At 41.7% G+C, this 144,179-nt stretch overlaps 4 protein-coding genes and 1 pseudogene across 4 annotated transcripts in view; 2 read left to right on the forward strand and 3 right to left on the reverse strand.

Moving 5' to 3' along the window:
• Window positions 1–39,187: 39,187 nt before the first annotated feature.
• LOC139477142 (uncharacterized) lies at window positions 39,188–44,470 on the forward strand. Its single transcript, XM_071259692.1, has 4 exons — window positions 39,188–39,468; window positions 40,968–41,030; window positions 43,068–43,274; window positions 44,037–44,470. The coding sequence occupies exons 1-4, from the start codon at window positions 39,303–39,305 to the stop codon at window positions 44,339–44,341; spliced, it is 741 nt and encodes a 246-aa protein (XP_071115793.1). The 5' UTR covers window positions 39,188–39,302; the 3' UTR covers window positions 44,342–44,470.
• Window positions 44,471–50,567: 6,097 nt separating this feature from the next.
• Window positions 50,568–80,840, forward strand: LOC139477161 (uncharacterized). The gene is made up of 5 exons (XM_071259712.1): window positions 50,568–50,799; window positions 60,599–60,661; window positions 74,738–74,800; window positions 77,735–77,941; window positions 78,993–80,840. The coding sequence occupies exons 1-5, from the start codon at window positions 50,631–50,633 to the stop codon at window positions 79,274–79,276; spliced, it is 786 nt and encodes a 261-aa protein (XP_071115813.1). The 5' UTR covers window positions 50,568–50,630; the 3' UTR covers window positions 79,277–80,840.
• Window positions 80,841–87,466: 6,626 nt separating this feature from the next.
• LOC139477148 (fibrinogen-like protein A) lies at window positions 87,467–90,571 on the reverse strand (annotated as a pseudogene).
• Window positions 90,572–98,856: 8,285 nt separating this feature from the next.
• On the reverse strand, window positions 98,857–104,793 carry LOC139477117 (fibrinogen C domain-containing protein 1-like). The gene is made up of 5 exons (XM_071259663.1): window positions 104,550–104,793; window positions 103,580–103,704; window positions 102,319–102,415; window positions 100,429–100,593; window positions 98,857–99,809 (listed from the first exon to the last, which is right to left on the reverse strand). Exons 1-5 carry the CDS (start codon window positions 104,716–104,718, stop codon window positions 99,592–99,594), a joined length of 774 nt encoding a protein of 257 aa, XP_071115764.1. The 5' UTR covers window positions 104,719–104,793; the 3' UTR covers window positions 98,857–99,591.
• Window positions 104,794–137,647: 32,854 nt separating this feature from the next.
• LOC139477167 (fibrinogen-like protein A) overlaps window positions 137,648–144,179 on the reverse strand; it is an 8,390-nt gene continuing 1,858 nt past the window's right edge. Inside the window, exons 4-5 of the mRNA XM_071259717.1 lie at window positions 142,427–142,591; window positions 137,648–137,835 (exon numbers count right to left, since the gene is read on the reverse strand). Coding sequence (XP_071115818.1) covers window positions 137,648–137,835; window positions 142,427–142,591 — 353 coding nt within the window. The remainder of the gene's footprint in view (window positions 137,836–142,426; window positions 142,592–144,179) is intronic.

The raw sequence follows: 144,179 nt of genomic DNA on the forward strand, positions 1-144,179 counted from the left end.
TCACATACAGGAGGAGTGCGCATAATGCTTGCTATGAATTTGATTAGAGATGAATTGATATGACTGAAATATGTACTCGCCTCGTAGGACGAGCCAATAACCATAAAATTAAGAATGATAATGTCTGTATCTGCATCGTCAGAGAGATCTAGATGGATCTCAACTTGAGATAAAACATTAAAAGTACAACTCATTTTAATAGGAAGTGGCGTCTAATGGAACTAATACTTTAAAAAAACTCACTCGACATTGTAGGATGTGGAATGTCACAGCTGAAGCTAAACCATATGAGACGAACTGTTCCTGATTTCACGCATCTGAGCTGGAGCTAAAACATTAAAAGACGCACGCATTATGATTCATTCATTCACATTATTTCATGGTATTATCGGCCGTAGGAAGTACTGACAGCGACAGCGACCTCCCGGCATCAACATCAGCACAACGACTCCCCAACAGCTTTCAACGTCCAGCACTCAAGTTTCCGACCCAACCACAGTCCAACAAGGTTCTGCTCCCATTCTTCTTCAAACAAATAAAAGCGACAATACCCTTACCATATTCAATAGAGATTTTAGCAGAGTCCATTGTGCAATTCCGACTATATATGAATATGTGTTTATGAATCACTCTAGAATAGTAACTACACCAGGTGTTCGCGAAAAGGTGGGCGTATACTGCACCACCGGTGGCTCCCGTAAGGCAAAGGCAATTTAGTTAATTGTTGACCTGAAAAAAACACACGGGAACATACCCCATGCAGCCATGCAGAGATTCATATTCAATATCATCAAATTTAAATATTTAAAACTTTATATTCCAAATTGTAAATCTACATGGACATAAATCCCTTTACGCTAAACGTATTACTAAATGGCATAATTTCTCTAACTCGACCCATTTAGACAAAATAAGTTCCAAAATTCGCAGAGCCATTGCAGATCTTAACTCTGCAACTTAACACCATAATGATCAATGTGCAAACTGCAAAACAACCGAGGACCTTGACAACTGATATTTATATCATGATCACCAACAAACTTCTGATCGAGCTGTATATCAAAATACAAAAACAATCTACCTTTACTCTTCAGACCATAATTTCATCAAAATATACAGCAAACATTTTAGATAAATCTTTGACAAAAGAAACTTCAAACAAGCCAATTGCCAAAACAACATTTCTCCCTTTCAGGATGGAAATTATCTATTCAGATTGTAATACTAGTATTCGTTCACATGGAAGAAATAAAGAATATCTTCTATCTTTGAATCGACAGGTTCCCGTGGTCTCGTGGTGGAGTGTTTGCCCGGAGAGCGGAAATTCGGGGTTTCGATCACCGGCCGCGTTATACCAAAATACGTTAATAGATGGTACTTAATCTATACATTTTACCCTGGCTGGCGCTCAGCATTAAGGGCCTTGATCAAGGCCCAAAGTCAGTATACTGTGTCTGAGTGGGGTATTCAGGTTAAACTGCGACATGGAATCTCGATAGACTAGCACTCTAAAATCGCCATTAGTCAGGGCAAGTACACACACGCAGGTACACACACACACACGCATGCACGCACGCACGCACGCGCAGGTAGCCACACACACACGCACGCACGCACGCGCGCGACGTTTAAACCCCATTTCAACTCACCTATCTATGAATCTATCCAACTCGATTATACAACCAACGTATCTAGGTCACCACGCCCACACAAGCACAACACTTGAACAATCATCATCCGCCTTACCCCGCCCGCCTGTATAAAATAGTGTCATGGTATTATATAAATACAACAGTACAATCACTGAATAAAGAAAAAACACGATTAATAGCTTCGTGTTAAGATGTTTTAATGTTCATATAGACTTATAACCTGAAAGAAAGTTTTTGTATCTACATGAAGAGCAATGTTCTTGATAAATAGCTTACTAAACTATCATTCTGTATAATGTATATTAACTTTTCACACTCGTTAAGATTGTTAAACTTCGGTACCATATTATTTTCATGTGATAAAAGTTCATCTTAAGTTAGAACAATAAGGACATGAAATAGAAAAAAAATGCTTCTCATCTTCAACAGTGCGAAAACGATGTGTGCAAATTATATCATTTGAAAGGATTGGTGGCCTAATATAATGTTCTGCTGCAATTTGGAGGGACCCACATCTAAACATTATCTGAAACAAATTTGACCCAGAAATGATTTGAAAGGCATTAGGCTTCAGACTGTTGAACAAAAGAAATTGTCTGCCATAACAATTTAAAAAAATAATTTAACCTCAAAGTTTTAAATTGTCCGAAAATTGCTGCTTTTGCATCTGCAGCTGAAGGAAAATCCTGTCTCCAAACATGTATCGCTGTTGAGAGTCACGTGACACACGGGGCTGCACATGAGCAGACCAAACACAGACGTTACTTGAAACACCATTTCAAGCAGAGTTATTTTGCCAAGTATGCCTACTTATTCGTTTGAATATATCCAATAGACTGGGTCCAAGGGAGTTAAACTATAGGAAGAAAACGTTCAATACCCAATATGTATTATAACACGTGAGAAAATACACAATGGCTTAAAAGGTTAACTGGAGCCCTTAGCTTCGTTCCTCAAAGCGATCTTAGCACTAAGGTGACTGTAAGTCCCATACTTTAACATAGGCTTACGATCATCGTAGCGCTATGATCGCTTTGAGGAACGGGGGCCAAGGTGTGTGTGTGTTTGACTTTAAGAAGGCATTGTTGAGTCAGTGAGTGACTGAGCGAGCGAATGAGTTCAACGCCGATTTGAACAGTATTCCAGTCATATCACGACGTGTCTGCTTTCATATCACGACGTGTCTGCTTAATGTGGGAGGAAAGCCCGAAGCAATGCACTATCAGACTTTTATTACTTTGGTGAAACCTACCGAGGACGGGTATAGTGCTCACCAAAAACATACATTTTTATAGCTCAGTCGAGGGAAGGGGGAGGGGGCGTCAAAAGACCAAACTAAATATCATATTATTATATCTAAACATAAATATATAAAATTAGATTATTATATTGAATCTAAATTCGGTTTCAAAAATCTGTGTATGTATGTAGATGTCGGCCAATGGGTGCAAGGGTTTAGCAAAGTCTCACCTTGTGAACATTTGTTGATACAAATATAATGCCGAAGGAAAAAGTGACACCTAACCTATTTAGAGACTAGTACTAAATTTGCGGCTACTTACAGCGGACAAAACGACTACCCTCGTCGGAGTAAGACTGCTGAATCGGCGGAACTAAAACTCGTTTTTATTGCAATTAATACTACGTTTTACTGACACTAATCCAACAATTTGCAGATTTCACAAAGAAAACAGCATGTATCGGTGTTATTACAGCTGTCATAGCGGAGCTTGACATCTGGAGCTTCATTGAAGGTTAAAACAGTCATTTATATTCTTACACCTATGTCGTTGGTGTTTTCAACATAACTAATTACACAATTATAATTATATTTCAGCCGCATTACGATGGGAAGACCAAGGATTGGTTCCACACATGTGTTTGTTTGTCGTTTAACGCCGCACTCAGCAAAATTCCAGCTATATGACGGCGGACTGCCAAAAATTAAAAAATCGAGTCTGGACCACACAATCCAGTGATTGACATGATGGGCTTCGATCCACGTAATTGGGATATGATCACATGCATCAACCAAAAGAGCGTGCCTGACCAGCCGATCCAGTTAGTCGCTTCTTACGACAAGCATAGTTGCCTTTTACGGCAAGCATTGGTTGCTGAAGAGCTATTCTACCGCGGATTTTCACGGGTCCCACATACAGACCAACACCTGCATACATACAAAGTATTTGCTGCGAAACAGAATTTAGAATCAATAGTTTTTATGTACATGCTGTTTGCTTACATTTAATAATATGCTTTAAATTCATTGACGACAAGGGACAAAACCGCCACCCACCCCCCCCCCCCTCCACCACCACCACCACCACACACACACACACACACACACACACACACACACACTGAGAAACGCTCCAACGGGTCTGGTGCCTATGTGCTGTTTTGTATCGAATATAACATCACATCATCTGTGACTCGTTCGGCCACAGCGATTATACTTTTACATAATTATAAGTTCGCAAACAGATTGTTTAATTACATATTGCTGCACTTACCTTGTTTTGTTCAACGTCCTCTCCAGAGTGAAAACACACGGAAGGACAGTAAAATCTTCATAATGCACATGATATACCAAAGTTTAAAAAGCAGTGTTCACCGTAGCGTGTGAATAATATTAACATGAGAAATTGCCCATTGTAATCTCGATTTTAAATGAATTCTAAACAGCTCGTTGAAATTAATTTAACATGCACCGGTGCATTTGATAAAGTAAGCGTCGTCTGCTTCAAACCGTGGAGTCTGGCTCACGCGCATGAAAAACGGAAGTGTTTACCGATTGGCTAAATTCGAAACCATGACATCACGTGACTATTGTGGTGAACACCTGCATGAAATATACAACACTTCTAACCTGATTTGACATTTGTGTATATAGATAATCTTAACCGACAAAGCCATTGGGGTGGGGTTTGTCCATGATGATTATGAATAAAGAATATGAAAGAACTATGAACAATATGTAGAAAGTACCACACGCAAAAAACATATAAACTGAAGGTCAAAAGAAAGAATACCGAGTTTGTTCTTGTGTAATGGAAAATTAAAACAACTGTTGATTATGTCTATTTAACCATCACTCATTCTTGCAACAGTTCGTGAATTGTTATCTGTGTCAAGGTAATTAGTGCAAAAAAATATTAGTTCAATGCAGACCGTGGTAGCAAATGAACTTGCAACTCTAACATGTTTTGAAATGTTAATTTATGCCGAAAAGAGCAAATTTATTAATTTTCAAGATAAGATATCTTAGATAACCATCAACAGTTGTGTATTATGCGAATTATTATTTTTCATTTCTGAAGTTCTGAATCAAATCACATTTTTTAACAATAAAACCATGTTAGGGTATTTTGTGAGTGCTGACAAAGCGCCAGAATAATGTTTTGGGTATGATATCGCTAACTTTAGATATTTTTAATTGAAAATCAAAGATATGATAAAATCCACAAAGATGTTCAGTTTCCTTTGTTCCTCTGTCTATACAGCGGGGTAGCAACCACGTGGCACAGCAAGCGCTCACACTTGGAAACCGTGTTTCTGGACGACCCTGTGTGGAAATTGTCGTTTATGAATTGACTCGATATCGTTGTTTGATTGCTGCATAAGTTTTTAGGATACCGCATTCAACGTAATAGGCGCCCAGGGCGCTCTCAAAATTAGAAATAGGGGGCTCTTATCAGAATATCATTTTGGTGAAAAAAAAACAGAGTTGAAAAATAAAATTACGTGGTTTATGCTGATAGCCTGAAATGTTTATGTACGACAGATATATTTTTCTAGAATTTAATTGCCCATAATTAAGGGTGCATATAACACACAGGTGCGTATTGTACGCGAATAAGTAAGTCTTGTGAACATTGATCAATCGGAAGGGGTGCGAAATGGGATTGTTCACTAGCCAATATTTTAGCAAATACCGCCGTGGGCGCTTATTACGTCGAATACGGTATAGGGTTTGTTCACAATGATCAAACTGGGATTTTATCAAAGACGCTTTTAATTTTCCCAGAAAATGCTTGAAAAGAATAATCATGCTTCAGACTGTTGGGTAAAAACAATATTGTCTACCAAAACAATTGAAAGAACCCATACATGAAATTATTAAGCTCAAATATTTAGGCACCAGGTATTAATATGTCTGGTTTTGTATGAGTAGTTGAAATTAATATGGCCGGTCCCTTAGGATGTATTTAGCGTGAGCCAATTTTAATGAGACCAAACTCCTGGGTTAATCACTACATTCCAGTCTCAAGAATCCAATGGGGGAAAGGAGGGGGCGGCGGGGGTGGTGGATAAAGCCTTGTGGTGGATAAAGCGTTTCCACGTCACGCCGAAGGCCCGGGTTCGATTCCCCACATTGGTACAACCCGTGAAGATCCGGGTAAGAATAGGTCGTCAGCAACCCATACTTGCCGTAAAAGGCGATTATGCTTGTCGTAAGGGACAACTAACGGGATCGCGTGATCAAGCTCGCTGACTCGGTTGACGCATGTCAGCGTATCCCGATTGCGTAGATCGATGCTCATGATGTCAACCACTGGATTGTCTGGTCCACAAATTGTGAAGCCCTTTTCTGGCGTACCCCGCAGTGATATTGCTGGAATATTGCTAAAAGCGGCGTAAAACCGTATTTACTCTCTCGGAAGATATGTCAAAAAGGGGAAACAAGCTGGAGTACTGAAACAAGCAAATATACTGCCACATGCACAAAGCTCTGTAGCTCACCTGTTTTGGATGGAGTATTTAAGAAAAAAATTAAAACTTTATAAACAAAATTAAAACGAAAATGTCGAACTTATTAAATATTTTAATGCAACAAAACAACATGTCTATTCCAGAGACACCCATACTGGGATTATAAGCAGTAAATATTGCGCCCTGTATGCATAGCAATTATGAATGGACGCAAATAATATCATTTGGACACACAGGAATATGGATGTTGGAATAAATGGAAAGTATGTGTTTGATTTGTATGATATTTCTGTTCTGATAAAATCAATTTTTGGTAATTCCAGATTTCTTTAGAGGACATTTCCAAATTTGACACATCAGTGACAAAAATGATGTCCGAGGCAATTTCTTATTTTGTGACCATATGTTCCCCCCGTGTTTTTTCAGGTGAACAATTGATTTGCCTTTGCATGTGTTTGTGACGGGTGCCACCGGTACGATTTATATTACATAGGGGTTCATAAACACATGATCATTATATAGTCGGAATCTAACATTGGACTCAGAATTCTTATGAATATTGAAAGGGTTTTGTCGCTTTTATCTATTATTGATACGTAAAGGCTAAAAGTCGTATGTTTTGTTTATTTGTTTGTTGTTTAACGCCGCACTCAGTAATATTACAGTTAGATGACTGCGGTCTGTAAATAATAGAGTCTGAACTACACAATCCAGTGACTGACATCATGAACATCGACCCACGCAAATGGGATACGATGACATGCGTCAACAAAGGCAGCGAGCCTGACCACCCGATCATGTTAGTCGCCTCTTACGACAAGAGTAGTCACCATTTACGACCAGCATGGGCTGCTGAAGGCCTATTCTACCCCGGATCTTCGAGGGTCAAAAGTCGTATGCAGATAGGTTGTTATAGGTGATGTGGGCCTTTCGTTCAGACTTGATTGATTGATTATTGATGACTGATTGTTTGTTGTTTAACGCCACACTAAGCAATATTCCAGCTGTATGATGACGGCCTGAACATTATCGACTCTGGACCAGACAATCCAGTGATTGATGGTGAGATCACGCCGTCAAAGTACGCTGACACGCAATGAACCAAGTATTCGAGTCTGACCACCCGATCCATTTAGTTTACTGTACGCTCACCATAGGTAACTGGGGACCTATTCTAACCCGGAAACCCACGGGGCGTTGAGAGTGGTAGTATGAAAGGGGAGGAAACAGCCTCAGGTGTATGGTGGTTATGGGTCAGCAATGCTACATGTAAAATGTTGGTGTGATTTGGTGGAAAGATATACATGTATATGTATGAATACTGTTGACGTCGTTTATGTTTGTTGCCGGAGTGAAAAGCTCCACAAGACGTTTTTTCCAAAGAGTTCACACACACGCAACATGTGTGCATAGTGATTATTATTACGCAAGGGTGTGTAGGTAACAGGGTATGTTTGGTGACTGATTGTTGATACAAATCACAAATTCAACATGGCTGTCATTACGACCATGTTTAAATCAGATTGGAATTCTCTTTGAGTTAGGGATACGTTTCTCTGAATGCTTCAAAACATACAATTTCCTACTTAGAAAAGGATAACTAAACACTATACACGACAAACTTTATGTAGGACATCCACTGAACAATTTACTATTGAAGTTCAAACTATTTGAAAAATTCTTTTCCTAGGTTTTCGGAGGAGGGGAGGGGGGGGGGGGGGGGGGATTCGTCAGTACACCAAGGAAAGCAGGTCGACAAGCGCCTAATATTGATCCTCTTCGCTGGTCTCGGAAATCAAATTATTCTCTAATTAATATTTATAAAAAATGTTGGGCCACTTCTGGATGGGGATATATTATAATAAATCCAAGTTTGTATAGTGTATGTAAAATCTTAGGATGTTTGTGTTATGCTTTCTGTGATGGTTCATAAAAGTAAGATTTTTGTTGCATGCAAGTTTATGCGTCACAGAGAATAATTTCTTGTGATATTCAGGAGTAAAGTACATAGGACATCAGATAGAGGGGATGATCTTCTACAAAGCATATGTGGGAGGGTATATACGAGTACAGCAATTTAAGTTATTTAGAATATTACTGATTTTGGCAATAAACAATGAACAGAGAATAAGATACTTCTCATGTCGGAGTTATGAATTATGAATGGATGGATGTATGAACCCCCGTATATCTTACTTTCGAAATTTCCAAATTTCCAATTTAGGGGCGGTCGGGTATTCTAGTGGTTCGCTCGTAACGCCGAAGACCCGGGTTCGATTCCTGACATGGTACAATGTGTGAAGCCCATTTCTGGTGTCCCCCGCCGTGATATTGCTGGAATATTGCTAAAAGCGGTGTAAAACCGTACTCACTCACTCACTTTCTTTCATAATTTAAACAAAATCAAATTTTAGAATTACTTAATATAACTGTTTTTATACACTCATTTTTCTCACTGTGAAAGTAGAAAGTGTGAAAATGTTATGAGGCCTTCGTTTTCCGAGCTGACACATGCCTGAGTTATCCCCCTTGGATTATGACGTAATATTGTTGCCAATTTAACTGGGTCCCTGTCTTGTCTCAACGCAAAAGATATCAAGTACCAGTTTACGGTAAAACAACATGGCTTACGAGTCCAACTCATCGTCTGATTGCGAAGAATTGTCGTCAGACCGAGAAATTGCAAAGCCAAAGTCAAAGTATGGTGATGAAGAGGAAACAAGAGGGAGAAGACCTTTAGTTCGTGTCGTCAAGCTCCGATCCATCTACGCAACAAACGACACGACCCGACCACTGTACTTGGTAAGAATAAACTAGGCCTAAATATCTAATTACTGATTACAGCTCATTGTACTACATTTCCAGAAGCGAAACGTATTCTTACAGATATTTGCCATGCCTGGTAATCCACACTCTTCTTTAGCTAGTTATCATGTCCCATCCTGTTACGATTCTATGGCAATGTCGTCCAATCTGAGCTTTTCAAAGATGTTTTACTTTCCTCACCACCCATGGCCTACTTCGCAGGCTACATAGCAATATTAATAAACAAACCGTTGGTATTCTTTGCGCACAGTTGGCCCAGTCGTCTAAGGCGCCGTGATTCTCTGTGCCCTTGGGCACGCCAGATACCTATTATTGTGGGTTCGAAACCCACAATCATAGGTATCTGGCGTGCCCCGATTATGTTTCTAGGTGTGTCAGCACCATACCCGTGCTCGTGGGTTTCACCGAAGTGGTAAACGTCTGAGACCTGCTGCACTCCGGGCTTTCCTCCCACATTAAGCTGACACACTGCGATATACCTGGAATACTGTTAAAAGCCGTGTTAAACCCAACTCACTCACTCACTCACTTTGGTGAAACTCACGAACACGGGAAATATACTCAGGGATTCGAACTCACGATCTGTGCAGCATATTATGCTGACTGGAATACTGTTAAAAGCGGCGTTAAACCCAATTCACCCACTAACATCTAGTCTCTGAAATGAACATGTTTTAAAAAGGAGCCCAGAGACTTTCTCCTGCAGTAATGTAGACTTGCCAAACATTATAGACTTGCATGGGCTGTTTTGGATATATTTGTTTCTGTACGACACAGTAGCTGTCGAGTCAACTCTTTGATTTGTTTACCGATTGAACCACATGACGTGTTAACCTCTCCAGATCCATTAAATATATTTTAGATCCAAATTCATATTGTGTTGCAAGTCAAAATAGTGTAAACAAAAATCGCACAATTACCAAGCAAGTGACTTATCAAAACTTCACTACCCAGAAAGATATCTACATTTCCTTATTTCCAAAACAGTATTTCAGTTTGCTGATCAATGTGACCGTACGCCCTAATACCATCAATAAAAGTGACAAAAGCCCTTACAAATGATGCACCACAGGTTGCGAACTAGTCTAGATTTCTGCTATACCATCCGGGTACTCACGGGGAAAAAACAATAGCATAGGCAACAACCAGTCCTGGGGAATTGCTTTAGATCAGTGCCACTTTAATCAATTAATTAGTATCAAGCTCTTCACTGAGTACTGCGGACCGCACCCGTCTTGCGTACAAGAGACGGCAGAGCCGTCTCGCGTACACGTTACGCCTGCAACTGTTAATGACAAAAATTATCTGGAACTCTATGCTTACACTACAAGTCACTATGTCACTACTGACTTTTCATATGGTTGAATAAAGATATAACTGAGGTCAACTTCAGTGTATGAATGACCAGAAAGTTTTGCCAGGGCTGTGGAAAGTTTTGAACTTGAACTTGAATTTGAACCCACAGTAGGTACCCGGGTAGGGTCGGGTAATAGGGGGGTGGGTACCCGGGTAGTAAATTTGGACTCGTCCCAGCCCTAAAAAACTGGTGTCTGTTACTTCTAGCACTGGTATCTGTTACTTCTAGCACTGGTATCTGTTACTTCTAGCACTGGTATCTGTTACTTCTAGCACTGGTATCTGTTACTTCTAGCACTGGTATGGCTTCTAAGGTGTTTTAGGGGAGGATTCTTCAAGATTGGGCTGGCTTGAGTGATGGAAAAATTTGTTTTTTTTATCAAGTTTGACCATATAAGAGCCTCAAAAGTAATTTCAGGGAATATATCTAAAAACTTGATGTTAATGAGGGAATATGTATAATACCTGAAAATTTTAGGGATTATGTATATTCCCTGAGTGAATCAGACATTAAATATATACATATATTCCAAGCTAAACCATATTCACAGTTCCATCACAAATCACTATATTAATACAGTTTAAACAGTTTAAAACTTGACATATAATCATCTACATACCATAACAAAGGTTACCTACATGTGAATATGCAGGACTTATTCTCATGAATATAGCAAGTCACAAGATTAATTTATTTGTTATTGTAACTATCTCTGAGACAATGTTATTGTTTTTTCAATTTTGACATTACTCTTTAATACTGTAGACTGTTTTTATTTATCCCCTCAAGACCTAAACATGCCCGAAGAGTTATAATCTTTTGGAATATTTAATTATACCATGATTCCTATACACAATCTATACTGTCTGAATTTTGGAGGATTGCAGGTGGTGTGTCTTTGGGATTTGGGGGCGGTCTGGTAGCCTAGTGGTTAAAGCGTTCGCTCGTCACGCCGAAAACCCGGGTTTCGATTCCCGACATGGGTACAATGTGTGAAGCCCATTTCTAGTGTCCCCCTCCGTGATATTGCTGGAATATTGCTAAAAGCGGCGTAAAAACATATTAACTCACTCACTCTTGGGGATTTATTTCAGAATCTCTCAAGAACTGAGCATGATTGAATATTGAGTTATTGTAAAATCACAATAGCTGCTATTGGTAAAATTTGAAATTTCATATTGTTAATATTATAAGGGCAGATCATGTGATTGGGGTGGGGTTGGGAAGTGCATATGATCATGTAATGTTGCAATTAACTTGTTATTGATTATTCATTCATTCAAATACATTCATTACTTTGAAATTAATGATAAATATTAACTTTTTTCTTTTTCGATCAGAATTCATAATGTGATGAAGCACAGGTCTATTATATTAACATAGTGATGTATTGTTTAAAAGTCACATAGATTAGCTGTAGATTACAAGTATGTTATGAAATGAAAAATATATTTACCGTATTCGACGTAATAAGCGCCCAGGGCGCTCTCAAAATTAGAAATAGGGGTCTGTTGTTAGAATATTATTTTGGTGAAAAATAAACAGAGTTGAAAGATAAATTTCGCGGTTTATGCTGACAGCCTAAAGTGTTTATGTACGACAGATATATTTTTGAAGAATTTAATTGCCCTTAATTAAAGGTGCATATAACACACGAGTACGTATTATACACAAATAAATAAGTCTTGTGTACATTGATCAATCTGAAGGGGTGCTAATTGGGATATTCACTAGCCAATATATTAGCAAATATCGCCGTGGGCGCTTATTAGAGCAGGGCGCTTATTACGTCGAATACAGTAATTTAAATATTTGAAGGAATTATCTGTTGGCATTTTTAAGATGAGGCTGTCAAAATTTCTTGTCTGAAGCACTCCAGATAAATGTCTTCAAATTTCGCGCTAATTGCTTTAATAAGAGCTCTGCGTATATTTAGCCAATCAGGTGACTGGCCCGATTCTGCCCGCAGCTGAAATCTACTGTCGCTCAGGCTTCCTAACATTTTTTCAGCTCACGAAATAAACTGTCAAGATTTCGATAAGTTAGGGACATTCATAGAATTAAGATGACTTGTATATGAGTACAAATGTGTTATTTATCAATTTACGGTCAGAAATGTGCTTGTCAATAAGATGTCATGAAGAAATCGATCTGAGTATCTGTGTGACCCACCCGCCCGAGGGCCTGTGTGACACACCCACCCGAGTGCCTGTGTGACCCACCCGTCCGAGTGCCTGTGTGACCCACCCGTCCGAGTGCCCGTGTGACCCACCCACCCGAGGGCCTGTGTGACCCACCCACCCAAGTGCCTGTGTGACCCACCCGTCCGAGTGCCCGTGTGACCCACCCACCCGAGGGCCTGTGTGACCCACCCACCCGAGTGCCTGTGTGAACCCCCCACCCGAGTGCCTGTGTGACCCACCCACCCGAGTGCCTGTGTGACCCACCCACCCGAGTGCCCGTGTGACCCACCCACCCGAGTGCCCGTGTGACCCACCCACCTGAGTGCCTGTGTGAACCCCCCACCCGAGTGCCCGTGAGACCCACCCACCCGAGTGCCTGTGTGAACCACCCACCCGAGTGCCTGTGTGACCCACCCGTCCGAGTGCCCGTGTGACCCACCCACCCGAGGGCCTGTGTGACCCACCCACCCAAGTGCCTGTGTGACCCACCCGTCCGAGTGCCCGTGTGACCCACCCACCCGAGGGCCTGTGTGACCCACCCACCCGAGTGCCTGTGTGAACCCCCCACCCGAGTGCCTGTGTGACCCACCCACCCGAGTGCCTGTGTGACCCACCCACCCGAGTGCCCGTGTGACCCACCCACCCGAGTGCCCGTGTGACCCACCCACCCGAGTGCCTGTGTGAACCCCCCACCCGAGTGCCCGTGAGACCCACCCACCCGAGTGCCTGTGTGAACCACCCACCCGAGTGCCTGTGTGACCCACCCACCCGAGTGCCCGTGAGACACACCCACCCGAGTGCCTGTGTGACCCACCCACCCGAGTGCCTGTGTGACCCACCCACCCGAGTGCCTGTGTGAACCACCCACCCGAGTGCCTGTGTGAACCACCCACCCGAGTGCCTGTGTGACCCACCCGAGTGCCTGTGTGACCCACCCACCCGAGTGCCTGTGTGAACCACCCACCCGAATGCCTGTGTGACCCACCCACCCGAGTGCCTGTGTGACCCACCCACCCGAGTGCCTGTGTGACCCACCCACCCGAGTGCCTGTGCTACCTATCCCAGTAAAATGTGAATATTTATTTTTTATTTCAACATATTTATAGCAGTCACATATTTCAATTTTCATGATGTTTTTTTTTTTTGCAGACACACCTAGACATGTTATTGGTAGGCTAACTTGGACCCTTATCTCCACGCAGGGATATATTATAGGCCTATAAAACTGTAATTCCTTTCTTTCTTTGTTAAATTCAGCGGTAGTTTAACATTTTATTCAAAGCAAAAATGCAAACACTAAGCATTAAAGGGACACTAGTCTCTGGCTTCTTCCGGGCTGTCTAACACTGCCAGCTAGTTGTTATCAATACGCATTTCTGAACACTGATTTGTTACCTGTGATCTATCAAGATTCTGATAGTACAAAGGGTGCATGTTAATTATTTTTTCAACCAAAACAAACCGACAAAAAAACTGTCTCATAAGATGTCATTGTATGGAAATACCCTTGATGGTTTTAGTTAACAAAAAATTTATCTCTGCAGTGAAAGCATTTTTGGATTTTGTCGTCATTCATTTGATGCTCAGTTAATGAATTTATTGCAGGTATAATTAGTGGTAGCACCACTCAGATTACCTGACCGATTCCCATTTGGACTTTCAAGTGTCTGGGGTAATTATTCAATCTAAATCCAGGTTTGAAGTGGACTGAAATGTGATATGCACGCCCGGTACAGCGAAGCAGGAGAGGCATGATCGCCTGAGTGAAAAAAAACCTCCCATCAAAGGATTAACTGAAAATATGTTGATTGATTAATCACTGTTATTTTGCAAAGTGGATTTGTCAAAATTAAGTGTTTACATGTGTAGGTTTACTAAATCAGAAGGAACACACCCATATTTGGGCATGAGTGAGTGAGTGAGTATGGTTTTACGCCGTTTTTAGCAATATTCCAGCAATATCACGGCGGGGGTCACCAGAAATGAGCTTCACACATTGTACCCATGTCGGGAATCGAACCCGGGTCTTCGGCGTGACGAGCGAACGCTTTAACCGCTAGGCTACCCGACCACCCCTATCTGGGCATGAAGTGCCTATGTCAAAACAACATATTTTGTTAAAGGATTAGCCGATAATACGTTGATTGATTGCTCATTGTTATATAACTCAATGGATTTATTCAAGAACTTTGGACATCATGAAAAAAGCTGTCAGGTGTGCTATCTCAGCTGACCAATGAGACTTTGACACCTATGTGAAACACCAGAAACCAACGTAAGTGATCAGTTGTGTCTAACTGTCCTTTCAATCTGACAATCTTTGAACACATTGTTTATTGTTTATTGTTTGTTATTTACTTGGGCTTGACATCCTCAAATTGTGGAAACTTCAAGATTATGTGAACATTCTATTATGTTTTACAGCAATATTTATGTAAATATGTTATGTCATCAGACATCTGAGATGTACTTATTCAGTTTATTCATCAATGATCCATCTTTGATAAATTTATGGGACAAGAGTACAACTTTATTTTATCTGGTGCAACTAGGTTCTTATGTCAACATGCACCTGGAACAAGTTAAATGAAGTTCCTTAACCCCCATCTCGCTATCCTTCCTTGGTATGAAGGTTTGCTCAGGCCTCAGAGGCTGACAGTAATATGTCAAAAAACCCCTTATTTAATGTAAAAAATGTAGCATACATCAGTTCTTTCTGTTAGGTGCTTTTGTGTGAATGAATGATGATATTTTTCTATTAAATTTCTTAAAACAGACTTTTTATCCACTAATATGACTTTCAAATAGTTATTTTCCCCCCTCAGAGCTGTTTCGAGGCTGTTATATCCAAAATGGTTTGACATTTGATATTATATTAACACTGTTTTCAGCTTTAAGCATGCCTGATGTTGACCGGGGAGGTATATGTGCACTCATGCAAAAGAAGTAGAAGTTTTCACATCCGATTTGGCATTTGGAGAAACTGATTTGAAGTCCAGTGTTGGCAGCTGTTGACATCCCTTTTTTTGCCTTGCTGTACTCTATTACCTTGTAGAAGTTGTGGAACTTGGACATGTAGGTACATTAAGTACATTTAAGAACCCCAGTCCACTTGAGGCCCCTCTGTTGCTCACTATCAAGTTCCATCACAAGACCACCCTCATGGATTAGATATTTCTGACAGTGCTCCCTTAATGCCTCACTGTGCAGTTGTTTAGTTTGCAAACATGAAGCAAGGGCTATACACCAGACCCAGAACCTGCTTAGATGAAAATAATACCCACTGGCTCTTCTGGAATGTAACATTATGGTTCCGAAATCATCTGTAAAGAATGTGATAGTGTTCAACAATACTAAATTATCTCCCCTGTTTAGTAAAATACATTTTATCTTTCCTTAAATTATGGGAGAGAAACAGGTTTTTTTTAGTGTATGTTAATTGTGAATAAAAAGAATTACATTTTTGTCAGGATAAGCTGTACATTTTCTTTGGAATTTTGACTTTGTTTCCTTGAAACTGGCAAATAACTGAAATTAACAAGTTTAGCCACCATGAAACAATAAACAGTATTTTTGATTTCCTGGGAGTATTTTAAAGTCTTAACTGAATAAATCAATAGAGTTAAGTGTAATTTCCTTCCATGTTGTGGTTTCAAAGAGCTTTCTTCTACTTAAGGGGCCATTTCCATGTCTTGGTTTAAATGGGCGGTATTGTTCACTGGTCAGTGTTTGAGATTGCTGGCAACAATCCACCCCTTTACTTCCTATTTTCTGGTAAAGTTCATTATCCAACCTTACATATATGATGACTTTAAAACTGCTTATGGTGTCAATTGCCTATTGTTGGCCTGAATTCCATGCTCTCTGTCCAACTTTGAGATTTTTTTCTGATTCCTTTCCATGTGTTCTTATGTCACCCGCCTATCTCATATTTGATTTTTGGAATAAACGAAAGCACAAACATTTGTGATAGCCCTTCCAAAGACGATTAACCAAATGCTGACTGTCATTTGAGTGTTTAATTATATAAACACTGCCGGGTGTAAGTTCCAGCAATCTCAAACAATATCAATCGCATCATGTCATTGGTGTCAAAACCATATTCCATGAATGTAGCAGACTCTGCTATGTTCTGATGATGTTAGTAAAGGAAGGCAAACAACAGACCACTACCGGGTACTCAATTTTATACATGTATTGTTACTGGTTTTGAGGTTTAAAGATTTGTTTATTTTTTTTAGTCAAAATTATTTTTGGGTGATATGATCTATGCAGCCTCAACCATATATGGAATTCACCCTTGACCCTTGACCCCCTTCTTTTCTGAAATATGAATTGACTCTCGTGGTCAGTGTATGAAGGTAGAAACTTCTTTTTTAATACAGAAATACATTTTGTAAAACATTGATGAAGGGTTCATCATTAAACTCTTAACTCTTTCAGTGCATCAAGACTATGTATTCTGGTGTCATATAGACATGCTGGATAGGAACAAGTAGTGAAGTTTAATTCAATTTCCATTTTTTTCTGAGAAGCTACATATATATACAATACATAAATCATGGATTTGACAAGTCCAGATGTTTTCTGATTTGTCTACAAGCCCATCATTTATTGGAGAGAAATACTCTTTTAAGCTGGTATTGCCAAACACTGTTAATTGTGAATAGAAATAACAACTTTTGTGTCGGGATAACCTGTACACTTTGGAGATAGACATTCTGTGTTTGTGTCTGTGTAGAGCTAGGTTACCTTTAGATTTAACACATTAAACAGAATGTGATTTAGATTTTCTGGGAGTATTTCAAAGTCTTAAGTTAATGAATCATTAAACTTAAGTGTAATTTTCTTTCATGTTGTGGTTTTAAAGCGTTTTCTTTTACTTGAGAGGGTTACTTCCCTTTATCGACTGTGATAGACAGTATGGTAACAATCCACCCCTTTACTTCCTACTTTCTGGTAAGGTTCATTACCTCGCCTCCCATGTAGGAGAACTTTAAAACTTCTAAATATGTCCCTGGCCAATTTCTGGCCTGAATTCCATGCTTTTTCTGTCTAAATTTGAATAATGTTTCTGATTTCTTTCTGTGTGTACTTAAGTCACCAGGTTTTATCATAGGTGCTTCTACTTTTGATTTTGGGAGTAAAAGAAAGCACAAACATTTGTGTTAGCCCTTCTATAGATGATTTACTACATGTGGACAGTCATTCATGGCTTGATAGTAGAAACAATGCAGGGATGTAAACTTGAATCTCGAACGATCTCAATCATATCATGTCATGACTGTCAAGACCCTGTTCCATGAATGTTGAAGACTCTGCTATTATCTGATGATATCATCACAGCGAGGCAAACAACTGACCATTCATGAATTTGAAATACCGTATGTATTTTTATTGGTGTTGACGTTTAAAGATTTGTTTATCTTTATACCCCCGACCTAAAAGGTCGGGGTATATAGTTATACCAAGGTTCCGTCCGTCCGTCTGAAAACTTTGTCCGCGCAATTTCTCCTAAACTATTCAGTGGATTCATCTCAAACTTAGTACATATAATCTGTGTCATATGGAGGGGTGCAGTCAAAATCAAAAAAATGTTTTTATTAATTTTCCATTTTTTTATGAATTTTTCAAACCCTAACCCTATCCATTATTTTATTTGAAGCTACTGACACATTAGGTAGGTCGGGGTATTAGTGAGTCACGCTCACTTTTGCCCTTGTTTACAGTTGAAAATATTTTAAAGGATGAAATGATCTAGGCAGCCTCAACCAAGTGTGGAATTGATCCATGACTCCCCTTCTTTTATGAATAAACTCCCATGGTCTGTATTTAATTGCAGGAACTTCTTATTAATACAGAAATACATTTAGTAAAACATTAATGAAATATATATCATTTAGCTCTTACAGCTCTTTTGGTACATCAGAACTTTGTATTCTGGTGCCATACAGACATGTTGGATAAGTTAAAATCCAGTTTTCATTTTTTTTTCTGAGAAGCTACATATATATATATACAAAACATAAGTCAAATGTCAAAAATTGTCAGCAGGTCCGACAACACCAAATCAGAATCAGTCGTTCAACAAGCAGATTTCATTGAGAGCTTTTTTGAATTTTCTGGCAGCTGTGATTGGATGTAATTTTTTGTAATGTACTTCCATCCAGTAATTAAAACTGACAATGTTTTTTAACATGATGACTTATGCTGAATGTAACTACAGATATTTTCAAGCAAGTGACGCTTGGTGCGGAACTGGGGGTAGTGTGTTTAGCTTCCTGTACTCGGAAAAGGAGCTGGCTAAGGTAGTCAATTCTTTTTGTTTTTATTGCTGCTTTGAGGCCAAACTGTGCACACCTGTGCATTTATTAAATGGCTCCTCAATGCTTAGTTATTTAAAAAAATATATAACGTTACTATAGAAGTCTATGGGAAAACTTTTAAATCGAGCCCTGATTGTGAACTGTTTTAACTTGCAAACCCCTTTTGTTTTCTAACACCACACCTATCTGTTCTGATATAATGTAAATTGCATTTTCTCACTTTGACTTTTGTGTTTTCACAAAAAAAACATTTGTGAAGACTACCTTTTGGAATGTTGAGGGAATCTAATAGATGAGGAAAAAGGCAAAGGAGCTGCTAGAGCAAGGGAAGGGTGCTACACGTTCTATTTCACATTTAAAGAAAAGAAAACATGGTATTGGCAGATTTTGGGCATTTGTATTTGTCTTAAGAGGGAGAGGTAGGTGTCGTTTACGGAAACAAATTGAAAACTGTTAAAGACTTTTCATCCAAAGCAGGTACATGTATTAATCAAGGGCTGAAGTGGTGCCTTTTGCTATTTAGTAATTTTTCAAAATTTGATTTTTCCCCGTTTCCATGGAAACAAGTAAGACTTAGCTGAAACACTGGCAAGTGTGGTTTGGGAGCAGAACTAAAAATCTATTCAACATTTTTCATCCAAACATGGCTCATGTATTAATCAAGGGCTGAAGTTGTGCCTTTTGCTATTAAGGAATTTAACAAAAAAGAAATTCATGTTTCCATGGCAACAAGTTTGACTTTGACGCTGTTCATAGTGGTGTGTTTGTCTGGGCCGTATCTCTAAAATTATTAGGTATTCTTTCATGACACTTTACACACACAAAGACCAGGTTATCAAATGGTGCCTTTTGCTACTTAGGGATGTTTTGAATGTATATCCTTTCTGTTTCCATGGCAGTAAGTTTGATTTTGTTCATATTTTAGTGTACCCGACATCGTTCCGAATCCCAATTCCTTGGTATTGTTTTGATAGTTAAATAACTACTCATGTATATGGACAGACAGATTAGATAGAAATTCTCTCATCAAGTTGAACTCAAAGTAACAAAGATAAATTGTTCTTTCCAATTTGTGTGTTTGGGGGGTTTGTCATCTTCTGATGACTCATGTTTAATCATGTAACAAGAGGCACCAGACATTTCCCTCAGATATTGCTGGAATATTGCTAAAATCTGCGTATAACAATACTCATTATCTCTCGCTGACTTGGTTGATGCATGTCATCAATTCCAAATGCGTGGATTGATGCTTATGACATCAATCACTGGATTGTCTGATCCAGACTCGATTATTTACAGACCGCCGTCGTATAGCTGGAATATTGCTGACTGCGGCGTAAAACAACAAACCAACAACAACAATCTCCCAATGATGATATTATTTGAATATTTTGCTTGAAAACAAACTGCAACAGATGTTCCTGTAAATCAAGTTGAGCATACATGTCACCTCTCCAGAGCTCCAGATAAGCTTTTGGTGTTGTGGGTATTTACCCATGCATTTTAAAATCATTGGGTATCAGTAATTCTACCTGCGTATTCAAATTTCTGTTACCCACTAGTTTTTACACATGTGGGTATTTAAGTTAAATATTTAAAAACACTATTCATCTAGTCCCTGCAAACTGGTGTTGTGTGAGTTCGAGAGCTTTATAGGACTGAAAAATACCACGATACTTCCACAAGAAAGTGTGATGGCAAATGATCATGATGTAACTGTCATCGTGGAGTTTGGCAAGGTTGACGGAATGCCCCTTTATAATTTCAAAATAAGTTACTGATTTGCTAATCGAATACGCAGGGTTACTTCACAATATTTTGATGATACGCACAAGTTTTATTTTTGTAGCGTATCTGTAATGTTCGTTGCGTATTTGATACGCTTGGATTATATTTTACTGTGTATTTCTGCATTTCTGATGCGTATTTCACGCAGATACGCAGCTTATCTGGAGCTCTGCCTCTCTTTTTGGGGAACTGTAATAGTGCAAATCGTTTCAATACTTTTATTTAACATTTCATTTATCTGAATACCTAACTGGTTCAATATGTTTCCAAGTGCACCGAAATTCTATGCCCTTTGTCTGTTTTATATATTCAGTAACAATTCGGCGTATCCCCTCTTATCATAAGCCCCTCCGGGCAGGACCCTTAATCTCCAGGGCTATCTATAAATTTCAATTAACACCTCCTAACGTCGCCGGATCTTACGTCTATACATACACGTGGGACAATGACCTTGCCACACGTTATGTAATACCTCGCTCTACAAAACCCGACTGACATGGTCAGTCAGGGAGACAGCCAGGAGACAGCCTAGAGAAGAGCCAGAAGGTAAGTGACAGAACGGTTCTCCCACCCGGGAAGATTGGCCACTCGGTCCCGGTGTGCGTTCTGTCACGTTATTATCAACATGTACCTTTTCGACTCATTTCAACCATCAACAATAAATATGGCTGCTGTCGTCTAAACTTCACCCCTGAGTTTTGTATTCCGTCATCACCCTGAGCTACCATCCGAGGGACGAAACTAACGCCCTTGGACAGATGATGGAGAATAATCCGGGTAGCGTGAGTTTGCTGTGACTCACGCACGATCCCCCTACCCTAACTCGCAGCAAAGTAAATGGTAGTTCAGAGGTGATGGGAGACAAAAGCAGCGTCAAGCCAGTCGCCATCGTGACGGGAAAACGGAGAAACGACAGACAGTAGCCCAGCCAACCCGATCGTCAGCAACAGACAGCAGCCCAGCCAACCCGATCGATAGTCAGCAACAGACAGCAGCCCAGCCAACCCGATCGTCAGCAACAGACAGCAGCCCAGCGTACCCGATCGATCGTCAGCAACAGACAGCAGCCCAGCCAACCCGATCGATCGTCAGCAACAGACAGCAGCCCAGCCTACCCGAACGTCAGCACCAACGACATCAAGACAATATTCATGTAGCCACGCTACCGACACCCAAGATCAAGTCGACCATCATCAAGATTCTTCAGCACGTGCCTACCGATATATGTGTGTGCGTGTGACAATATATTTGAACCTTCGTTCCAACTCTAAATGAGTACTGTGCTAAAACGTATTCTCACGGACATTCTTGTTCATGTAAGGTATGTTATGTAATCAAGTCATTATTGTTTCGTTGTCTTAAAATTTTTGTCATGTTTTTCGATATTGAGTATGTATTGCAATCTATGTACTGTTATCAGAGGTACATCCTTATCAGATTAAGTTTTTGAAATCGGCTAGGCTCTTACTCTATTCATGTCCTACACCCTACGCTTATAGCATTTAGTGCAGATCAACGATATCTGCGGGTTCCGAGTCGTCCCATACAAATCAGACTCCCGGTTTCAAGGATTTTTCTTTTAATTTGTGGCCCTATAACCATTACTATAGACAACAGCTTTCAAAAAGTTATCCAATACCCTACAATTTCCTGCTTATATATCTTCATTTATTCCTTTTTGAGTATGTAAGCACTGAAATTATTTGTACTCTTTGTGAAAACTGATAAAATCGATGTAGTAGCAGCGATTGTAGAAGTATAATAAGTTAGGGAGCCTCGTTGCTTGCCAAGCTTATTCAGTGGAGACTGTGTATACAGTCTATATCCTACTTCTTCGTTTTGCCAAAGTGATTTTGTGCTTAATTATGATACCGGCGAAAATTATGTATATTCGTGCGATCAACCGTTAATGGTCTCTGGCACACAAAATACGATTCGTTCAAATATCTTCGAGACAATTTCACATGATTGAATTTTTCATTACATTCCAGTTTAGACTTTTGAAGTTGGTTAGGTTTTGCATACACATTCTACTTTTTAGCGCAGATCACACTTCACATCTGCTAGCCTTGTCGAGTCTAGGCTCACAATATAAGACTCCCAATTTCAAGGATCTTTCTGTTATCATGAAAATATTACTTTCATATGCAAACGACAACGCTTTACCCACATTATGTTTTTGTCCCTACGTCATCCGTCTTCTTTACTTCAACAATGTGTATTGTCTGTTTCAATGTGATACCTGTGATCTAGCAGTCTGGTATTCCGACTGCAAGGGCGACCGCGAGCAGGATGTGCTGCTCGGTGGAAACTCGTCCAAGGTTCTTTGTGTATGAGCCGGAATCTCCGCGCATCTGTATTTTGTTCGTACGAGCCGGTACCTCCACTCAACTTGTTAACGTTATGTATAATTGTTTCACCGATATTAACAATGATGTTATTCATTTATTTACTTTTACACGCCTGTATATCTTATCGAATGTCATTTCATGCATCTCAGTCAAATGCAGTTCATGAAGCAACTACTTGTCTACCTGTCGATCTCACTTGCATTGATCTGTACTTGTACTTGTACTCCATATTGTCACTATTTTTAAAACGCTTTTGAGGACAAAAGCTCCACGACGTTCAGGGGTATTGTAATAGTGCAAATCGTTTCAATACTTTTATTTAACATTTCATTTATCTGAATACCTAACTGGTTCAATATGTTTCCAAGTGCACCGAAATTCTATGCCCTTTGTCTGTTTTATATATTCAGTAACAATTCGGCGTATCCCCTCTTATCATAAGCCCCTCCGGGCAGGACCCTTAATCTCCAGGGCTATCTATAAATTTCAATTAACACCTCCTAACGTCGCCGGATCTTACGTCTATACATACACGTGGGACAATGACCTTGCCACACGTTATGTAATACCTCGCTCTACAAAACCCGACTGACATGGTCAGTCAGGGAGACAGCCTAGAGACAGCCTAGAGAAGAGCCAGAAGGTAAGTGACAGAACGGTTCTCCCACCCGGGAAGATTGGCCACTCGGTCCCGGTGTGCGTTCTGTCACGTTCTTATTAACATGTACCCTTTCGACTTATTCCAAACCATCAACAATAAACATGGCTGCTGTCGTCTTAAACTTCACCCCTGAGTTTTGTCTTCCGTCATCACCCTGAGCTAACGGAGGGGAAGTTATCATGGTTAACATTTATACTAAGTTATCTTATAATAATTAGATCTACATCAAGTGCTTTTATGAGTTATCATGGTGTAATATTTATACACCATTTCATATAATTATAGTTTAGCAAGTAATAATTATCATCAGGTAAAATGCATATATAAAATATCAGTAGTTTCAGTTATAGCTTTTTAGATGGTTGCTAGCCTAAGGTATCAAGATTCCATCTCCCAGACAAAGGATATTTATTTAAGTATATCTGTCATCACCTACCGGGCTATATTAGAATAACATTACTTCAATTAAGACTCATTAAGGATTAGCCCCCATACAAGCTCGTCTATAGTGCATTAAGGATTAGCCCCCATACAAGCTCGTCTATAGGGCATTAAGGTTTAGCCCCCACACAAGCTCATCTATAGTGACACCCTAATCTCTTTCAAAGCATCCAGTAAATATGTCAACAAGATTAGTGCCAGTCCAACAGGATAAACAGGATTTAGTATTCCCCTCTGTCTAGCCATCCATTTAGCTTAGGACACAACCAATCGTGTATCAACCAATCACATTCCTTTCTATTGTTCAAACTTTCATTAAATACATACTGTAGCCAAGTTCTAGCAGAGAAGGGGTTTGACTCTCTTACCAAGCAGACCTCTCTCCCACAGCCCAGAGTGTGTACCGACTCTCTGTGGCACCCTCAGTTATTTCTAAGCATAAATTGTAAATTGTTAATTGTTCTTGTAAATAAAATTGTGATTAGTCTCCTGTGACTCTGGCTCTTTGCTGACTAATTCCCCAAGAAAACCAGCACGTCATTTGGAAGGTATTGTTCACCTAGAACAGTTCCATGATAGAACCCTGCAAGCTTCGACATTCATACAGTTTGGCCGTCACTCTAGCAAGGTTCATACTCCAATGAGGGGCACGGGTGGCCCAGTCGTCTAAGGCGCCGCGATTCGCTGTGCAGAGTTGTGTCTCTTGGGCACGCCAGAAACCTATGATTGTGGGTTCGAATCCCGGTTCGCCCCGATTATGTTTCTAGGTTTGTCAGCACCATACCCGTGCTCGTGGGTTTCACTGAAGTGGTAAACGTCTGAGACCTGCATCACTTCGGGCTTTCCTCCCACATTAAGCTGACACGCCGTGATAACTGGATTACTGTAAAAGCGGCGTTAAACCCAACTCACTCACTCACTTTTCATTTGATGTATTTATCTTATCTCTGGACGGTTTCACTGGTGGCACATCAATAATTAGTCTTCTGTAGTCCACACCATGACATGGACAGGTTATTTGAAATGACCAGCCAAAATACCTCTACACATTGTTCTAAGGATTCTCATTTGTAAAGAAATTATATATCCACGTTCTATACGAGTACAATGTTTTATTGGTGTTACAATGTTATTTGAATCCAGGAAGTATAGTATTTATGATATACTTTCCATGTGTATTTTGATCAATATTTATCAGTTATTGGCCATTCAAGAAGGCACTATCATGTGTGTTAGGCTCCTCAGAAATTGATATTGACATGGCCAGTTTCTTCAGTCCATAAAACATGATATTGCCTGAATTGTGGTGAATAATTTCTTTATTACTTATATAAGAAATAGGAATATTTAAAATTCAACAATAATTGAATCAGATGTCATGTGAAGTCACAGGAGATGATGCACAACAAGCCTGTGTTACGCTCTCGCTGATTGGCTGAAACTATTTCTCTCCTTGGACTTCATTGGCTTAATCATGCAGGGCAATACCACTTTTGATCGCTACAATGCTGGATGGGTCTCAGGGCAATACCTGTTTTAAAGAAGGGCATGTGACCCTTTCTTAACCAATGAAAATACAGATAATATTTGTGAGTAATAATATCTATAAGTGTTTAGATATTGTTATTGTTTTATTTTTTATATATATATATATTTATTTAAAGATGTAACTGTTGCTGGAGATATATCATTTTAGTTTTTCTTCTTTAACTGTTTTGTGAATGTTAAAATCTGAATAAAACTTCAGTTAAATTCTGTTGAATGTTCCTTTTTTACTTCAAAAGATGAATATTATGTGGCCTATGGAGGAAGAGCACCAGTCATCTGAGGCACCGCAACGTGCTGTGCTGAGTTACTCCCCTTAGCTGCTCCAGGATCCTGTGATCGGATCCCAGATACTCCATGATTATGTTTCTAGATTTGTCAGCAACTTTCCCTTTGGGTTTCATCAAAGTGGTAAACATCCCAGCCCTCAACATCAAGATGACATGTTGTGACATAACTGGAATACTGTTCAAAGCGACCTGTGAAGATCTGGGGTAGAATAGGTCTTCAGCAACCCATGTGTACCGTAAAAGGCAACTTTGCTTGTCGTAAGAGGTGACTAACGGGATCGGGTAGTCAGGCTCGCTGACTTAGTTGATGCATGTCATTGTGTCCCAATTGCGTTGATCGATGCTCATGTTGTCAATCATTGGATTGTCTGGTCCAGACTTCACAGGCCGTCATATAGCTGGAATATTGCTGAGTGCGGTGTTAAACAACAATCAAACAAACATACAAACAAGCTGTTCACGGCTCCTTAAAAGAAACTCACTCCAAAATCATAAATATTTGACCTGAATTAACATGTAGGTTATTTCTGAAACAATATCATTTTACATTTTTTTATTATAACACAGACATTACACTGCTAAATTAATCTGATGGAGATTCCAGGATAAGTCTGGTCGCCAGTATTCCATGCCTTTGTTTAGTTTGTCTGTTTGTTGTTTAATGCTGCACTCAGCAATATTCCTGCTATATGACGGCGGTCTGTAAATAATCAAGTCATCATGAGCATGGATTGGGATACGATGACATGCATCAACCAAGTCAGGGAGCCTGACCACCCAAACCTCACCTCTTATGGGAAGCATGGGTTGCTGAAAACCTATTCTCTACCCAGATCTTCAGGGGCTCAGTAATGAGCCTCAGTTGGTCAAACTCAAAGACCTTTCTGTTTGAGTGTAACGCTGACCTGACGGCCAGGACGTTGCTCATTGTCCAGATGTTGTTATTTACAGACCCCTGTGGAATTCCAGTTGCAGAGTAGCGTTTCAGACTTACACGACAATACAGACACACACCGTTGTGTCAAAGAACCCACTGGATGCCCAGTTAGTATTTCCACCTCAAGTAAATTCCCAAATATGTTCAACAATGTTTATTTCCGTATGACATCACCGGTTTGATCATGTGTTCATTATGCGGGATTTTCAAAGAAGAATTTTCGTTGATCGAGGGATACTATAATTATACATATGTGTCACGTAAGTAAGGTATATCACCCATTGATACCATATGCAAAGTGTTTACATCTATTCTTAATGCTAGACTACAGAGGAGGTGTGATGATAACAATATCATTGATGAATCTCAAGCTGGATTTAGACCCAACTATTCCACGACAGATCATACATTTTCACTACAGGCCATTATCCAAAAGTATGCCTGTAAAAAGAAAGGAAGGTTCTACTGCTTATTGATAATGTTGATCACAATATGTTGTTACAGAGTCTACGGAGAGTTTTTGTCTGTTATTACATCATATATAGATATCAAAAGAAAGTTGGTAATATACCCTGTAAAGATTTATGTAAGATATTTGATGCTATGATTGTGCTTATTGTCTGTTACGGTGCAGAAGTATGGGGCATCTCAAATTGTAAAATTATTGAAATTTACAGAATAAAATGTGTAAATGGTTTCTAAATACAGGTTTAACAACAAACAATGCAATGGTTTGAGGAGAGTGCATTAGAGCCTCTCCAACATGTGTATACCACAAGGGCCATCAAGTATTGATGCAGGCTACTGCGTTTGGACGAGCGCAGACTGCCTCGCCAATGTTATTAAATGCTCAAATCACTGGACCATTCTGGTCGCACTACATGGGATACTCACATTAAGAATATTTTGTTTAAATTAGGTTTTGGATATGTTTGGTTAACACAAGATGTTGCCAATGTGAAGATATTTATTCATCTTTTCAAAGAAAGATTAATTGATAACCTTCAACAATCATGGTGTTGTTCTATCAATAGTATATCTGATACCTTTTATTTTAAACATTTTAAATCCCTGTTAAATGTAGAAAAATATCTTACACTCCCCCATACCAGTACTTGAGAATTGTATGACTCGTTTCAGATGTAGCAAGTTTAAACTTGCAGTTGACTTGGGGAGATACACAAATGTCCCATACACTGAACGATTATGTAAATATTGTATAGAAAATGGTATCTTTTACTGAGGATGAATTTCATGTTTTGGTGTGTCGGAGGTCATAGGTCAATGTGCGATACCATAATACGTCATCATTAATGCTGTAAGAATATGATGTCATAACATGACGTCATTCACGAGACGTGTGTCCGCCATGTTGTAAGGTCAAAGCAGTGTACCAAAAGAACACAGAATAAGCAACACATATGTCTTTATTCCATATCAACATTACATTCTGGCGACGAGGATACTGGTGAAGTGTTTGAAATGGCTACAAATCTCCCGTCTTTCTCAAGTTTTGATGCGCATGGGGATCCAAACGCAGGACCGCGCTGGACAAAATGGCTGTCTCGATTTGAACGTTTGACGGTGGCTTTGTATTTAGCGATGATTCCCGATATGTGCATTGTTGATGTACTATGCTGGACCAAATGTGGATGAAATATTTGACACATTAGTAGGGACAGGTAACAAGGACCATTATGAAATTGCGAAAACCAAACAGACTGAATATTTCACGACGGTTGTCAATACTGCATTTGAACTTCATCGTTTTCGAAATGCAAAACAGCGTGATACAGAGAACATTGATGCATATTGTACACGTCATCGGTTGTTTGCGAAATCACGTGACTTTGATAACGTTGGCAAGGAAACCTGCACATCGCGGAGACCACGGACCTATATAAACGGTTATACAAGTCCGTGCGGAGACCACGGACCTATATAAACGGTTATACAAGTCCGTGCGGAGACCACGGACCTATATAAACAGTTATACAAGTCCGTGCGGAGACCATGGACCTATATAAACGGTTATAAACTGTTATACAAGTCCGTGCAGAGACCAAGGACCTATATAAACTGTTATACAAGTCCGTGCGGAGACCAAGGACCTATATAAACGGTTATACAAGTCCGTGCGGAGACCATGGACCTATATAAACGGTTATACAAGTCCGCGCGGAGACCACGGACCTATATAAACGGTTATACAAGTCCGTGCGGAGACCACGGACCTATATAAACGGTTATACAAGTCCGTGCGGAGACCACGGACCTATATAAACGGTTATACAAGTCCGTACGGAGACCAAGGACCTATATAAACGGTTATACAAGTCCGCGCGGAGACCACGGATCTATATAAACGGTTATACAAGTCCGCGCGGAGACCAAGGACCTATATAAACGGTTATACAAGTCCGTACGGAGACCACGGACCTATATAAACGGTTATACAAGTCCGTGCGGAGACCACTGACCTATATAAACGGTTATACAAGTCCGTGCGGAGACCACGGACCTATATAAACGGTTATACAAGTCCGTGCGGAGACCACGGATCTATATAAACGGTTATACAAGTCCGTGCGGAGACCAAGGAGAAGGGCCCTCGGCTAAAAACTTGTTTTGAAAGACTTACTTAGTGCAGGATAATCGCCTGAATTAAGTGAATTTCAGGCATCTGATGTGGAAAAGTCGGAGTCGAATTCTATAAATTGTGTCTCCCACGGAAGAAGTAGAAATAGCCATCGGGGACAACGTGGTCGTAGTTCCCGGAGATTCAATCATCGCAGTCATTCAAGGAAAAGATTCAACAGAAATTCAAGTCAATCATAAGACAATCATCACCCACAACCACAATCACAAGCGTCACGAAATCAAAGACAGTCACAGAACCAACACAGTTTCATATCAAGAACATGATTTCACATTTTTATCAACATTTACTTCACATGACTTTCCTTTTACAATAAAAAACAAACAACGTCTGCCTTTGTTTGTAAACAAATATGGCTGACCATTTGGGATCTGACTGACAGGAAGAATTATTCGAATAACTCCACCTCTGAACACAACAAATGTCTTTGTTGTTAAAACTGCATATGGCCAGATTGAAGTTCCAAGATTCATAGTGCATGTGTTGCCAGTAAGTGTTTCTAATGCGCTAAAATCAACACCACGAAGTCCGGGTTTGCCAGCGTCTGTGCTTGCTGTTTGACGAATTTTTCGACCACCCGAATCCGGACTAATTACAGACAGGTTGGCCTTAGTGATCGATGATGACATCGATAAGATCCAACTTCCAATGAAAATGAAAACACACTGAAAAAGACGGGAGCAGGTCAAAACAGCCTCAAAAGGTAAAATCAATACGGCCATAAAGAAGTAAGAACGATTTCAACCCATAGTCAAAAGGGCCACCCAAAAAAGTAAGAACGGCCACCCCCAAAAAATCTTAACCCCTACCCTAAACATGACATGAATTTAGTTCACAAAAGTATACATAAAAGCGTAATGGCACAAGGAAGATGGAACTAAATATTAATTTTTGCAATTTTTTATTTCAGTTCGCAAATAAGATGGTTCAGAATTCGGACTGTCTACTTTGAAGGAGATCAAGGATAGTATGGAGAGTTACCTTAGCGACATGATGACAAACATCTGCTCGCGAAATGGATGCACTTTGCTAAACGCTGGGAGGTTTTGAAATAAAAACAAAAATCATTACAAGAGCAAGGAAACTTACCCCAGCGCGCTGATTCTGTGTCCGATATTGAACTAAATATACTCCGTGAATGCGGACAGCTTAGCACCAAGTCTCCAGATGCGGTGTTAGTCTATCAACATCTATTCGACCATCATGATAATGAATGACATCAAATTATCAACAAACTCCTCCTGATAATGAATCACATCAAATTATCAACAAACTCCTGTCAACTACCACTGTAGGCTATGGCCACGCCACAAGCGTGCTTGACTAGTCACACACGATGTTCATAGAACTTGCTGTCCGGCTTAAATTGTAACGCCGGTTCTGTTGTTCCTAGTTTCGAGTGTCTCATATCTGGGTCAAGTCGCGTCAATCATTCCGACACTGAGACAGCAATCGTACTTTCCAAAGTTTACCTACTTTTCCTATCTGTTCTCTAACAAACAAGACTTCTGTACATACCTTCTATGTTGGTTTTGGCATTTTTTTCGAATGACACATACAAAAATTGACAGGTTTTCCGTGTTTCCCCTTCCCAATGTGAAATGCATGTCAATTCTAATGCACGACGGTGGCTGTCTGTCAAAGACGAGATCTTGTCAAAACAAGCCTTGATTAAAAGAACCTGAACATTGTTTGAAACTTGTCTTCTTTATCAATGCTAGATAGTGTTTCTACAGAAATCAGACAGAAATTTACCTGCTATAAGGATATCTTTGAACGTTTTTAACAGACATATTTTTCGTAACATCACGTTAACACGTAATGCGGTTGGAGTGAGTGAGTGAGTGTTTTTTCACACGCGGATTGATACGAAGCAGATGATTCTTAACCGCGACATTTCTTCCTTCTTGAAATATTTCTTTAATAGGATTATGGGTAATGAATAGAATAACCCACTCGGTACGAGTGATAACGGAAAATATGTCACTCGTGAAATTAATGTTTTAACTTTAAAGCATTAATTTCACTCGTGACATATATTCCGTAACCACTCATACCTCGTGTGTTATTCTGTAAGTAATGGTTGTAATTTTCAAAACTGTGCTAAGTTTTCTATTTACTTCTGATCAATCAATTATGAAATTAAACTGTGATTTGGCACGGCTACTTCTATAAAAACAAAACAAAGAACCACAAGTTCCGATATGTACATTTATTACCCACGTGGTGAGTGAGTGAGTGAGTATGGTTTTACGCCGCTTTTAGCAATATTCCAGCAATATCACGGCGGGGAACACCAGAAATGGGCTTCACACATTGTACCCATGTCGGGAATCGAACCTGGGTCTTCGGCGTGACGAGCGAACGCTTTAACCACTGGGCTACCCGACCGCCCCCCACGTGGTGAAGATACAAGTGATGATATACCAAATCCGTACGTCACACGTATGTCGTACAAGGTTGACCTTGTTTTATTCATTTTGATTGGATAACCGTGACCTCTGTCACATCGGGACTACTTTTTCATTCATAAAAAAAATCATGAGACGTCATTCATTTGCAACCATAAGCAATCTCATGAGAGCGAGGGATATTTACAAACACTTTATTAAACCAAACAAGATAGTCACACGCATCAAATTCGGTTTGCATTCTATATAAGCTTTTACAGACACTATATAATCGAGCTATATTCACTTACAATGTACGACTACGGATCTATAGATCGAGGGTCCCCATGAGCGTGACGCACCCGACCACTTTCACAACTTTAAATTTGATTTAACGTAAAAGGATACGCGTGGTGAAATGAAGTGTCTGCCATAGAAGGCGACTATGCTTGATGTAAGAGGCGACTAACAGGATTGGGTGGTTAGGCTCGCTAACTTGGTTGATGCATGTCATCGTATACAAGTTGCGTGGATCGAGGCTCATGATGTCAATCACTGGATTGTCTTGTCCAGACTCGATTATTTACAGCCCGCTGTCATATAGCGGTTATACTGCTGAGTGCGGCGTTAAACAACAAATCAACAAATTATAATCATACAGTAGATAATTAACGCCATGCATGGTGATTAATTAATGTATAAAAAATGGCGAGATTTACGATGAACCTAATTTCAGCGGTCACTTTCAGGGATTTTGCTTTGCCTAAAATGACAGTAGAGGATATCACAGAAGGAACTGCCCACAGAATGCAAAACACTGAAGTGTATTATATCTGGTGTACGTGATGTATTTGGAGTTGTATTCGACTTCGAAGTGAGGGTTGGTGAGGAGGGACACAGACATGTATGTCGTTGTTGGCATCCAGGGGGTTAACACTCTAAAGCCATAACGTTCAAAAACAGACGTAGGTAAACATTCGACTGAAGCACGAATAACCTATCAATGACTTACGATCATGGAAGCAGTCCGTCATAATCTGACCTCAGGTCATCAACATGGAGTAGCCAATCACGGACCTGGAATTCGATCTCGCACATATGTTTGATACTAGTTATCTCAAATGGGTTTCTCACCCACAAGTGTGTAAGAAATCACTGGTCGATCTTGAAGGCAACAAGCTAATGACCTGGTCCGTTTCAGCTTTAGTCAGTTTTAGTGGGCAACCACTTGTACATATAAGTATGTAAGTAAAAGACAAAGACGTGCGAGATATATCTATACATCAAACAATAGTGGTATGACACTGTTCCAGTTTAATAGACCGTCTCCATTGTCTAGTAGATAAAATGTCTGCCCGGAGAGAGGAAGGTCGGTGGTTGGACACGCGGGCGCCACATACCAAGAGACGTTAAACGATGGTACCTGTTGTTACCCTGTCTGGCGCTCGGCATTAAGGGGCTAAAACAAGGACTGGTCGGCACGGAGTCAGTATACTGTGTCTGAGTGGGATATTCATGTTAAACTGCGGCATGGTATCTCAGTGGGCTAGTATTATAAAACCGGACTATGTTCGGACTAGCGTGCGCTCACGCACACACACACGCACACACACACACATGCACGGAACTATATACTTGGGTCTTGTTAGGTGAGGTTAATCCCATACCACCTCACCTCATCCAGTTTGATTAGTGTATGCTTTGACTTCAAAGTTCGTTTGAATGACTGGAATTTGATGGTTCTGTATTATGTCAAAGAATTGATAAAATATTTGTCAAGTATAAATGGATATCTATCTATCTATCTATCTATCTTTCGATTTCCATTTGGTCATTTTATTTCAGTGACATTTGTCCTTTTTTAATGGAGGACCCACTGTTAGATTTTTGACTGTCAAGGCTGGTTTCACTGTAGAACAGTACTTGTCATTTACACGCAGCATGGACCAATAAAGTGTCTGTATGCACACAAAAAAACAACTAAAAAAAAAAATAAATAAAAAAAAATAAATAAAAAAATAAAATAAAGTATTATGTCCCTAACCTAGTCCCCCCTCCAAGAAGGCAGGTTTATCGTGGCGCTCAGATCGCCTCGTTTGGCGGCAACATCCCCTTGTCCGTTGTTTGAACTACGGTGTTAATCCGTGATAATATTCAAGTCCTAATCGAAGCAACATAATTAATCCCAACTCACTCTTTCAAACACAGCCTATACCTATATCACACAAACGAGCGCACTGATGTCTACGCATAGCACGTGACCGGACTTTTCTCTTCTTTGTAAACAAACGATTAATCTGAAGTCAGAACAGAATGGCCAAATGCAAGCCTTTCGGTGCGCTTTACATATTGTTTTGCATACTTATATAGATATGCTACTACAACTGCGACAGTGAGGTGCCTGACGCTATATCTTTACACATCAATGTGGCCGTATCGCTAGCTCTCCGCAGGGCTTCGGTGACAGCACGTGGAGCCGTACAACCAATGTAAACAAAGGATTAATACGCAAATGTAAATAGTTCTTCATAATTTCAGATATTTTCTCAATGTAAGTTAACCAGTCGGTGACATATGTTCATCTTAATGTGTAGACTCGTCAAAAATGAGACATATGAAAAACATATGCAATATCTTGAATGGACTCTGTAAGGTGTAACGAATCGTCACATGGCAGAGGTACTCCATGCTGGTGGCATGGAACTCTGGGTAGGAGAGTGCCTTTTCCACCCACTCATTGTTTATTGACTGGTTCCACTGTTGGTTCGGGCTGCAGGCTTTTGAGATTTTAGCCAAAAGGCAGCGGTCAAAACATGTTGTACATAAGTTTATTTTTGGGACAAAATGTTAGTCTGCCGTCGCCCTCAAGGAATGATTTTGATATTGAAATGGGTTCCTCCGTCCGTCCGTCCGTCCGTGCGTCTGTGTTTGCGTGTGTGCGTGCGTCCCGAAATCGTTTCAGGAGCATAACTCAGAAACCGTTAAATATTTCTCTACGAAACTTTGCATGTCTATCAGACTCATACTGAACTGGTGCATTTTGCTATTTAGGAATTTTAGAAATGTTTATTTTTTACGTTTCCATGGCAACAAGTTGGACTTAGGTTCTATAAGGGTGGTGGTCGTTTCCGGAGCGTGACTCAAAAACTGTAAAATACTTTCTTACAAAACTTTGCTTATCTACCAAGCACATATACTGAACTGGTGCCTTTTGCTCTTTAGGAATTTTATACATTTGTAATTTTTATGTTTCCATGGCAACAAGTTGGACTTAGGTTCTATAAGGGTGGTGGTTGTTTGAAGAGCGTAACTCAAAAACCGTTAAATACTTTCTTACAAAACTTTTTTGCACGTTTACCAGACACATACTGCACTGGTGCCTTTTGATATTTAGCACTTTTAATTTTTTTTATTGTTTATGTTTCCATGTCAACAAGCTGTATTTCACTTTTAATATAGGTTGGAGTATAACAAATAAACTGTTAAATATTTCCTTGCCAAACATTGCATGTCTATATATAAAGCACATACTGAACTGGTGCCATTTGGTATTTAGGAGTTTTATCATGTAGCTAGTTTGTTGGTTTGTTTGTTTGTTGTTTAACGCCGCTCTCAGCAATGCTCCAGCTATATGACGGTCGTCTGTAAATAATCGAGTCTGGATCATCGTCTGTAAATAATCGAGTCTGGACCAGACAATCCATTTTTTTATAACATGAGCATCGATCCACGCATTTGGGATACATGCATCAACCAAGTCAGCGAGTCCGACCACCCGATCCCGTCAGTCGTCTCTTACGACAAGCATGATTTATAACATATTTGTATGAAAAATTGTGTTAATTTGCTAAAGGTTACGACAAAAGTAAGTGAAACATCAAAATATTGAAAAAACAGACTCCATGTCCCTTATGGGCCACCGTAATGGTCAGTTACCGCCAGAGTCGAACATTATTTCCCTGAGAACGCGTGGACACATTCGGAAAAATGCTGGTTAGAAATGAAACCCGAAGGCATGAAATTTGTGGAACACAGGCGAGCAGAAAAAACGGGTGAGGGAGCCTGCACGTTTGTTGTTTCACTTCTTCTCGGCCTTGGTCTCAAAGGGTGGTTTGGACAATGAATATGCATGAATTTTGCTAAATGTCCTGTGCATCACGATACCCCGTAAGCAGAAAGGGAATTCCCTCGACTGTCATGTTGCGATTCCTCGACATTCCGTAGGAATAAAAGTAGTCCCTTTCAGTGGGCGTGGCTTATTTATATATTTAAGGTATTATTATATATTGTTCATTCTCGACAATCTCTATTAATACCTGATTTTTACTTCACAATAAAACTGCATCTGCTCCTCTTAAATATTATACATGCTATTTGGACATTATGTATATTGTGTAAACTGACGCTCATGAACGCATCACGTCATATGTGACGTCATAGATCCATGACTCGAGATGCACCGTTTCTCTCGTGCAGGATTAGCGTGTTAAGAAATCACATGCAGCATAACGTGATAAGAATAAAGTGGTAACTAATTGTTAGTTTTGTCATTAATTGGTATACCGCCTCCGTGGTCTAGTGGTAGAGCGTCCGCCCGGAGAGCGGAAGGTCCGGGGTTAAATCCCCGACCGCGTCATACCAAAAGACGTTAAAAGATGGTACTTGTTGTTACCCCGTCTGGCGCTCGGCATTAAGGGGCTAAAACAAGGACTGGTCGGCTCGGAGTCAGTATACTGTGTCTGAGTGGGGTATTCATGTTAAACTGCGGCATGGTATCTCAGTGAGCTAGCACTATAAATTGGCATCAGTCCGGACTAGTACAAGCAGCCACACAAACGCACAAACGTACATGCACGTCGCTATATAAGTGCAATTATCTTGGACGCGACGTTAAACCCCATTTCACCTCACCTCACCATTAACTGGTACATCTCTTCTTCACTTCTATTATGTTTCTATGGTTCGCGTTTCTTTTGGCGGTGAGTATAGTGTATATAGTGTTATACGCATATAAACATAAACACGCACACACACGCATGTATATACATGTACACACATATAAAAAAAACACGCCCACACGCATACACACACGCGCTCCGCTCATAGAATCAGAAGTTCGCCACTAAAAAACAAAAAAAACAGTTGATGTAAACTAGTGTCCAAAAGAAACGATACCAACTTATTTTCAAAATTGTTTTTTACTAAGTGAATTGACTAGTATGAAAACATGCCAATTCGTATTGCACATCCCAAACACAGCATAGTCGATAAAAAATACCGGGAACACGTGATCACTTCCGGGAAAAAACGTAAATTTCGTGAAAGTGACATTTCCCTCTCTAGCATGTTCTGCACGTGTATAAAAACTGTATAAAACGGCTGATCAGACACGTTGATATCACAGCAACAAAAAGAACACAAGATATGCCACGTTTGACAGCCATCGAGAGAGAGAGAGAGCCGTTGGAATGGTCCAACAAGGAGCGTCACACGTCGACGTCGCCAGAAGGTTGGGCTGCGCACGCATCACTATCACCAGGTTGATGCAGCGGTTACGTCAGACAGGTCAGACGTCAGACAGGCCCAGGAGTGGAAGACCACGAGTAACCACGCCCCGTGAAGATCGTTACATCCGGGTATTACACCTGAGGAACCGCACCGTAACAGCGACGTCCACGGCGGCTACAGCACTGGGACACAGGATCAGTCGATAGACCGTCTACAGGAGACTACGGCAGTATGGTATCCGGCCACGTCATCCCTACCGCGGACCGCCCCTGACGCCTCGACACCGGAACAACAGACTGATCTGGGCCAGGCGAGTTCGACGTTGGCAACCGTGGGACTGGGCACGTGTTATGTTCTCTGATGAGAGCAGATTCCTCATCTTCAGAAACGATGGACGGCAGCTTGTATACCCACGATTTGGTGAACGTTTGGCGCCTAACTGTATCCAACAGGTCCGGCCGTTTGGAGGTGGAGGGTTAATGGTTTGGAGTGGCATATGTGGTGACGTCAAAACGATGCTTGTCGTAATTCGTGGAAACCTGAATGCACAGCGTTATCTTGATGACACCCTACGGCCTGTTGTGGTGCCCTTTATTCAGCAACAGCCTCGTGGACTCCTTTTCCAACATGACAATGCAAGGCCACACACAGCAAGATTGACACAGAACTTACTTGCCAACGCCAACGTACAGGTTTTGCCATGGCCCGCATGTTCACCGGACATGAATCCCATCGAGCACTTATGGGACCACCTCGATCGGCAAATCCGACGTCGCCGTGTGCCTCCAGTCAACGTCCAGGACTTGGAACGATGTCTCCTCGAGGAATGGCAACGCATCACTCCCAACGTCATCAGACGTTTGACGTCATCAGTCCGTAGGCGTGTTCTGGCATGTATTGATGCTCACGGTGGACATACCAGCTACTGACTTGACTTTGAGACGTGTGGTGTGACATTTCCCGTTGTTTCTGTGATCAGTGCTCTAACGAAATGTTCATTTTTCGACCCCACCCATCTTTAAAGGCTTATTGGTTGTACAGATTTTATTGAAATGAAATTTTTGTACAGATGTTGTGAAAGGATTTCTCAAAAGCATAACACCAATCCTAAACTTCTGCATTGTTTAGTTTTTCTTTTATGTCGTTGCAAACAGGTGGTATCGTTTCTTTTGGACACCAGTTTACGTGTGTAAACGTGTTATATATGATAGTTATTTCTCATCACAATGTTCAGACATTACTTAAATGAAGACTTGTAAATGAGGACATCTGACCTTTAAACGTGATTTCATTTTGTTAAATGTTGGACAATGATTATACAATTAATAACCAAGTGGTAGACAATGTGTAGACAAGTGTCAGACAATTGATAGACAAGTGCGTGCATTGGGCAGAGAAGGATGCTAGAGAGGACCGGGCTAATGGCCTACTTCAGTTACAGCTGAATCTTACTTCACTTGGTATTGTTTGTCAGTTCAATGCACAAGTACCAATACGCATGTAATGCAGCATATTAATATCACGAGAGGTACCATCACATGACTCATATTCATATTACACGTACAGAGTATTTTGATTGACAGCTACGTCTGCTGTGAGATAAAGTACTTCTCACTCAAGCACACATTCACTCGGATGACATTTAGTCCTCAAAGGAAACGACTCGGTCAACAGCATGGTGTTCCGACTTTGTTTCTGTGTGGTCTTACTGTGTGCTTTCGGATATGTTACCGAATCCAGTGACTGTCAAATTCGGGACAACTACGACACCTTTAAGAAATCCGTGGACTACTTTCTGGCTTCCATGGATAAAACATGTGGGAACACGGACATGCGCAGTGGTGAGTATGTAGCAGCCATTACTTTGCCATCCCACACACGGCATTCGTTCCTTGTGAATTTTGTCCTCTGGTTTAGTTAATGTTCTTACTCGAATTCCACTGACAGGATATCAATCCAAAACCTGACGTATCAGCCAATCTCGCTGTACTACTGACGAGCGGAGCATATAGAAATAACGGTAAAGCACCTCTCTGCGACCAGAAATACGAAACCGACAGTGTAAGATCAACGCATCCTATTCCTAACGTCAGTCGGGGGATTCGCGCCATGTGATTGCCCATTAACATTTGTACAAGGCTTCGATATTTCTCCTTTTTAATCCTTGAAAGAATCGACGCACACCAACTAATCAATTGTTATGCGTTTCCGTCGTTTTGTCCACCCTGGGCACATATACAGAAAGAACCGACGGTTTCGTGTCTGGGGAGGCTGTGCACGCCAAACCTACGGGTCCAAATATGCTGAAACTTCACACAAACATTATTGTTGTTGACAGTGTGTGTTAAGACAATAAAATACAACAGTGAAGATCTTCTTGTAACTTTAGAAACATTGAGAAAATGTATTTACTTGTTTCATATTTGTTTATAATTTTGTCCTCAGTATTTATCAGGAACATAACTGCATTGCAATTGTCCGTCTTTGCTGACATGTTATAGTGTCGGCTACATTTCCAGGTGAGCTAAAGTGTCATACTTCTACAGATCTCGTATATATATTTGATATAATTTATCTGTGAACCCCTGTAAAGATTTGATATAGTTTATCTGTGAGCTCGTATATATATTTGATACATGTTATTTGTAAGCTCGTGTACATATTTGTCATAATTTATATGTGAGCTCCTATATATATATTTGATATCATATATCTGTGAGCTCCTGTATATATTTGATATAATTTATCTGTGAACTCCCGTATATATTTGATACATGTTATTTGAGAGCTCCTGTATATATTTGATACATGTTATTTGAGAGCTCCTGTATATATTTGATACATGTTATTTGCTAGCTCCTGTATATATTTGATACATGTTATTTGAGAGCTCGTGTACATATTTGATATGATTTATCTGTGAGGTCATGTATATATTTGATACATGTTATATGTGAGCTCGTGTATATATTTGATACATGCTATTTGTGGGATCGTGCACAGCTCGTGTGCAACTGTCCTGATATCTGCATGTTATTTGAGTGCAGGTGTAATTGTTGCTATGTACAGTAAACTACGTACACGCTTATAACGAACTGACGGATATAGCGAACTTACTTTTTTGTCCCGACTATTTGCGGTAGTTATGCTGTATATATGCTTATAACGAACTACGGTTATAACGAACTAAAATTAGTGGTCCCTTTGAGTTCGTTATATCCGTAGTTCCCTGTATTTATTTGCCTCTGTTTATAGCAAGCCTGGGGCCAATTGCAATTCGGAATCGGTATTTCTCGTCAGGATTCGTGTGGTTTTACTGATTCGCAAATTTTATTTTCAGAAAGCAAGGCAACACGCCTACAGAATATGGACAACCGTATAAATGATCTCGAGAAGAAAGTCGGTAATTGGTCTTTTCTCAAATAGCATTACGTTTTATTCCTTTGTACTGTCCTAAAGTCGTCACAGCAGTGTGGTGGATAGAGTGGACGTTCGGTGATTCAGTTCCCTGGCCATTTCATACCAAAGGGCCTTAAATTGTGGCATGGTATCCCAGTGGGCTTGCACTTAAAACGACGACGTCCAGTCTATTACAAGTAGCCACACACACACGTACTGCACGTCGAAATATGAGTGCAATGATCTTGTCTTTGAAAGGCATTTAGAAGTGATACACATAAGGAAGAGAATTTACGGATGTCAACTTCTTTATTATGAGGAACACAACGTTTCGGAGTATATGCTTACTCCTTCATGAGGTGTATAAATGCTATGTTACTTACTTACTTACTTTGGAGATTTAACGTGCGCTTTCCGACTGATGCGTATTTCGCACACGGGCCCGGCCAGGCCATTTAATGTGTTTCCGAAAGGGGCGAAAATGGTCTGTGCAACCCAAGAGGGGGCTTTAGGGGTTGCTTACATAGAATTGGGGAATTTTGAGATTTGGAATAGATGCCGATAGGGTAGGGGAGGAGAACTATTGGAGCTGGGTATGGTAGATGTTTGTGTGTTTATGTAATTTTGAATTGGTAGATTATAGTGTTTTTAGATGCGTTTTATTAGTTCCGTTTTGATTAAGAATACGCATAAGGCCTTGAAGTTTTCTAGTTTATTTTGTTGGTTTAGTATTGCTTCTAGAGTGAGAGCCTTGTTTAGATTGAGGGTGGTTTGGAATGCGGATCGATGTGTTAGGTAGTGTGTGCAGTGGATGAGTGCGTGTTCTGGGGTTTCTAGTTGTTTTCAGTGTGGGCAGTTACCTGTAGTATGTTTTTTTATTTTTTTAGGTGGTTATTTAGGTTGGTGTGTCCTGTTTGGAGTTTAGTGATTACTCTGTCAATTTTTTTGGATGGATGGAGAATTTTTGGTTTGGTTAGTGGTTTGCTGAGTACTTTTTTGATTTGGCTATTTGAGTTTAGATATAGGTTATGCCATTTTTTGGTGATTTTTTGCTTATTTACGCTTTTAATTTCTGATTTTGAGATGGGTAAGTTTAAATGCTATGTGGCAGAGAACGTATATATGTACCTGTAGGAACAACACAAGTAATACGATAACAGACGTGAAAACTAAGCAGGGGAAGCCAACAGATAATTGGCGCTGATAGGTGATTAGCAATGGACAAATAGAAGCCAACACTTTATAGTAAATTAGCGCTGATAGTTGATAGCGATGGACAACAGGAAGCCAGGACTTAAATTACCACTGATTGGTAACGGACAATGGACAAACGGAATCCCGGGGGTAATAGAAATGATAGGTAATAGAATGGAAATAGCAATAAACAAATGGAAGTCAGCTAGATGATTAGCAGTGACAATGATCAAAGCAATAAGTCCCAAGCACTGGCAGACAGGTTCCCTGGTCGTGGTTCATAGCCGGCTGGTGTCCCCTCATGTCATTGTCTTCTTGTAGTTTTCTTTGTCGCATCGGGCAGGATCCTGAGGCACCGTAAGTCCTCATGATTCCCACTGAGCCCAGATGTGGTTGCTGTGGCTTATAGCCCGTGTCCCGTGTTTAACACAGTCGAAAATTCTAAAAAAATGCTTTCAGATATGACTTTGATGTAATTATATGAGATGCCTCAAGCTGCTACCACTTGTTCTGGTTGCTATATGGTTGAAATAACGCCAGTGTCCCGTTCATTTTAAGTGCCCAGAAAGGGCTGAGTGTAGTGAGTCTTGAAGTACGGTCAACTTGGATTTACGCCGTTTTTACCAACATTCCAGCACTCTCACATGTGTGTTTGTGTGTGTGTGTGTGTGTGTGTGTGTGTGTGTGTGTGTGTGTGTGTGTGTGTGTGTGTGTGTGTGTGTGTGTGTGTGTGTGTGTGTGTGTGTGTGTGTGTGTGTGTGTTGCTGGGAAGCAGTAATCATGTTTACACATTGTACCCATATTTAAAATAAATTCGTAATGTTTGTATGTATATTTTACTTTACAGCCAATCTGACGTCTGAGCTGGCTGTAGATTGTGGCTCACCGAACTCTTTAGAAGGCACAGACGTTGTCTACAGTTCAACAGGTCTTCATTCTGTCGCAAAGTACAGATGCAAGAAGGGTTTGCTGAACAACAGTCCTGGTGACCAGATGACGAGCTTCTGTCTGAAGGACGGGTACTGGACGATGGCCAGCATGACGTGTGTCAACAGTAAGGAACTACTGCAATCTCTGTCTGAAAATTTCTTGTACTTTTTAAAATTAGACGTAGGAGTATTTTTTCCCAATAATCACGAATGCAAAGTCCGATTTATGATAACAGCAAACTTTGTAATGATAATAATGATCATCATGATAATACTTGACCGCTCTGACTACTACTACTACTACTACTACTACTACTACTACGCTTACTACTACATCTACTACTACTACAACGAGGGCGGTCGGGTAGCCTAGTGGTTAAAGCGTTCGCTCGTCACGCCGAAGACCCGGGTTCGATTCCTGACATGGGTACAATGTGTGAAGCCCATTTCGTGTGTCCCCCGCCGTGATATTGCTGGAATTTTGCTAAAAGCGGCGTTAAACCATACTCACTCACTCACTACTACAACGACGACTACTACTTCTACTACTGCTAGTACTTCTAGTATTACTACTACTGCTTCTACCACTACCACTTCTACTATTACTACTACCACTTCTACTATTACTACTACCACTACTACCACTACTACTACCACTACTACTACCACTACTACTACCACTACTACTACCACTACTACCACTACTACAACCACTACTAGCACTACTACCACTACTATACATTCAGTGATGGCTGAAAACAGGTGTATTTGGCTACCACTGTTTCAGTGGTATTAATCTGCATAACCATAGAAGAACAGTACACCCACGAGAAATCGCGAAGGTGGCATAACTTTATTTATTAATGTATTTCTATTATCCTTGACAGTAACCAGTTGCTGGATGATATCTGGTTCAAGAGTGGTATATACTGGCACTCAGTCAACAACCAGATCCGGCAAGACCTGCCAGCGGTGGGATGGTCAGGAGCCACACTCTCACGACTACGAAGACGGGCAGTTCATTATCCCAGGCTTTAACTCGCTCCAAACTGTAAAGGAATCTGCCAACTACTGCCGTGACCCATCACGTAGCGGGTATTTGTGGTGTTACACCTCGAATAAAAAGGCGCGTTGGGAAAAGTGCGATGTCCCCATGTGTGCCATGCTCCACTCTCCTCCACCCTCCTACTAACGGAAGCAGTATTGTCTGTTCTAGGTTCTATGCTATACTTCAAACTACATTACTAAGAAATGAACCTCTTTCCTTTGAAGATTAAAAACGTCCCGGTGTTACATTTGATATAGAGATTATTAAAAGAAATTAAACTTCAAATTCAAAGTGTTCTTTATAACGATATGTGATGAAATGTCTATGTGCGTTGCCAATTATACATGTATTGCAATTTGAGAGGAAAAAAACATCAAAAGTTAAACTTTCTCTTTCACTCACTGCCTTGTGGCAATTCCATGGAAGAATATGTTTGGTTCTAAGAGGCGACTAAATGGATCGGCGACTTGGGCGAATGCTTGTCAGCGTATATCAATTGCGCGGATTGGTGCTCATCACTGGATTTTCTGGTCTAGACTAGATTATGTACAGACTAACGTCATAAAGCTGGAATATGGCTGAGTGCAGCGTTATACGTTACCCCACAGACAAGGAAACAAACGGCAGAAATCGACACTCCCTGAAAGGTGTTTTGCTGTCTGTATCAATCACTATACAGTTGACTTCTCGCTCAAGATATCGTGTGATTTGAGATACTGGTACAAACATGTAACCAATATTACGTTTTAATTCAGTATTTGCGCCGTTTTCCCCCATGACGTTATGGTAACGATTGACAACCATTTTACGTCATGTGATACACTAAATTTATCAAAAAGTAGAATTCACAAACGAAAAAAACACTTATCGAGCACCTAAAAGTACTTTTCCTCTTTTTCTTGTTATTTGTCAGTCATCAAAAAGTATATATTTATAATCACGTTTTTTTTCAATTGATACTAACTAAGCTAGAATCATTGAAGCTTTTTTTCACCCGTTTTGTTTCCTTGCCCAAAAGGCGGTTGGGAATCCTTGTTTGATGATGCAGCACCTCAGGGCCATAAAGCCGATTTTGTCTTCGTAAACCCAAGAGGCTAAAGCGTTAAATCGTCACACCGATGGTGTGGGTTCAATTCCCTACACTTGATAATGTCTCTTTTGTTTTGCCCCTACCTTGATGTTGCTAAAATATTACTTTAAACGGCATATAACTATACTCACTCGTTTTTTCTCAGCCGATAGACTTATAAATTTGCAAACTAAGCTTCAAGATTGTTTTGAATATGTGTGACGTACTTCATTTTTATGGGCAAAGTTAACTGTCAATCAAGATGCACTTCGTGTATATATCGACAATTGACACATAATACCAAGCCAAGTAAGTTTCAGCTGTAACTGAAATGGGTAATTAAACCCGGTGCTCCCCAAGATGCACACAATTGTCTATCAATTGTCTACTAAGTGTAAACACATTGTCTAACACTCGTATTATCATTCTCTAACATTTCAACAAAATGAAATTGAATTTAAAGATCGCTTGACCTAATTTACAATAAAAAACGACAAAACACAAGAAACATCTACTGAAATCAGAGTAGATTGTACGATTCCCACTATATCATGAGCATGTGTTTATGAATCACGATCAAAATGTGTTGATACGATGTGTTCGTGAAAAGGTGATCATATCCTGGCCCACCGGTGACACCCATCACAAACACATGCAAAAACAAGTGAATTGTTAATAAAACGAAAAAAAAGAACACACAAGAAGATACATTTAAAATTTAATTAAGAGCCAAACAGTTTTGTTTTCTTCTAAAAAACACATCACAACAAAGTAATTTATATGGCAGACATTTTTATAGCATGCTCGTTGGACTCAAAAGTTGTGAATTGTGGAGCTGCTGGAATGTTGCTCGACACAAAGAGGGAGTGGACTATTGGAGTGAGTGAGTGAGTCTGGTTTAACGCCGCTTTTAACAGTATTCCAGTTATATCACGGCGTGTCAGCTTAATGTGGGAGGAAAGCCCGAAGTGATGCAGGTCTCAGACGTTTACCACTTCGGTGAAACCCATGAGCACGGGTATGGTGCTGACAAACCTAGAAACATAATCGTGTCGAACCGGGATTCGAACCCACAATCATAGGTTTCTGGCGTGCCCAAGGGACGCAACTCTGCACTGCGAATCGCGGCGCCTTAGACGACTGGGCCACCGGTGCCCCCCTGGACTATTGGAAAGTTGAGGTCATCCATCTTGTCATACAGTCTTTTGGAAAGTGTTTATCTTTACATCTTCATGCACAAACCTCATTATGAATCAGGCGAGGTAGTCTCATTGGTCTCTTCTGTTTCATTTTATGTGTGTAAATCAGTGACATCTTAGTGACTATTTGATGTTTTTTTGATGATATCAGATCAAGGATAAATGTGAACATATTTTAACCTTTTGGGCTACATAACCTTGTTGTGACTAACCAAGCTGAAATTCCGATTTATTTGCATGAAGAAATAGATCAACAAGAAGGTAGCGCAATTAGGACCATTGGGGATGCCTACCTCTTGCTTAGGCTGTTATCCATTTAGAAGTTCAATATTTATTTATTGTTTCTCAGGATAGTTAACTTCAGATGGCACTTTCTTTCTGTCCATTAAGTATTAACACATCAGGCCATACAGATGACCGCTGCATAGCATCAGGCAGTTGCGACGTTGGCGTCCACATAGCGAAGATTGGGTGCCAATTTCCAAATCAATAACATTGAAAGCTATCACACTCGTAACAATTACATTAACAACTTTCAAAATGGAAACAATACCATCATATATAAATGCCAGTTGACAGTACAATCTGCTCTATAACAGATATACAGGAAGGATTTTTTTTATGTTGGTTGGTTTCCAAATCTGTAAACACGATGTGTACATAACAATTATTACTACAGTTTACAGTAGTCGTGTTATTACCTTCTGGTATCGTTGTAACCGCTTCACAGGGTATTATAAAAGTTATTCTAAGACATTTACTATGTGTACCGGGTTGTGTGTTGGCTTCTACTATGTCTACATACACCATAGTCTTGCTGTCAGATGCAAACTATTACATCAGTTTCTAACAGTTACACCTGACATGTTAGATAGAGGCGAATGTGTATGGTCAATACTTCTCACATGTAAATGCTCAAAGATGTGTGTTAAAGCGCTCGCTCGTCACGCCGAAGACAGGGTTCGATTCCCGACATGGGTACATTGTGTGACGCCCATTTCTGGTTTCCCCGCCGTGATATTGCTGGAATATTGCTAAAAGCGTAAAACGATACTCGCTCACTCATAGATTCGAGAGAAAAACTTATGACGGTCTGAACAAACAGAAGTGTGAAATATTTTATTTCTAGTGATAAGTTTGTATCGTGTTTAAATCATGCAACGTGATAATGAAGCTTCCCAGATAATGTTGATGTATGGAATTTAAATTAGGAACTCTGGAACTGGTACCTCTGTGTTTGCTTAGCCTAGCAGGGTGTTAAACACACATTAGTAGACAGGTTATGCTAGTTTCCATCTACTCTATGATGGACTGTAAATTAGGAGCTCTGGAACTGGTACCTCTGTGTTTGCTTAGCCTAGCAGGGTGTTAAACACACATTAGTAGACAGGTTATGCTAGTTTCCATCTACTCTATGATGGCCTGTAAATTAGGAACTCTGGAACTGGTACCTCTGTGTTGGCTTAGCCTAGCAGGGTGTTAAACACACATTAGTAGACAGGTTATGCTAGTTTCCATCTACTCTATGATGGCCTGTAAATTACGAACTCTTGAAATGGTACCTCTGTGTTTGCTTAGCCTAGCAGGGTGTTAAACACACATTAGTAGACAGGTTATGCTAGTTTCCATCTGCTCTATGATGGCCTGTAAATTAGGAACTCTGGCACTGGTACCTCTGTGTTGGCTTAGCCTAGCAGGGTGTTAAACACACATTAGTAGACAGGCTATGCTAGTTTCCATCTGCTCTATGATGGACTGTAAATTGGGAGCTCTGGAACTGGTACCTCTGTGTTTGCGTAGCCTAGCAGGGTGTTAAACACACATTAGTAGACAGGTTATGCTAGTTTCCATCTACTCTATGATGGCCTGTAAATTAGGAACTCTGGAACTGGTACCTCTGTGTTGGCTTAGCCTAGCAGGGTGTTAAACACACATTAGTAGACAGGTTATGCTAGTTTCCATCTACTCTATGATGGACTGTAAATTAGGAACTCTGGAACTGGTACCTCTGTGTTGGCTTAGCCTAGCAGGGTCTTAAACATATATTAGTAGACAGGTTATGCTAGTTTCCATCTGCTCTATGATGGACTGTAAATTAGGAACTCTGGAACTGGTACCTCTGTGTTGGCTTAGCCTAGCAGGGTCTTAAACACACATTAGTAGACAGGCTATGCTAGTTTCCATCTGCTCTATGATGGACTGTAAATTAGGAACTCTGGAACTGGTACCTCTTGTGTTTGCTTAGCCTAGCAGGGTGTTAAACACACATTAGTAGACAGGCTATGCTAGTTTCCATCTGCTCTATGATGGACTGTAAATTAGGAACTCTGGAACTGGTACCTCTGTGTTTGCTTAGCCTAGCAGGGTGTTAAACACACATTAGTAGACAGGTTATGCTAGTTTCCATCTACTCTATGATGGACTGTAAATTAGGAGCTCTGGAACTGGTACCTCTGTGTTGGCTTAGCCTAGCAGGGTGTTAAACACACATTAGTAGACAGGTTATGCTAGTTTCCATCTGCTCTATGATGGACTGTAAATTAGGAACTCTGGAACTGGTACCTCTGTGTTGGCTTAGCCTAGCAGGGTGTTAAACACACATTAGTAGACAGGTTATGCTAGTTTCCATCTGTTCTATGCTGGCCTGTAAATTAGGAACTCTGGAGCTGGTACCTCTGTGTTGGCTTAGCCTAGCAGGGTGTTAAACACACATTAGTAGACAGGCTATGCTAGTTTCCATCTGCTCTATGATGGCCTGTAAATTAGGAGCTCTGGAACTGGTACCTCTGTGTTGGCTTAGCCTAGCAGGGTCTTAAACACACATTAGTAGACAGGTTATGCTAGTTTCCATCTGCTCTATGATGGACAGTAAATTAGGAACTCTGGAACTGGTACCTCTGTGTTTGCTTAGCCTAGCAGGATGTTAAACACACATTAGTAGACAGGTTATGCTAGTTTCCATCTGCTCTATGATGGCCTGTAAATTAGGACAAGCGACCTTTAATTGAGATGTCATTTCCTTCAAACGTAAGACCATGACTAAACGTTTTAAAGCCCGGATTTTACCAACTTTAATGGAATTACATTTTATCTAATTTTGAGCCCAGGGCTTTAAAACGAAAAAGGTCAAAGCATGAAAGGAAGAAGGAGTATCTCATGTTTAATGAAACAATACTCACAAATGGAATGAGCATCACTTAAACATACATGTTTTTTTCTTTTTAACTAAAAAATCATGAGTAATGAAAAACGTTCAAAATTCAACAAAATAACAACAAACCAATAACACAATCATAAGCGTTTCGATGTCACACTGAGTACCAGAAGGGCACGGGTGGCCCAGTCGTCTAAGGCGCTGCGATTCTCTGTGCAGAGTTGCGTCCCCTGGGCACGCCAGAAACCTATGATTGTGGGTTCGAATCCCGGTTCGCCCTGATTATGTTTCTAGGTTTGTCAGCACCATATCCGTGCTCGTGGGTTTCACCGAAGTGGTAAACGTCTGAGACCTGCATCACTTCGGGCTTTCCTCCCACATTAAGCTGACAGGCCGTGATATAACTGGAATACTGTTAAAAGCGACGTTAAACCCAACTCACTCACTCACTGAGTACCAGAATATCATCTACGTTAGGGGTCCAATGCGTCTTGCAAATGTGTAAATGTCGACAGATTGGCCATATAACAGTGTGCTACAACATGGGATATAAATCAGTGTTTTATCTTTATTTAAGCCAATGGGCTTAAAAGCGTTTTATATTTCCGTTTTTAAACCTATGTGCTAAGTAACGAGGGGGCTAAAAACGTGTCAAGTGTTTGACAAGTGTTGGACAAGTGGTAGACAGAGGGTAGACAAGTGCTGGACAAGTGGTAGACAGAGGGTAGACAAGTGCATGCGTCATGAGGAGCAGGACACTGGAGAGGAAGGGGCTAATGAACCCTCCTGTTACAGCGGAATCTCACTTCACTTGGTATCGTATTGTAACACAAGTACCAATAAGTATATGAATATCACAAGAGTTACCGTCACGTGAATCATATTCATATTACATGTGCAGAGTGTTTTGATTGAGAGTTCAGTTAGCTTATAAAATAAAGTACTTCTCACTCAAGCACACATTCGCTCGGATGACATTCAGTCCTTAAAGGAAACGACTCGGTCAACAGCATGGTGTTCCGACTTTGTCTCTGTGTGGTCTTACTGTGTGCTTGTGGATATGCTACCAAGTCCACTGACTACTGTAGGGTTCTGGTCAACTACGACACCTTCAAGACATCCGTGGACAACTTTCTGGCTTCCATGGATAAAACCTGTGGAACCTCGGACGTGCGCAGTGGTGAGTACATTGAAGCCATAACCTAGCCACCCACACGGCTTTCTTACAGTGTTAGTTTTGTCTTCAGGTTACTGGATGTTCCTGCTTGTCTATCATTGGTTTGTCTGGTCCAAACTTATTTTGCGCCTCCAAAATGTCTCCGTATATGGTACAGCAGTGTTTATCCTTTCTGACAACCGATAAACCTCCAGCAGTTTAGCGATGGTTGTTCCTATTTTTGTTATGTTTGAAGATCCAACCTCCAACAGTCAATCCCGCTGTTTATGGCGACCTTGTTTTAAATTCTTATAATTTCTAAATGATCACTGACCCGGGGAGATCCGGGGTAGACTAAGTCTTCAGCAACCCATCCTTGCCGTGAAAGTCGAATACGACTATGCTTGTTGTAAAAGGCGACTACGGGATCGGGATTTGAATGACGCAGCTGGGATCGAACCCGCTATCTTCCAATCACCGGACAGAAGCTCCACCACTGGACCACGGGGGCGTTCAGAAAATTTAGACGACTACACATTATGCATTCTTACCGTGTTGGTTTTGTCTTCTGGTTACTGGATGTTCCTGCTTGTCTATCATTGGTTTGTCTGGTCCAAACGTATTTTCTCGCCTCCAAAATGTCACCCTAGGTGGTACATCAGTGTTTATCCTTTCTGAGTGAGTTTGATAACCCCCTACAACACTAACCCCCAAAAGGCTGGTCTAAGTCTAGGGATAATACTGTAACATCGCATATTAACTTGTAGAACACAAAACACATTCAATTGAAAGTGGTGAGTATGAAGCAATGTCACTTAAACATCCTACACACGTCAGTCAACAACCTTGAGGCTGCGCGCTCGGTTCCAAACTAAAATTCGCATGGTTAAATAGCTAACATAGCCCTACGTTGTATCAGATTGTGTAAGAGCGTATGTATATTGAACAGTTTCGTACACCGTGCATGACTGACCCCGTGCGTCATAGAGGACAGTGTTTCGATTGTGAAGATACAGCGTTCGTGCTGTACACTGGTTACGTTCTAATTCACCTTAAGTAAAAACACAGTTTTAGGGACACATAAATAAACAATGTAAACAAAGAGAGTGTTGTATGTACATAACGTGTACGTTGATAAATGACGAGTCACTATAATTGCTTCATAAAGTAACATCTCATATGCCTTCACCTTTAGCCTCCTTAATTGAGTGAGTGTGCGAGTTGGGTTTAATACTGTTAAAAGCGGCGTTAAATCCAACTCACTCACTCACTCTTTCATAACAGTGACGTGAGAGTTTAGATAGATTTATGACAACTAAAACGCTAGTTCCTGAGACTTTTTAAATACTTTTTTTTTAAGTTTAAGACAAAATATGAGCCGTAAGAATACTCGTTTTAAAATGTAAACAGAAATCCTAGAGACGAGACATATTTCTTTATCCCAAAGTTTCACGAAATCTATTTGAAATGGAGTGATTTTGTACCCATAATAATTTTCGATAAGTTTCGATTTTAGCAACCTTAAATTATTTAACCATCACTTTCCAGTCAAAAGAAGACAATTGACTAAGGTTTAACTTATTAAACTGGCCTCAACTAGGGGTTCTCAGGTAAAAGTTTCAACGATATCTTAATATTCGGATGAATTGTCATTGCCATGAAATTTCAATAACAACAGTATATTGTTATTATTATGCCATGTCAATATGTTACATCACACCTCTACGCCCTCATTGACAGAATACCCGTGCTCGTGGGTTTCACCGAAGTGGTAAACGTCTGAGGCCTGCATCACTTCGGGCTTTCCTCCCACATTAAGCTGACACGCCCCGATTTAACTTGAATACTGTTAAAAGCGGCGTTAAACCTAACTCATTCACTCACTCACTCACTCATTGACAGAATATAATTAGGTCCAGCTTAGAAATATCTGTCGAAATAAAAGAGAAGGTTTTACTTTCTCTTTGTAAATTTCAAGAAGGCGTTCTATTCGATTAAAAGAGATCTCCTTTGTGTGCGCCGAAATTTGGCTGATACGTTTTTAACTCGAGATATTTCCGTTTTCAGGTAAATAAACTTTTGGAAATCTTGAGATTTAGCAAGCTGTGTATTTCAGCATATCATACGCAATTTAAAGATGTAAAAAGCCTACTCGGTAAATGCGATGTTCATTTCGGGGTGTCCTTATGCTGTTCGCCTGCATCATTTTGAGCTCCTAGGATGACTTTCATATGCTGTTATATTATATTGTCCAATACCGTGAGTGAGTTGAACAGTATTCCAGTTATACATTTGACACGGTGTGTCAGTTTAATGTGGGAGGAAAGCCCGATCTGGTGCAGGTCTCAGACGTTTACCACCTTGATGAAACCAACGAGCACAGGTATGGTGCTGACACACTTGGAAACATAATAGGGGTTTACCGGGATTCGAACCCACGATCACTGTTCTAAACAAGTAAGTGTAATCTGCATAGCAGAGGGATGTGTCAACTCAATGAACTTGGTGATATGGTTTGACATGGTTACTTATCATTACTGTGTTAGGTGTTGTGTGCTGAAATGATAATAATTCCTTATTTCAGATTTAGAATTATTGAGGAAAGTTGGTTACCTGTTTCATATTTGTTACTAATTATGCCCTCTACTGATGCACACACACACAAAATATAAACATATTTGACAGCAGCTTCAATGAGGTGTCTGTCTTTGTTCACTTGCAGAACTGTGGGCTACATAACTAGGTGAGCTACAGTGCCATGTGCCAGTTCTTAGTATGCACAGGTTTGTTATCCGATTACAGTAAACTACGGTTATAACGATTTCAAAGGGACCATTATTTTTAGTTGGTTATAACCGTAGTTTTTTATGAGCATATATACAGCAAATGTACAGAACATGGACAGGATCATAACACATTTCGATATATCAGTCAGTTCGTTTTAAGCGTGTCCGTTATAAACGTACTGTATATCAACTAGCTCACTCCTTAAGGTATGACGTTTTAACTTCTGAATTATTATCTTCAAGATGTAGGCCTACGTACCTCATATATATATATGATGTATGTAGGCCTACATCTTGTGAACATATAATATTGTGAACATCGGAGACTTATGGGATATTTCCTGTAATTTGCACGCTTCCTGTAATATTAGCACGCTTACACCGGAGGACTGCAGCATTGCTATCAAACTCTCCCTTGGATCAGCATTAGTTTGAACATTGTAAAATGGGAAACATTTTGAACGAATGGAGCATATCACTGAATTCATTTTTAATCACATGTTAGTAAAATAATGTGCAAAAGGATAAAAGCGCAGCGTCTTTTCGATGCCTGCTCTCCTCCCTATACTATACATAATTTCCAGTTCGCCAATCCTTTATAAAGTCAACATACGTCCATGTTCTATTAATAGCATGCTTAACAAGAAGGGCTCTGATGTGAACCAAATCTTCAACATGTTTGTGTTTGACAATTTGATCAATTTATTTTTCAACCATTCAGTGTCACCAACACCCTGATGTTTCCAAACGAAACTATAACCAAAATAATATAATAAATTCTTGATATGTTAAGCCTATGTTTATATCCCGACTGCATCTCGCTCGACTAACATATCGTAACTCTGTTCTTGAGACATACTAAGGATTTTAAACCAGTATTTTGTACATCTAGTGAAAGTAGCAACATGTCTTGAATACCAAACTGAAAATTATATCTGTGAGGTCGTGGATATATCTAATACACGTTATCTGTGAGCTCGTATATGTGCCAATTAGTGTGTAATTTGCAAGGGTAGGAAAACTGAAATATGTTTGAGGGGTAATGACAATTGTTCTAGTGACAAAGTTCACTTGTAAACTGTTTTGATGAATGGACAAAAGTGATACTTGATTAAGAATGGTTTTAATTTGGGTTGAATGACAAATAGTTCGAAAATTTCCTTACTGTCACCAAGATGAAATTGTCTGATGAGGTAGTCTCCAATTATAATTAAGTTCTTTGTATTTGCACATTGAATCAAACAATGAATCTATGAATCTATCCTAAAATGACAAATGTTAAAGATAATTTTGCATTGAAAACTATAAATATATGTCATCAGAATAATACACAATAACTATTTCAGTCATAAGAAACTACACTGCCAAAGAGGTTATCTTGCTATAAGCTTTCTTATAAAATACGTGACGCCATTTGAAGTTGCTGGAACATTTTCATATCATTATATTTAATGTACACACAATAGAGAAACATATCCTTGATACATTCCATCTAAACATACTAAATATACAAATGGTTATTCTGCCATAGAAAACAATACAGTCGTGCCCCGCTTATACGGACTTCAGATATCCGGAAACCTCGGTTCCCGGACGATTTTCTTTCAAAACGAAATAATTACTAAATAAATTTACCCGTATATACGGTAATTCAGTTTCCGGAACCGGATGGTCATTTTCATACACAAAACACTGAAATGCACACAAACTTGTCTCACTTACCCGGACAATACACTTCCGCTGGTGGTAATCCTTTGATTCAGATGCCCCAGATGGAAACCATCAGTAAGCAGTAAACCTCAAAATGTGGTAAAGTTCAAACTTACATGACAGATTTTTTTAATAGATGTTTAGATGTGAGATCGTGGGGTCCAGCTGGCACTACTACCGTATGGACATTAGTTGCAACAGTATTGGCATCTGTCAACATAAGAGTAACTCATTGTCAAATCATAGAGGGAAACAGCTGCTAGAACACTGAAGAGATGAGACATTGTCTTTTATGTCACCCCTTCCATAACGGCGGTACATAGAGACAACTGTCACCCCTTCCATAACGGCGGTACATAGAGACAACTGTCACCCCTTCCATAACGGCGGTACATAGAGACAACTGTCACCCCTTCCATAACGGCGGTACATAGAGACAACTGTCACCCCTTCCATAACGGCGGTACATAGAGACAACTGTCAACCCTTCCATAACGAACGGCGGTACATAGAGACAACTGTCAACCCTTCCATAATGGCGGCACATAGAGACAACTGTCACCCCTTCCATAACGGCGGTACATAGAGACAACTGTCACCCCTTCCATAACGAACGGCGGTACATAGAGACAACTGTCAACCCTTCCATAATGGCGGCACATAGAGACAACTGTCACCCCTTCCATAACGAACGGCGGCACATAGAGACAACTGTCACCCCTTCCATAACGAACGGCGGCACATAGAGATAACTGTCACCCCTTCCATAACGAACGGCGGTACATTGAGACAACTGTCACCCCTTCCATAACGAACGTCGGCACATAGAGACAACTGTCACCCCTTCCATAACGAACGTCGGCACATAGAGACAACTGTCACCCCTTCCATAACGAACGGCGGCACATAGAGACAACTGTCACCCCTTCCATAACGAACGGCAGCACATAGAGACAACTGTCACCCCTTCCTTAACGAACGGCGGTACATAGAGACAACTGTCACCCCTTCCATAACGAACGGCGGTACATAGAGACAACTGTCACCCCTTCCATAACGGCGGTACATAGAGACAACTGTCACCCCTTCCATAACGGCGGTACATAGAGACAACTGTCACCCCTTCCATAACGAACGGCGGTACATTGAGACAACTGTCACCCCTTCCATAACGAACGGCGGTACATTGAGACAACTGTTACCCCTTCCATAACGGCGGTACATAGAGACAACTGTCACCCCTTCCATAACGAACGGCGGTACATAGAGACAACTGTCACCCCTTCCATAACGAACGGCGGTACATAGAGACAACTGTCACCCCTTCCATAACGGCGGTACATAGAGACAACTGTCACCCCTTCCATAACGAACGGCGGTACATAGAGACAACTGTCACCCCTTCCATAACGAACGGCGGTACATAGAGACAACTGTCACCCCTTCCATAACGAACGGCGGTACATAGAGACAACTGTCACCCCTTCCACAACGAACGGCGGCACATAGAGACAACTGTCACCCCTTCCATAACGAACGGCGGCACATAGAGACAACTGTCACCCTTCCACAACGAACGGCGGCACATAGAGACAACTGTCACCACTTCCATAACGAACGGCGGCACATAGAGACAACTGTCACCCCTTCCATAACGAACGGCGGTACATAGAGACAACTGTCACCCCTTCGATAACGAACGGCGGTACATAGAGACAACTGTCACCCTTTCCATAACGAACGGCGGCACATAGAGACCATTGTCACCCTTTCCATAACGAACGGCGGCACATAGAGACAACTGTCACCCCTTCCATAACGAACGGCGGTACATAGAGACAACTGTCACCCCTTCCATAACGAACGGCGGCACATAGAGACAACTGTCACCCCTTCCATAACGAACGGCGGCACATAGAGACAACTGTCACCCCTTCCATAACGAACGGCGGCACATAGAGACAACTGTCACCCCTTCCATAACGAACGGCGGTACATAGAGACAACTGTCACCCCTTCCATAACGAACGGCGGTACATAGAGACAACTGTCACCCCTTCCATAACGAACGGCGGCACATAGAGACAACTGTCACCCCTTCCATAACGAACGGCGGCACATAGAGACAACTGTCACCCCTTCCATAACGAACGGCGACACATAGAGACAACTGTCACCCCTTCCATAACGAACGGCGGTACATAGAGACAACTGTCACCCCTTCCATAACGAACGGCGGTACATAGAGACAACTGTTACCCTTTCCATAACGAACGGCGGCACATAGAGACAACTGTCACCCCTTCCGTAACGAACGGCGGTACATAGAGACAACTGTCACCCCTTCCATAACGAACGGCGGTACATAGAGACAACTGTCACCCTTTCCATAACGAACGGCGGTACATAGAGACAACTGTCACCCCTTCCATAACGAACGGCGGTACATAGAGACAACTGTCACCCCTTCCATAACGAACGGCGGTACATAGAGACAACTGTCACCCCTTCCATAACGAACGGCGGCACATAGAGACAACTGTCACCCCTTCCATAACGAACGGCGGCACATAGAGACAACTGTCACCCCTTCCATAACGAACGGCGGCACATAGAGACAACTGTCAACCCTTCCATAACGAACGGCGGCACATAGAGACAACTGTTACCCCTTCCATAACGAACGGCGGCACATAGAGACAACTGTCACCCCTTCCGTAACGGCGGTACATAGAGACAACTGTCACCCCTTCCATAACGAACGGCGGCACATAGAGACAACTGTCAACCCTTCCATAACGAACGGCGGCACATAGAGACAACTGTCACCCCTTCCATAACGAACGGCGGTACATAGAGACAACTGTCACCCCTTCCATAACGAACGGCGGTACATAGAGACAACTATCACCCCTTCCATAACGAACGGCGGTACATAGAGACAACTGTCACCCCTTCCATAACGAACGGCGGCACATAGAAACAACTGTCACCCCTTCCATAACGAACGGCGGTACATAGAGACAACTGTCACCCCTTCCATAACGAACGGCGGTACATAGAGACAACTGTCACCCCTTCCATAACGAACGGCGGTACATAGAGACAACTGTCACCCCTTCCATAACGAACGGCGGTACATAGAGACAACTGTCACCCCTTCCATAACGAACGGCGGTACATAGAGACAACTGTCAACCCTTCCATAACGAACGGCGGCACATAGAGACAACTGTCACCCCTTCCATAACGAACGGCGGTACATAGAGACAACTGTCACCCTTTCCATAACGAACGGCGACACATAGAGACAACTGTCACCCCTTCCATAACGAACGGCGGTACATAGAGACAACTGTCACCCCTTCCATAACGAACGGCGGTACATAGAGACAACTGTCACCCCTTCCATAACGAACGGCGGTACATAGAGACAACTGTCAACCCTTCCATAACGAACGGCGGCACATAGAGACAACTGTCAACCCTTCCATAACGAACGGCGGCACATAGAGACAACTGTCACCCCTTCCATAACGAACGGCGGTACATAGAGACAACTGTCACCCCTTCCATAACGAACGGCGGTACATAGAGACAACTGTCAACCCTTCCATAACGAACGGCGGCACATAGAGACAACTGTCACCCCTTCCATAACGAACGGCGGTACATAGAGACAACTGTCACCCTTTCCATAACGAACGGCGGCACATAGAGACAACTGTCACCCCTTCCATAACGAACGGCGGTACATAGAGACAACTGTCACCCCTTCCATAACGAACGGCGGTACATAGAGACAACTGTCACCCCTTCCATAACGAACGGCGGTACATAGAGACAACTGTCACCCCTTCCATAACGAACGGCGGTACATAGAGACAACTGTCACCCCTTCCATAACGAACGGCGGTACATGGAGACAACTGTCACCCCTTCCATAACGAACGGCGGTACATAGAGACAACTGTCACCCTTTCCATAACGAACGGCGGTACATAGAGACAACTGTCACCCCTTCCATAACGAACGGCGGTACATAGAGACAACTGTCACCCCTTCCATAACGAACGGCGGTACATAGAGACAACTGTCACCCCTTCCATAACGAACGGCGGTACATAGAGACAACTGTCAACCCTTCCATAACGAACGGCGGCACATAGAGACAACTGTCACCCCTTCCATAACGAACGGCGGTACATAGAGACAACTGTCACCCTTTCCATAACGAACGGCGGCACATAGAGACAACTGTCACCCCTTCCATAACGGCGGTACATAGAGACAACTGTCACCCCTTCCATAACGAACGGCGGTACATAGAGACAACTGTCACCCCTTCCATAACGAACGGCGGCACATAGAGACAACTGGTTAACTAACATCACTTAACAGTTTGGACATATTCAGGAACAGTGGGAACATTTAGTTCTAATACAAATGTACATAGTCCTAACACATTCCCAGTAATCAATAATCTGTCAACACACAAACACCCCCAGAATAAACACATTTTTGTTAAACAGGTAAACAATATTTTGACATTAAGAACATTAAGAGCGATCTGTTAATAACCTCAAAAGGGAAAATGTGAAATTTACGAAGGATTTCTTAAATAATCCATAATTATTTCCTATATTTCACCTAGAATTGGCCTTCCTTTTGGTTCCGGATACTGGTGTCATAAGGGTACCATCATCTGTCCTTCTTTTAGGCCTACACAAACAATTGTTTTTGTTGATATGTTGCCTGCATTCTACTACAGATCATGTAACTCACCACAATTTAAAAAATGTTTTTTGTGAGCTTGTGTATATATTCGACATGTTATCTGTGGGTTGGTGTATACATCTATGATACTGTTTGCCTGTTTGCTGTTTAAGGCCGCACTCAGTAATATTCCAGGAGCTGTATGACGGCGGTCTGTAAATAATCGGGGTTGGACCAGACAATCCAGTAACTGTTAGCATGAGCATCGATCCACGCAATTGGGATATGATGACATGCATTAACCAAGTCAGCGAGCCTGACCACCCTATCCCGTTAGTTATGACAAGCTTCGGTTGCTGAAGATCATATTCTAACTCTGATCACGGGTATGTTATCTATGAGCTCGTGTATATATTTAAGACATGTAATCTGTCGGATTGCGTTTATATTTTAACGTGATATCTGAGTGCAGGCTTAATTGTTGCAATCTATATAGTTGCCTCTGTATAGGGTTAGCATAGTCATCTGTGACTATTTCTACTCCAGAATACCCTGGGGCAGTAACCTCCAAGGATCATGTTGATTTACTGCTTCGCAAATTCTATTTTCAGAAAGCAAAGAAACATGTCTGGACGCCGTGAACAACCGTATACATGACCTCGAGAAGGAAGTCGGTAACTGGTCTTTTCTTAAATAGCATTATGTTATATGCGTTCATACTGTCCAGGGGGCATGGGTGGCACAGTTTTCATCATCATCATCATCATCATCATCATCATCATCATCATCATCATTATTATTATTATTATTATTATTATTATTATTGGCACTCGTGAAGAGCAACCTCCTCGTGGTGAGTGCTGGGTAGCGCTAATAGCTCTTCCCCCGTGTGGAACCGGGGCAGAATATTTCCACAGCCTCCCATTGCTGGTCGTATGAGGCGACTAAAATGGGCAACCTGTTTGCCGTGGGTTGCGTCCCTGTGTCGGCGGAGGACGGGATTCTGGTAGTTGAGGGCACTGGTTCCTGGAACTGTGTTCCTTTGCCCAACACACTACTTCGACCCTTACTTCGCCTAGACGGGTGGTAAGATGGGCCCGGTCTTATCAATCGGCTGGTCATGCCAGGCCCTGTGCGTAATATTGTGTATGCACACCCGTGTTATATTTTCATGTATATTTTGGTCTTGGCCATGCTTAACTTGTATGAGTTCTCACTTTTTGATTGACTATATTGCCTAGAGTCTTACGCCAGAAGGCGGTGGCTCATGGGCCAATCTGGTGATGTTGACCTCTGTATTCTGTATGTCTCCAGTTTCTTGTCATGGACTGAACCTGCCTGGCACTAAATCTGGTAGATAAATATAGCTATTCAAGTCATATTTGCTGGAGTATAACATCCCTGTATCCCTGGTGTTTGCATCCTGGATATCCGGTGCAATATAACACTGTCCTTGTTGACACTCGATGGTGGGTGGGGAGCAGGGATGCTGAAACTTATACTTACAACATGTCTCTAAATCTGCACTCTGGTTCTTCAAATACAAACAAACGTAGGCATACAGATTCTGTCTCGTCTGATGAAGATGTCTCTCCACAAGTGGCCGATTCTTGGCCTAGGTTCATCGTCATTTCATCCGCTGATGGCTCTCCTTTAAAGCTCAATCCTTTTGTCATCTCCAAGGGAATCCAAAGTACCTGTGGGGAAGTCAAGAATGTCACACGTCTTCGTTCTGGCTCAATCCTTGTTGAATGTGCACGGAGACAACAATCTGTTAATCTGCTGGGTCTTCAGCAGTTTGTTAACACAAAGGTTGTTGTCTCAGTGCACAAGACACTGAATTCTTGCAGAGGTATTGTGAGAGATCGCGCTCGCTGTCTGTCAGACATGGCTGAAGAGGATATAGCAGATGAATTAAAAAATCAAGGCGTCACCGCAGTTAAGCGTTTTACCAGGAAAACACAGGAAGGAACTATTGTTAACACCCAGACTTATCTGTTCACTTTTTCAATGTCCACTATTCCAAAATCCATTAAAGCTGGCTACTTTAACATCGGAGTTGAGGTTTATATCCCAAATCCACTTCGGTGTTACAAGTGTCAAAAGTTCGGCCATGGAGCTAAATTTTGTACTGCTAAGGCAAGATGTTTCCGTTGCAGTGGAACTCATGAGAGTTCAGACTGCACAAATGAAATCAAATGTGCCAACTGCAACGGAAAGCACTTGTCCTCATCCAAATCTTGTCCTGTATTTGAGCAGGAAACTAAAATCTTGAAACTCAAATGTACAAACAACATTTCCTACACAGATGCCAAAAAATTACTCCTTCCATTGCAAACTTCTACCAGAACTTATTCAGCTGCTGTTTCCTCACCTACTCCAGCTGTCACATTTTCAACGTCCTCCACACAAACTGATGTCTCGTGGATACAGGATACACAAATTACTATCGAGACCAGTAAGACATCTCGAAATGACCCATCCAAAGCAACATCAGCTTCTCAAACAGAGACTCTCTCACCAGAACCTACTACAACTATAAGTTCAGAACCAGACACCGTAATTGAAACTGTTCAGGGCAAAGCCCACATATCAAGGATGAACAAAAAACATTCGAAGAAGAAAGGCAAGCCAATCCAGCATTTGGAGGTGCCTTCTCTTACAACTATTGAGGTTCATAATCCTTTTGAACCTCTGGAGATGGAGGTTAGTCACTCAGTCCCAGCTCATGGGAATGGACCTCCCTCCCGCTCACGATCTCCAGTTGAGCCGCCGTGAGTAGCTCTTCTCACATTATCCAATGGAATTGCAGAGGACTAAGGAACAACTTAAATGATTTACAATTATTAATTCAGGATTATCAACCTTCAGCACTGTGCTTACAAGAGACGTACTTAAAAAATACTGATTTAATTGACATCAGACTGTATGATTCGTATCATTTTTATTCACCTCCAGCTGCTAAAGCCACTGGAGGCTCTTCTCTCGTGGTGAGGCAGGGTATTATACACAGCCTTGTTCCTCTTAATACGCCACTTCAAGCTGTTGCTGTTCGGTTAACTTTAAACTTTGTTTTCACGTTATGTTCTCTTTATGTACCTCCATCTTCGACTCTTCAAATAATTGATCTTCAAGCCCTATATGACCAGCTACCCAAGCCCTGTATCATCATGGGGGATCTCAATGGGCATAATCCACTTTGGGGTGGTACTGCTACAAACCATAAAGGGAGAATATTAGAAGACTTTCTTTCGAACAATGACTTATGTATTTTTAATGATAACTCTAAAACTTATTTACATCCCGGTACAGGCACATATTCATCTCTTGATTTATCACTCACAAACTCTGAATTATTAAATGAATTTGAATGGTCAGTCCACGACGACCTCTGTGGAAGTGACCATTTCCCGACTATTCTTCAAAACATAACGCCATCTGATGTTCCTCCATCATCAAGATGGAACTTCAGTAAAGCTGACTGGCCGTTGTTCGAATTACTCTGTGAAAACAAGTTACATCCTGGTCGTTTTATTGATGTTCCTGATTCCATCCAAATGTTTTCTGATGAACTAAATCACATAGCTGATGAATGTATTCCTAAGTCCTCTACTAATCCACACATCCGTAAACCATGGTTTAATGATACTTGCAAACAAGCTAGGAAGGCACGGAAGAAAGCTGAAAAGTATTTCCGTCACCATCCTATGGTACATAATTTAAATAAATTCAAAATTGTCAATGCTAAAGCACGGCGTACGTTTAAGCAAAATAAACGCATGTCTTGGCAAGCTTATGTTTCAAAAATAAATTCACGTACGCCAATGTCGAAGGTATGGAACATGATTAAAAAAATCAAAGGTAAGGGATCTAAATCTGGTATCCACCATCTTCAAAATGGGAATGAATTGTTAACTGATAAATCCGATATTGCTAATAAACTGGGTGAAACTTTGGCTAAACATTCTTCCTCATCAAATTATGTACCTCAATTCCAAAAATACCAAAAACAGCAGGAAAAGAAACCTATTAATTTTAATTCAGATAATGGGGAAGATTACAATGAAATATTTTCTATTCATGAACTACATACTGCCCTTGGACAAGCTCACGATACAGCTACTGGAGCTGATAACATACCTTATCAACTCCTGAAGCACTTACCAGAATCATGTTTACTATCTCTGTTAAATATTTTTGATAAAATCTGGACGACAGGAAGTTTTCCACCTTCATGGCGTGCGGCTATTGTTGTTCCAATACCTAAACCAGGACGTGATCACACCGATCCATCAAATTATCGTCCAATTTCATTGACAAGCTGCGTTTGCAAAACCATGGAACGCATGATAAACAATCGACTTGTTTGGTACTTAGAAACCAATAATCTCATTACCAATATACAATGTGGTTTCCGTAAAAACAGAAGTACTATCGATCATTTAGTACGTTTAGAATCATTCGTTAAAAATGCCATAATAAACAAACAACATGCAGTGTCTATCTTTTTCGATCTCGAAAAAGCATATGACACTACATGGAAACATGGTATTTTAAAAGATTTACATAATTTTGGATTGCGAGGTCGTTTGCCTCAGTTTATATCCAACTTTTTAACAGACAGACAATTTCAGGTCCGAGTGGGATCTACCCTGTCTGATCATTATAATCAGGATCAGGGTGTCCCTCAAGGCAGTATTTTGTCTGTCACATTATTCAGCATAAAGATAAATAGTTTATCAAAAGTTTTAAATGATTCAGTTGATGGATCACTTTTTGTGGATGATTTTAATCTATCTTGCCGTGGTAAAAATATGCACACAATAGAAAGGCAATTACAATTATGTCTCAATAAAATTAACAAGTGGTGTCTAGAAAACGGGTTTAAATTTTCCAAATCAAAAACTAATTGCATACATTTCTGCAGAAAATATAAGCCACATAAGGACCCTGAACTATTTCTGAATGGCACTCCTATCAAAGTTGTTAAGGAGGCCAAGTTCTTGGGACTTATTTTTGATAGCCACTTAACTTTCCTCCCACATATTAAATACCTTAAATCTAAATGCCTGAAGGCACTCGATCTCTTGAAAGTTGTTTCTAATTCAAAGTGGGGAGGGGATCAGACAACCCTCTTACACTTATATCGATCACTGATCCGTTCTAAACTTGATTACGGCTCCATCGTCTATGGTGGAGCATGTAAAAGTAATCTAAAAAAACTAGATACTATCCATCACCAAGGTCTGAGGCTTTGCCTTGGTGCCTTTCGCACTTCTCCTATTCCAAGTCTGTCTGTTGAAGCGGATGAGCCTTCTCTTAAACAACGCCGTCTGAAATTATCATTACAATACATCACTAAATTATATTCAAATCAGTCAAATCCAGCTTTTAATTGCGTATTTAATCCTCTCTACGAAGATCTTTACAATAAGAAATCAGCACTCACTCCACCACTCGGAATTAGAATAAAATCTGCAATATCAGCTTCGAATATCAAACTCCAAGATATAGCTCCTACTCAACTTTTCTCATCTCCTCCTTGGCAAATGGTAAAGCCAGAGGTAGACCTGACATTAACCAAACTTAAGAAATCCGATACTAACCAATTAATATACCAACAAGAATACCATCAACTAAGAAACAATTATGGCACTTATAAATCCATATTTACAGATGGATCCAAGGATGGTGGCGCTGCTGCTAGTGCCACTGTCATTGGATCCAGAACAATCTCTTCACGTTTACCTGATAACAGTTCAATATTCACTGCAGAAGCAAACGCCATTTTTACAGCACTTAAATATATCGGTAATCAATCTAAACATAACCAATTCATACTGTTTTCAGATTCTCTTTCATGCCTTCAGGCAATTAAAAATATGTCTTCAAAACATCCACTTTTAATCCAAATTCTTGAGTTATTTAATGATCTTGCTACTGGCCAATATGACATCGTCTTTTGTTGGTTACCAAGCCATGTTGGTATCAAAGGTAACACAATGGCCGATGCTGCTGCTAAAGCAGCCCTCAACAAATCTGTGACACCACTTCTGATCCCATACACTGATTTTAAACCCTTGATTCGATCTTACATCCGAGATCTTATGCAACAGAAGTGGGACGCCCAAGTAGGTATCAATAAATTACATGAAATTAAACCAAATATCGGATATACCTTCTTGGGATGTCAGTCCAGATTTGAAGAGGTCATTATGCGACGATGTCGTATTGGCCACAGCAGATACACAAATGAATATTTATTAAAAGGTGAGGATCCTCCGTTTTGTAGACAGCCGTCGAGTTCGGACGTCTTTTGCTTCTCAGCAACTTGTCTAGTGTTCTACACCACACTTGACTGTTTATGTTCCTTCCTCTTTGGTTCTTTTGGTTTTGATTTCTCTTGTGTTGGACTGCATTCACACTTTTCATTTTTATTTGGTGTTTGCTGTTTGTTACAGTCAGTTGTTGGGGATTGTCCTCGGCAATGGCTGACAACAGAATGGAATGTGAGGACGGATTTAAAGTGGTGGCTTCAGGGAGGAAGCGAATTGGTCGTATTCCAGATGGTACTTCTAAAAAGGCCTGTGTTGCCAAGCCCCCTACTACTGTACCTCCTCCTGCTTGGTCTGATCTTACTTTTGTATTTGATGATCCAGCGCAGGTCAAATCAACCACTGTCATCTTTAAAGCCGATGTAGATGAATATGATGATGGTTCAACGACCCTCTGTCAACTTATGACACAGCGTGCTTTGGCTCGAGCCTTGACTAAGGTCACTACAGAAATAGTCAGTGTTAAGCGGATGGCCAGGGGTGATGTTAGTGTCACAGCCAAAACTGTTGAGGCTGCCAAAAAACTTTTGCAGATCACCGAACTTGATGAACATTTTGTCACCGTACATGAACCTGATTCATTAATGAGAACACGTGGAGTCATCTATGGTATTGATCTGGATATTGAGATGAATGAACTTGAGGATGAGTTAAAGCCTGTGTTACCATTATTGTGCTCTGCTGTGCGTCTGACTCGTGGGCCTGATAAAGTTCCCACCAAATCTGTCCTACTTACGTTTACTGGCCAATCTTTACCAGATCATGTTGTTATATTCTTCCAGAGATTTCCTATTCGGATGTATGTTCCTCCTGCTCTGCGATGCTTCAAGTGTCAGTCTTTTGGGCATGTCTCTGCTAAGTGTAGGAGCACTCATCATGTGTGCACTAAATGTGGAGGGAAGCACAAATACGAGGAGTGCAATGAACGTTCCCTTAAATGTAAGAACTGTGGTGGTGCCCACTCTGCGGCTTACAAAGGTTGCATTAAATACCAGGAAGCAGTCCAGATTCAGAAAGTCCGAGTGGAGGGTAAGTTGTCTTATTCTCAGGCTGTTCGACAGGTGCGTGGAGATTTAAATGTCGCTCAGGTTCCAGCAGTCCCTAAACCACCTTCTGCAGCTAAACCACCTTCTGCAGCTAAACCACCTTCTGCAGCTACACCACTGTCTCAGGTTGTTACAATTTCTGATGTTGTGTCTTCTCCAGTCATGGTGACTGCTAGTACTCAGACTGAGTCTCTGGAAGTTGAATGTCAGACTGATCCTGTTGTTGACATCTTGCCTGAATCGTCTTGCACACCTCTCTTAAACAATGTATCTCATGTTGATTTTCTCAACTTTGTTATTTGTATAGTTGCCAATCTTGGCACTACTCGTGCATTCAAGACTGATGGTCTTCAGATGATAGCGTCAGCTGCCCAGTCCCTCTTGGGGTTACATTTGTCCCCGGATGATTTGACGAGCATGGTTCAGGGTCAACAATGGCAGTCTTAATCCTTCTTATGGCTCTCTTGATCCTTCAGTGGAATGCTCGATCAGTAAATGCTAATGGTCCGGGATTCAAGGTTTTTATTAACAGTCTTGATCCTATGCCTGATGTTATTTGTCTTCAGGAGACGTTCCTGAATCCTAAACAGCAATTCCGTTGGGAAGGTTATGTCTGCCTACGTAAAGATCGTCAGGTTGGTTTAAGAGGTGGTTGTGCTATACTCATAAAGGACACTTTGTCATTTAATGAACTTACGTTGCCACCATCCCAATTAGAAGCGAATGCAGTCACCATTCATTTGAAGGACAAAAGATCCGTCTCCATTTTTAATGTCTATAATAATGCTCTTGCTACCTATAATGACTATATTTCTGTTTTGACCGTGTCAGCCAATCTTACAGTTGTGTGTGGTGATTTTAATAGTCATAGTCCATTGTGGGGAGCTAGTAAGTTAGATGCTGGAGGTAAAGCCATTGAGACACTACTTGATGAAAAGAATCTTTTCCTTCTTAATGATGGTTCTATGACCCGGTATGACTTGGCTTCTGCTTCTTTTTCGGCCCTGGATTTGACCATTGTCAGTCCACAACTGGCTCCACATTGTGATTGGGAAGTATATTTGCAGGATTCATTTGGTAGTGATCATTATCCTGTGTTTACCAGCCTTCAACTTGACCCAATCGCTGATCTGAGTGGTACCCCTCAGCGGTGGCTTTTCTCTAAAGCTGACTGGTCTGCGTTTACTGCTTTGTGCTCTGACACAATCACGCCTGTTCTAAACTCAATTGATATGGAGCAGTTTTCCAAATGCTTTGTCTCTAACATTATTGATGCTGCCAATAGATTTATAGGCAGAAGTTCTGGTACACGTCCGCTTAAACCGCCTGTTTGTTGGTGGACTGATAAATGTCAATCAGCACATGATGCCAGGAAGAGGGCAAAGAAAATTGTTGAAAGATCGGCTTTGCCTTGTGATTTAATTGAGTATAGGCACACTTCCGCATTACTGAAAAGAACTGTTATTGAAGCAAAACGTTTGTCATGGTCCAATTACACCAGTTCTATAAATAACAATACACCTCTATCCCAAGTATGGAGGAAAGTGAAAAAGATTTCTGGTAGTTCAAGTTCACATCGTGCTCTTCCGTCTATTGGTAAAGTCACGCCTGCAACATCAAATATAGACAAGAGTAATGCACTGGCTAAGTCATTTCAAAAAGTATCGAGTACAGATAACTTTAACTCCGATTTTCTCCGCTATAAAGAAACATTTGAATCTGAATTCTCGGACATCTTACATTGTCCAACATTTCATATTGCTGATTACAACTCCTTATTTAGTTTCCAGGAATTAAAGAATGCTATTTCTGGACGGAAAAATACTTCTCCAGGAGATGATTCATTATGCTATGATATGTTTAAACATCTTCCCCGTATCAGCCTTGACACCATGCTTTTACTGTTTAATAATATTTGGTTTGAAGGCAAACTTCCCTCTTCTTGGAAAAAAGCAATTGTAGTTCCAATTCCAAAGCCTGGTAAAGATCCTACTGAAGCCACATCCTACAGACCTATTGCTCTTACCTCTAACATGTGTAAAATAATGGAAAGAATGGTAAATAACCGGCTGGTGTACTTCATGGAAAAGAACCATCTGTTTTCAGAAGTTCAATCAGGATTTAGAAAAAATAGATCTTGTGCTGATCATTTAGTCCGACTTGAAACTGACATTAAAAAGGCATTAGGTAGCACTGAATATTTAATGGCTGTTTTCATGGACATTGAAAAAGCATATGACATGTTGTGGAGGGAAGGTTTGGTAATTAAACTGTATAACCTTGGAGTTTGTGGACGTATGCTTGATTGGATAAAAGCTTTCTTAACGGGTAGAACTATACAAGTTCGCATTGGAACGTCACTGTCAGATATTTATATTTTAGAGAATGGAACTCCTCAAGGAAGTGTGATCAGCCCAACATTATTTAACGTCATGATAAATGATTTGTTTGAGAATATTAATATCCTGGTTGAAACATCACAGTTTGCCGATGATGGAGCTTTGTGGAAAAGGTCCGGTAATTTTGACACTGTCTTCAAAGTCGTTCAACAATCTCTCTATCTTGTACAGAATTGGTGTGTTCATTGGGGTTTTAAGATTTCAGCTTCTAAATCTTCTGCTATCATTTTTACTCGTAAAAAGATTCCTCACGATTCCAAATTAGTCTTGTGCGGTTCTGAATTGGAGTTTGTCGACAAAGTCAAGTTTTTAGGTCTCTGGTTTGATAAGAGGCTCACCTGGAAACCACATATTGACTATCTGATTCAGAAATGCAATAAAGTCCTGAACCTTCTGAGAAGCATTTCCAGTACCAAATGGGGTGCAGACAGGAAGTGTATGTTAATGTTATATAGAGCCCTCATTAGATCTCGACTTGATTTCGGTTGCCAGGGCTATGGATCTGCATGTGCTACACAAAAAGCAAGACTTGATGTTGTTCAGTCGAAAGCCCTAAGATTATGTCTTGGTGCGTTCCGGACCACATCTGTTGAGGCTTTACAGGTTGAATCTGGTGAAATGCCTTTAGATCTCAGGCGTGAAATGTTAGACGTTAGATATATGTTAAAATTGAAATCTTTTGGGAAAAAACACTCAACGTCAACTGTGTTGAATGATTGTATAGAATATTTTCATGACACTTGGAAAAATGGTATGGGGCCTTATGGGATGCGATCTCAGAGAACGGCTTTCAATCATACTGTGCGTGATGTTCCAATAGATGACCCTACTGTTCTGCCTGAAAAGCCACCATGGCTGCTTGGACTACCATCAGTATATTTTGATGTCCTGGAGCAGGTAAATAAATGTGAGCCAGCTCCTCGAGTTAAAGCTATAGCTGAGGAACATATCCGAAGTCTACAATGGTTGAATGCTATGCAGATTTACACTGATGGCTCTAAGTGCCCAGTGTCTGGTCGTGTTGGTGCTGGTATATTCATTGTTAATGAAAAGAGAGAACTTTCTGTCCGATTGGCTGATCACTTATCAGTATTTTCTGCTGAACTAGGAGCAATCATTGAAGCATTGCGTTGGATTACTTTTTTAAGGCCTGTTTCAGCTGTAATTTTCAGTGACTCTGTCAGTGCATTACAAGCAATTCGGGTAGGTGCTTCCTCAGCGAGACACGACTTGATCAACATTATTCTCGTCCTTTATAATGACTTAAGTAAAGATCTGTTAGATGTTGAATTTTCATGGATCCCCGCTCATATTGGATTATTTGGAAATGAGAAAGCTGATAAATTGGCTAAAGCTGCACTAGACTTTGATGACTCCGAACTGGATGACGCAATTTTACCTTCTCCTGCAGAGTTAGGCACCGTCAGTATGGCCCATGCTAAAACAAAATGGCAGCAGAGATGGGCATCATCCTTAAAAGGACGGCATCTCTTTGGCATCGATCCTGTTATCACTAAATTACACATATCTAGAAATAATCGGAGAGAGGAGGTTCTCTTAACCAGACTTCGTCTTGGGCATTGTGGTCTTGGAGCCTATCTAAATGTTATTAATAAAGACGTTTCTGCACATTGTACAGTGTGTAATCAGCTTGACAATGTAGCTCATTTTTTATTGCATTGCCAAAAGTATGTTAATCAGCGTAAGGTCATGGTGGAGGCACTAACAGTTTTCAATATTGACTTCTCATTGTCTGGTATTTTCTGTTCTAGGAATATTGTTCACCATGATGTTCAGAATGTCATTCTCGCTTATATTAAAGCGTGTGGCAGTTTTGATACTTTATAAAATATCCAGGTACTTCGCAAACCTTTATTATGGGCAAGGTGTAAATGGGCCTAGTTGCCCGAACACCTATAAAATATTTTACTAATCAATCAATCAAATCCGTTTTGTATCCCTTGTGATGAAAGAATCAGTCAAGCATGTCCTGCTTGACTGTATTGATTTTTCCATCACAAGGGATAAATATTTCAGTGTCAAAACAGTTAAGGACCTTTTTAATGATGTAACTTCTCATTTAATATTAAGTTTTTTAAAAGAAATAGAACTTGTCCATAAATTTTGATGTGCTTAATATATTATTTTATAAATTGGTAGTGCTAATAAATAACTTAGATTGTGAGTGGCTGTACCTTCGAGGGGGGTTGAAGTAGCGTAAAATTATTGTCCCCCTAAGAGGGTATGTAAGTCCCACACCATTCGTAGTATTTTTCTGCATACCAGACTTTTAAATCGTAGCATCTTTGTTAGTTTTATTCCATGGCTAAACTTGCATATAATCGCCAGTGACTGAAGGGGTGGTGTAAATCCTGCCGGGGTCCATGCAGGAAGCAAAGGTACTGTAAGTCCCCATGGTCCCTGGTGTGGTGATCTCCCTTTAGTTACTGACGATCTCTAGCCCATTTTTATATTGTGTTGTTCCTTAATACTTAATGCTTTTAAATCTTCCGCAACTAGTTTTAAATCTTTTCTGTGATATTCTAGTTCTCATACTGTCCTTCGATGACAGATTTTTATAAAGTTTAAATATATGTATATTTCATGTCTAATTTCTCGTCACGATATGGCTGAAATATTGCCGATGTGACGTAAAGCATTACCTCACTCACTCACTATTATTATTATTATTATTATTATTATTATGGTGTGTCATTAGACTAGACTTAAGAACGACTACGACCGGACTGGTTCATGCACGTTGACACAATCGTAATCCCATTTCACTTCCCCTCGCCTCATTTCTTTACACAAGGTATAGTGAAATGTTTTTTTCAGTTACCGTTAGATATATACTGACGGAAAAAAAGTAACCATGCTTCATATAAAGTGGTGTAATCGATATGTTTCAACCTAATATTTGGTGTCGAATTCATTGTAGTAAAGAGGTTTTATGTCCACAGAACCATCTATCTACCGTGTTAATGTTTGGTCATTCGCTTTATCATTCTTTTATCCTTATACATCAATTGCCAACATCCAAACTCACAATGTCATAAGATACAGGCGAGGCAGTGGCGGCGCATTGAAGACACCAGATGATGATTGGAAACAGTCTTGGGAATGTTGTTCCAGATGTCAAATAAGATTGAGCGATATCTATTACACCACTCCACAAAAAGCATAATTACTTTTGTCTGTCGGTATATAACTAACGGGAATTGAAAATAAGGGGACTGAAATTTCCACTCTATCTACTGCACCACTGTGACGACTTCAGGACACTATGAGTGAGTGAGTTGGGTTTAACGCCACTTTTTACAGTAGTCCACACCAGATGATGATTGGAAACTGCCTTCGGAATGTTGTTCCAGATGTCAAATAAGATTGGCACAATTGAGCTAGCGTTACCTGCCGGTTCTGGTCCTGTCGTATGCGTCGACCTATCTCATCTCAGACATGTTCTATGTAGAAGAGGTCATGTGAAACAACCGGCCACGGCAGTACAGCAACGTTATGTCTGTTTAACACAAGCAACGTGTAACCAGACGTTATCCTGCTGCAAAGTTACGTCCCTGCATTTGCACACAAGGTAGTACATGATCTCGAACGGTTTCGGTTCGTCGGTAGCGTACGCTATTCAAGTTGCAATTACCAATGATGAGTTCTGTTCTCCCTTGATTTGTGATGCCACCCACACCATTACGCATCCACCCCCAAACTGACAACATTGAGAAACACAATCGTTGCTGAACCGTCCTGACCTTTTCAGGAACATCAGATCTGTCCAGATGAAACTTGGACTCATCAGTAGTCTGTACCAGTCTTGTCTTGTAAATACTCAGATGCTGTCTACACCAAGGGAAGCATACCTCACTGTGATGTGGAAGCAAACTTGGGAGTATTGCTGGATGTCGGGGGCGGACACTGTGCTCCCTTAACTGGTTGCGTGCCGTTCTACCACTAACTTGTCTCAACCTAGGAATTGTCCGAGCTGTGAATGTTGCAGTTTGGTAGTGATTCCGTAGATGCATCAACCGAATATGGTTGTCTTGTTGACGTGACACACGTGGACGACGGGCCCGTGGCAAGCCATGGGTGTTGCCCTGTTGAAGATTGCGTCTCCAAAGAGAATGTCTGGCAAGATGTTGATTTTCAACAAACTGTGTCATTCCGTAAGCTTTATTTACAGTTAAGCAAAAGTGTTTGTTTTTGTGCCGCTGATAAGTAATCAATCAATGTGTTTTGTTCACATTAAAACCACATGTGTGAGTGTCATGCTCCAAACAACACCCAAACTTCCAAATTGTGCGTCGTGCTTGAACATGCACATCCAAATTGTGAATCATAAAGTCGAGAAGATGTCTTCCTGAAAGTGTATTGTAAGATGCGCCATGTCATTTTAGAATAAAGTTGTTGAAGCACACTTATTTTTGTCCGTTAGTATATGTACATTAGTTTGAGACGGACAGAAAATCCTTGGTGTAACTTTAGTGTTTACCCTAAATGGTTTGGAATTTAAAATGATCTGATCTGTCCTGAGGTGTGACACTACTCTACATAAACAACGAATTGATGACACTGTCACGCCATAGTCATTGTCATCAATATGGATATCAATTTTAGGTTATCAAAGAATACTTAACGTCTTAGTAAATTGTTTTAGAGACATGTGGAAGACATATCCAAATTTGATGTTACAGTGAAAAAAAAGAAGATATCTGATGCAATTCCTTATTCTGTTTGTACAATATGTTCCCGTAGTTGTTGAGATGAACAGTTGACTTGCTGTTGCATGTGTTTGTGACGTTTGCAACCGATGGAGCATGATACGGTCATCATTTTGCGAACACCTGGTATCACCCCTATCTTGTTTTAAGAAATATATTCTAAAATTACGAAAAGTTGTTTTAGCGTTTGTTTATCAAAATTAAGTATACACACTTGTAATATGATCCCTTTTGTTCCAGTGAAGCTGTTACGTGACAATGAAAACAAAGAGATTCGTCTCAGTTACATGGAGACAGCAATAGGTAATTATTTTTGTAATTTACTCTATTTTTCTCTCATCTAATACCTACTATCCTCTTGAATACCCCGGGGACCCAATCGTCTTAGGCACCGTAATTCGCTGTGCAAAGTTGCTTCCCTTGAGATGCCAGAAACCTATGATTTTGAGGGCTCGATTTCCGGTGTGACCGGTTGTGTTTCTTGGTTTGTCATCATAATCAAAGCTGTAAACATGAACCATCTTAGAAAGTAAGCACAAAGTGATAGAATCCCTGTAGATTGACACACACTTGTTAAACGTCAATCGACAGATAAAACCAGCAGTTACTCACGTCGTTGAGCTGCTACGGTGTACGTGATTTGAAGCTTTTTGTCTTTCCCAGTGGGAAGAATTTGGCTTCAATTTGTGTATCCACCTGCGTCTGTGTTTTGTCGCCTTGTCATCAGTCACAAGCGTGTTGTACATTTTGGAAAGCTGGTAGAAGGATATTATAATATATGTGAACATGAATAGTCTGTCACGCCTGGTTCAGAGAGCAGATAAAAGAAAGCAGACAGCGTGTTCACTAAATTGAAAGTATTTGGAAGTCAACTGTTACCCGAGTTCTATTACATATATAGTCTAGTCTACTGACACACCATAATAATAATAATCACTATTATTATTATTATGATGATGATGATATTGATAGTGATAATGTTAAATAATAATAACAATAATAATAATAATCCTCGTTTAGCTTCAATCACGCAAGGTAGAATCCTATATATTTACCATCACTAGAGCATGTGCAGTGTACCTACATTGTTACATGGCAGGGTGGTACATTGTTACATGGCAGGGTGGTATATTGTTACATGGCAGGGTGGTACATTGTTACATGGCAGGGTGGTATATTGTTACATGGCAGGGTGGTATATTGTTACATGGCAGTGTGGTACATTGTTATATGGCAGTGTGGTATATTGTTACATGGCAGGGTGGTACATTGTTACATGGCAGGGTGGTACATTGTTACATGGCAGTGTGGTATATTGTTACATGGCAGGGTGGTACATTGTTACATGGCAGGGTGGTACATTGTTACATGGCAGTGTGGTACATTGTTACATGGCAGTGTGGTACATTGTTACATGGCAGTGTGGTATATTGTTACATGGCAGGGTGGTACATTGTTACATGGCAGGGTGGTACATTGTTACATGGCAGTGTGGTACATTGTTACATGGCAGTGTGGTATATTGTTACATGGCAGGGTGGTATATTGTTACATGGCAGGGTGGTACATTGTTACATGGCAGTGTGGTACATTGTTACATGGCAGTGTGGTATATTGTTACATGGCAGGGTGGTACATTGTTACATGGCAGGGTGGTACATTGTTACATGGCAGGGTGGTATATTGTTACATGGCAGTGTGGTACATTGTTACATGGCAGGGTGGTACATTGTTACATGGCAGGGTGGTATATTGTTACATGGCAGGGTGGTACATTGTTACATGGCAGGGTGGTATATTGTTACATGGCAGTGTGGTACATTGTTACATGGCAGGGTGGTATATTGTTAAATACTGATTGTAGTTGTGCTGCATTATTCCTGTTGTGGTTCGAGAGAAGCTCATTGTATTGTGTTTGGAGAGTAATTAGTTGTGAGGAATGTAATTCTGTTTAATGTAAGGTGTTTTGAAGAAGTTACTATATTTAGATGCCAGTCTCATGTGTAAACTTCCGGAATACCGTGGACTGTGATGGTCATATTATATACTGTCATTGAATACTGTACTTCCACTCTATTGTGTACTGTCATTGTAATTGATGTGCAGTAGATTGTATTTATACGTAAACCTGGTAAATTGTGTTATACATTTGTTGATTGTATACCATTTGTTGGTTGTTTGTTGGTTTCACACTAAATTCGTTTATATACAGATTTCTAGGTTAACATATTGTGTCAACGTTTCCAGAAAGAACTGAAGAAACAAAACTGTACTTCACAATTTTAATTTACTTTAATTAATATTCATTATCGCCGGAATGGCTTGTGTCCACGTGATAAGTATTAGCACGCATCCAGCTATCTTCGTTGGTTGATAATCGCGATATGTCGTGAGTCAATTTCAAGTGTCTAGGACTATAGTACAAACATACATTTGTGTTCATTGTGTTTCTCAATAGTTGTGTCACGAAACTTCAAAACATGTTATAAATAAAGTAAACATGTTCAAGCTCTAACCTGACAGTATGACATATTAAAAAATAGGAGCCATTGGGAATGAATTATATACCTACGTGGATATCATATATGAGGGGACTGTGATCTATGATATTTTGATTGATTGGCAGGACTATGCAATAGCAAAGGATTCACATTGATTGTAAATCGGAATGATCTATGTGTGAGGGGCACATGATTCTAGAATACTTAAAAGAAATATATACTAAACTGGTGAAGTAATCCTGCTGGGGCATTGGGTGAGGTGGTGAGGTGAAATGGGGTTTAACGTCGCGTCCAAGATTATTGCACTTATATAGCGACGTGCATGTACGTGTGTGTGTTTGTGTGGCTGCTTGTACTAGTACGGACGGATGCCGATTTATAGTGCTAGCTCACTGAGATACCATGCTGCGCGCAGTTTAACATGAATACCCCACTCAGACACAGTATAATGACTCCAAGCCGACCAGTCCTTGTTTTAGCCCCTTAATGCCGAGCGCCAGACAGTGTAACAACAAGTATCATCGTTTAACGTCTTTTGGTATGACACGGCCGGGGAAGGAACCCCGGACCCTCCGCTCTCCGGGCGGACGCTCTACCACAAGACCACGGAGGCGGTCTGGGGCATTGGGCAGGACCCGTGCACACACTGTACCCATACATTGAGAATCCCACCAGCTCCTCGCTGGGAAAAGCCACCCGCATCGTCGTTATGCTTATATGAACGTATACTTTACAGCCAATCTGACGTCTACGCTGAGTGTAGATTGTGGCTCACCGACTCCTATAGAAGGCACAGACGTTGTCTACGATTCAACAGGTCTTCTTGGCATCGCAACCTACAGATGCAGGAAGGGTTTGCTGACTATCAGTCTTCGTGACACGGTGATGAGCGTCTGCCAGAAAGACCGGTCCTGGACGAAGGTCAACCAGAAGTGTGTCAACAGTAAGGATGTAAACTATTTCAATGTCTGTCTGAAAATGTCTGAAACATTGATGAAATTAGAAGTATGACTATTCCCTATTTATCACGATTACAAATTGCCCTATATATTAACAAGTGGAGAAAATAGTAATAACAATAATAAACAAAACTGATTGCTACCACCACTACTACTACTACAACTACTACAACTACTTCTACTACACAACTACTCTTCTCTAAACTACTACTACTACTGCTACAACTACTCTACTACTACATTACTACTTCTACTACTACTGCTGCTACTACAACAACTACAACCACACTACTACTTTTCTCTACACTACAACTACTGCTACTACTACCACTACACTACTACTACTGCTACAACTACTACTTCTTCTTCACTACTGCTCTTCTCTAAACTTCTACTACTGCTGCTACTACTGCTACTACTACTACTCTACTACTACACTACTACTACTGCTACTACTACTAGTACTACTGCTTCTATTACCGCAAATACTACTACTACTACTACTACTAATGCTTCTACCATTACTACTACTATTACTACTACTGCTACTACTACTACTACTACTACTACTGCTACTACTACTACTACTGATACAACAACTACTTCTACTACTACTACTACAACTACTACTTCTACTACTACTACTACTACTACTACTGGTACTACTACTACTACTAATTTTATAACTACTTCTACTTCTACTTCTACCACACTACGTCCCTTCTCTACACTACTACTACTACTTCTACTGCTACAACTACTGTTACTACTACTACTCTACTACTACTACGCTACTACTCTTCTCTACACTACTACTACTACTGCTACTGCTGCTACTACCACAACTACTACTACTGCTACAACTACTACTGCCCTAATCTTCTACTACTACTACTACTACTACAGCAACTACTACCACAGCTACAACTACAGCGACTACTGCTGTTGCTGCTACTACTACTACTATTACACATGTGAGACATGTGAGTATTGGCATCACTTTATGTATCAATGTATTTCTGTTGTCTTTGACAGTATCCGGTTGTTGGGCGGTATCTAATGCAAGAGTGTTATATACTGGCACTCAGTCAACAACCAGATCCGGCAAGACCTGCCAACGGTGGGATACTCAGGAGCCACACTCTCACAACAATAACAAAGACGCCAAGTTCGCTGTCCCAGGCTTTGAAACACCCCAAACTGTAACAGGATCTGCTAACTACTGCCGTGACCCAACACGTGAGGGATTTGTGTGGTGTTACACTACGAATCCAGATGCACGCTGGGAAAAGTGTGATGTTCCTATTTGTCCAAACTGATTTCAGTACAAGTACGATACTGCCCCAATGAATGTCTATTACTCTCATACTAACGGAAGTGGTATTGTCTGCACCAGGTTCTATGAGATATTTCTATGGGGAGGTGTCGGGTAGATTCGTGTTTTGCGACATTAAAAACTGTCAGTGTGAAAACAAGAATGTTTTTTTCTGTTATTTCTGTAGGTTATTGAATTGATTTATTGTTGAAGCCAATACTGTGTGTGGACAAGGTGGTGGGTGAATAGTGTGTTTTGTTTACGCCTCAATCAACAATATTCACTCTTAATTACTTCGTCTTTTAACTAATCAGGTTTTGGACACATCAAGTATTGGCTGATGTGACCATCATGCAATGGCGCCCGCCATCGCGATACGTTGACATACAATCAGCTTAGTCACATACTTTAGCCTTATGATAGCCATATTGGTTCACTCTCGCTACAAGTATGTGAGAAACCTTATCTGATCCAAAATACACAGAGCTTCAAACCTTCTGGGCTGCAACATGCTACCTACCAGAACACTGTAGGGAGTTGCCGTCGGTGGTTTATCGTACCCAGACAGCATTGGTCACAATATCGATCACGGTTTTGTTACGGGTTTGACACTACAGCACCTGTACTCTTGGGCCTCACCAAAATGGTAACCGTCTAAAACCTGCATCATTTCGGGTTTTCCTCCCATTAAGCTGACACCCAAAATACTGTTGAAAGCAGTGCTAACACCCACTCCCTCTTTTCAAGGTGGGGGCACGGATGGCCCAGTCGCCTAAGGCGCCACGATTCGTTGTGCAGAGTTGCGTCCCTTGGGCACGCCAAAAAACCTATGATTGTAGGTTCGAATCCCGGTTCGCCCTGATTATGTTTCTAGGTTTTTCAGCATCATACCCGTCCTCATGGGTTTCACCGAAGTGGTAAACGTCTGAGACCTGCATCACGTCTTTCTTTCCTCCGACATTAAGCTGACACCCCGTGATATAATTGTAATACTGTTAAAAGCGGCGTTAAGCCAAACTCACTCACTCATTCGCTCTTTTCAAGGTAATGCTTACTTTACTGCACTAAATGTACCAACAACCAAAGCAAATACCAAAGAAAATAAATCATATAGACAGTCAGTTGGAATAAGAGATTGGGACATCATGGGTTGTTTAGTCAGGTTCGGAGACTTGTTTGATAGCATGTCATCGTTGTTTATCTATCAATGACTCGATTGTATCAAAGCCGTCACGCCAAGTGATGACGTAACCTATACTGAATAATAAATAAACACTACAGACATACGGTTATTGTGGTCAGTATTTATATTTCTACTGTTTTTACTGTTGTAAAAATGTCGGAGTAGAAAAAATGAACAGTATTAGAAAGGTGTAACTGATAACGTCCCCTATCCTTATTCAGACGCCTCCGTGGGGTAGTGGAAAGAGCGTCTGCCCTGAGAGTTGAATGTCGGTGGTTAGAATGCCTGACCGAATTAAACCAAAATACGGCCTTGTGTTCGGTGGATAAAACAAGACTGGTCAGATCCGATTGTACATGTAAAGCAGCCACATGGTAGAGTATCCGTGTTAATCTGTGGCATGGGATCACAGTATACTAGCAGTATAAACCCAGTCTAGATTAGTTCAACTTGCCACACACACGTCCATGAACGTCACTATATAAGTAAAAGAATCGCGAAGTCGGCGTCCTTTTGCTGTTCAGGAATTTTCATGTTTTTCCCGTATTCAAGAAACAAATTCCAATCAATGAACATCGATGAAGCATTTGAATTTCCTGACTTATCAATCAAGTCGTCAGCTTCTTACTTCATTTTGTCAGATTTTGATATTTGTTGTGTGTTTTCGAATTCCATCAAAGCAAATGAGAAACCCAAGTCTATCCAAATGACAGCCACTTCTCCTAATGATCACAGTAGCACTATTCTACGGAGATGTCTAAAGGTACCTGTTAGTCGGAATGATGGTCACTGCTGCCAGGACTCTTCTCACATTAGCACCATCCCGGTCAGTCAGAATGATGGTCACTGCTCCCACCAGTCAGTCGAAATGACGGTCCCTGCTCCCCTAATCCTCCACAGTAACACCAATCCATGGAGATGTCTAAAGGTACCAGTCAGTCGAAATGATGGCCACTGCTCCCCTAATCTTCTCACAGTAACACCATCCCATGGAGATGTCTAAAGGTACCAGTCAATCAGAATGATGGCCACTGCTCCCCTAATCTTCTCACAGTAACACCATCCCGTGGAGATGTCTAAAGGTACAAGTCAGTCAGAATGATAGTTACTGCTCCCCTAATCTTCTCACAGTAACACCATCCCACGGAGATGTCTAAAGTACCAGTCAGTCGGAATGATGGTCAGTGCTTTCGCAACATTCCATTAACTTGATGGACGCCAATGTTGCCACTGCCTGAAGCTTTGTGATTGGTGAGGTGAAATGGGATGGAAAGTGGATGGCCTAGTAAATCTGTGTTTTCTGTATTTTGTACATATGAAAAAGTGGGGATGTAAGATATTCGATCCAGGTAACAATCCTGAAGTTCTGTATTTGTTTGCAAGAACATGCCTGCATAAGTTTTGTACTCTTGGCATGCGCATTTGTTTCACGTCATGCCATATATTATGAAAGTCAATTACTCAATTACAAATAAAATGTCCGGTCATCGTTGATGTCCACGTGTTCATCAGTACCAATTTACATCACGGATTTTCCTTCACCATAAACAATCCAAATTTCTCACTCACTCACCCACCCATCCACTCACCCACCCACTCACCCACTCACCCACCCACTCACTCACCCACTCATCCACCCACTCACCAATTCACCCACTCACTCACCCACTCACCCACCCACTCACTCACCCAATCATCCACCCACTCACCCATTCACCCACTCACTCACCCACTCACCCATCCACTCACTCACCCACTCATCCACCCACTCACCCATTCACCCACTCACCCACTCACCCTCCCACTCACTCACATTCAAATAATCCAATAGTCCAATAATAATTTTAAATAATCAGTCATCATTTGTTTTCGTCATAACAGTACTCGAATGTTTACATTTGTCATCAATTCTGTTGACAGAAGAGCTGTGTTAGGACGGGCGTTATGGCGCACTGCTGGAAGCGATCTGACATGTCTCTGAACATGGTATAGCGCCAGTGAGGCAATTGCCTAACAGTACGTGATCAGCAGTCATCGCGGTCTCATTTACTTGGCGATAACGTTTGGATCCTGCAGCTATATATAGCATATGAGTGCTGACCTTAAAGTCATCGCTTGTTTTGGCTGATGACCTAAATTAATACACAACTGCTGTGAGTTGACGATGATAGTCAACGCGGAAGGTCGATTTTCACGACATAGAATCAGTGCCCACAAAAACATGTATATACAATTAGCAAACATAGAAAAACGTACACACAAGAAGTACACACAGAAACACGGACAAACAAGCAGTACACACAGATGCACGTTCATACAAGCAGTACACACAGAAACACGTACATACAAGCAGTACAAACAGAAACACGTACATACAAGCAGTACACACAGAAACATGTACATACAAGCAGTACACACAGAAACATGTACATACACGCTGTACACACAGAAACACCTACATGCAAGCAGTACACACAGAAACATGTACATACACGCTGTACACACAGAAACACGTACATACACGCTGTACACACAGAAACATGTACATACACGCTGTACACACAGAAACACCTACATGCAAGCAGTACACACAGAAACATGTACATACACGCTGTACACACAGAAACACCTACATGCAAGCAGTACACACAGAAACATGTACATACAAGCAGTACACACAGAGACATGTACATACACGCTGTACACACAGAAACACCTACATGCAAGCAGTACACACAGAAACATGTACATACACGCTGTACACACAGAAACACCTACATGCAAGCAGTACACACAGAAACACGTACCTACACGCTGTACACACAGAAACACCTACATGCAAGCAGTACACACAGAAACACCTACATGCAAGCAGTACACACAGAAACACCTACATGCAAGCAGTACACACAGAAACACCTACATGCAAGCAGTACACACAGAAACACCTACATGCAAGCAGTACACACAGAAACACCTACATGCAAGCAGTACACACAGAAACACGTACCTACAAGCTGTACACACAGAAACACGTACCTACAAGCAGTACACACAGAAACACCTACATACATACAGCACACAGAAACACCTACATACAAGCAGTACACTGAACATAGTTTTTGAAAAATATGGTTTCTAATCATTTTTCAAACACAAGAACGTCCTGCACTCGATGAAGCCACATTTACTGGTTAGTGTGTTCATGATGTGTACGTTATGAATATATTCTGGTCTGAAGCTCAAATACCTACTTATGGTGGAACAAGGGATGGAGTTTGATGCATAATGCACAACACGTCACAACAACTTCGGAATAGCAAGAGTCTCTGGAGCATCACTCTAATGCCTTCACCAATCACAATCGCTGTATGACGCATCAGTTGTGGTGGAAGTTTGACTTAACACACCAAACAATACTATTATTGGCAAAGGGTGTGTGATATAATGTCCAGCGACCCCATGAAGATTCGGGGTAGAATAGATCTTCAGCAACCCATGCTTGTCGTAAGTGGCGACTCTAACGGGATCATGTGGTCAGGCTCGGTGACTTGGTTGATGCACATTGTATACCAATTGCGTGGATCGATGCTCATGACATCAATCACTGGATTTCTGGTCCAAACTTGATTATTTACAGACCGCCGTCAAATAGCTGGAATATTGCTGAGTGCAGCGTTAAACAACAAACAAACAAACAAATTTAATGTCAAACAACTTTGTCTTCACCTCGACCTCTTCACATTCAAGCACACATATTCAAGATCATTGCAAAAAGCAGGAAATGAAAACGACTGTTTCCAGCAGGCATGCAACAGGCATGCATAGACCAGCTAGAGAAAGATGTGTTTGTTTGTTTGTTTGTTTGTTTGTTTGTCTGTTGCAGCAACATTCCATCTATATGAAGGCGGACTGCTAATCAAGGATTCTGGACAAAACTATATATCGTGAGCCTCGGTCTATGCTTCTACGATACACTCAGACAAACAGTTCTAACCAAGCTCTTCACAGTGAAATATAAGTCTTGTACACACCGATTTCCGATTAGTCTTTACGCAGGAATAGGCCCTTCCAAGTTTCAGTAAATGGGTTGTTCATTTTCTAACAGTACACACATTATAGAGCAACATGTGTAACTATTATTGCTTGGAATTGACTTCGCAGAGTTTTCGTTTTTCAAATTGACATCATTCAGGAAAATCATTTTGTGTGTGTGTGAGGTGGTGGAGCGTGAGTGATGTTATGCAAGTATGTATTCTACACTCACTTTCCGATAAGTCTTTGGGTAAAAAAACAGAAATATGCCCTTGCAGGTATCAGTTAATGTGGCTGTTCATTTTCTAATAGTACACAGATCAGAGAGCTACACATGTGTGACTAATATAGGCCGGAATTGACTTCCAAAAGTTTTTCTTTATTTCAAATTGACACCATGGAGCGAGGTCATTTTGTAATGTTATTATCTTAACCTTAAGACCCGGGTTCGCCTCCCCACATGGATACAATATGTGAATCCCATTTATTTCCGGTATATTGCTAAAAGCGCCTATACATACTCACTCACTCTTAAACTTCAGCCTCCATCTTGTATAGTATAGGCTCTCGCCAAATACAAACGAGTGTGAGTGTGTCGAAGTCCACATATATCATTCACTAATTACAACATACAAGTACCCTTCTTGCAACATCAAACTTTTGTCTTGATTGAAAAATCAAAATAACTGTACTTTGCAGGACTATATCATAGCCAAGTCCAGGAAAGTCTCAGCAACACATCCAACGTCAGGACCCTAGGACATAGAGTCTAGAGACACCATTCTACAGGTGAATATTTAAGGCGTGATGAACAAGTGGGACAAACTGGTACTCGCCCTGAGGTGTGTTTACAGGCCGCCGTCGTCGTATAGCAGGAGTACCCGGAGTGCGGCGCCAGGCAATAATCAAACAGCTACACATTAATGCAAATTGTGTGAGTGGAGGTTGTTCCAGGTTTTCTCGAACTACATTTATAGCCCCAGGAGTTTAAGATAGATTAAAATATGTCCTGCTAGGTCAGACTCATTTATGTTGGTGTTCTTATGTAAATGCATAAATGTTGATCAGACAAATGAGTCTGTGTATATTTCATACTGTATACATGTTATATACCTAACATCTTTCCTATTATCTGACGGATAGGTCGAATCCCCGATAAGTCGTACTATTGATCTGGTTTTCGATTGTAAAACAAATACATTACAGCATCACATAAAACAGGCCTTCAATGTTTGAGGATCACTTACAGCTATTGTTATTCGTCTTCTATGGGTCAAATTTACCTTCTCACGTAAGTATTTATCATGATATGAGTTAACATGCGATACTTCGGACTTTCCTCTTATAATTAATTACACATAAAGATGTAAGTGTACCCACACGTAGATGACAGTTTCCTCTTTAAGCTGTGATGTACCTTACCCACACGTAGATGACAGTTTCCTCTTTAAGCTGTGATGTACCTTACCCACACGTAGATGACAGTTTCCTCTTTAAGCTGTGGTGTACCTTACCCACACGTAGATGACAGTTTCCTCTTTAAGCTATGATGTACCTTACCCATACGTAGATGACAGTTTCCTCTTTAAGCTGTGATGTACCTTACCCACACGTAGATGACAGTTTCCTCTTTAAGCTGTGGTGTACCTTACCCACACGTAGATGACAGTTTCCTCTTTAAGCTGTGGTGTACCTTACCCACACGTAGATGACAGTTTCCTCTTTAAGCTGTGATGTACCTTACCCACACGTAGATGACAGTTTCCTCTTTAAGCTGTGATGTACCTTACCCACACGTAGATGACAGTTTCCTCTTTAAGCTGTGATGTACCTTACCCACACGTAGATGACAGTTTCCTCTTAAAGCTGTGGTGTACCTTACCCACACGTAGATGACAGTTTCCTCTTTAAGCTATGATGTACCTTACCCACACGTAGATGACAGTTTCCTCTGTAAGCTATGATGTACCTTACCCACACGTAGATGACAGTTTCCTCTGTAAGCTATGATGTACCTTACCCACACGTAGATGACAGTTTCCTCTTTAAGCTGTGTTGTACGTTACCCACACGTAGATGACAGTTTCCTCTTTAAGCTGTGATGTACCTTACCCACACGTAGATGACAGTTTCCTCTTTAAGCTGTGATGTACCTTACCCACACGTAGATGACAGTTTCCTCTTTAAGCTGTGGTGTACCTTACCCACACGTAGATGACAGTTTCCTCTTTAAGCTGTGATGTACCTTACCCACACGTAGATGACAGTTTCCTCTGTAAGCTATGATGTACCTTACCCACACGTAGATGCCAGTTTCCTCTTTAAGCTGTGGTGTACCTTACCCACACGTAGATGACAGTTTCCTCTTTAAGCTGTGATGTACCTTACCCACACGTAGATGACAGTTTCCTCTTTAAGCTGTGATGTACCTTACCCACACGTAGATGACAGTTTCCTCTTTAAGCTGTGGTGTACCTTACCCACACGTAGATGACAGTTTCCTCTTTCAGCTGTGGTGTACGATGTTCAACAGAGTATAAGATATAGGGAATGGGTTTATTCAGTTAGGAGGAATTGTTGCCTAGCTTTGGAGTACAAAATCATCTTAAGTGGACAAAGTAAACGTTTTTCTCGTACTCTGTAAATCTACAACCTAATGTAGGATATCATCCTTCTACTCAGCGCCTTTCTCGAAATACGTCAGCATTCTAAACAACTCATGCTTCTTGTATTAAATAATACTGCATTCACATGACTATTTTACGCCAAAGAACGCCAAAGTTCAACTTTTACATCCTACTTCATTAAGGAACTCTATACCTGTACAGTATTGTACGTCACTTGGACATGAATAAATCCGTGAACTGGTATGACAAACAAATACCATGAAATTATAAGTTTCTTTGAGAGACTTACGATTTGCCACTTAACTGCGATATATATTCACGTTGATTATACAATTGGGTAGGTTTGTGTTTTACATTTCGGAAATACTGAAATCAAACAATCACGAGTTAGTTGAGAGGTCGGATTTTCATGGATGAAGATGTTACACCTGACAAACCAGACCAGTAAAGTGTTTTGCTGTACAGCCAATTGAGTTCTGAGTGGTAGCAGCTCTTGTACCACCACGCCCCTTTGTAAGAAACAGCACAGTTCACGGAGTTTGTATCCAGATCCAGGTTCTTGGCAGTGAATCTGCTGTTGTTACTATACAACATCTTGTCTCCTGAAAGTGGACGGAGACCAGAATAGTTCGTTGTACTGTTTATGTTAGTAGATAACCTACTCTTATTAAGATACAGGGTTTGAAGGATGAAGATTGCGGATATGCAAATGATGTCACCTGGCAGGAAATACTTTCAAGCTCCGTGCATCGATGCAATGCCTCCCAGCTTGCTTCGATAAGATTTGATATGTTCAACGTAAAGCCGAACTTGAATCTTTGTTCGAAATTTCATAATTGAAAACATGGGCTTATCTCTGCCGAGTCAAGATTACGACGGAAATCTTTGGTAACAGCAGAAATAACAGTCTGATATTTTCATGAGGGATATGTGTACTTTCCTGCACTTAAACCACTTCAATAAGACACATTAATGAACGTATATTCCGAGAGAATGAATAAATTTCTAATACACATTAAACAGTAAGTTTAAAAATGTATAACATGCTCACCAGCTGCCCCTGACTATCAAATTAAAATTAAACTGTTGCTTAAAATAGTTAACGTTCTCACCAGCCGTCCCTGAGTAGTTCCCCACGAACAGAGTGTAGAACTCAGACATGCTGCCCAGATGGAAGCTGTTGTACTCGGCAAAGAAGTGACCTCCCGATTTGTTCACCAGGTCGATCCGCAGCTCATAGGTTTTCTGCTTCGTCAGTCTGTGTATCTTCTCATTTCCTGAAATATGACTCGACTGTACTTTCTACCGTTGGCCTTGAGACTCCAGTCACACATTATATTACTTTAAACCTAAACTACCACACATTGAAGATGAATAGAACGCCTGTATCAAGGAGGTGAGTCAGTAAAGGACAGCAATATGTACAGCAACATCCAACAACGCAACAATGGGGACACTGAGTTTCACCAATTGTACCCATGTGTATAGCAACATTCAGCAACAAAACAATGGGGACACTGAGTTTCACCAATTGTACCCATGTCGGGAATGGAACCCATCTGTATAGTGAGACGTGCATAAACCTCTGACTTCTTGGGTACAGCCCCAACGCACACGCACGCACACGCACACACACACACACACGTACACGCGCACACGCACACATACTCATTTGCAGGATGACCTTATTTTACTTTTATATCTTTTAAAACAGCTTTCTTGTGGTCAAACAACCTACATTTAAAATATGGGTTAAATGGGATGTCGTTAATATAGAACATATTCATGTTACATATTTGTGGACCAAATGGAAGTTGTACAAACCGAGCCAGAATTCTCTTGTGAGATTTCCAAATCCATCCATATATTCAAACCAGGTTCGATAGAAATCTTCTGAGCCGTCCTGTCGCCTTTGAAACACCTGAACGTTGTAAATTCAACTCAGATAATCAAAATATAGAGGCATAGGTTTGTAAGAGTGTTAACAGTAAATACGTTGCATCGAAAAGCCAAAAGGGTGTTTAACAGGAATGAAAAAGGAAAAAAAACAGCATCAGCTATATTCACAGTGATATAAATGTCATGCTGCAAATATTGTCGCCATCTCACCAGCCATCCTCCACCGTGTTGGGTCATGTCACAGTAGGCCAGAAATGACCCCTTCCCGTCTGTCGGCTTGATCCGGTAAACTCTTCAGCTTCGGGAAACTCGTTCAGGATGCTCCTGCAATCTGTTGAACATTAAAATGGTCAATTCTGATTGGCCTTTCAGAGGTTTCAAACCACCATAAATAATTCTGATTAAAAAAAAGTAGATTTGGCGACCTCATCAAGGCCGAATCTCATATTTAAAGAAAATTATCAGTCATTGTCAGTGTGCATTTAAAATACCAATATGCACAGTGTCAGGTTACAAATATTACAAATATTACAAATATTGCAAAAGCAATCCAAAAAAAGTATATTTCAAGTCTTGGGGTTAAAGGAAAGCTTGGTATTTTTCGCTTTTCTGTAACTCCCTGTGACAACATTTTTGGCGTCACAATGAGCGTTGTAATGTCATAAGAGTGACGTGTTGTAGAAATAACCCTTCATGGCTTTCTTACAGTTCGTTAGGCTGCCAACTTTTGGTTAGCTTACGAAGTAGTTACGATGTGTTTACACTTTCAATGACTGTCATTCATGCGACTGAATAATACTGATGTTCCATACCAGCACCATTACTTTATATTATCAGTGTTTCTGTTATTACAGACAACCATTCCAAACATGTGAGTAAACCCATGATACTTGACTCAATATCTTCGCTGACAACAAAGTGTTCGCGCACAGTTCATCGTGGAAAGGTGATAAACATACGATGTAACTGCAGATGATTTAAGAGCGTTAATTTGAATTTGTAACCGAACACACAGTTATTTGTCTCTCCTGAATATTCTACGCGTCAGTAAGCAATACTACTACAGTCTTATCACCAAACCTAGATGAGCCTTACGTGGTCAGTGCTGCAAAGGTGTTATCAAACTCATTCTTCAGTGCTCAGATATGATGACATTTTGGAGGTGAGTAATTAGATTTGGACCAGATAACCCAATGATTGACAAGCAGAAACATTGAGTAATCAGAGGACAAAAAGTACGAATACCAGGTGTGGGATGGCGAAGAAATGGCTTCAATATACTCACCACTGCGCATGTCCGTGTTCCCACAGGTTTCATCCCTGGAAGCCAGAAAGTTGTCCATGGATGACTTAAAGGTGTCGTAGTTGTCCAGAACCTGACAGTAGTCACTGGATATGTTAGCATATACACAAGCACATATCAAGACCACACATAGACAAAGTCGGAACACCATGCTGTTGACAGGGTCTTTTCCTTTAGGGATTGTATGCCATCCAAGTGAATGTATGCTTGAGTGAGGAGTACTTTATATTTATAGGCAGACTTAGTTGTCAATCAAAATACTCTGGACATGTAATATGAATATGAGTCTAATCTGTTTATTCAGTACATGAGTGTGGGCCAGCGTCCCATAGTACAATTCGGTTCACCAGACATGTATACAAATACAACTGTGTACACCTAAATACACAACAGCAAGGCATTCATAGATAAAGAATATTACTTCTGCAAAAATGAGTTCCTTAACTTAAAAGCGTGGTAAATATAACAAGCCAGACTTCTAATTGTTGACTGATGCAGAGACGACATAAGTATGTAAAATTGTTCTATTGATGGATTTACATAATATTTTTGAGGAATATATGTCACTCGGAGAGCATAATATTTTTCACAAACCAATACAAAATGGTATTCAGACTCAACATAGCCTGTTTTACAAACCATACATAACCTTCGCTGTCTTGGGATACCAAAATATCTCCCGGTTTCTATGTGGAGCGAGTGGGAGCTAGCTCTAAAACGTGCCAGTCATGTGATGGTACCTCTCGTGATATTAATATGCTGCATTACATGCGTATTGGTACTTGTACATTGAACTGACAAACAATCCCAAGTGAAGTGAAGTTTCAGCTGTAACTGATGTAGGCCATTAGCCCGGTCCTCTCTAGCATCCTTCTCCTCCCAATGAACGCACTTGTCTATCAATTGTCTGACACTTATCTACACATTGTCTACCACTTGGTTAACAATTGTATAATCATTGTCCAACATTTGACAAAATGCGATCACGTTTAAAGGTCAGTTGTCCTCATTTACAAGTCTTCATTTAAGTAATGTCTAAACACTGTGACAGGGAATAACTATCCTATCACATTTACTCACGTACATCGAATGTTTCTTTGTTGATCCCGACTTTATGAGTGTGCTCATGTGTGTGTGAATACGTGTATATGTACTCAGTAAATTAGATAACATATGTATATACTATTGCTCTATGAGATATGAATAACAGTGCTTTAAAAACGTTTTCTTCAAATGATAAGCAGTTTATTGCCAAAAAAAGTTGTTGTGGATGCTTACTGGGCATTTGACCGATGGCACAAACCAATCCAGTATTCCAGATAACCTTATAAATATCACAGTCATGTATTATTCCATTACTTGCGTTTTAGTTATCATGTCAGGTCTGATGAATCTATGTGTAGAAAAATCATACGATTTATACATTACAAGTATTTGAAGATCAAATATATCGTAGGATAATAAACACGTTTGCTGAAATGAAAGCATTGTTTTTAACTTCTAAATGTATTACAGGACAAAGGTTACATTGTAACATCATGTTCTCCAACTGCTGCCACACAGAGGGCACTACAGTCAGTATCTTGTGTAATCCCCCCTGTGTAAGTACCTATCGGTGCACCGTGACCTCATACTCATCACCAGGGTTCACGATGACAGCCTGGGGTATGGTGTTCCACTCCCGAATGAGAGCTCTCAGCAGAGTACCAATCTCGTGTGGCACTTTGTTGCGTCTTCTGTAAACATGATGTACTGACTTTGTGTGGTGTCTTTGGTGTGGACAACAATTTTAGCATGTATTGAACAAAGTCCAAATGGCGAATGGTATCAGTGGGAGGTGTATACTTTCCTGAACACCTTACGAACACGAGACGTTAGATTCTATGTATTTTACAAGGAAGACAGCGATCTGATTTCCATCATATAAAGTAGGGCTACATCATTTCCTGCAACAAAACAAGACTGACATGGTCACCATCTGGCTCTAACAATTTTAATAGTCTCACCAGGAAATATGTTTCTGTATGTCAATATTATCAATACTAACATTACAAGTATTCTGAGCATACAGGAAAACAGAAAGAAAGCATGAATGTTGGTACTTTTAGTAACAGATACTGAAAATATCATCAATTAAATAGAGGTATTGACCAATTTTCATTGAACATTATCATCCTGAAATATATATGCTTAGTCCTCTATGGTCCGTAAACACACAGCAGAATTGATGACTACTGATGTAGCTACATCTCTGATGACGTCCTCGATAACTGTCTGTTCTTTTTCTCGATGAAAGTCCAGGTTGTAGTACACAGAGCCGGAGCTACAGCTGCCAAGAGTTAGCCCAGATTGGGATGGACAAAATATATTAGCGCACTCAACTTTTTGCTGCTCAAGACGTTTCCATTCCTTACAAAAATCGTGTTTATTGGTGGGCGTTATCTTGTTGATATCAAAATTAACGACCAGTCCTAAGCCCAATGGGAACCAAGACTGGCCTCAAACCTCATCATCATGTCGATCATCAATGAGGAAAAAATCAAGTAAGCTGTAAGTGATGCAAGTCCACACCACCACTGAGATGCGCAACGTGCTCTTTTAGAGTGGGTGTTGATATTAAAATTGACAAAGTGCAAAGTTAAGTACCATTGTCTTCAAAACTATATCACCATCGAACACCTGTGAGACGACGACGCCTGTCCTGTGGCTGTGGGCGAGTGACGCAGCTCACACCACCACTGTACCACCGCCATGTCGGTACTGCTGTGCAATGGTACACTGCTGGTAGCGATCTAACATGTCTCTTAACTAAACTTTGTGTGACGCCAGAGACCCATCTGCCTAACACATGAAAATACAATCCGTACACATACAAACACGTACATGCAAGCCGTACACACAGAAACACGTACATACAAGCCATATACACAGAAACACGTACATACAAATCGTAAACACACAAACACATACATATAAGCCGTACACACAACAAACACGTACATACAAATCGTACACTCAACAAACACGTACATACAAATCGTACACACACAAACACGTACATATAAACCGTACACACAACAAACACGTACATACAAATCATACACACAACAAACACGTACATACAAATCGTACACACACAAACACGTACATATAAGCCGTACACACAACAAACACGTACATATAAACCGTACACACAACAAACACGTACACACAAATCATACACACAACAAACACGTACATATTAACCGTACACACAACAAACACGTACATATAAACCGTACACACAACAAACACGTACATATAAACCGTACACACAACAAACACGTACATACAAATCATACACACAACAAACACGTACATACAAATCATACACACAACAAACACGTACATATAAACCGTACACACAACAAACACGTACATATAAACTGTACACACAACAAACACGTACATACAAATCATACACACAACAAACACGTACATACAAATCATACACACAACAAACACGTACATATAAACCGTACACACAACAAACACGTACATATAAACCGTACACACAACAAACACGTACATACAAATCATACACACACAAACACGTACATATAAGCCGTATATACAACAAACACGTACATACAAATCATACACACAACAAACACGTACATACAAATCGTACACACACAAACACGTACATATAAGTCGTACACACAATAAACACGTACATACCAATGGTACACATAACAAGCACGTACATACAAATCGTACACACAATATACACGTACATACAAATCGTAAGCACAAAAAAACGTACATATAAGCCGCACACACACAAACACGTACATATAAGCCGTACACACACAAACACGTACATATAAGCCGCACACACAACAAACACGTACATACAAATCGTACACACACAAACACGTTCACACAAAGCAATACACACAGAAACTAGCGCATACCAGCAACATGCACAGAAATACGAAAAATCACGCAGTACACACAGAAGCATGTATATACAGGCAGTACACAGAAACACGAACATACAAGCACTACACTCAGAAACACGTACACACACGCAGTACATAGAAACACGTGCATACAAGCAGTACACACTGAAACACGAAAAAAACGCAGTACACAAAGAAACACGTGCATACAATCATTACACACATCCACAGGTACATACAAGAAGTGCTCACAGAAACATGTGCATACAAGCAGTGCTCACAGACACACGTGCATACACGCCGTACACAGAAACAGGTGCATACACGCAGTATACAGAAACACGTACAAATAAGCAGGACACACAGAAACACGTACATACACGCAGTACACAGAAACACGTGCATACAAGCAGTACACACAGAAACACGTGCATACACGCAGTGCACATAAACACGTGCATACACACAGTACACAGAAACACGTATATACAAGCAGTACACACAGAAACACGTGCATACACGCAGTGCACATAAACACGTGCATACACACAGTGCACAGAAACACGTACATACAAGCAGTACACACAGAAACACGTACATAACAAGCAGTACACAGAAACACGTACATACAAGCAGTCCACACAGAAACATGTACATACAAGGAGAACACACAGAAACACGTACATACAAGGAGTACACACAGAAACACCTACATAACAAGCAGTACACAGAAACGTGTACATATAATCAGTGCGCATAGAAACACAAACACACCAGCAGTACACACAGAAACACGTACACACAAACAATACATAGAATATGGTATATGATGTTTAATTATTTGTAAACACAAGAACGTCCTGCACTCAGTAAAGCCACATCTCGAGGTCAGTGTTGTTTTGAGTGTATTCTTGTCTGAAGCTCAAGTACCTACTTATGGTGGAATAAGGGTTGGAGTTTGATGCACAATGCACAACACGTCACGACAACTTAGGAATAGCAAGAGTCTCTTGAGCATCACTCTAATGCCTCCACAAATTACAATCGCTGTATGACGCATCAGTTGTTGTGGAAGCTTGACTTAACAAACCAAACATTACTATTATTGGCAAAGGGCGTGTGATATAATGTCCAGCGACCCCATGAAGATTCTTGGTAGAATAGGTCTTCAGCAACCCATGCATGTCGTATGAGGCGACTAACGAGATCGGGTGACTTGGTTGATGCAAGTTATCGGATCCGAATTGTGTGAATCGATGCTCATGGCAACAATCATTCAATGGTCTGATCCAGACTTGACTAATTACAGACCGACAAGAAACAAATATAATGTCAAGCAACTTTGTTTGTCTTTACCTCGACCTCTACTCATTCAAACAAACATATTCACGTTCATTTCCAAAAGAAGGATGTGAAAACGACTGTCCCTTCGTTTTATGTCCAACATACATGCATAGACCAGCTATAGAAAGATGTGTTTGTTTGTTTGTGTGTTTGTTTTAGCACGTTTGGATATTTTCGCCTTTCTGTAACCGTCTATGACAATAATCTTTTGTGTCACAATGAGCGTTGTGATGTCATAAGAGTGACGTGTTATAGAAATAACCCTACATGGCTTGCTAACAGTTCTTTAGGATGCCAACTTTTGGTTGGCTTACAAAGTAGTTACGTTGTGTTTCCTCTTTCAATGACTGTCGTTTGTCTGGTTGGTTTGTTGTTTTACGCTGCACTTAGCAATATTCCATCTATATGACGGCGGTCTGCAAATCATTGATTCTGGACAAGACTACCCAGTGACAGACATCCTGAGCATCGGTCTATGCATCTACAGTTACGATGGTTGCTAATGACCAATTCTAACCCAGCTTTTCACGGGTGAAATTTAAGTATTACAAAGGTAGGAGTTGCATTGATGTTTGAGTACTGAGGGAATACACCCCGAAGTTGAGAGCAGGTGGTCTAACCTGGCTGCTGGTGATCCGTAGCCAGTATTTCAGTTGTAATTATCTAAGCTGTAATTATGTGTGTTTTCTACCTTTGACTCAGTTTATCGACTTTGGTCAACTCGTATGTCGAGAAGACACAAGCATCCGTCACTGAGCATGGTGTTACAACATTGACTGCCATCTTCTATGATGGCGTTACTCTTGAAAGGGTTGTGGAGCTTGTGTGTGCATACACATATTCAAGTATGTCCTTCCACATTCACTTTCCATGAGTCGTTACATTTGGGTACATTCAACCAGGAATGAGTCCTTGCGGCTATCACTGACTATGGTCATTAAATGAACAGTATAGATATATAAGAGCTACTTATGTTACTAACATTGTCGCGATTTGTTAATCAAGGCTTGTTTTGCACAGATCTCGTCACTGACAGACAGCCCCCGTCCTGCATCAGCAGAGACATTCACATTGAGAAGAGGAAACACGGAAAACCTGTCAAATTTGTTATGTGTCATTTGAAAACAATGTCAAAACCTAAAACAACAACATAGACGGAATGTACGTTAGTCTTGTTTGTTCGAGAAACGTTACGAAAAGAAGGTAAACTTTGAAAAGTACGATTGCTGTCACAGTGTCGGATGAATGACCTGACTTGACCCAGATATGAGACAGCCGAAACCAGGAATGGCATGAGAACCGGCGTTACAGTTTAATCAGGACAGCACGTCTAATGAACATCGTGTGTGATTTGAAACAAGTGTGACTGATGGGAAACACGTGCATGTGGGATTTTAGGAGGACTTGTCAAACGCGCTTGTAGCCTAGTAGATCATGGGTGTTTGTTGATATTATGATGTGTTTCATAATGGTCGAATAGCTGTTGACAGACTAACATGGTATCAGGAGACTTGGTGCCAAGCCGTCCGCATTCACGGAGTTCATTTAGTTAAAGGACACAGGATCAGATCGCTGGTGCAAGTTTTCTTTTCCTTGTATTTTTAATTACTTTGGTTTCGATTTCAAAACCTCTCCGAGTTCAGCAAAGTGCATCGATTTCGCAACCAGATGTTGGTAATCTTGTCGCTAAGGTAACACACTCTGCTGCCCTTGATCTCCTTCAAAGTAGACATTTCGAATTAAATGCGTGCCGAAATGATAAATTTGCAAAGAATAATGTTTGGTTGGACCTTTACTGTGTCATTAACCCTCGTTTGGTGCCCGGACGTCAGTCAGCCTGCATACCGCCCAGCACCGCACTGTGCTGACGTCACTGTTACAAAAACGTATACATTTTATAAAAAAAGTGTCAAGTTCTTATTTCTTCCCACAACGTTAAATTTTTTTAAGAATTGGGTTCCTTTATGATGTCTTTCAGAAAGTCTAAACGTTGTTGCAAAATGATTTTTTCTTACCTGTATAAATTTGTGGACTAAGTTCATGTCAACTTGTCAAGTTTAGTCTTTTTCATTGTGTTTTTATTTTCATTGGCAGTTATCGATGTCATCATCGTTCACAAAGGCAAACCTGTCTGTACTAAGTCCGGTTTTGGGGTTCGGGTGGTCGAACAATTCATCAATCAGCAAGTCCTCTGACACAGACGCAAACCCGGACTTGGTGGTGATGATCTTGGCGCACTAGAAACAGTTTCTGGCAACATCACAATCTGAATCGTGGAACTTCAATCTGACCATATGCAGTTTTGACAACAAAGACATTAAATGTGTTCAGGGGGTGAATTATACTAATAACTCTTCATGTCAGCCAGATCTCCGTCCGCTTTAACGAGGTCATTTACTTTGACAGGTGTCAAATGGCCAGCCATATTTGTTTACAAACGCAGACGTAGTTTTGGTTTTTACTGTAAAACGAAAATGATATATGAAACATTGTTAATTGTCTTAAAAATCTCGAATCAGTGAGATTTTAGCACGTAAAACATCTGAAGGGAAAGGCGTGGATTTGTGAATGAATGTAATAAGAAAAAAATAGTTCTGTTGTGCAATGAAAATTGATCTTTGTTCAACTGACCAATCAGCTTCGAGAATCACTTATTGCACACTGTGCAAATATCAAAAAGTTATTACATATTTGCATATTTGAGCCCATATGGGTAATAAATATACTTATCACCACTATTTTGCCTTTTACCCTCCAACAGAATCTGTTTCGGTGTATAATCGAGACTGATAATTGTCCGGCGCTGACGTTTTATATTTCTATGTTTCTAAGTAATTTTACTCGTGCGCAGCTGCGTTAATGGCTGTAGGAATGATGAAAGATGTATCACATACAAATAATGTGTCGAGTTCCCGATTTTCTCGAACTACATTTACAGTCCCAGTAGTTTAAGATAAGTTAAAAATGCCCTGACAGGTCGGACTCAACTATTTTGGTGTTCTTATTTAAATGCATAAATGTTGCTCAGACAAATGCGTCTGTGTATATTTCATACAGAAAACATGTTATATACCTAACATATTTCATGTTATCTGATGGATAGGTCGAGTCCCGGATAAGTCGCACTATTTATCTGGTACCCAGTACTTCGATTTCGATTGTATAACAAATATATTACAACATCACATAAAACATGCCTTTAATGTTTGAGGATCGATTTAGGCTGAATGCCTAATTAGAGATATATACGGGAAGGAAACTGTTGTTGTTCGTCTTCCATGGGTCGCAGTGACCTGGAAAGTGTCATGATTCTCACGTACGTATTTATGGTGATGGGATTTAACATGCGTTACTTCGGACTTCATCTTATATTTGACAACAAGTCAAAATGTAACTCAAATACAATTGGAAGTGGCTGTAAACACCCACCTTACTCACACATAGATTTCAGTTTCTTCTTTTAGCTATGGTGTATGATGAACAACAGAATATAAGGTAAAGTAAATGGGTTTATTCAGTTCGGACGAATTGTTGCCTACGTTTGGTATACAAAATCCACTTCTCATCTTTAGTGGTCAAAGTAAACCATGTTTCTCGTACTGTGTTAATCTACAATCATAATGTAGGATTTCATCCTACCACTCCGTGCCTTTCTCGAAATATGTCAGCAGTCTGAACGACACACGCTTCTTGTTTAAAGTAATACTTTATTCGCATGACTATGTAACACCAATGTAAGAGTTTAAGTTTTAGATCCTTCTTCAAATACGGAACTATATACCTCTACTCTACCACTTAGAGCTGATAAATTAGTGAACTGGTATGACAAACAAAAACCATGGAATTATGAGTACCTTAGAGGATGTGATAATGCTTGTAAAATAACCATTTGCTACTGAACTACGATATATATGTTCGTTGGTTATACAAATGGATAGGTTTGTGTTTTGCATTTCGGAAATAACGAAACGAAACAATCATGAGTTAGTTGAGAGGTCGGATTTTCATGGATGAAGATGTCAAACCTGACAAACCCCTCCAGTGAAGTGTTTTGTTGTACAGCCAATTGAGTTCTGACCCGTAACAGTTCGTGTACCACCACGCCCCTTCATAACGAGCAGCACAGTTGCCGGAGGTGTATGTATCCAGATCCAGGTTCCTGGCAGTGAATCTAGTGTTGTTATGCTGCACCATGTTGTCTCCTGAAAATGAACAGAGACTAGAATATTTCGTTGTATTACTGTATCTTTTAGTGGATAACCTACTCTTATTAAAACACGGGTTTTGAATGATGAAAGGTTGCGGACAGTTTCATGTGCTTCATGGTGTGTTAGGGTTCATACTTTCCAAAGAGATATAGACTTTTCATTTATCATATGCTAATGTCAGTGATGCGATAAATCAATCCAATAAATATTTAAATGATGAAACAAGCACGGTATGCTCTATGCAACGATGCAATGCCTCCAATCTTAAGAATTGATATGTCAATTAAAAGTGAATCTATGTTCGAATGTCTCAATTGAAAAAATGGGCCTATCTCTGCCAAGTCAAAATGTCAAAATAAACGAAATCTTGGGCAGCAGAAATGAGGAGTGATGAGGTATTGGTGGAGTTTCATAGTTTCACGACGGATATGTTTACTTTCCTGTACTTTAACCACTTAAATAAGAGAAATTAACGAATGTATATTCAGAGAGAATGCATAACCTTCTAATTCACACTAAACAGTAAGTTAAAAATATATATAAGATACTCATGAGTTGTCCCTCACTACCCAAATAAAATTATACTGTTGCTTCAAATATGTAAAGCTCTCACCAGCCGTCCCTGAGTAGTTCCCCACGAACAGAGTGTAGAACTCAGACATGCTGCCCAGATGGAAGCTGTTGTACTCGGCATAGAAGTGACTTCCAGATTTGTTCACCAAGTCGATCCGCAGCTCATAGGTTTTCTGCTTCGTCAGTCTGTGTATCTTCTCATTTCCTGAAATATGACTAGAATGTACTTTCTACCGTAGGCCTTGAGACTCCAGTCACAGATTACATTAATTTAAACCTAAATAATCACGCTATTACGGTGGATGGAAACGCTTGATGAAAACTGAATGAATGATTACAGATTAGCACTGTGTATAGCATTGTTATATTCCAGCAACACTATGATGGGGACACGTTATATCAATGTCACCCATGTGGGGAAACAAACGTGTGCAGCGTGACGAGCAAACCCCCCCTCAACCCATCCACACCCACACCCACACCCACACCCACACCCACACCCGCCCCCACACCCCCACACACACCGACCACACACACACCGACCACACGTATACATGCATGCACTCACTCTCGGACGCATACTCATATTCGTGTATATAATCCTCAAACCAAGTAACGCAATACGGATACTTTTGGCCATAATGGCAACCATTAGCGGCCCAAGAGGTTCAAAATAAAGAGGTTTCATGTGTTATAGTGTCAGTGATATATTTTGCGGATCAAAATAATCACAACAAGGACATACAAACCATTAGTCGGGAAACACATATGATTCGGATAAATGCACCCAGTGCATTAACAAAAGGGCCATGGAGCTGTACGCGAATGGATGCAATATGAATTGTATAAAAGTGCAGGGGTTTTCGATTGGTTGACATCGTCGTCAGTCGAACAGTGGCAGTTCACCAACATGCCAAGATTAACAGAAGTGCAAGGAAACACCGTCATTGGCCGCTTGCAGGCAGGGGAATCCCGATCAGCTGTAGCCAGAGTTTTCAATGTAGCGCCAAGCACCATCACATGGCTATGGGTCGATTTCAACAGCATGGGTCAACACGTGATCGGCAAAGATCGGGACGACCAAGAATATTCCTCCCCGCCCAAGATCACAACATCCGACTGTGGCACCAAAGTGAAAGGACAACCACAGCCACCTCAACCGCATACCAAATACCCTGACTGCGCAGAATCTCCGACCAGACTGTACAAAACCATTCAAAAGCAGCAGGTCGACGAGCAATTCGTCCTATTCGACGCCTCATATTGAGTCGACAACATGTTCAACAACTACTGCATTGGTGTCGTCAACACAGGGTATGGCCTCACCATAATCAAAATTTCTCCTCTTAGCGAGAGGAAGGAAGAGCACGGGTCTACAGACATCGGTGAGAACGTTACGCCGAAAACGGCATACAGGAAGTGAACAGGTTTGGTGGGGATAGAGTTATGATGTGGATGACTATCTCTCATCATGGCAGGACAAATTGGGTCCATAGCCAGCAGTTGGCATTTGCGTAGAAGGCCGAGTGGGCTACCATTCCCCAGGATGAGACTCGCATACTCGTCTCTTCCATGGAAAGGAGATACCAGGCCAACCAACAATATTTTGGCTCAATACGGTTCCTCGTATAAATGTATTTTCCTTCTTCACACGTACACATACACACACACACTGCACACACAACACACGTACACATACACACACACACTGCACACACAACATATGTACACATACCCCTTGTTTTATGGCTGTAATAATGCCATCACCAACTCATGCACAGAGCTGGAGACAGGAACACAAACGCAGACACACACGTGCGCGCACGCGCGCACACGCACACGCACACATACCACACACACAGACACATATGGGGATGACGTCACAGAAACGCTAAATATTTATTCAGGACGAATTGCAGTTAGTACTCACCAAGCCAAAATTCTCTTGTAAGGTTTCCAAATCCATCCATGTATTCAAACCATGTTCGATAGAAATCTTCAGACCCATCCTGTCGCCTTTGAAAAACCTGTACAGTAAAGTTTCAAAGTCGGATGGTCAAAATATATAGAGGTTATCACGCTTGTGTGTTTAGGGATGGTAAATATCCTGTATTAGGAATAAACACTAAGTATTTAGCTCGCCAAGGCTCGCTAAATACTTAGTGTTTATTCCTAATACAGGATATTTACCATCCCTAAACACACAAGCGTGATAACCTCTTTATCATATAATGTCATTCTTCAATTCTGTGCTTGAAAATCGCTTCCCCTCACTCACAAACATTACCTAAACATTGCGAGTTTTCCTGGAATGCGCGCATTAATATTTATTACGTCACAGGGTAGGTGATGTGTCAGTCGGACAGTGACAGTAGCCAATATAGTTCCAACTGAAATCTGTTTCTTATACAGTGGCGAAACAACATATACGCAAAACAACAATTGTTTTAACTTGCCTTTCGCGACAATCCATCGGTCTGTCCGCTAGAGTAACTGCCCTTTGTCAAAGGGCAGCTACTCTAACCCTAGTCTATGAGGCATCACGGCCAGTGATTGTTCACAGTCGGCCTGTTCTGTCCTAACGTTAAGAAGTATAGTCAGATGTATACACAGCGCCAAAACGAAACAAGGTAACAATTCATACATATTTCGCCTAAACCCAACTATTTGTATTTGTGGAAAAGGTTTCAAGCCGCAGAGGTCTACAAGCACAGATATGGCTTCTGATCCCGCTCTGCTAGGCCTAGTGCCCTCGCAAAATTGTTTCCAAAATTTATATCTCCAAAGTTGCCCAAACTTATAAAATTCCTTAGTTACGTCGCAGTTCGACACTGACTTTCAGTATATAAGACTGTTTTTTTAATAATTGTATCAATTATCCCTGTAGTTTATCCAGATTCACGATGGTTAATTCTGACTCGATCGCCGAATGACAAGTGCGACACCATGTTTGTTTATAAACACTGAAAGTAGTCCCTACTTGACCTTTGATATTTGCATCTCTATCCGCATATGACCCCAACGGATATCGTTTTTATCCGTTGGCTTTATCCTGCCGAGAAACCTACCCATTATATGATAAAGAGAAATATCGTAATAAAAGCTGTTACCCCATTTGACAAATAATGAAACACCAATAGCAAACACAATGAAGGAAGAATGTCATGCTGCAAATATTGTCCTCAACTCACCAGCCATCCTCCACCGTGTTGGGTCATGTCACAGTAGGCCAGAAATGACCCCTTCCCATCTGTCGGCTTGATCCGGTAAACTCCGTCTTCAGCTTCGGGAAACTCGTTCAGGATGCTCCTGCAATCTATTGCAAACAAGAATTTTGCATGAACAAGGAAAATGGTCAATTCTGATTGGTCACTCAGAGGTTTCTAATCATTATATCATTATATCAAACGCGGAAGGTCATATTTAAAAAAAATTACTTCTTTCTCAGTCATAGTCGGTAGGCATACAAACATATTAATATGTAGTTTCAGGTTACAAAATCAGTCGTGGTTACTATGTGTTGGGCAAAAAAACGATGGAAATGAACATGTTTCAGGGACAATGGAGAGCTTGAACTTTTCGCCTTGTTGTAGCTGACTGACATCATATCTTTTGTGTCACAACGAGCGTTAGGATTTCAAAAGTGGGGCTTGTGGTGAAGAAGTTTTTGTTGACTAAAGAACTGGTTGTGCTAAATAAATTATACTGATGTTAAAATCAAATTTCGAGCAGAACAAAGCACAATTTATTGTTATTTTCTGTGTTTCTGTTTTTGCAGACAACAACTTTACTCAATTCTGGCAACAAAGTATTCGCACTTGATCCTTCGTAGAAAGGATACACACGTACTAGGATACTGTAGATGATGTTGAGGGGATTTTGGAACCCAACCCACGGTTACTTTTACCTCCTGAATACTATACGCGTCAGTATCAATACCAAAGTCTTGTCACTAGACGTAGACCAGCCTTGACTGGTCAAACTCATTTAAGATAAGCTCTTCAGCACTAAAAGATGGGACATTTTGGATGTGAGTGAAATAGGTCTGGATCAGATCAACCACTTGTTGACAAGCAGGAACATGGAATAATTGGGAGACAAAACTAACATGGTAAGAATGCCGTGTGTGGGATGGCGAAGAAATGGCTTCAATCTACTCACCACTGCGCATGTCCGTGTTCCCACAGGTTTCATCCCTGGAAGCCAGAAAGTTGTCCATGGATGTCTTGAAGGTGTCGTAGTTGTCCAGCACCTGACAGTAGTCACTGGATATGTTAGCATATCCACAAGCACACAGTAAGACCACACAGAGACAAAGTCGGAACACCATGCTGTTGACAGGGTCGTTTCCTTTAAGGACTGAATGTCATCCGAGTGGTGGAATGTGGGGTACCTTATCTTTATAGACAGACTTAGCTGTCAATCAAAATATTCTGCACATGAAATATGAATATGAGTCACATGACTGTAACCCTTGTGATATTAATATGCTGCATTACACGCGTATTGGTACTTGTACATTGAACTGACAAACAATCCCAAGTTAAGTGAGTTTCAGCTGTAACTAAAGTAGGCCATTAGCCATGTCCTCTCTAGCATCCTTCTCCTCCCAATGCACGCACTTGTCTATCAATTGTCTGACACTTGTCTACACATTGTCTTCCACTTGGTTAACAATTGTATAATCATTGTCCAACATTTAACAAAATGAAATCACGTTTAAAGGTCAGTTGTCCTCATTTACAGGTCTTCATTTAAGTAATATCTAAACATTATGATAGGGAATAACTATCCTATTACATATACACACGTACATCAAATGTTTCTTTGTTTATCCCGATTTTAAGAGTGTGCTCATATGTGTGTGTTAATACATGAATCTGTACTCAGTGAATTGAAAATCATGTATATACTATTGCTCCATGACAGATAAATAACAGTGCTTTAAAAACGTTCTGTTCATATTAGCGTATTGTAGAAGTAGTTGCTGTGTATGCTAAGTGGACATTTGACCGACGGCCCAAACCAATCCAGTATTCCAGATAATCTTACCAATATCACAGTTATGTATTATTCCATTTCTTGCGTTTTGGTCATCGTGTCAGATCTGATGAATCTATGTCTAGACAAATCATATGCTTTATACATTACAGGTATTTAAAGATCAAATATATCCTAGGATAATAAAAACACGTTGGCTGAAATGAAACTATTATTTTTAACTTCTGAATGTATTACAGATGCAACTTGATATAGTCAGTGACAGAAGCAGGACAAAGGTTACATTGTAGCACCATAATCTCCAACTGCTACCACACAGAGAACATTACAGTCAGTATCTTGTGTAATCACTCCTGTGTAAATACCCATCATGTTCTCCAACTGCTGCCACACAGAGCATTAGAGTCAGTATCTTGTGTTACCACCCCTGTGTAATAACCCATCATGTTCTCTAACTGCTGCCACACAGAGCATTACAGTCAGTATCTTGTGTAAGCACCCCTTTGTAAGTACCCATCATGTTCTCCAACTGCTGGCACACAGAGCACTACAGTCAGTATCGTGTGTAACCACGTCTGTGTAAGTACCCATCGGTGCACCGTGACCTCATACTAATCACCAGGTTCACAATGACAGCCTGGGGTATGGCGTTCCACTCCCGAGTACAAGATCGTGTGGCACATGGTGGTGTCTTCTGTAATCACGATGTATTGACGCTGGTGTCTATGGGGTTGACAACAATTTCAGTGTGTATTCAATGGCGAATGGTATCAGTGGGAACTGTAAACTTTCCTGAACACCTTATCAACAAGACACTTTAAATTCTATTTTTACATGGAAGACGGCGATCTAATTTCCATCATATAATGTATGACAGCATCATTTCTTGCAGCAAAACAAATCTGACAGAGTCACCATCTGGCTCTAACAATGTTAATAGTTTCACCAAAAAATATGTGTCCGTATAACGCCAAGAGTATTAATACTACCATTAAAAGAATTCTAAGCATACAGGAAAACAGAACGATTGTGTCAAAGATGGTATTTTTAGGAATGGATACTGACAACATTACAAATCAAATAAAAGTATTGACCATGTTCCATGATGACATTATCATCATATTGATGCTTAGTCCTCCATAGTCTGTAAACACACAGCAGAATTGATGACTACTGATGTTCCATCGCTGATGACGGACCAGACAACTGTTGTTGTTTTTTCTCGATGATGGTCCAGGTTGTAGGACACAGAGCCGGAGCTACTGCTCTTGCACAACTGCAAAGAGTTAGTCCAGATTGGGATGGACAACAGATACTGGTGCATTTAACTTTTTGCTTGTCATGCCGTTTCCATTCCTTACAAAAATCGTGTTTATTGGTGGGCGTTATGAGATTGATATTAAAATTAACGACCAGTCCTAAGCCCAAAGGGTACCAAGACTGGTCTTAAACCTCATCATCATGTCGATCATCTATGAAGACAAAATCAAGTAAGCTGTAAGTGATGCCAGCCCACACCACCACTGACATGTGCTCTGGTCAAGACACTGCTCGATGTTTCCTTTCGTCTTTACAAATGAGCTGTTTTTAGAGAGGGTGTCATCCTGTTGAGATTAAAATTGACGAAGTGCAAAGTGAAATACGATTGTCTTCAAAACCATCACAATCGAGCACCGGTGAGTTAAAAATCAAGACGACGACGCCTGTCCTGTGGCTGTGGCTGTGGGCGAGTGACGCAAGCTCACACCACCACTGTACCACCGCCATACCGGTACTGCTGTGCAACGGTACACCGCTGGTAGCGATCTAACATGTCTCTGGCCAGCTGAGAGCCGACACTCGTAACTTAACTTGGTGTGATGCCAGTGACGCAACTGACTGACGCCAATGACGGGGCAATGACTTTCTTTGTAATCGTGCAGCCTTCATTTTATTTAGACCCGGGTTGGATTCCCCACATGGGTACAATTTGTAAAGACCATAAGCCAACATTGTAAAACCCAACTCGCTCCCTCGCTTCGTTAAAGTGTAAGTTGTTCACTTCTTGTACATATCTTCTGATAAGCACACACGTATATGCGGACTCACACACATGCTCAAACTCACAGCATCAGGAGTCTTCTTCTTGAAAAATAAGCAGTTGGTTTGGAGTGAAGCTGGATATCCTCGGAATTTTCGGTCAACTAGAAATTATGAACTTGGTGAATGTTATTGTTATAATTTCAAAGTTTTGTGAATGTTACTAATGTGATGGTTATCAATGTTATTGATTTCGAAATGGACACATAATGCCATCTTATTGGATGGAGGCCAATACATACAGGCAATCTGGAATTGTGTAGTCATAAAGGCTAAGCAGAGTGGCCACACAGAGCATTACAGTCAGTATCTTGTGGATGGACGCCAATGCATACAGACAATATTGAATTGAGCATTCATAAAGGCTAGGCTGAGTGGCGATGATTCCTATTGGTCTCCGTTTGCCTTCCGCAACACTCCATTAAGTGGATGGACGCCAATGTCGCCCCTGCCTGAAGCTATGTGTTCAGGTGTCTGCAGGTATCATGGAGATAACTTGAGGATTTACAAACTTGTCCATCATGGAATTCTAGACAATTCTGAGAACTGACTCTTGAAGGCGGATTGTCCAACATGGGTGACAAAACAGTCTTTCCAAGGTCCACGAGAAAGTAGATGTAGAACGGATACATCCAGGCAATAAAGACTTGAGGATTGGTCAGGCTAAACAGAGCGACATTGATTCCTATTGGTCTCTACTTGCTTTCCGCAACACTCCATTAAGTGAGATGGGATCGTGTGCTGCCCAGCTGCCCATGGGTGGACGTCTTAGGAATGACTTGATAAAGATTGAGTCATACCAGAGATCAGAAATGTGAAAGAAAGAAAAACATAAAGGCTGCTTACAGAAGAAGTCAAATGTGTTACTCTGGCAGATCACCATACCCTAGGAAAGTTTTAAATACATATGATACGTTAAGAATAAGACAGGGAAAAGTGGTTACGCTAATACACAAAGGGAGCTTCCTCTAACGTACCAAGTGATGATCTGGTTGCAAAAAGCACCTTTAGCCCAGCTGTGCAAACCCACGAAGAGTATGCCCCAGTAACTGACATCAGACCTACTCCGAACCCATCAAACCCCAGCTGTTCATTCAGTGGTCGGACACTCTTCATTTTATTGACGTTTTGGTAAAATGACATTTGGCCATGGACGAGTAAATCTGTGTTTTCTGTATTTTGAACATATGAAAATGTGGGGATGGAAGATATTCGATCCAGGTAACAATCTTGAAGTTCAGTATTTGTTTGCAAGAATATGCCTGCATAAGTTTTGTACTCTTGGCAGGCGGATTTATTTCACGTCATGTCATATGTTATGAAAGTCTTCAATTTCAAATAAAATGTCATTGTTGATGTCCACGTGTTCATCAGTACCAACTTTATGGATTTCCCTCCACAATAAACCATCCAAATATATCTCTCACTGACTGACTCACTGACTGACTCACTGACTGACTGACTGACTGACTGACTGACTCACTGACTCACTCACTCACTCACTGACTCACTCACTCACTCACTGACTCACTGACTGACTCACTGACTCACTCACTGACTCACTCATTGACTCACTGACTGACTCACTGACTCACTCACTGACTCACTGACTGATTCACTGACTGACTCACTGACTGACTGACTCACTGACTGACTCACTGACTGACTCATTGACTCACTGACTCACTGACTGACTCACTCACTGACTCACTCACTCACTCACTGACTCACTCACTGACTCACTCACTGACTCACTCACTCACTCACTCACTCACTCACTCACTGATTGACTCACTGACTGACTCACTGACTCACTGACTGACTTACTCACTGACTCACTCACTGACTCACTGACTCACTGACTCACTCACTGACTCACTCACTGACTCACTGACTCACTCACTGACTCACTCACTGACTGACTCACTCACTGACTGACTCACTGACTGACTCACTGACTCACTGACTCACTGACTCACTGACTCACTCATTGACTCACTGACTCACTCATTGACTCACTGACTCACTCACTGACTCACTGACTCACTGATTGACTCACTCACTGACTCACTGAATGACTCACTCACTCACTCACTCACTCACTCACTGACTCACTGACTGACTCAATCACTCATATTCAAATAATCCAATAGTCCAATAATAATTTTAAATAATCAATTGTTTGGATAACATTTGTCCTCGTTATGCCAATGCTCGGATGTTTGTCATCAATTCTATTGACAGAAGAGCTGTGTTAGGGCGGGCGTTATGGCACACTGCTGGAAGCGATCTAACATGTCTCACTGACTCACTCACTGACTCACTGACTCACTCATTGACTCCCTGACTCACTCATTGACTCACTGACTCACTCACTGACTCACTGACTCACTGATTGACTCACTGACTCACTCACTCACTGACTCACTGACTCACTCACTGACTCACTGACTCACTCACTGACTCACTGACTGACTCACTCACTGACTCACTGACTCACTGACTCACTCACTCACTGACTCACTCACTGACTCACTCACTGACTCACTGACTCACTCACTGACTCACTGACTGACTCACTGACTCACTGACTCACTCATTGACTCACTGACTGACTCACTCACTGACTCACTGACTGACTAACTGACTCACTCACTCACTCACTCACTCACTCACTCACTCACTCACTCACTGACTCACTCACTGACTCACTGACTGACTCACTCACTGACTCACTCACTGACTAACTGACTGACTCACTCACTGACTCACTCACTGACTAACTGACTCACTCACTCACTCACTCACTCACTCACTCACTCACTCACTGACTAACTGACTCACTCACTCACTCACTGACTCACTCACTGACTCACTGACTGACTCACTCACTGACTCACTCACTCACTGACTAACTGACTCACTCATTGACTCACTGACTCACTGATTGACTCACTGACTGACTCAATCACTCATATTCAAATAATCCAATAGTCCAATAATAATTTTAAATAATCAATTGTTTGGATAACATTTGTCCTCGTTATGCCAATGCTCGGATGTTTGTCATCAATTCTATTGACAGAAGAGCTGTGTTAGGGCGGGCGTTATGGCACACTGCTGGAAGCGATCTAACATGTCTCTGAACATTGTATAGCGCCAGTACGTGATCAGCAGTCATTTAGGTGTCATTGACATGCTTGGCGATAACATTTGGATCCTGCAGCTATATATAGCATATGAGTGCTGACCCTAAAGTCATTGTTTGTTTTGGCTGATGACCTTAATAATAATACACTCACGCGCAAAATAAACGTCTCCAAGGTTAGAATTATATTATAATTGTTGAATATAGTCAAAAACATGAAAAACAGTTCGGAACACATTGCCCAAACACACCAATGCATGGTATCTCAAGGAAATTCACGTGCTGCATGTCAGAAGCGGGTAAAAATGACTTTATTCAGTGAAATTCCCTGCACGTGCAGGAAATCACCCGTTAAAGATCGGTTATAAAACCTGTTGGAAACTGTTCTTTGCAATCATCAGCGTCTGAAGAACCCGCAGAACATGCCTAGCTAACTGTGGAACAGAGACAAAGAGCGATTGGAATGTTGGAGATGGGGGCAACCCACGACCATGTTGCAAGAATCATGGGCTGCGCAAAAAGAACGATTGCCAGACTAGTCACAAGGTACAGACAAACTGGCAGGACAGCAGACAGACCAAGGAGTGGTCGACCAAAAGTCACTACGCCACAAGAAGACCGTTATCTACGTACGCTTCATTTAAGCAACAGATTCCTCACTGTGACGTCATCATCAGCGCATAGCCTTGGTCATCGTGTCGCAGGTGGACAGTCTCGAGACGACTCCGTGAGCGAGGAATCAGAGCCTTCAGACCGTTCAAGGGCATGACGTTAACGCTGGAATATCGACGTCGTGGCATTGGCAAGACGTGTTCGTCAGTGGCAGCAACGAAACTGGCAAAAAGTTCTTTTCAGCGACGAGAGTAGGTTCCAGTTGAACAGCGCTGACGGCCGAAGACGTGTCTACCGCCGGCGTGGGGAACGGACGGCACGTTGTTGCTTTCAGGAAACGGTACCATAAGATGGAGGGAGTGTGATGGTTTGGGGAGGCATTTGTGGGAACACCAAGACCGACCTCATTATCATTGAAGGCAACCTGACAGCCCGTCGGTATATTGATGAATTCCTGCAGCCCAATGTCCTGCCTTTCCTCCAGCAAAATCAAAGGGAACCTTATTTCAGCAAGACAATGCCACAACACACACCGCAGCTGTCACAACGGGCTTTCTCAACGCCAACAACGTGCCCGTCCTGCCTTGGCCACCAAGATCCCCTGACATGTCTCCGATAGAACACTTGTGGGACCATCTTGGACGTCGCATTCGACAACTGCCACACCCTCCGTTGACGAGAAATGAACTGGCTCTGTTTGGACTGCTTGTATGTACGTGTCTCTGTGTGTACTGATTGCATGTACGTGTCTCTGTGTGTACTGCTTGTATACACGTGTTTCTGTGTGGATTGCTTGCATGTACGTGTCTTTTTGTGTACTGCTTGCATGTATTTGTCTCTGTGAGTACTACTTGCATGTACGTGTCTCTGTGTGTACTGATTGTATGTACGTGTTTCTTTGTACTGATTGCATGGACGTGTCTCTTTATGGACTGCTTGTATGTACGTGTTTCTGTGTGTACTGATTGCATGTACGTGTGTATGTGCGGACTGCTTGTATGTACGTGTCTATGTGTGGACTGCTTTTATGTACGTGTTTCTGTGTACTGATTGTATGTCTGTGTTTCCACATGACTGCTTGTATATACGTGTTTCTGTGTGTACTGCTTGTATGTACGTGTTTCTGTGTGTACTGCTTGTATATACGTGTTTCTGTGTGTAATACTTGTATGTAAGTGTTTCTGTGTGTACGGATTGCATGTACGTGCCTCTGTGTGTACTGATTGTATGTACGTGTTTCTTTGTACTGATTGCATGGACGTGTCTCTTTATGGACTGCTTGTATGTTAATGTTTCTGTGTGTACTGATTGCATGTACGTGTCTCTGTGTGTACTGCTTGTATGTACGTGTCTCTTTGTATTGCTTGTATGTACGTGTCTCTGTGTGTACTGCTTGTATGTATGTGTCTCTTTGTACTGCTTGTATGTACGTGTTTCTGTGTGTACTGATTGCATGGACGTGTCTCTGTGTGGACTGCTTGTATGTACGTGTCTCTTTGTACTGCTTGTATGTACGTGTTTCTGTGTGTACTGATTGCATGGACGTGTCTCTGTGTGGACTGCTTGTATGTACGTGTTTCTGTGTGTACTGATTGCATGTACGTGTGTCTGTGTGGACTGCTTGTATGTACGTGTTTCTGTGTGGACTGCTTGTATGTACGTGTTTCTGTGTGGACTGCTTGTATGTTCGTGTTTCTGTGTGTACTGCTTGCATGTACGTGTTTCTGTGTGGACTGCTTGTATGTACGTGTTTCTGTGTGGACTGCTTGTATGTACGTGTTTCTGTGTGGACTGCTTGTATGTACGTGTTTCTGTGTGGACTGCTTGTAAGTACGTGTTTCTGTGTGTAATGCTTGTATGTAAGGGTTTGTGTGTGTACTGATTGCATGTCCGTGTTTCTGTGTGTACAGCTTGTATGTACGTGTTTCTGTGTGTACTGATTGCATGGACGTGTCTCTGTGTGGACTGCTTGTATGTACATGTTTCTGTGTGTACTGATTGCATGAACGTGTCTCTGTGTGTACTGATTGCATGGACGTGTCTCTGTGTGTACTGATTATATGTACGTGTTTCTGTGTGTACTGCTTGTATGTACGTGTTTCTGTGTGTACTGATTGCATGGACGTGTCTCTGTGTGGACTGCTTGTATGTACGTGTTTCTGTGTACTGATTGTATGTCTGTGTTTCCACATGACTGCTTGTATATACGTGTTTCTGCGTGGACTGCTTGTATGTACGTGTCCCCGTGTGTACTGCTTGTATATACGTGTTTCTGTGTGTACTTATGTATGAACGTGTTTCTGTGTGTACTGCTTGTATGTACGTGTTTTTGTGTTGACTGCTTCTAGGTACGTGTTTCTCTGTGTACTGATTGTATGTACGTGTTTCTGTGTGGACTGCTTGTATGTACGTGTTTCTGTGTGTACTGATTGTGTGTACGTGTCTCTGTGAGTACTGCTTGTATATACGTGTTTCTGTGTGTACTGCTTGTATGAACGTGTTTCTGTGTGTACTGCTTGTATATACGTGTTTCTGTGTGTACTGCTTGTATGAACGTGTTTCTGTGTGTACTGCTTGTATGTACGTGTTTTTGTGTGTACTGCTTCTATGTACGTGTTTCTCTGTGTACTGATTGTATGTACGTGTTCTGTGTGCACTGCTTGTATGTACGTGTCTCTGTGTGTACTGCTTGCATGTACGTGTTTCCGTGTGTACTGCTTGTATGAACGTGTTTCTGTGTGTACTGCTTGTATGTACGTTTTTTTCTATGTGTACTACTTGTTTGGTTGTGTTTCTGTGTGTACTGCTTGTATATACGTGTCTCTGTGAGTACTGCTTGTATGTACGTATTTCCGTGTGTACTGCTTGTATATATGTGTTTCTGCTTGTATAGCTTTTATGTATGTGTTTTTGTGTGTACTGCTTGTATGTACGTGTTACTATTTGTACTGCTTGTATGTATGTGTCTCTGTGTGTACTGCTTGTATATACGTGTTTCTGTGTGTACTGCTTGTATGTCCGTGTCTCTGTGTGTATTGCACCATAGAAGAAGGCAGTCAATGTTGTAACACCATGTTCAGTGACGAATGACAGTGCCTTCTCGACATATGAGTTGACCAAAGTCCTCAAACAGAGTCAAAGGTAAAACACACGCTGGCCACGGATAATTGAACTTCGTTTTACTTTAGACACACTCACACTCGTTTGCATTCGGGGAGAGCCTATACTGTACCAGGAAGAGGCTGAAGCTTAAGAGTGAATGAGTATGTATGCAATATTCCGGGAATAAATGGGCTACACACATTGTACCCATGTAGGGAAGCGAACCTGGGTCTTTAGCATAACGAGCTACCTTAAGCTCAAGATAATAACATTACAAGATGACTTCGCTCAATGGTGCCATTTTGAAAAAAAGAAACACTTTGCGAAGTCAACGCCTTGCTGTATTAGTTACACATGTGCAGCTCTCTTATGTGTATACTTTAATGATACTTCATCACACCAACTTCTAAATGGTACTGAAAGTAGTGATACCTACAAGGATTTATTCGTGGGTTAATGTCCCCAGGGGTATCGAAAACACACACACACACACGCACGCACGCACGCACGCACGCACGCACGCACGCATGCACACACACACACACACACACTACCCCTTTCAAGAATAACACCCGGACTAACAGTCGATTAAGGAGGATTTGAAAGGTGCATTGTTTGCTGTTAACCACAAACGTTAAGGACTGGAGATGGCAGAAAACACACGTAATTACAGCTTAGATGATTACAACTGAAATACATACTGGCTACGGATCACCAGCAACCAAGTTCGGCCACCTCACTGGGAATCATGGTAACTGCACTCCCTACACTTAAAGGGCAGCGTGTATTCACTCAGGACTCAATCATCAATGCAACTCCTGCCTTTAAAATACTTACATTTTACCTGTGAAGAGCTGAGTTAGAACTGGTTTTCAGCAACCCATGTTTGTCGTAAGTGTATGGTAGATGCGTAGACCGAGGCTCAAGATAGCAGTCACTGGGTTGTCTTGTCCAGAATTGATGATGTGCAGACCGCCGTGATATGGATGGAATGTTGCTGCAACAAACAATCAAACAAACACATCTTTCTATAGCTGGTCTATGCATGTCTGTTCGAAATAAAACGAAGGGACAGTCGTTTTCATTTCAAGTAATTACCGTGAATATGTGTGTTTGAATGTTTTGAGATAGCCGTAAAGACAAAGCTGCTTGAAATTATATTTGTTTGTTTGTCCGTTTGTTTGTTGTTTAATGCCGCATTGAACAGTATTACAGCTATATGACGGCGATCTGTCAATAATCAAGTCTGGCCAGAAAAGCCAGTGATTGATGTCATGAGCATCGATCTACGCAATTGGGATACAATGACCTGTATCAACCATGTCAGCATGCCTGATAACCCGATCCTGTTAGTCGCCTCTTACGACAAGCATGGTTTGTTGAAGACTTATTCATTATATCACACGACCGTCGCTAATAATAGTATTGTTTGGTGCGATTTGTCAAACTTCTACTACAACTGATGCGTCATACAGCAATTACAATTGGCATTAAAGTGATGTTCAAGAGACTCTTGATATTCCTAAGTTGTCGTGACGTGTTATGCATCAAACTCCAACCCTTGTTCCCCCATAAGTGGGTACGTGAGCTTCAGACCATTATACATACATAATGTACATATCAAAACTTAAAACAACACGGACCTAAATAAATATGGTTTAACCAAGTGCAAGATGTGTGATTAAAAATGATTAGACATCATGTACTATTTTCTACGTGTGTCTACGTGTTTATGTGTGTACTTTTATTATGTAGGTGTTTTTGTGTGTACGGCTTGTACGTACGTGTTTCAGACAACTAAATGGTGTTATTATGACGTTCTTGTGTTTCAAAATGATCACATGTCATATTCTATATTCTAAAACAACTGTTCCCTTTGGGAACTTGCGATTTACACGTACACACAAGCAGTACACACAGAAACACGTACATACAAGCAGTCCACACAGAGACACGTACATGCAATCAGTACACACAGAAACACGTACATGCAAGCAGTACACACAGAGACACGTACATACAAGCAGTACACATTGAAACATGTACATACAAGCAGTACCCACAGAAACACGTACATACAAGCAGTTCACACAGAAACATGTATATACAAGCAGTACACACAGAAACACAGACATACAATCTGTCCACAAAGAAACACTAACATACAAGCAATCCACACAGAGACACGTCCATGCAATCAGTACACACAGAAACACTAACATACAAGCAATCCACACAGAAACACGTACATGCAATCAGTACACACATAAACACGTACATGCAATCAGTACACACAGAAACACATACATGCAATCAGTACACACTGAAACACGGACATGCAATCAGTACACACTGAAACACGTACATGCAATCAGTACACACAGAAACACCTACATACAAGCAATCCACACAGAAACACGTACATGCACTCAGTACACACAGAAACACGTACATGCAATCAGTACACACAGAAACACGTCCATGCAATCAGTACACACAGAAACACGGACATGCAATCAGTACACACTGAAACACGTACATGCAATCAGTACACACACAAACACTAACATACAAGCAATCCACACAGAAACACGTACATGCAATCAGTACACACAGAAACACGTACATGCAATCAGTACACACAGAAACACATACATGCAATCAGTACACACAGAAACACGGACATGCAATCAGTACACACAGAAACACGTACATGCAATCAGTACACACAGAGACACGTACATGCAATCAGTACACACAGAAACACGTCCATGCAATCAGTACACACAGAAACACGTACATGCAATCAGTACACACAGAAACACGTACATGCAATCAGTACACACACAAACACGTACATGCAATCAGTACACACACAAACACGTACATGCAATCAGTACACACAGAAACACGTACATGCAATCAGTCCACACAGAAACACGGACATACAATCAGTACACACAGAAACACGTACATAAAATCAGTCCACACAGAAACATACAACGTAGGAATATCAAGACCAATTACAATCGCTGTTTGTCGCATCAGTTGTTGGGGAACTTATATAATGTCGGGCGACCTGTGAAGTTGCGGTCTAGAATAGGTCTTTAGCAGCCCATGCTTGTCGTAAGAGGCGACTAACGGGATCAGGTGGTCAGGCTCGCTGACTTGGCTGATGCACATCATCGTATCTCAATTGCGTGGATCGATGTTCATGACATCATATTGGCTGTGATTACGTGTGTTTTCTACCTTTGACTCAGTTTGACGACTATGGTCAACTCGTAGTTCGAGAAGGCACTAGCATTCATCACTAAACATGGTGTTACAACATTGACTGCCTTCTTCAATGACGCAATGCCCTTAATTCATTCCTTAACGTTTGTGGCTAGCAGCATACAACTTTCCAGCAATGCATCTTTCAAATCTTCGGTGTCGGTGTTACTCTTGACAGGAGTGGTGTGTGTACGTAGCGGTGGAGCGTGTGTGCGTAGTGGTGGAGTGTGTGTGCGTAGTGGTGGAGTGTGTGTGTGCGTAGTGGTGGAGTGAGTGTGTGCGTAGTGGTGGAGTGTGTGTGCGTAGTGGTGGAGTGTGTGTGTGCGTAGTGGTGGAGTGTGTGTGTGCGTAGTGGTGGAGTGTGTGTGTGCGTAGTGGTGGAGTGTGTGTGCGTAGTGGTGGAGTGTGTGTGTGCGTAGTGGTGGAGTGTGTGTGTGCGTAGTGGTGGAGCGTGTGTGCGTAGTGGTGGAGTGTGTGTGTGCGTAGTGGTGGAGCGTGTGTGCGTAGTGGTGGAGTGTGTGTGCGTAGTGGTGGAGTGTGTGTGTGCGTAGTGGTGGAGTGTGTGTGTGCGTAGCGGTGGAGCGTGTGTGCGTAGTGGTGGAGTGTGTGTGTGCGTAGCGGTGGAGTGTGTGTGTGCGTAGCGGTGGAGCGTGTGTGCGTAGCGGTGGAGCGTGTGTGCGTAGTGGTGGAGTGTGTGTGCGTAGTGGTGGAGTGTGTGTGTGCGTAGCGGTGGAGTGTGTGTGTGCGTAGCGGTGGAGTGTGTGTGTGCGTAGCGGTGGAGTGTGTGTGTGTACGTAGGGGTGGAGCGTGTGTGTGCTAAAATTATGAATGTATGTATGATGTCACCTGGCAGGAACTACTTTCAGGGTCCGTACATCGATGCAAAGCCTCACAACATGTTTTGATAAGATTTGATGTGTAAATTCAACGTGAATCTCAAATTTAACATGCTCACCAGCCGTCCCTGAGTATACATAGTCCCCCACGACCAGAGTGAAGATCTCAGACCCTCCACCGTGTTGGGTCAAGTCACAGTAGGCCAGAAATGACCCCTTCCCATCTGTCGGCTTGATCCGGTAAATTCCGTCTTCAGCTTCGGGAAACTCGTTCATGCAGGATGCTCCTGCAATCTGTTGAACATGAACTGTGCCATAAACAAGGAAAATGGTCGAATCTGATTGGTCACTCAGAGGTATCAAATCACTATAACAAACTCAGTCTGAAACAGTTGATTTTCCGCAATACCACGGAAGGTCATATTTACAGAAAATTATTTCTTTCTCAGGTGTTGTCGGGAGGCATACACAAATATCAATATCTAGTTACAGGTTAAAAAATCAGTTGTGGTTACTATATGTTGCGCAAAAACACGAACGAATTCAACAAAGAAAGTGTATTTCATGTTTGGAACTGACTGCCGCATCGCCATGGAATCAATCAGAGCTTCCACGTGCCAATAACCAGCACTGATTGAAACAGTTGGTTTGAGGGTGCATCAACGTTGGAGGTCATACTTAAAGACGAGTGCTTCTTTCCCAATCACTGTCGGTATGTTCAATAATAGGTTACAACATGTGTGGTCGTTACTACAATATTCAAACCATGTGTGGCAATACATTTTGCGAGGAGAACAAAATTCAAGACATATATCGATAACGAGAGTGTATTTCAAGTTTTAGGTACAACAGAGACCCCGACATTTTTACGTTTTTTCTACAGCCGATTGCGACCTTATATATTTTGCGCCAAAATGAGCGCTCTGGCCTCCATAGCAAGACACTTAGTGAAGAACAAAAGCTACAATGATTGCTTATTTATAGGATTTTGTCGAATTTATTTAGTCCTTCTTAGTCCTTATTTTTTCCACTTAATGTTGAAGTACAGTAAACTACGGTTATAACGAACACGCTGATAACGAACTGACGGATATAACGAACTTACTTTTTGGTCCCGACTACTTGCTGTTGTCATGCTGCATGTGTACTTATAACGAGCTACGGTTATAACGAACTAAAATTAGTAGTCCCTTTGAGTTCGTTATAACCGTAGTTTACTGTATATTGATATAAAACAACAAGCTTCGAGCAAATAAAACACTATTTCTTTTTGATAGGAGTTTAGAAGTTGAAGTACCATGTAAGGGTAAGATGTATTGATGAACAACTTTTTTATTGGAGTGGAGAAGCCTGTCCATAAAAGGGTAGTAAAGATATTACCGGCGAAGTCAATAACATAAACAGACAAGTGAAGCCAGTGATATAAACAACAGGCTTCTTCACTCCAGCATAACTACATCCGATATATACTCTACTGTATAAACTTTGCCTCCTACCTGCATTATACTTGTCGACCATACTCTGTATATCACTTGCTTGATAACGGTGTTAGAACCTACACCGAAACTCCCAGAAATAAGCTTAAACTTACCCATCTCAAAATAAAAAATTAAAAGCGTAAAGAAGCAAAAAATCACCAAAAAATGGCATAACCTATATCTAAACTCAAATAGCCAAATCAAAAAAGTACTCAGCAAACCACTAACCAAACCAAAAATTATCCATCCATCAAAAAAAATCGACAGAGTAATCACTAAACTCCTAACAGGACACACAAACGGAACTAATAAAACGCATCTAAAAACAATATAATCTACCAAATCAAAATTACATAAACAAACAAACATCCACCATACCCAGCTCCCTTAGTTCTCCTCCCCAATCCCATCGGCATCTATTCCAAATCTCAAAATTCCCAAATTCTATATAAGCAACCCCTAAAGCCCCCTCTTGGGTTGCACACACCACTTTCGCCCCTTTCGGAAACACATTAAATGGCCTGGCCGGGCCCGTGTGCGAAATACGCTTCAGTCGGAAAGCGCACGTTAAATCTCCAAAGTAAGTAAGTAAGTAAGTAAGTAAGTAAGTACACCGAAACGTTGCTCTTAATTGTATTAAAGAAGGTTTTCATCCATAAATCTTACCCTTAGTCGTTATAAGCGGCGTATCCTTTATTCGCTCAAAATATTCACTGGCAACAAAGTGTTCACGCTTAATTTCGTCATTCGAATGCAGACAATCATAGCATAGTGGTAATTTGAAATTGAAATTGGATCTGAAATGTTAATTTGAATGTTTGTATGTTTAGCTCCGAAATATTGTTCTACGTGTCACAGAGCAATACTACAATAACTACAACGAGACCTAAACCAGCCATAACAAACACAGTGTACAAAGAACCTAGTGTTCAGACCTAAACATGTTCAGAAACGGAATTACACATTGGGTGTGTTCTATCTTAACATACTCAAACATGTTGAAACATGTTTACACCAAAGTGTATATCATTGTGTATTATCTGAAAATCTACACATCGTGTAGAATTTAAGCATGTTTAAATAAATTGCATTTTGCGCATTATGTGAAATATGGATAAGAAGTATAAAATACTGAATCACAAAAGAAATGTCACCCCACGTAACATTGCATGAAAAGTTGTCATTTAAATATCTGGGTATTTTTTGTCAAAGTTTCTAAAAATTTAACATTACCTTGTCCTGAAAAAATGACAAATAAAACCGATCGCCCAAACGCATCACGGGAACGGCAATGGCCATGGTAACCCTATTCACGTGATTTCCGTGCAAAATGAAATGCACATGCGTTCCACCATTTTTTGCCCTATAAAAATCGACCCAGAGCGGGTAACATTCATTCGTTATTGAATTGCTACCACATGCCAAGATTGACAAGAAATCAGCGACACCAAGCCCTTGGACGATTGCAAGCTGGACAAACCGCCCGGCAAATTGCCAATGCATTCAAGTACACGTAAGGACCATATACAGGCTCCAGCAACGGTACCTGGCCACCAACACTACAGATGACCGACCACCTAGTGGAAGACCAAGGGTCACCACCCGACGTCAGGATCGTCAGATTGTGCGACAGCATCTTCATAATCTCTGTTACTGCTGCGGAAACTGCTAGACAGAAAATGGGGACACACCGGCGACACATAAGTGCGGACACGGTGCGTCGACGATTGACCAGCAGACACCTCCACTGTCACAGACCTCACCGAGGACCCATTCTGACACCACGTCATCGCCGGGACCGTCTTCAGTGGGCAATACAGCACCAGCATTGGCGCCACCAGCAGTGGAGACGAGTCTTCTTCTCAGACGAGAGCCGTTACTGTATCTCAACAGCAGATGGCAGAGAGAGAGATAGAGAGAGAGAGAGAGAGAGAGAGAGAGTATGGCGACGCCGTGGGAAACGTTATTCGGATGCTTGTGTTGTTGAGAGAGACTCGTGGGGTTGTTCGAGCATCATGGTGTGGGGTAGAATTGGTCTTGCACAGAGGGTCGGCCCTGTGGTCTTCCAGAACATTGGTCCAGGGAGAGGCAATGGTGTCACAGCAGCTCGGTACATTGATCAAGTCTTGAGACCACACGCCATACCTCATTTGTCATGTCGCCGCAACCACGAGTTTCAGCCCACACTGCGAGAGCAACAAGGGACTTCCTCCAGCAGAATGGCATCAGTACCATGCAGTGGCCTGCCAGTCCCGATTTACATCCCATTGAGCACCTGTGGGACGAGATTTAAAGACGACTGAATGACGTCCGACCAAGGCCGAAAACTGCAGCTGAACTGCATCAGGCGTTCCTCAGAGTGTGGGCTCAAGTGTCTATGGCCTTCATCAATCGCCTCATTCATTCCATGTATCGACGTTGCACGTCAGTCATCAATGCACATGGCGGACACACGAGATACTGACTTGTGTTGTGTTTCACTTTAAGAACATTTGACACTTTAGTTTCAGCCTTGGTGATCAGTTTTGCCAAATTTCCTCTTTGTAATATGTCTCAAAGTATGTTCACAGTGTTTGGACAAACAAGGTGTCTCATATATCTATATATGGTGACGTTTCTTTTGCGGTTCCGTATATGTTATGTCTCTCTCTCTTTTACCCACCCTCTCTCTTTCTCTCTCCCTCACCCACTTTCTCTCTTTCTCTCTCTTACCCACTCTCTCCCACTCACTCTCTCTCTCTGCCATACATTCTCTCGCTATCTCATCCACTCTCTCCCACCCACTATCTCTCTAAACCAAATCACCCTATCTCTCACCCACTCTCTCTCTCTCTCTTTCTCTCACTCACCAACATTCTCTTTCTCTCTCCCACCACTCTCTCTCTCTCACCCACTCTCTCTTTCTCTCTCACCACTCTCTCTCTCCCACCCACTCTCCCTCTCTCTATCACAGACAAATCACCCTCTCTCTCATCCACTTTCTCTCTCTTTCTTTCTCACCCACCCACTCTCTCACCCACTCTCTCTCTCTTACCCACTCTCTCTCTCTTGCCCACTCTCTCTTTACCCACTCTCGCACTCTTACCCACTCTCTCTCTCTCACAGACAAATCACCCTCTCTCTCTCACCCACTTTCTCTCTCTTTCTTTCTCACTCACCCACTCTCTCTCTCTTACCCACCTCTCTCTCTTGCCCACTCTCTCTCTTACCCCCTCTCTCTCACCACTCTCTCTTACCCACTCTCTCTCTTACCCACTCTCTCTCACCACTCTCTCTTACCCACTCTCTCTCTTACCCACTCTCTCTCACCACTCTCTCTTACCCACTCTCTCTCTACCCACTCTCTCTCTTACCCACTCTCTCTCACCACTCTCTCTTACCCACTCTCTCTCTTACCCACTCTCTCTCTTACCCACTCTCTCCCTCTCACCACTCTCTCTTTCTCTCTCTCTCTCACCACTCTCTCTCTCTCTCTCTTACCCCTCTCTCTCTCTCTCTCTCCCTTACCACTCTCTCTCTCACCACTCTCTCTCTCTTATCCACTCTCTCCCCCTCATCACTCTATCTTTCTCTCTCTCTCACCACTCTCTCTCTTACCCACTCTCTCTCTCTCTCCCACTCTCTCTCTCTTACCCACTCTCTCTCTCTCACCACTCTCTCTCTCTTACCCACTCTCTCTCACCACTCTCTCTTACCCACTCTCTCTCTTACCCACTCTCTCTCACCACTCTCTCTTACCCACTCTCTCTCTTACCCACTCTCTCTCTTACCCACTCTCTCTCACCACTCTCTCTTACCCACTCTCTCTCTCTCTCACCACTCTCTCTCTCTTACCCACTCTCTCTCTCACTCTCTCACTCTCACCACTCTCTCTCTCTTACCCACTCTCTCTCACCACCCTCTTACCCACTCTCCTCTACGCACACTCTCTCACCACTCTCTCTTACCCCACTCTCTCTCTTACCCACTCTCTCTCTACCCACTCTCTCTACCACTCTCTCTTACCCACCTCTCTCTCTTAACCCACTCTCTCCCCTCTCACCACTCCCTCTTTCTCTCTCTCTCTCACCCACTCTCTCTCTCTCTCATCACCACTCTCTCTCTCTCCTCTTACCCCTCTCTCTCTCTCTCTCTCCCTTACCACTCTCTCTCACCACTCTCTCTCTCTTATCCACTCTCTCCCCCTCATCACTCTATCTTTCTCTCATCTCTCACCCACCTCTCTCTCTTACCCACTCTCTCTCTCTCACCCACTCTCTCTCTCTTACCCACTCTCTCTCTCACTCTCTCCTCTCTCACCACTCTCTCTCATCTACCCACTCTCTCCCTCTCACCACTCTCTCTTTCTCTCTCTCTCTCACCACTCTCTCTTAACCCTCTCTCTCTCTTACCCCCTCTCTCTCTCTCTCTCTCCCTTACCACTCTCTCTCTTACCCCTCTCTCTCTCTTACCCACTCTCTCTCTCTCTCTCTCCCTTACCACTCTCTCTCTTACCCCTCTCTCTCTCTTACCCACACTCTCTCTCTCTCTCTCTCACCACTCTCTCTCTCTTACCCACTCTCTCTCTCTCTCTCCCTTACCACTCTCTCTCTTACCCCTCTCTCTCTCTTACCCACTCTCTCTCTCTCTCTCTCTCCCTACCACTCTCTCTCTTACCCCTCTCTCTCTCTTACCCACTCTCTCTCTCTCTCTCTCTCTCTCTCACCACTCTCTCTCTCTTACCCACTCTCTCTCTCTCTCTCTCCCTTACCACTCTCTCTCTTACCCCTCTCTCTCTCTTACCCACTCTCTCTCTCTCTCTCTCTCACCACTCTCTCTCTTACCCACTCTCTCTCTCTCTCCCACTCTCTCTCTCTTACCCACTCTCTCTCTCTCTCACTCTCTCTCTCACCACTCTCTCTCTCTCTTACCCACTCTCTCCCCTCTCACCACTCTCTCTTTCTCTCTCTCTCTCACCACTCTCTCTTACCCCTCTCTCTCTCTTACCCCTCTCTCTCTCTCTCTCTCCCTTACCACTCTCTCTCTCTCTCCCACTCTCTCTCTCTTACCCATTCTCTCTCTCACTCTCTCTCTCTCACCACTCTCTCTTACCCACTCTCTCTTTCTCTCTCTCTCTCACCACTCTCTCTTACCCACTCTCTCCCTCCACCACTCTCTCTTTCTCTCTCTCTCTCACCACTCTCTCTTACCCCTCTCTCTCTCTTACCCCTCTCTCTCTCTCTCTCTCCCTTACCACTCTCTCTCTTACCCCTCTCTCTCTCTTACCCACTCTCTCTCTCTCTCTCCTCTCTCACCACTCTCTCTCTCTTAACCCACTCTCTCTCTCTTACCCACTCTCTCTCTCTCCCTCTCCCTTAACCACTTTCTCTCTTACCCCTCTCTCTCTCTTACCCACTCTCTCCCCCTCATCACTCTATCTCTCTCTCCTCTCTCACCACTCTCTCTCTTACCCACTCTCTCTCTCTCCCACCTCTCTCTCTCTCTCATCACCACCTCTCTCTCATACCCACACTCTCTCTCTTACCCATTCTCTCTCTCTCTCTCCCTTACCACTCTCTCTCTTACCCCTCTCTCTCTCTTACCCACTCTCTCCCCCTCATCACTCTATCTCTCTCTCTCTCTCACCACTCTCTCTCTTACCCCTCTCTCTCTCTTACCCACTCTCTCTCTCTCTCTCTCCCTTACCACTCTCTCTCTTACCCCTCTCTCTCTCTTACCCACCTCTCTCTCTCTCTCTCTCTCTCACCACTCTCTCTCTTACCCACTCTCTCTCTCTCTCTCCAACTCTCTCTCTCTTACCCACTCTCTCTCTCACTTTCTCTCTCTCACCACTCTCTCTCTCTCCCACTCTCTCTCTCTTACCCACTCTCTCTCTCTCTCTCTCTCTCTCTCTCTCTCACCACTCTCTCTCTTACCCACTCTCTCTCTCTCTCCCACTCTCTCTCTCTTACCCACTCTCTCTCTCACTCTCTCTCTCTCACCACTCTCTCTCTCTTACCCACTCTCTCCCCTCTCACCACTCTCTCTTTCTCTCTCTCTCTCACCACTCTCTCTTACCCCCTCTCTCTCTCTTACCCCTCTCTCTCTCTCTCTCCCTTACCACTCTCTCTCTTACCCCTCTCTCTCTCTTACCCACTCTCTCTCTCTCTCACCACTCTCTCTCTCTCTCTTACCCCTCTCTCTCTCTTACCCACTCTCTCTCTCTCTCTCTCTCACCGCTCTCTCTCTCTCTTACCCACTCTCTCTCTCTTACCCACTCTCTCTCTCTCTCTCTCCCTTACCACTCTCTCTCTTACCCCTCTCTCTCTCTTACCCACCTCTCTCCCCCTCATCACTCTCTCTCTCTCTCTCTCTCTCACCACTCTCTCTCTCTTACCCACTCTCTCTCTCTTACCCACTCTCTCTCTTTCTCTCTCTCTCACCACTCTCTCTCTTACCCACTCTCTCTCTCTCCCACTCTCTCTCTCTTACCCACTCTCTCTCTCACTCTCTCTCTCTCACCACTCTCTCTCTCTTACCCACTCTCTCTCTCTTACCCACTCTGTCTCACCCTCTCTCTCTCTCACCCACTCTCTCTCTCTTACCCACACTCTCTCTCACTCTCTCTCTCTCACCACTCTCTCTCTCTTACCCACTCTCTCTCACCACTCTCTCTTACCCACTCTCTCTCTTACCCACTCTCTCTCTTACCCACTCTCTCTCACCACTCTCTCTTACCCACTCTCTCTCTTACCCACTCTCTCTCTCTCTCCCACTCTCTCTCTCTTACCCACTCTCTCTCTCACTCTCTCTCTCTCACCACTCTCTCTCTCTTACCCACTCTCTCCCTCTCACCACTCTCTCTTTCTCTCTCTCTCTCACCACTCTCTCTTACCCCTCTCTCTCTCTTACCCCTCCTCTCTCTCTCTCTCTCTCTCACCACTCTCTCTTACCCCTCTCTCTCTCTTACCCACTCTCTCTCTCTCTCTCTCCCTTACCACTCTCTCTCTTACCCCTCTCTCTCTCTTACCCACTCTCTCTCTCTCTCTCTCCCTTACCACTCTCTCTCTTACCCCTCTCTCTCTCTTACCCACTCTCTCCCCCTCATCACTCTATCTTTCTCTCTCTCTCACCACTCTCTCTCTTACCCACTCTCTCTCTCTCCCACTCTCTCTCTCTTACCCACTCTCTCTCTCACTCTCTCTCTCTCACCACTCTCTCTCTCTTACCCACTCTCTCCCTCTCACCACTCTCTCTTTCTCTCTCTCTCTCTCACCACTCTCTCTTACCCCTCTCTCTCTCTTACCCCTCTCTCCCCCTCATCACTCTATCTTTCTCTCTCTCTCACCACTCTCTCTCTTACCCACTCTCTCTCTCTCTCTCTCCCTTACCACTCTCTCTCTTACCCCTCTCTCTCTCTTACCCACTCTCTCCCCCTCATCACTCTATCTTTCTCTCTCTCTTACCACTCTCTCTCTTACCCACTCTCTCTCTCTCCCACTCTCTCTCTCTTACCCACTCTCTCTCTCACTCTCTCTCTCTCACCACTCTCTCTCTCTTACCCACTCTCTCCCTCTCACCACTCTCTCTTTCTCTCTCTCTCTCACCACTCTCTCTTACCCCTCTCTCTCTCTTACCCACTCTCTCCCCCTCATCACTCTATCTTTCTCTCTCTCTCACCTCTCTCTCTTTTTCTGTCACTCACCCACACTCTCTCTTACCCACTCTCTCGCTCTCACCAACCCTCTCTCTCCAACCCACGCTCTCTCTCGGGATATTTGACCAACAGCACAGACATATACAGTATACCAGAATATCTTACCAATATTTCTATATGTATTATTATTGCGTTTTGTCACCCCGTTAAGAAATTTTGCAGACATCAGATCTGACAAACATAGGAGTAGAAAAGTGCCACCGTCTGTATCTGAAAATAAAACAAGAGTACACACGTATATACGGCGTTCAAGCTTACTCCAGACATGTGTGAATAGGCTAGAGTCAGGAGATCAAAGCCGGCCATCCCACGTACCGCTTGCTGCCAATGAAGGCTGTCATAAAGTAATCACACGAATATAATGCAATAATAAGCAGAGCGGGTCGGCGTGGTAGCCTAGTGGTTAAAGCGTTCGCTCGTCATGCCGAAGACCCGGGTTCGAATCCCGACATGTGTACAATGTGCGAAGCCCATATCTGGTGTCCCTCGCCGTGATGTTGCTGGAATATTGCTAAAAGCGGCGTAAAACCATACTCACTCACTCAATAATAATAATAATAATAATAATAATAATAATAAGAAGAAGAAGAATAAGAAGAAGAAGAAGAAGAATACTGAGGCTATGACCAATGTTATGTACGTCAAGGGGTGCAATTTCGTTTGTCTGCCATTTCGTTGCCGGTTCAACAATTATATGCACCCGATTCTCATTTATTATGCAACCACTTGCTGTCCGTGTGTTGGCATTGTGCCATGCATTGCCTTACATTTGAAATAACAAACTGCCAGTTACTTGTCTTGAATGACTACCGGAGACTTCTTTGTCTTTCTTTTCAAAGGCGCTGGCCACATTTCCAAGGTGTGGAAGTCATTGTCATCCTGAAATATATATATATGCATCGTCCTCATGAATTGAACGACTGCCTCCGTGGTCCAGTGGTAGAGCGTCCGCCCGGAGAGCGGAGGGTCTGGGGTTCGATTCCCGGCCGCGTCATTCCAAAAAGACGTTAAAAGATGGTACTTGTTGTTACCCTGTCTGGGCTCAAACAAGGACTGGTCGGCTCGGAGTCAGTGTACTGTGTCTGAATGGGGTATTCATGTTAAACTGCGGCATGGTATCTCAGTGAGCTAGCACTATAAATCAGCATCAGTCGGGACTAATACAAACAGCCACGCACACGCAGGTGCTTTCACGTCGCTAAATAAGTGCAATAATCTTGGACGTGACGTTAAACCCAATTTCACCTTACGTCACCTATGAATCAAACCACAGATGGCGCCAATATCGCATCTCTTCAGCGTGGTATTCTCAACACCAATAATCATGTGTAACTGTCCTTGCCGTTGCTGATCGACTTCGACCATACCAGAAGCCACTCCAACATGTTCATGACACAGTCTGTCTTTGACAGCTGCAGTGTTGATTTCATCGTTTGATCTCCAGCAAATGAGCTTGCCTATGCCATGGTGTCAATGGTGGGAGAATTGCTGTATGTCAAGAACGGGGAAAAGCAGAATGCAGTCTGCTTCTTTTGGTTGCCATTCTCATGCAAACGGTAGTGCCAGTACAGGTTACACACAACCAAATGTTTCCCCATAGACTTCTATAGTAACGATATATATTTTTTTTTAAATAACTAAGCATTCAACAGCTATTACCTGTACGTGTGTGCACAGTTTGGCCTTAGAGCAGCAATTAAAAAATAAAAAATGACTAGCTTAGCCAGCACCTTTTCCGAGTACAGGAAGCTAAACACACCACCCCCAGTTTCGCACCAAATGTCACCTACTTGAAAATAGCTGTGGTCACATTCAGCATAAGTCATCATGTTGAAAAAGACAGTACTAAATATAGAAAAACATGGTCAGTTTTAATAACTGGATGGATGTACATTTGAAAGACATAAAAATCTTACAGAATATCCTCCAATCACAGCCTGCAGATGTCTCTCGATCTGCACTGAAGGCTCCCTACGAAAACCGCACTGTCCCAACTGGTTTTGATTTCGTGTAGTAGAACCTATAAGGTTGATCCCTTAAATGACCTAAGATGACCAGGTCCTCACACATATGCACTATGACTTGGTACCACCATCTCAGTGTCCCTCGGAAGTTTACTGTCACGTGTCGAGTTCATCCAGATCCAGATCCAGATCCAGATCCAGATCATGGCGCCTAGTCGTGTTCGGGTATGACTTTCTTATCTTAAATGTTTGACGAATCGTTACACTGAAAAAACTATTTGATGTAAATTGACGCGTTGTACTTTGTAGCTCCGTGAAACACTTACCGTGAAGTGAGTGAGTGAGTGAGTGATTACGGTTTAACGCCGCTTGTAGCTATATTCCAGCAATATCGCGGCTGGGGGCACCAGAAATTGGCTTTGTACCCATGTCGGGAATCGAACCCGGGTCTTCGGCGTGACGAGCGAACGCTTGAACCACCAGGCTACCCGACCGCCCCCTTTCAGTAGACATTGGAAGCATAAACGTACAGGCTGATACAGATATCAGAATACTATACTGGTATACGAAAGTGGTAACATTAAGGATTCACATGAATTGAATGGGAAAGGAATGGCCAAATCAATGTACCAGCTATGTGACATCAAAATATGCGCGGGGTGTGAATGTGAATAACGACTGCGACCGTCGTGGACCCCGATACCTGTCTGTTTATGCTCTCGGTGAAAGTCCTTATGGTAGTCCACAGGACTCAGAGCCACTCCTCCTGGACAGTTGCAAAGAGTTCGTCCAGATAGGGAGGCACAAGAAGATGTTGATGCACAGGACGTCCCATTGCACCCTGTATATGTTCAATGAGTGAGTGAGTATGGTTTTACACCGCTTTTATCACGACGGGGGTCACCAGAAATGGGCTTCACACATTGTACCCACGTCGGAATCGAACACTGGTTGTTGAAAATAAGTGGAATCATTTTTCGTTTTAATTTACACCAGGAATGGACTTGTACCTTTGTCAGGAATCGAACCCGGCGTGACGGGCGAACGCTTTAACCACTAGGCTACCCGACCGCCCCAGATGTTCAATGAGATTGAATTCAAGACTTAAACTGGCCAAGACAAGACGTGGAAGTGTCCATTCACCATAACGTCCATTGACATACGAGCTGTGATATGACAGGCATTATCAAACTCAGATTTAATGTGACGACAGATCTTACATGCAAACAGTATTACGAATAGCCTCAAAACAACATCACCTTTGAACACTTGTGAGTTAACCATCAAGATGAGGTCTATCCTACAGCTGTGGTCGATATCTCTGGCCATGTCGCTGGAAAGTCGACATATCTCGCTGAACATAGTGTGACGCCAATAACGCATCTAGATCTATTACTTAATAGGGGCACGGGTGGCCCAGTCGTCTAAGGCGCCGCGATTCGCTGTGCAGAATTGCGTTCTTGGGCACGCCAGAAACCTATGATTGTGGGTTCGAATTCCGGTTCGCCCCGATTATGTTTCTAGGTTTGTCAGCACCATACCCGTACTCGTGGGTTTCACCAAAGTGGTAAACGTCTGAGACCTGCATCACTTCGGGCTTTCCTCCCACATTAAGCTGACACGCCGTGATATAACTGGAATACTGTTAAAAGCGGCATTAAACCCAACTATTAATACAATGAGTGTTTACATTCGTGTTTGCTAGGGTGTACATGGTACAAATGCTTGTTTATCTGTCAGTTCGATTGAAGGCTGAGGACAACTGGTGCTGGGTCTGTCCTTCACACTCAATATTTAGAACAACTTACAACCAGGCAACCGTAACCAGGCAACTGTAACCAGGCAACAGTAACCAGGCAACAGTAACCAGGCAACAGTAACCAGGCAACTGTAACCAGGCAACTGTAACCAGGCAACTGTAACCAGGCAACAGTAACCAGGCAACTGTAACCAGGCAATTGTCATACCTGTTCAATATTTTTATTTATTGGCTGATTGTTAATCTGCAGACTGCCAAGCTCGTGTTATCATGTTTGCGTGTTATAGACATACACACTTCAAAAAGGGAAACGCACAGGTAGTTTGTAGTTCATTGAATCTGACTACACAAAAAATCCGGTGTATATATAAATTGGATATGTATGTAATTGGAAAATGTTGGTGGCGTGATATTCGACAAACGGTGCGTCAAAGCGCAGCTTTGTCGATTTGCAATGTCTTAAACGGCATTGTTTTCACACTTGTTAAAAAATGCCATGGAGGAAAACAGTCAAGTAAAATGCGCGTGCAAGTTATGGCATTCATAACTCGTGGTAGTTGCTATAAAAAGGCAAGCAGAAACCAATAATTTGTCATGCAATTGTCAACATTTTTCAAGTTTGAAAATGCCGAGACTCAGCGCTGCCCATCGGGACACCGCCATAGGACGTATCCAAAGAGGGGAATCGCAGTCTTCTGTTGCACGCCACTTCAGCGTCCATCACAGCACCATGTGCCGCCTTTGGGACCGATACACACAGTTCAATTCCACTGCAGACCGTCAAAGAACCGGCCGACAAAGAGTTACCTCCCCTGCACAGGATCGCTACATTCGACTGTTCCACCTACGTCATCGCAATGTCACAGCTACGGAGACTGCAGGACGGATGGATCCCAGGTTTGAGGAGGATATCGGACCAGACTGTCAGGAACCATATTCACGAGGCTTGAATCCAAACCAGAAGACCACTTATCGTCCCTGTTTTGTAACAGATCAATCAACAGCGATGCTTGCGTTGGTGCCATACCTTACAGCCTTGTAATTTGAGAATTTGAGACGAGTGTGGTTTAACGATGAATCATGATTTCTTCTTCACCGGCGAGATGGAAGACAACGTGTTTATCGACGTCGAAATGAGCGTTTTGCCCCACATTGTGTTTGTGAATTCGACAATTTCGGTGGCAGCAGTGTCATGGTGTAGGGGGCCATATCGTACACCACGAGATCTGACTTGGCTGTTGATCAGGGAATTTTGACAACAAATCGCTACATGAATCAAACTCTTCAACCTCACTTCCTTCCAATCATTGACCGCCAGACGGAGCTGTTTCAACAGGACAAGGCTCCACCGCACACAACTCTTGTCACGGTGGACTACCTTCATAATGCCAACATCACAGCCTTGCCCTGGTCGCCGAGATCTCCAGATCTCAAACCAATCGAACACATCTGGGATGAACTCGATCGACTTGTACGTCAACGTCAGAACACGCCGCAAATAATCCTACAACTTGCCAACGCGTCACAAGCTGGATGGCACAGAATTCCGAAGGACAGAACTTGTACACTTATCCACTGATTGCCGAGGAGATGCAGAGCTGTGATTGCTGCCCGGGGCGATCACACGAGACACTGAGTTCAGCGGAACCTTGTGGCCTTATGTGACATGACAATAAACAGTTTTCAATGCCTTTGTACAACGACAACATGTGACTATCGAGCTTCAAGATTTCATATTTGTATCTATGATATTAAATTAAATATATCGACTTTATTAGGTACAATAAATTTACTAAAAATCTACCTGTGCGTTTCTTTTTTTGAAGAGTGTACATGAAGCTATCACATATACAGCCAGCCTGAGTCATGTGTTTCTAACTCGTGATATGTACATATTGAGTGCATTCTGGTCTGAAGCTCAAGTACCTACTTACAGTAGAGCAGGGTTGGATTTGATGCACCAAGCAAAGCAAGTCACGACCACCAGGATTATCAAGAGTCTCTTGAGCATCTCTCCGATGCTATGGCCACTTAGAATCGCCCTATGACACATCTGTTGTTGTGGAAGTTGGGCTAAACAGGAGACAGGGAGTGTGATATAATGTCAAGCGTGTTTGTCTGTATTTACCACGACGTCTACACGTTCAAACACAGAGATGCAACTTCAGTCCATGGGGAATAAATGCAAATAACTGTCCCTTCGTGAACAGTCATGCACAGACCTATTATACTCAATACATGAGTGTGTTTGTCTGTGATTTAATGCTGCACCAAGTAATATATTCCAACTATATGCCTGTGAATCGTCGAGTTCTGAGAAGATAATCAAGTTATTGATATTATTGGCATCGATCGGGGAAAGGACCGCCGCCCCTTACGAAAAACATTGTTTGATGATGAGTGAGTGGCTATGGTTTTACGCCGCTTTTAGCAATATTCTAGCAATATCACGGCGGGGGACACTAGAAATGGGCTTCACACAATGTACCCATGTCGGGAATCGAACCCGGGGCTTCGGCGAGACCAGATTTGTACAGACTTCAAGTGTCCGGTGGGTCGTTCTACAAGACGACCTTAGCTCTCACTGTACACAACGAATTTGACTTTTCTTGGCAACATGTCTATTTAATAACGTTGTATTTACACCAGTCGAAGCGGTAATTCCCAATTGTATACAGTAACCATGACAACAATCGTCATGGCGTTCCACTTTATGTTATGTCCACTTTAACTCATGTCAGTGAGGGACGGTCGGGTAGCCTTGTGGTTAAAGCGTTCGCTCGTCACGCCGAAGACCCGGGTTCGATTCCCGACATGGCTACAATGTGTGGAGCCCATCCCCCGCCGTGATATTGCTGGAATATTGCTAAAAGTGGCGTCAAACCATACTCACTCATCCAACTTTATATCTCGGTACAGCCACGGAACATCGTATGTATAAATATAGAATCTCACCCGAGTGTCTTTTGATATCAAATATATCAACACGAGTTGATAAAAGTGGGGAAGCTCCGAGACTTGCCGAGGATTTTTCTACTTTTATCAACGAGCGTGGATATATTTGATATCAAACGACACGAGGGTGAGATTTTATTTAAAATCCAACATCATTCTTCCGGCTTTTTTCAGTTTGTAGACAGTAATAAGCAGTGTCTTAAGTGTAAAACGTACTGCTAATAGCTTCAGTAGCAGAGCCATTAGTGATGTCATTTGATTGTGACGTCATGGTAACAAATGACGTCACAATGGTCTGCAAAGCATTGTGATGTAATTTCATTGCAGCGATATCTGCAGTGTAGATATCGCTTGATCTCATCCAACCCATATCAATTCTTAAATGAACGTCAATTTCGCGGTCATGTGACCGACCTCTCGTCCAATGGAAAAGCTGTATATCGTGTAAACTTCAAATTTAAAAAATATTTACCATTAATGCTTGAGATAGGAAGATATATTCATCTTGTTTTTAGTTTTATTGGATATTGCTAGTAATACTTGTGTGACATTCATGAATTGAGTTTTCTAATGACAGTAGAGATTTTTGGGAGAACAATCCCAAATGATCATGACGTTTCAACAACCACTCCCTGGCGAGCCTCGTCATCACAATACTATAATGCTATGATTGGCTGGTTGATTGGTTGGTTGTTTTACTCATCACTCAGCAATATTCCAGCTCTATGACGGCGGTCTGTAAATAATCGAGTCGGGACCAGACAATCCAGTGATTGATATCATGAGCATCGATCCACGCAATTGGGCATAATGCTATGAGGGACATACACAGGAGACGTTATGTCCGTTTCAAAGACCAACACCCGTAGAGCCATTAAAAGGTAACAACCTTTGGTAAACTAATGTATTAAACATTGTATAGCCACTGTATCCTCTTTGTGCATAGCACTGGCTACCCTTCATTGTAAACAAGTACGAGTGTGTTAACAGCATGTAACCTGTGTAATTCGGTCTTTCCTCTTGTATTAAAGGGGGCACTGGTGGCCCAGTTGTCTAAGGCTCCGCAATTCCATTTCCCCGAGTTGCGTTCCTTGGGCACTCCAGAAACCTATGATTGTGGGTTCGAATCCCGGTTCGCCCCGATTATGTTTCTAGGTTTGTCAGCACCATGCCCGTGCTCGTGGGTTTCACTGGAGTGGTAAACGTTTGAGACCTTCATCACTTCGGGCTTTCCTCCCACACAAAGCTGACACGCCGTGATATAACTGGAATACTGTTAACAGCGGCGTTAAACCCAACTCACTCACTCACTCACTCACTCTCTTACACCTGTATTAAACTACCTGCCATTGTATAAATGAAATACTGTTTGAAGTGGCTGAAGTAACCCTCCTTACTATCGCGTAGATCACAGCTTCTTCTTTTGGCTTTGTTGTTTTTTGTTCAGCTGGTATCAGTGAGTATGTGAGTTTGGTTTTACGCCGCTTTTAGCAATATTCCAGCGATATCACGGCAGGGGACACCAGAAATGGGCTTCACACATTGCACCCATGTCGGGAATCGAACCTGGGTCTTCGGCGTGACAAGTGAACGCTTAAACCACTAGGCGACCCGACGGCCCTCAGCTGGTATCAGATTATGTCCATTGTGATGGCGTAAGATGGACAACTTTCCAGATTGTATTTCGTGCTTCAGTCGAATTGATTTATCTCTGTGTCGCAACCTTACAGTATTAAAGTGTTTAATAAATGTTATTTGATCTTATCTAGTTTGCATGATCATTATCGCATTGAAACTAAAATGGTGTGTGTTAAGGGTGTGTAAGAAACAGATCACTCGTGTCTGATACAATGTATCGAACAACTCAGAACATTTCGGTTCCAGGACATTTCGCGCGATGGATGCGTTTTGAAACAACTCTTAAGGTCAATACTGTCTCACAGAGGTAATCACGTTTCTCAGAATATATCAGTGGACTCAATGAAATGTAAACTGTGTATATGTTAACCTCCTTCGTCAAATACAGAACTATATACCTGCACGGGTGTCAGCTTTACGCCACCTGCACCTGAGGAAAACACAGAACTATATACCTGCACAGGTGTCGGTTTTACACCACCTGCACCTGAGTAAAACACTGAACTATATACCTGCACAGGTGTCAGTTTTACACCACCTGCACCTCAGTAAAACACAGAACTATATACCTGCACAGGTGTCAGTTTTACGCCACCTGCACCTGAGTAAAACACAGAACTATATACCTGCACATGTGTCAGTTTTACATCACCTGCACCTGAGTAAAACACAAAACTATATACCTGCACAGGTGTCAGTTTTACATCACCTGCACCTGAGTAAAATACAGAACTATATACCTGCACATGTGTCAGTTTTACACCACCTGTACCTGAGTAAACACATAACTATATACCTGTACAGGTGTCACTTTTACGCCACCTGCACCTGAGTAAAAAACAGAACTATATACCTGCACAGGTGTCAGTTTTACGTCATCTGTACCTGAGTAAACATTGAACTATATACCTGCACAGGTGTCAGTTTTACGCCACCTGTACCTGAGTAAAACACAGAACTATATACCTGCACAGGTGTCAGTTTTACGCCACCTGCACCTGAGTAAAACATTGAACTATATACCTGCACATGTGTCAGTTTTACGTCATCTGCCCCTGAGTAAAACACAGAACTATATACCCGCACAGGTGTCGGTTTTACATCACCTGCACCTGAGTAAAACACAGAACTATATACCTGCACAGGTGTCAGTTTTACGCCACCTGCACCTGAGTAAAACACAGAACTATATACCTGCACAGGTGTCAGTTTTACGCCACCTGTACCTGTGTAAAACACAGAACTATATACCTGCACAGGTGTCAGTTTTACGCCACCTGTATCTGTGTAAAACACAGAACTATATACCTGCACAGGTGTCAGTTTTACGCCAACTGCAACTGAGTAAAACACAAAACTATATACCTGCACAGGTGTCAGTTTTACGCCACCTGTACCTGAGTAAAACACTGAACTATATACCTGCACAGGTGTCAGTTTTACATCACCTGCACCTTAGGAAAACAAGGAGATTTTGAGAGTGCCTGTGTGTTTTTGCAGTTCAGCATTTGCTACTTAACTACAGAGTTGCGTCCCTTGGGCACGCCAGAAACCAATGATTGGGGGTTCGAATCCCGTGATATAACTGGAATACTGTTAAAGCGGCGTTAAACCCAACTCATTCACATATGTATTCACGTTGATTATACAAATGTTTTTTCGAAATGAAGAAATCGAAAAATCATCAGTTAGTTGAGAGGTCTGGTTTTCATGGATCAAGCTTTTACACCCGAAAAACCAAACCCCTGAAGAGTGTTGCTGTACAGCCAGTTGAGTTCTGAGGGGTAGCAGATATCGTACCGCCACGCCCCTGTATTAATAACAGCCCAGTTCCTGGGGGGTGCATCCAGATCCAGGCTCTTAACACTGAATCTGCTGTTGTTATGATGCCACAAGCTGTCTCCTGAATGAACGGATACCAGCTATATATGTTACGTTATATTGCCATAGGGGAGGTCGGACAGCCTAGTGGTGAAATCGTTAGCTCGTCACAGTTTGACGACTATGGTCAACTCGTATGTCGAGAAGGCACAAGCGTTCGTCACTGAACATGGTGTTACAACATTGACTGCCTTCTTCTATGAAGCAAAGCCGACTCCATTCCTTAACGTTTGGCCACGAATAGATCCTTGCAGGTATCAGTAAACGGGGTGTTCATTTTCTAACAGTACACACATTAGAGAGCTACACATGTGTGAATATTATAGCCGGGAATTGACTTCGCAACGTTTTTTTTCTATTTTTTCAAAATGGTTCCATTCAGCGACGTCATTTTGTAATGTTACTATCTTAAGCTTAGAGTGGGTCGTCATGCTGAAGACCCGTGTTCGTGAGAGAACATAAAGGATTAAAGTCATTCGTGTCAAAAGTTTATTCCTGCTACACCATCACTTAGATACATGAAATTATGTTTGGTTGTTTTGTTGTTTGGTTGTTTTGTTGTTTTGTTGTTTAACGCCGCACTCAGCAATATTCCAGCTATATGACGGCGGTCTGTAAATAATCGAATCTGGACCAGGCAATCCAGTGATTGATATCATGAGCATCGAGCCACGCAATTGGGATCAATGACATGCATCAACCAGTCCCTTTAGTCGCCTTTTACGACAAGCAGAGTCGCCTTTTACGGCAAGCATGGGTTGCTGAAGACCTATTCTACCCCGGAATCTTCACGGGGCTGTGTTTTGCTTAATGCGTCTCATAGCACGTCATACATGTGTTTTACCTTCTACAGAGTTTCTTCATGTTTCCAACTGTGTTCGACCAAAGATAAAACTAAGGGGAAGTAATTCTCGAAAGTTACCGAAAAACATTTGCTATTCAGTAGCAGCTTAAATTAAAACGAAAAATGATTCCACTTATTGTCAACAACCCGCGTTCGATTACCGACATGGGTACAATGTGTGAAGCTCATTTCTGGTGTCCCCGAAGTGATATTGCTGGAATATTGCTAGAAGCAGCGTAAAACCATACTCACTCACTCACTCACTCACTTATATATTTTGGAGATAAACTTATTTTTATCAATTTATAGGTTTCGGATGAAGATTTGAGTAAATTTGATATGAAACCACATACAAATCTATGTTGTTGTTTTTATCTAAACTGAAAGCTTGGGTTTATCTCTGCTATGATAAAATGACAAAATAAACGCGAAATCTCTGGTAATAGCAGAAGTAAGGAGTAATGTGGCATCGGTTGAGTTCAACATTTTTGGGACGTAGAATGGACGAGTTCCATGGATTACTGAATACCGCTTTAAATCCCCATAACTGTTTCATATAATACTGAAGCCACTTCAATAAGACAAACTGAATCATCTAGAGCATATGTTCTGTGAGAATTATTCATTTTCCATTGCATGATAGTGAGTGAGTTAGTGAGTATGGTTTTACGCCGCTTTTAGAAATATTCCAGCAATATCACGGCGGCGGACACCAGAGGGCTTTACACATTGCATCCATGTCGGTAATCGAACCCGAGTCTTCGGCGTGACGAGCGAACGCTTTAACCACCAGGCTACCTCACCGCCGATAGTGAAGCTATCCTTACATTGTTCCCTCCGTGGTCCAGTGGTAGAGCGTCCGCCCGGAGACTTTACGGTGCCAGCCCACTGAGATATCGTGCCGCAGTGTAACATGAATACTAGTTTCCCACTCAAACAGTGTACTTTGACTCCGAGCCGACCAGTCCTTGTTTTATCCGCGTATAGTGCAGGCCCACTGAGATACCATGCCGCAATTTAACATGAATAATCCACTCCGACGCAGTATACTGACTCCGAGCCGACCAGTCTTTGTTATATCCGCGTATAGTACAGGCCCACTGAGACACCATGCCGCAGTTTAACATGGATATCCCACTCAGACACTGTATGGTGACTGCGAGCCGACCAGTCCTTGTTTTATCCGCGTATAGTGCAGGCCCACTGAGATACCATGCCGCAGTTTAACATGGATACCCCACTCGAACACTGTACAGTGACTCCGAGCCGACCAGTCTTTGTTTTATCCGCGTATAGTGCAGGCCCACTGAGATACCATGCCGCAGTTTAACATGGATATCCCACCCAGACACTGTATGGTGACTGCGAGCCAACCAAACCTTGTTTTATCCCTTTAGACAGGGCAACACAAAGTACCATTTATAACGTCTTGTTGATATGACTCGGCCGGGAATCGAACCACCGACTTTCGCTCCCGTGTTGACGCTGTATCCACGGGACCACGGAGGCGGTCCAAAGTATTATGACGTGAAAGACATGGCGTTATTTACGCAATAGAGTGAGTGAGTGAGTGAGTGAGTGAGTGAGTATGGTTTTACGCCGCTTTTAGCAACATTCCAGCAATATCACGGCGGGGGTCACCAGAAATGGGCTTCACACATTGTACCCATGTCGGGAATCGAACCCGGGTCTTCGGCGTGACGAGCGAACGCTTTAACCACTGGGCTACCCGACCGCCCCTACGCAACAGAGCTTAGTCGAAGTCAAGCTATGTCGCCTCACATGCGTTTAGTAACCTAGGGCCGCCAAATGATACTTTAAAACGCTTGTATGTTTAGCAAAATCAGTATTTAAAAGAGTCTAATTTTCGAGTTTGTGAAAGACATGCTAAAATCACGACCTACAGACTACAGCTTATATCAATGCCATGGCAAAGTTCCTTGTAATCTGCTGGGCCATGTTTGGGCCATGTTTGGGCCATGTTTGGGACCTTAATGATGGACTGTGGATAGTTTCACGCTCAACAGTCAAATGTGTGTTTGTATGCGTGAGGGTTCCCGCTAAATGTCGAACAGCTTCACAATTTCCTTTATCGTATAAGTGCGATAAACCAATCCGATAAATATGCAAATGATATCACACAGCAGGAATTACTTTCGAACTCTGTACATAGATACAAGGGCTTCTTTTTCAATTCAGTACGCGAAATACGCATATGTCGGAAAGCGCACGTTAACTTCCTAATTTAAGTAAGTTCTCAGTTCACTGTTGGGGGGCATGGTGGCCCAGTCGTCTAAGGCGCCGCGATTCGCTGTCCCGAGTTGCGTCCCTTGGGCATGCCAGAAACCTATTATAATGGGTTCGAATCACACTTCGCCTCGATTATGTTTCTAGGTTTTTCATCACCATACCCGTGCTCGTGGGTTTCACCGAAGTGGTAAACGTCTGAAACCTGTGTCATTTCGGGCTTTCCTCCCACATTAAGCTGACACGCCGTGATATAACTGGAATACTGTTAAAAGCGGCTTTAAACTCACTCACTCACTCACTCAACACACTGTTGTCTAACGTTTCTTTCCCATTTGAGGTTTCCCAAGTGTGACCGTGGTTCTGGGGACCAGCTGTAAGACATTTGGCACTATACGATAAACCAGTGTATTCAAAGATATTTCGTTGAGTAAAATTACGTCTCAGGCATCGATCATCGAAAGAATAACATTACACGATATAAAGCTGATTATCCTCGTGCTTTCCATATGGCATGATATGATTTCATATTCCTAACATTTATGATCCAGAAAGTAAGTCGGTCAATAATCTCTGTATCCGTAATTGACGGTTCCCTCCGTGTAACAAACAACTTCACAATGTTTACAGTTTCATCAACAGTGACATTTCCAATGAGAAATATAGTGAATGTATTTATGCTTTCCTCCCGAGCACGGAGCGGTCGGGTAGCCTAGTGGTTAAAGCGGCGTAAAAACATACTCACTCACTCCTTCCGAGTACATACAGTACGACTACTTCTATTTCCACTACAAAACAAGTCAGATCTGCTCATCAGTTGTCCAACTAGATAACAGACAACTTACAAAGATTTATTTTCTTTTATTCAAAACAAATAGGGAATCAAACTCCAACCATCTTGCCGAGGCAAGGGAGTTAACTAACTCTGAAAGTCCAGTTTCAATCCTTGCCGAAGTAGGCTGGAATCTCTGGGGTTGACCGTAGCACCATCAGTAGCTATTATGAGTTATGTCCCTTCTTTGCCCCTCCTATTGACCAATCAAGTTCCACTTCTCATGTTACTTGCATTTGCTTCAAACAAAATGGCGGCGCCCAGTCAAGACGATATGATTGATAATCTATATTGCAATAGAACGGGTATTACCTTGCGAAGTGCATCAAATCACGTGAGCACTTTGATTAAAAACATGAACAGATTTGGAAAATATCTGTCTACGCCCAGTTGACGGAACACATCCTTTGCAAATCCTGCAGTCGACTGAAACCGAATGTTGATTTCGTTACGCGATTTTGATTGGACTATGCACAGACTCGTTAGTCCAGCCAAAATGTAACTCCATAATTCCAGCCTAGTTCGGCAAGGGTGGAAACTGGACTTTTATATTCAGTTAACTCCCTTGCCTCGGGAAGATGGACCCCAACCATTTGGAGCATTCATACTGAACGATTATATATTTAGAGAGAATGCGTGACTTTCTGAAACAAATACAACAGTAGATTAAAACGTACCCGAAATGCTCACCAGCCGTCCCTGAGTAGTTCCCCACGAGCAGAGTGTAGAACTCAGACATGCTGCCCAGATGGAAGCTGTTGTACTCGGCATAGAAGTGACTTCCCAATTTGTTCACCAGGTCGATCCGCAGCTCATAGGTTTTCTGCTTTGTCAGTCTGTGTATCTTCTCATTTCCTGAAATATGACCAGAGAGTACTTTCTACCGTTGGCCTTGGGATTTTCTTCTCGTCTATTTCGCCTAACCCCTTCATCCCCAAACCGTCACACCGAAGAGCCGGGTTCGATTCCCGACATGGGTACATTGTGTGAAGCCCATTTCTGGTGTCCCCCGCCGTGATACTGCTGGAATATTGCTAAAAGCGGCGTAAAACCATACTCACTCACTCACTAATCCCCAAACATGAAAGAATACTAGTACTTTGTTTATCTAATACTGTTTAAAGCAACGCCACAATGGCTGACATGGAGTATGTGTATTGTGTCAGGAGCATGAAGCTCTCATCAATGGCTGACATGGAGAATGTGTACTGTGTCAGGAGCATGAAGCTCTGGTCAATGGCTGACATGGAGAATCCGACCCATGTGTATTGTGTAAGGAGCATGAAGCTCTGATCAATGGCTGACATGGAGAATGTGTATTGTGTCAAGAGCATGAAGCTCTGGTCAATGGCTGACATGGAGAATCCAACCCATGTGTATTGTGTAAGGAGCATGAAGCTCTGATCAATGGCTGACATGGAGAATGTGTATTGTGTCAGGAGCATGAAGCTCTGATCAATGGCTGACATGGAGAATGTGTATTGTGTCAGGAGCATGAAGCTCTGATCAATGGCTGACATGGAGAATGTGTATTGTGTAAGGAGCATGAAGCTCTGATCAATGGCTGACATGGAGAATGTGTATTGTGTCAGGAGCATGACGCTCTGATCAATGGCTGACATGGAGAATCCAACCCATGTGTATTGTGTAAGGAGCATGAAGCTCTGATCAATGGCTGACATGGAGAATGTGTATTGTGTCAGGAGCATGAAGCTGTCAGGTGTGGAACAATCCGTCAATATTGAATGCCTTTTGATTTTGTTATCTCTGGAAAGATATTTCTTCACGCTGGTTTGCAATCCATCCTTAAATTTCATAAAGTTATTTATTCTTATGAAACAATTTCTACACCAACCAGCTTCGTGGTGATCATGCAGTAAAGAAACTGTCTCGGCATCCAAGAGGACACACAGTTTTGCAAGAATATTATCCTCGACACACTTCCTGCCAGACAATTAAAAAGAATTGGAAACATAAGGTCACCTGGCTGTAGTTCGATAGGTCACGATTAGACCCTAGGTCCATGCATGGCTGTAGTTCGATAGGTCACGATTAGAGCCTAGGTCCATGCATGGCTGTAGTTCGATAGGTCACGATTAGACCCTAGGTCCATGCATGGCTGTAGTTCGATAGGTCACGATTAGACCCTAGGTCCATGCATGGCTGTAGTTCGATAGGTCACGATTAGGCCCTAGGTCCATGCATGGCTGTAGTTCGATAGGTCACGATTAGGCCCTAGGTCCATGCATGGCTGTAGTTCGATAGGTCACGATTAGGCCCTAGGTCCATGCATGGCTGTAGTTCGATAGGTCACGATTAGGCCCTAGGTCCATGCATGGCTGTAGTTCGATAGGTCACGATTAGGCCCTAGGTCCATGCATGGCTGTAGTTCGATAGGTCACGATTAGGCCCTAGGTCCATGCATGGCTGTAGTTCGATAGGT

Source organism: Haliotis cracherodii, unplaced genomic scaffold (genome assembly GCF_022045235.1).
Source record: "Haliotis cracherodii isolate W230 unplaced genomic scaffold, xgHalCrac1.p SCAF_31, whole genome shotgun sequence".
Classification (NCBI taxonomy): Eukaryota; Metazoa; Mollusca; class Gastropoda; order Lepetellida; family Haliotidae; genus Haliotis; species Haliotis cracherodii.

Excerpts from the sequence above, each read along its gene's own strand:
- LOC139477117 (XM_071259663.1), bottom strand. The coding sequence starts at position 104,718 with ATGGTGTTCCGACTTTGTCTCTGTGTGGTCTTACTGTGTGCTTGTGGA. Across the intron at positions 103,705-104,549 it reads GAACACGGACATGCGCAGTG|ATTGCAGGAGCATCCTGAAC; the intron begins GTGAGTAGATTG and ends TGTTTGCAATAG. Across the intron at positions 102,416-103,579 it reads AACACGGTGGAGGATGGCTG|GTTTTTCAAAGGCGACAGGA; the intron begins GTGAGTTGAGGA and ends TTTACTGTACAG.
- LOC139477142 (XM_071259692.1), top strand. The coding sequence starts at position 39,303 with ATGGTGTTCCGACTTTGTTTCTGTGTGGTCTTACTGTGTGCTTTCGGA. Across the intron at positions 39,469-40,967 it reads GAACACGGACATGCGCAGTG|AAAGCAAGGCAACACGCCTA; the intron begins GTGAGTATGTAG and ends TTTTATTTTCAG. Across the intron at positions 41,031-43,067 it reads TGATCTCGAGAAGAAAGTCG|CCAATCTGACGTCTGAGCTG; the intron begins GTAATTGGTCTT and ends TTTACTTTACAG.
- LOC139477161 (XM_071259712.1), top strand. The coding sequence starts at position 50,631 with ATGGTGTTCCGACTTTGTCTCTGTGTGGTCTTACTGTGTGCTTGTGGA. Across the intron at positions 60,662-74,737 it reads TGACCTCGAGAAGGAAGTCG|TGAAGCTGTTACGTGACAAT; the intron begins GTAACTGGTCTT and ends CTTTTGTTCCAG. Across the intron at positions 77,942-78,992 it reads CAACCAGAAGTGTGTCAACA|TATCCGGTTGTTGGGCGGTA; the intron begins GTAAGGATGTAA and ends TGTCTTTGACAG.